This window comes from Macadamia integrifolia, chromosome 9 (assembly GCF_013358625.1).
Source record: "Macadamia integrifolia cultivar HAES 741 chromosome 9, SCU_Mint_v3, whole genome shotgun sequence".
Taxonomy (NCBI): Eukaryota; Viridiplantae; Streptophyta; class Magnoliopsida; order Proteales; family Proteaceae; genus Macadamia; species Macadamia integrifolia.
The window spans coordinates 14,530,974-14,636,573 of record NC_056565.1 but is presented as its reverse complement, the minus strand read 5'-3'; the positions used below and the strand labels follow the sequence as shown (position 1 = coordinate 14,636,573).

The window sequence follows — 105,600 nt, the reverse complement described above, 5'->3', positions numbered from 1 at the left end:
TTTTTTTTTTCTTTCTTTTATGAAATTAATTGTGCAGTATTTTTTTAAGAAGGGGTGGAAGGGCTTTGTAGTTGTTCTGTCCATAAATCGTATCAAGCACTTCAGACAACCTACACAATAAAACAGACAAGGAAGAGTGTCGGGCTATTCTGGTAGGGGACTCTTCGCTAATTTAATTAGATCTTTCTTGGCAACAGATACACCAGGAATAGGAATTCAAGTGTAAAGTTGTTCAACCATTTTTTCTTTTTTTACTCTTACCTTAGTATTTAAAGTTAATAGATGGAAGGAGGCAGTTGGTTAGGGAGAGTCCTGATTTGGTAGGTGTTTCAGTCATAATAGGAAATCTCTTAGAAGTCATATATCAAAAAAAATCTTAGAGATTTCTTTCGTGGCCTTCAAGCGATAAGATTTTGTAGCGAGGGTGTTGGGTAATTGTATTACAATTTCTTACAAACTACAAATTGCAAAACAAAGCTTTTGCAGTAGAAACTACGCTTTTGTAGTGTTGATCCTTAGCTGAAATGAGATGAGGAAAAAACTTGAAATTGATGTTGAATCACCACCATAGCAACTGAAGAAGCTTCGAACAGAATTGATGTTGAGTCACACTTATAATGCTGACTTTAAGGTAATTGATGGCCTCTACTGTCAAGAGTTGTTCTGTACTTTCTACCTCCAAGATAAAACAACCTTCTACTAGAAGATGAGGCAGTTCTTCTAGTCCCTTCTAGGAGCAAAAAGCTACAGCACAACAGCCCCCCTCTAACCTTACACAAGATTTAGAGAAAAATAGAAGGAAGAGAAAGACTTATATGATTACAACAAGTAAAAATGGATAGAATGTTAATGTGTGAATGTGTCTCTGCAAGGTATTTGGTTGGATTTATATAGACCCAAAATCAACCCTTGCACCCTCTTGGATTCATCTAGAGTAACCTCCAACTAATGGCAAGTTAATTGGAGAATAATGTTATATGGACATGAATTGGGAATTAATTCAATAAATTGAATTAATCTCAATCAATTCTCTTTGCCAACCTCTCCACTCTTGGTAATGGCTATGAATGGAATTTAGGGCTCCCATATGTGTTATTGACCATTTACCTCCATTTGGCAATAAGCTATGTCATGAATTAAGAATTAATTTCATTTATGAAAATAATTTCATTTATGAAATTAATCCCAATCAATTCTCTTTACCCGCCTCTCCACTCATGGTAATGTCCATGAATGGACTTTAGGGCTCCTATAAGGTGTTATTGATCATTTTTCACTATCTTGACCCCAATGGTCCCACACCATAACAAGACGATCAAAACATATAAAAGAAATATCTCATTTTGAAACTTAAATATAATAAAATAGATATAAAATCTAACAATCCTCCACAAGTTTCAAACGATACGAAGGACACGTGTTGTGATTGTATTAGACACTATAGGACGAATCATTGTAAGTGTCTTTTGGACTTGAACCTACAGTAGGTTTAATGAGGTGTGCTATAGAGTACGAGTAGAGTCAGACTCCTTGAATCTTTCCTTATTGGTGTAGCTGACCGACCCATCAACCACATCCTATAAGTCGACTTTTTGAGCTACCCATCATATAATCACTTTGAAATTTTGAACCGGCCATATCCCTTATCGTGGACTCATGAATGCTTAGAAAACTTGCCTATAAGTTATCATCGGTGCTGGCTACACCTCTTACATTCACTTAGGCTAGTCCCCGATATGCAACACAATTAATACACCCCCACATTTCTTGAAATTGGACTAATTAAGAGCTTTACCTCTCAACTTTTCTCCTTGTGATGGTACTACTATCACCATCTACATCTTGGAATGAATACTTATATAAGTAGTAGTATTAAACTGGTCATCCTATGACTTCGTTTATACCCCTTGAGTTTAATTCAGGCATTAAGCCTCTTCACATAGGTAGGGTGACCATCACATGACCTAAGGATTAGGCATCAATCCCATTCCTGTAGATGCACTACACATGTTCTTGACAGACATAGGCTTTGTGAACCTGTTAGCTTGGTCACTTTCTGACTTCACATAATCGATAGTTATCATTCATTCATCTATGTACTGTCTCACAAAATTATAACTTAGGCGTATATGCCTCATTTTACCATTTTATATCTTGTTCTTGACTAGATATATAGCCGCTTGAATATCACAATGTATTATATCGATGTTATTGATTTTTCCCACAATGGAATATCCGTAATTAAGTTTCTAAGCCATTCGGCTTCTGTTCCCGCCTTTTTTAAGGCTATGAACTCAGCTTCCATGGTAGGAACTGTCCCACAAGATTGTTTTGTGAAATTCCATGAGATGGCACCGCCTACTAGTATAAATACATACCCATTAGTAGCTAAGAACTCGTTTGTATCTGAGATCCAATTTGCATCACAATACCCTTCCAATATCGTTGGTTTACCATTATAGTGCAAACTATAGTTTATAGTACCTTTTAGGTATCTCAACAACCTATCAACCGTGCTCCAATACTCTTTACTTAGATTGTGAGTATGTTGATTCAGCTATCCTACAGCAAGGGTAATATCAAATCACGTACAATTCATTAAATATGTGACTAAACCAATAATTTGAGCATACTTTTTTTTATTCACTAGTTCACCCAACTTTCTTTTCAAATGACATCACTTATTAAAAGGTGTTTTAACCGCTGAAACTTCATGGTGCCCATACTTTTTAAGTATGATTTTTACATAATGGGCTTGGGATAATAAAATGTTATTCTCTTGCTTGATGATCTTGATCCCAAGAATCATATCAACCTCTCCTAAGTCCTTTGTGTCAAAACTATACATGAAAAGTTTCTTAGCTTGATTTATTATTTTCAAATTTGTTCCCATTATCAGCATATCATCTACATATAGCAGTATGAATACGCTCTTACTACCATAAAACCTGCTATATAAGCATCTTTCAGCGTCGTTCACAACAAAACCATTTAAAATTAGAATTTTATCTAATTTTTTATGCCATTGCTTTGGCGCCTGCTTCAATCCATGTAAAGATTTTCGAAGCTTACAAACTTTTTGTTCTTATCCATTTACAACACAACCTTTTGGTTGCAATTTTTTCCTCTAAGTCTCTATTTAGAAATGTTGTTTGCACATCCATTTGATGGATGATCAAATTATGTATTGACGTCATTGCTAACATAACCCTTACTGTGGTAATTCTACAGATTGGGGTAAATGTGTCAAAATAATCAATGTTAGGCTTTTGCCTAAACCCCCAGACTATAAGTCTGGCCTTGAAACAATCAAGTGACCCATCACCTTTAGTTTCTTTCGAAATATCTACTTGGTTTTCAAAGTTTTGGAACCAATTGGTAAATTTATCAATTCCCAAGTATTATTCTTCAAGATTGAATCTAATGCACTCTTGATTGCCTCCTTCTAAAAGATGGCATCCGATGATGTAATTGCCTCTTTGTATGTAACAGGATCCTTGTCTACTAAATAGATAAGTCACTCATGATTCGAATATTTGGGTCTTTTGAATCGCTTGCTCATCCTTGGTTGACTTCCATCACCATTACTCAATTCTTGATTGGTAACCCTTTCATTTGACTTCATTTTCTCATAAGTCAATTGACTATCCTTACTTGTAGGTAAGTTGGACTTAAAAGAAAATATGTTTTTAAAAAACTCAATATCCCTTGATTCTATGATACTATTTGTTTCAATAACATCATCCATGGCTTTAATCACCATGAACCGGTATGCTGTATTATTTGTAGCATACCCCAAAAATACACAATCACATGTTTTTTGTCTTAATTTTCTTTTCTTGGTATCTAATAATAATACCATAGCCAAATAGCCCGAAATCCGTAAGTGTTTTAGACTTGATTTCCTTCTAAACCATTTCTCAAATGGAATCATACCAGTCTTGTTATGTGGGATTCTATTTGATAGATAATATGCTGTTAGCATGGCTTCCACCCATATATCAAGTGGTGGTACATTTGAACTCAATAACATAGAGTTCATCATCTCCTTAAGAGATCTATTTTTCGTTTTGGCAATCCCATTAGATTCCTGTTGGTATGGAGCAGTTGTCTCATGGATAATTTTATTTTTCTTATAGAACTTTTTAAGGTTAAAAGATTCAGTCTCTCTATCAGTTCTAAGTCCATTAACTTTCTTTTCAAGTTAGTTTTCAACTTCTGTTTTGTAAAATATAAATGTTTTTCTGGCCTCATTCTTTGATTTGAGTAAATAAATCATGGTATACTTGGAGTGGTCATCTACGAAAGTTATGACATTGGTGTTTCCTCTCCTAGACCCATATGACTTATAGTCACTCAAGTCACTATAGATCATTTTCAAAAGATCACTCTTTCTATCCACAGTTTTATGAGGATTTTTTGTTAACTTTGCCTCTATACAAGTTGTAGACTTGTTCATAGGGAGTTCCACCTTATTGGTGATCATGTCTAGCTTGCATAGTTTGGTGATATACTTCACACTACTATGACCCAACTTACCATGCCACAAATCAAAAGAATCAGTAGGGACAACAATGTAAGCAGAAGAAGTACTAGCTTTCTCAATTACAACATTTTCAACGCTTAATACAAATAACCCCTTACTAAGGTATCTCTTCCCCATAAATACATTATTCCTAGTGACAACCGCCTTATCACTCTCAAAAGCTAGTTTATTTCCTACTTTTTTAAGCAAAGGAACTGAAATTAAATTGTGCCTAATGTCCGGCACATGGAGGACATTGGTGAGAACCATAGTCTTTCCTGAAGTGAGCTTCAATATTACTGTTCCTTTTCCCATAATAGGAGCACTTTGGAAATTTCTCATTAATACCTTTTTGTCTCCCATACTCATGGAATAAGAGGAAAATATTTTCAGATCACCACAAATGTGTCCAATCCTTTGATTTTTCAACCAAATTTGTTTCTGTGACCATAGCTACAAAGACATTGTCTTCAACTAGGTTTAACTTTTCAGATTTTTTTCTTCTTAAATCGGTAATCTTTCTTGAAGTGCCCTGGCTTATCGTACACATAATAAGTGAGTTTCTTCTTCTTAAAAGAAGTCTCATCAAAGTTTTAACGGTTCTTCTTCTTGTCCTATTTGTTGGTTTCTACCAAGTTTGCTTTTAAGCGTTTCTCCCCAAGGTATTTTTCTCCCTTGTCCTTGTTCTAGTTATTTTCCTCAATTTTGATCCTTACAAGCAACTGATCCAAGGTCAACTCCGCCTTCTTATGTTTCATTAACAACTTGAAAGCATCTCAAGAAGATGAAAACTTTTAAATCAAGGCACCGATCACAAATTCTTCTGGTAGAACCATTTTTTCCTTTGCTAGCTTTCCAACCAAAACTTGAAATTGATAAATTTGGCTCGAAATGGTATCACGATCTTTCATCGTAAAATTTAGAAAGTTAGCCACAAAGTACTTCTTTGAGCCAGCATCCTTAAGAGATTACTTATTTACTAAAGCATTCCAAATCGAAAACACATATTCCAATGAACTATATATATAGTATAAGTCATTGAATAATGCATTCAATATCCGATTTTTGTATTGGTAAATTGCTTGAATCCAAGCCACCCTTTTGCCCTCCTTTACAGGATCATTGCTTTTTTCGGGCATGGGTTCAGTTAAGGAAAATACCACCCTAATTTGGGCTAATGCAAACAACATCATTTGCTTTTACCGTTTAAAATTTTGACCTCCAAACTGCTTATTTTTATCAAATTCAGTGACAATCATCATTTTACCCAAATCTGGGATAAGATCAGTTACCGACGGGATAATACTGGTGGAAATTGAATCAATGGTGGGTAAATGAGGAATCCCCCTTACCATTGTGGCTAACATGAACCCCGCCTCCTTGGTTGTTGATTGTTCCTTCAACATTAATATTTAAAAGATCTCTTACGTTGATAGTTCCACCAATGACATTGTTGTTTGAAGCATCACCTATGATAGTGATTGATGAACCATCATTGTTGTTGGAGTCATCACCTCTGTTGAGGCTTGCATTTTCAAGATCAGCCATGGGATCTTACAATGATCAATTACCTTAAACTTGTTGGGTAATTGTATTATAATTTCTTACAAAATACAAATTACAATACAAAACTTTTATAATAGAAACTATGTTGTTGTAGTGTTAATCCTTAGCTAAAATGAGGTGAGAAAAAACTTGAAATAGATGTTGAATTACCACCACAGCAACTGAAAAAAATTGAGGTTGAGTCACACTTATAGTACTGCCTTTAAGGAAATTGATATCCTCTACTGCCAAGAGTTATTCTGTTCCTTCTATCTCCAAGATAGAATAACATTTCACTAAAAGATGAGGCAATTCTTCTAGTCCCTTCTAGGAGCAAAAAGCTACAGCATAGCAGGCCCCTCTAACCTTACACAAGACTTAGAGAAAAAATGGAAAGAAGAGAAAGATTTGTATGGTTACAACAAGTAAAAATGGATGGAATGTCAATGTGTGAATATGTGTCTCTGTAAGGTATTTGGTTAGGTTTATACAGACACAAAACCAACCCTTGCACCCTCTTGGATTCATCTAGAATAACCTCCAACTAATGGCAAGTTAATTGGAGAATAATGTCATATGGACATGAATTGGGAATTAATTCAATAAATTGAATTAATCCCAAACAATTCTCTTTGCCCACCTCTCCACTCTTGGTAATGATCATGAATGGAATTTAGGGTTTCCATAGAGTGTTATTGACCATTTTCAAGCTCACCTCACCATTCATGGTAGTGACCATGAATGGACTTAGGGCACCCATATAATAACATTGACCATTTACCTCCATTTGGTAATAACCTATGGCATGAATTAAGAATTAATTTCACTTATGAAATTAATCCCAATCGCCCACCTCTCCACTCTTGGTAATGGCCATGAATGGACTTTAGGACTCCCATAGGGTGTTATTGATCATTTTCCACTACCTTGACCCCAAAGGTCCCACACCATAACAAGATAATCAAAACACATAAAAAATAGACCCCATTTTGATACTTAAATATAATAAAATAGATATAAAATCTAACAGGGAGAATCTCGAAAAGGAGATCTAGAAGTAGCTTGATCGAGGTAATAACTGGTCGGGAGGATCCCGAGTGGCAATTTTTGTCCATTCCTGAGTGATGTGATGAGCCATATACCAAGCTTTGAGCTTGACCAGGTATTGAGTAGAGCCCCTAGTCGCGCCTCAAGTGAAGTGGCGAGTCCTTCCCACTGTTAGTTAAAACGCGTTTTAAAAGTGTTTAAAACGCATTCGCGTTTTAAACGTGTTTAAAACGCATTCGCGTTTTTTTGCCGTTTAAAACGCGTATTACCGTATGCTTCCCTACAATGCAGGAAAAAATGGGTACGGCTGTCTAAACCGTTTTAAACACGTTTTAAACGCACGTTTAAAATGCGTATACGTTTTATAAGGGCAAACCGGGAATTTTATCATACTATTAAAAAAAAAAAAAACCCAAAACCGAAGAAAACGTTTTAAGATTCATTTCTTCCCCAAATCCCTTCCCTTCGTTTTCTTCCCCAAATCCCTTCCCTTCGTTTTCTTCCTGTTAATTTCTTCCAAGTTCCATCTCTGCTTCTTTCTCACGGAGCTTTTGAAGGATCCTTTGATTCCTTTCTTCGGCAAATGAGAGAGTCTGGACTCTGGAGTTGATTGGCCTGAATCTTCTCTAGGATCGCTTCTTTCTGAGTTCTGAAATTGTGCTCCGGTGAATCCGTGAATCGTAGCCATAGTCCGGTGCTCCGGTGAGTCCGTGAATCCATCTCTCACGGTGAGTCCGTGACTCCATCTCTCCCTTCTTTCGTGAGTCGATTTTCCAATCTGGGGAAAACCGAGCTAACGGAGCCATTACCTGAAGGCGGCTCACGAATGTTGGCCACAGTGGATTGACGACGGTTCAGAGTTCAGACTTCAGAGTGGCATCAAAACGAGTGAGCAACAGCTGCTGAGATCGGCGTGAAGGTTTTGGCCGTCGTCAGAAGCGGCATCAAAACCAGTGAGCAACAGCTGCTGAGACGAGTTGCTGTCCTCAGGAGCCGTGGTTTGAGAGGGTTGCTGTTGAGGACCTGAGGTACGCTCTTCAAGCCCTTGTTGTGAGCCTTTCTCTCTGTCTCTACTCTTCTTCTTCCTCTTGTTCTGTAATATAGCATCGAAAGGGTCTGGGCGCAAGGGTCACTTTCGCCATGGCTTCTTTTTCCAAGTTACTTTCAGTCTGCAATTTCAATCAACCATGGAGTAACTCCCAACTCCGGGGGCCCCTAAGAATTTCAAATTTGGAAAATGTTGGCAATACCAGGCCAGATGCCATTGAAGCCAATTTAAAGAATAAGCCACACCTTCGTGAGTTACAGTTGTGCTAGAGTGATTACGAAAGCAAAGATAGATTTCCTAATTCACGAAATGAAAAAGTTGAGGAGAATGTACTTGACCAACTGCAACCCCACACCAATATTGAAATGCTAAGAATTGTCAGTTATGGTGGTACAAGATTTCCAAGTTGGGTAGGCCACCGTTCCTTCTCTAATTTAGAGGCTATTATACTCAGTCATTGTCATAATTGCATGGTCTTGCCTTATCTAGGGCAATTGTCCTCTCTCAAATACCTCATGATCGACTGTTGCAGTGAGTAAGATATAATTCTGTTTTCTGATTGATTGGGTATTATAATTCTGTTTTTCTGATTACTAATCCGATTTGGCATTTTACATCCCTTTTTTTTTTCATTTACTAATCTATGATTAAATTTTTTTGAAAGGAATTTACTCATCGTTCATTCGTTATACGTTAATTATTCTATTTGTTGAGATTGGAAAGGATGTTTTATTATATTATGTAGGTATTTCAAAGTTAAGCTACCTGAGCTTAAGCAAAATGGTGAGACCTAAGGATAAATTTTGGGAACATGTAGAGCAACGTGGTTTGGGCCGTTTCACATGTAACTATTGTGGACTTAATTATTTCGGGAGTGTTTCACGAGTGAAGGCTCATTTAGCTTGTCAACCTGGACATGATGTTCAAATTTGCACCCAAGTTCCTCAGCACATTCAAGCTGATGCCTTGGCAGAATTTAATTTGAGTAGATCTGCTAAGAAAAGAATGAGTGATTCTCTTGAAAGTGGAATGGATTCCACAAGTAGCACACCGTCTATGCCTCATGTTAGGGTTGCACATCAACCCACAATGCTAGAGATGGCTGCTAAGCAAGACAAGAAATCATTGGATATGTTGGTAACTGATTTTTTTGTCAATAATAACATTTTCTTCAATGTTATTCAGACAAATTCTTTTATTGACATGCTAAGGGGTGCATGTGCTTATGGTACAAGTTATGTTGTATCTAGTTATAGCAATCTTCGGACCAGTTTGATTCCTAGAAAAAAAGCAGAAATCATGCAATATGTTAGCAGTATAAAGGCAACATGGGATATCACATGTTGCACAATTATGTCTGATTCTTGGACTGACATAAAGAAGAGGTCATGGGTTAATGTGATTGCTTACTCTCCTGGGGGTGCTGTGTTTTTGAAATGTATTGAGTGCGGTATAAATAGATTAACTTCCACATTTCTTTTCAATGAAATTTCTGATGTCATTGAAAAAGTTGGACCAAAGAATGTTGTGCAATTTATTTCAGATAATGGTTCTAACTTTTGTTCTTGTGGTGATATGTTGTCTGGAAAATGGCGTCATATATATAGAACAAATTGTGCTGCTCATGGGATTAATCTGCTTTTGAAAGATATTCACAAAAAAGTTAAATGGGTGAGGGAAGTTATAGAAGATGGAAAACTTGTAGTGGATTATATTCACAGGCACACAGGTATTGTAGCATTGATGAGAAAATTCACCAACAATAGAGATATCAAGTAGCCTTGCAAGACAAGGTTTGATACTTATTTTTTTATGCTGCAGTCTCTTATTGTTGTTGAGAATGAGTTGAGGCTTTTTGTTGCATCATCTGAGTGGAGAGCCTTTCAATTCAATAGAGCTAAAATGGCAGTGAGAACTGTTGGAATAATTCAATCAGAGACATTTTGGGAGGGGGCAAAGGAAGTTGTTGCTTTCATGGAGCCACTTATTCGTATTCTTCACCTTGTTGATTCAGATGGTTCTACTGCAGGTTACTTATATGAAGCAACAGAAAGGGCAAAAGAAACATTGAGAAAATTTGTGGAGAAGGATGGAGGGAAGTATTTAGCCATAATGGATTTGTTTCAATTTAGGTTAGAGAAGAACATTATTCATTATGTTCATCTCTTTGGTGCACTTTTGAATCCTTCTATTATGTTTGGTGGTCGACTTGATATTGATGGAACTAAATTTATGAATGCACAAGATTTTATAATGGACATCATGGTTCCTTTAGAAGATCGTGAGCAATTCATGCAAGAAGTCATTGATTATCGCATGAAAAGTCCATTGTTGTTCAATATAACATGGCAGACAATGATGAAAACTAATCATCCAAGTAAGTGACTTAGTTAATTAGTTTATTATTGTATTTTTTTTAATTAAATATAGCATTCTTATATTTGTTTACTTATGTTGATTTGTAGGGATTGTTGGCAAATTTGTTAGTAGTTGATTTAGTGCTTCAAATATGCATTGAAACCTGAGATCAGCCTCGTAGTCCTCTCTTGTAGTGTAATGGAGTGCTTGGGATGCAGCCAAAACAAAGAAAAGCAAATAATAGCCCCAGAAGACTGCAAAGATTGTGTAACATCAGAGAAACTCTATGATGAGGAGAACTAATAAAGCAACTACATAAAATACCCCCACCCCCCCCCCCCCCGCCCCCCCCCCCCCCCCCCCCCCCCCCCCCCCCTCCCCCCAGCCCCCCTACAATGGCCTATTGATTTAGACAATCTTGGTGACTTACCTATAGTAGACTTTGAGCTTGAAATGGAGAGGCTTTAGCAAACGTACGAGGAACCTGAACCATCTGACACTGGAGCTGATGGAGGATCTACTTCATATAGTTTAATGTCTCCTCATTGATCTTTTTTTTTTTGTCATTGATCTTTGGACCTGTTATAATGATATTGAGTTCTTTAGACATCTTGGATGATATGGATGGATGGATTTTTTTTTTTTTATATATTTTGGACATGTCTTTTTTAATATGGTGTATTAAGTTTTAATTTGGAATTTACATTGGATGCTATATTTTGGATGATATATGCATGAATGTTTGATGTTGATGTAGTTTAGAACATTAGATGCAGATATACAGACAATAATCTCTCAAATTACATGATGATATATTGCCCTTTTTTTGGTTTCGTTTTTTTGAAAACTACACGTTTAATACTCGTACCGTTCGTTTCCGTCCGTTTGACGTTTCCTGTTTTTTTGACCTTTTTTTGACCGTACCGTTCATCGTTTTTATCTGTTTAAAACACGTACCGTACGTCTCTGCTTTTTTGCCGTTCCCGTTTTAACTAACAATGGGTATAACCTGAAATAAAGTCCAGCTAGGGGTCTTTATGTAATTTTAAGGACTTATCTTCTTCTTCTCCACGATAAACAGAAACCAGCGGTTAAAGAGAGAGCTGGCGGTGGTGAGATCTCATCCTAGGTGCATCGATTCAGCCCCCACTCTTGGGCAAGGTTTGAACACCTGCTAGCCTCGTGATTCGGACAGAAAAACCCATTAATCAGCAAGCAACGAAGATAAAAAAACACCTGCAACTCAGATCTGGCGCAAGAACAGAACCAGGTCTTGAAATTCTGGTTAGAAACTTCCAATGGAGATCAGATCTTGACTGAATCTGTGTAGGTGGAGTCAATTCTACCACATGATTGTCCTCTCACAACCTGCAACTGATCCAAAGAGTAACAGTATAGATCGATGACAAAACAAGAGCTGGAAATACCGCCCAGAACACAGTAGTAATATCGGTTAACGAAAACAGGAAAATAAAAGAGAAATAGCTATAGCAGATCGATGGGGAAGAGAGAAGAGGAATAGAAGGGATAAAGAGAGGAGAGAAATAGAGATCGCATGAGGGGTGGAGAAGAAAAAGGTCACACGACCATTGCAATAGTACCTACCTGGCACAATAACCATTCATTCAATTCATTCTTCAAAACGTCATTCTTCACAAGTTGGGTTACGTGCCTTTTTATACCAAACTGAAATTAAAACTTCCTAATTAAAAACTAAACTGAAATAGAAGTAAAATCTCCTAATCTCTCCTGAAAGTTAGACTAATAAAATTAGAAACTAGACAAAATTCGAATCGGTAATTCCCTACTTGTATAACAACTACCAAAATGAAAGATTGCAAAAATATCCTTCAAAATAAAATAATTAAATCTTTCCCAAATAAAATAAATCCTTAAAGATTCTGCTAAAATCAAAAATCCAACCGGACTCGGTTCATCTCGGTCAAGATTGCCGCAAGGGTCAACTCAGTTCAGCCTTGATTCTACATCACATCTCCCTCCATTGTTTTCCCAGCAGACCCACTGAATTTCTGACTTCCTCTCACCATTTTGGGAGAGTTGTAAATTCACATACCAACCTTCTCCTCCACCCCGGGCCCCCTTCCTTTTCCTTATCGCTCGTGCCGTCTTTCACCTATCTAACTCCTTATAGGAAGAATTAATTCATCTTCTCTGCCATCTTCAATGAAGAGGGAAAATGTGTTCCATAGAGGGGGGTGATGGGCTAATAAGCAAAGGGCTTCTCTGTGTACACTAGAAAAGGTTATTGGAATGGCATTTAATGAATGAGTTGATGTTGAAATTTGGATTTTAGCAGCACTTGTAGCAGAGTCTCAACCCTACAAGCCGAGATTTCATGCATTTGCAATCAACTTTAATCCTAGTAACGATTGCCATAACCATGATTTATTTCATCGAGAAGTCCTCACTGCGATCAATGATGGCCTGTGCACTGCAGCCACCGTTGGAAGGGGGGGTGGTGTGTACGGGCTTTCTGATCGAGAAATTGCCATTTGAGACTTGAACTAGATGAAGAAGATAGGGTTTCTGTGGTCGATGAGATTGAACTCACTGCTGATCATTATAGGAGCAGAGATTTGGGCTTGTTCTCTCTGCTAGACCATGCATGCCATGTGGCTTGCAGAATTGAAGATGAGGGTGATTGTAACTACCACATTCATAGGAAACGTTGCTGCCGAAAACCTATTCCCCATTTTATGAACAACCAGGGAAATTTCCTCAAAGAAAAAAATGGTTACAGGCTCAGTGTACCCAACCATGGTTACACCAAGCACGAGTCTATTTCGGTTATATAGACACTTTTCCGGTACGTCTTCTGAATTTTTTCCATAAACAACCGTCCTTGCATTCACTATCTATCTATTCTCTTTTACTGCCTTAGAAGTTGAAAATTAACCTTCTACTTTGCAATTGTTGCAGCTTGGATGTGGCTATGGGCTTCCAGGGATTTTTGCATGCTTAAAGGTGTGTCTGCTGGCTGTTTTGGCATATCATTTGGTTATCTCCTCTACTTTGATCTAATTTAGGTATTAAACAAAAAATATGAGTGCAACTGTGTGGTGCTTTGTAATGTAGAACTAGGTTGACAAAGCAAACAAGTCCCAATCTACAGGATACTTAATCAAAGAACAACCAAAACTCAGCAGCATAACAAATCAGATTAGAGAGAAAACTGATCTGTAGATCAGGATTTCAATTTCAGAAGTTGGAGTTTAAGCGGTTAGGTTACAAACAAGATGCGGAGACTAAATCAGATACTGAAACTTAGTCATAAGAGGTCATAACAACAAACTAAGCCTTACCAACTTAATGAGGTCGGCTAAGTCATAAGAGGTCATAGATCATCAATAAAATCCATAGAAACAAGAGAGAACAGAATTGCTCTATCGATTCTGGTTTCAGGTCTGTAAACTGGGTAAAAATCACTACATGACAGGAATAATAGGGTGATTTTTATTATCTCACAGACTACAGGTCAGAATGACCTGCGAATTGGGTCGAGTGGAGTACTAGATGGGAGGGAGGTTCGATCCAAATTCAGCCGAAAGTGATGGCTGGAAGTGTCTCAGGCAGCAAAGAACCAATAGGAACTAATGGGAAAACAGGGCAGAACAGAGGAAGAAGCTAGATTAAAATATCTGTAAAAATTTACAGCAGCAGTAAAACATTATGTAGTTGAGAGGAGGAGAAGATTAAGTAATGAAGAGGACCTCTCGGGCTTTTCACCGCAGAGAGTCAACTGGATCAAACACCAGTTCCATCAGCCTTGATCAGACACAAGTCAAATCTCCATGGGAATTACATCCTAACAGTAGGTTCCAAAAAAGGAAACCAAATATTCGCCTGATAAAATAGTTTCTAAAAATTAAAAAAATTAAACTTTCAGAAAAGAAATTAACAACTAATGACTTAACTCCTAAGAAAACAAATATAACTAAAATTGAAACCAACTAAAGCGGAAACTAATGTAAAAGGAAACAAATCAGTTAATCCCATATGCAACATTAATATTCCTAGTTTAGACCCATAAAAGTGATCCATTACACTCAAAACCACACGGACTGAACGCCCAACACATATACAACCCAACATATACAACCTAGCCCTAGACTTATTCCTAATAAAACAAACCCAGTTTGGTGAAGAATCTCCATCACCTTGTCATTACCATAGTTGTCACGGCGTCAAATCGATCCAAGGCGGTGGAGGGGTGGCTAATAGATTTGGCGATGAATCGCCCATTATGGCGTTGCCATGGCGGTCAAATCGCCCATGTGTCATTTTTTATTTTTCCTATTTTCTAAAGTTATTTAGTATATTACTTTTTTATTTCCCCAATTTTCTAAGAAAAAATAGTCACTAGAATGTAGACAATAGACAAGTATTTTAATCCATCCAAATCAAAAGATAAAAGACATTGCTGAGAAATAACAAAAAATGATTCCTTCCATCCTACATCAATAATTGCACAAGACCACATTGAATTGACAAGTGGGGGAAAAAAGATGCACACAGGCCAACAAGACATTATTATAAATTTGTAAAAACATTTATATGAACCAACATATATCATAGATTCACTGGAAACATTGTTAAAATATGTTGCAACAGAATAGAACTAGAAATTTATATGAACCAACATATATCATAGATTACAATGGCTTTTTCCCCTAGCACATAGACTTACCTTGCTTAATATTAATAAAATCCACAATACAGAACATGGTTCTTAATCATGGAAAATCTGGTAATTGAAGACCACAATCTGACAATCATGACTGCTAGAAAATTTGCATCAATGAAAAAGACAATACAAGTATACAACATTACCAAAAAAAAAAAAAAAAAAAACCAAGGAAATCAGAACAGAGAAAGATTTCTGTTCTGTGTGAGTGAACTAAGGAAGAGGAAGAAGAAGATTAGAAGAAGAGAAGAGACTGATTACTGATTAGTAGTAGAAAAAAGGGGGAAAAAAAAGAGGTGAAGACTCTGAAGAGTCGAACAAACCAGACTCTGTAGGGTCAAGGAAGAAGAAGGTTAGAAGAGGAGAAGAAGAGAAGAAGAGAAGAAGCCAGAGGCAAAGAAGAAGAAGGTTAGAAGAAGAGAAGAAGAGTTCATAGACTCAAAACCAGAGACAAGGAAGAAGAAGTTTAGAAGAAGAGAAGAAGAGTCGAACATACCTATCTTCGCTGGAGCACAGAAGCAGCAACGCCGGAGCAGGAACAGCTATCGCCGGAGCAAAATAAGATCAGAACAGAGAAAGATTTATGTTCTATGTGAGTGAACTAAGGAAGAGGAAGAAGATTAGAAGAAGAGAAGAGACTGATTACTGATTTAGTAGTAGAAAATGGGGAAGAAAAAATGAGAGGTGAAGACTCTGAAGAGTCAAACAAACCAGACTCTGTAGGGTCAAGGAAGAAGAAAGTTAGAAGAGGAGAAGAAGAGAAGAAGAGAAGAAGCCAGTGGCAAGGAAGAAGAAGGTTAGAAGAAGAGAAGAAGAGTCGATAGACTGAAAACCAAAGACAAGGAAGATGAAGGTTAGAAGAATAGAAGAATAGAAGAATAGAAGAAAAGAAGAGTTGAACATACCTATCTTCGCCGGAGCACGGGAACAGCAATGTCGGAGCAGGAACAGCTATCGCCGGAGCAAAATAAGGGTTGAAGGGTTGAAGGGTAAGTCTTCGGTCTTCACTTTGAGACTTAGGGTTGGAGGATTGAAGAGAGTCGGAGTCGCGACTTGTCTCTTTGGTCTTAATTTAGACTTTTTTTTTCTTTTTCTTTTTCATTGGTACAACTTATTAATTTACACTTTTATCCCATGTAGCATTAATTTGTACATTTCAATTACAACTGCCAATAACATTGTTAGAAAGAGGATCAATTTAGTAATTAACAATAATAACTTCAAAAAAAAAAAAAAATGGCGATCGATTTATGTGTACAACGTCATAAATCTTCGCCGGGGACGATTTGGCGACGCCATACGACCCTTGGCGGTCGATTAATGAAGGTGACACTAATCGGTCCACCGATTTGCCCTCTCCAAAACGCTGGGACGCCTTGGCGATGCCGTGACAACTATGGTCATTACCTTGGGCATGTGTTTTTAATACCTGTTCTCAGCTTAGCTAATGTAAAGGGGAGCGATCATTTTCACTTCTTTGAGAACAAGGGGAAGAAACCTACCTAATAAGAAGTAGATTTTGTTTCAAGGTTACATTCAATTATCGAATTACGTCTTAACATTTCTCTGTTTGAATTACAGGGTGCAGGTACTGTGCATTTTCAGGATCTCAGTGCGGAGACTATAAGGTGCACAACAATTCCAAATGTGGTTGCCAATCTGGAGCAGGCTCGGGACAGGCAGAGCCGACAACCTGAAAGCCCCCTGACACCATCAAGGCAAGCATTGGCTCCTGAGGTCCATTTTTATGCTGGGGATTGGAAAGAGCTGCACTCAGTCCTGTCAGTTGTGAGAAAGGAAGGGTCTGAATTGACAACTGGAATGAGTACGAGTTTCTCTGAGGAGGATTTCATGGATGGCTGTAGCAGTCAGGATGGTAGCATCATTGGTCATGAATCATCCTCTAGAAGATCAAGGAAGCTCTCAGGAAGCAGAGCTTGGGAGAGAGCAAGTGAGTCAGGCCAAGGAGATGGTGGGTATGATGTTATCTTGATGACTGAGATACCATACTCATTGACCTCCTTGAAGCAGTTGTACACGCTCATGAAAAAGGTTAGTATCCTGGTTTCTATTTTCCCTTTCATTTATGTTGTGTTGAATAATTGGGTCTGGATATATGAATATGTTACACAATGCTGCAGTAGCGGGAGCCTAGTGCACTGGGTTGCCCTTTTTACACAACACATTGTTCTTGATCATAAATCATTCTTTTTTTTTTCCTGGAATTTTAGTCCAATGCTTATGCTCATCTGATTGCTTTATTTTTTAGTGGCATCCATTGTTGGTTATAGGCCTTCCTCTCCCATTTTTCTCCAAAAATTGGGGAGGGAACAGGCTGGGGGGTTGAAAATTCTTTTCCTTTTATAATTTACTTATTGCTTCCCTTCTCTAATTGTGTTGCTTTTCTCCCTTTTCCTCTATTTGAACAACCAGTGCTTAAGACCTCCCTATGGAGTAGTTTACTTGGCCACGAAGAAGAATTATGTTCGTTTTCATGGTGGAGCACGCCACCTGAGAAGTCTAGTAGATGAGGAAGGAATCTTTGGGGCCCATGTAGTCGCAGAGCTAGCTGACAGAGAAATTTGGAAGTTCTTTCTCTAGTGTTTGACAACAAAACTGGGCAAATACTAGTAATTCTCCGAAAAATGCCCTTATTCAGAGCTATATAAAGCACACTTGTAAAAATGTCATAGCTTTATTTGTTTTCACAATTTAGTATAATAATAATATTGGGAATCAGAATAGTAGGCTGGTTGGTGAGCTTCTAAATTTGTTTGCCATGCAATCTGTAAATTTTCTCAATTTTTTCCATTATTTTTAGTCACAATAAAACTGTACACTGAAGGATTTTAGTAAATTTGAGTTTGATGTTACTCAAAAGTGTGCTCTCTTATATATTTGTTCAATTGTATCGTTGTTATGTTTTGAGCTGCATTTGAGCACATTAGATTGCAAGGGACCAAACAAATACCACTCAGAAAAGGACCTCCAAAATGTGAAAATTTGATGCAGGATATAATTCCCACCTATACATTAAATAATGGTTGATGTTGGTTAAAATTTAGAAGCAACAGAAACAGGTTTGGATGCTTTTTGAGATGTATTGATGGTGAACTAGTAGCAACAGGATTGGAGAAATTAAAATGCATGATTGGAGAAATTAACGTGCATGATTGTATCTAATTAGCAGATGAAAGAAAGAAAGTGTTTGCATAACAGAGTAAACCAACTATGCTTAGATTGCAGCAGCAGGATGAAGAAGGTGTAAAAAGACAGACAAGAACATTCCAATATCTTGTAAAACTGTAGCGGAAGAACAACAAACTACAAAAAGCAGGCAGAAAGAGCCAGCATCAACAGTAGGTAAAAATAGCTGGTAAGAATATAGAATTCCTGTTATAAACTAGTAAATCCAGAATCCTGAACAGGAATATGGTCTAGATTTTCTATTTAATTTCCGAAGCAGCTTCCAAATGGAAAAGTGAGGGGCATATTAGATTTCTGGACAGGAATATGCACTTGTTCAATGTTTGATAATGGAAGTGATGGGCATATTAGATTCCTGGACAGGAATATGCACTTGTTCAATGCTTGATAATAAAGATGGCCCAGGGTGCACCTGTTCAATAAAACTCTTTTCAGATAAATAAAAAAGTAATATTAACAGGAGAAATAACAAAAAAAAATAAAAAATAAAAGGGTGCTTTTTCCTTTTTTTTTTTTTTTTTTTTTTTTTTTTTGCTAAAGAACGTAGGAGAAAAGATGTATATAGGACCATCCTGTATTCACTTATTAAGCTTTTAAAACTTTTAAGACAGGAAATTGCAGGCACAATGTTGCTGGTTTGTCAAGTTTTTTGTCTATCTAAATCTTATGGACCATCCTATATGGACCGTCTTGTTTGTTTCTCAAATATGGTTCCGAACCATAGTGATTTGCTTCTTAAGCTTTTAAACCTTTTTCAAGTCCGCTTTAATTCTAAGTAATATCACAATTCCATGGCTATTACAACTATTCCTAGTAAATAAAATTCGTATAAAGTTAATATATTCAATCTGGGAAGTATCTCCATCAACGTGCATAGTGCAATCTCTTTACTAGCAAAGTTTCTTGATTCATTACATCTGGAGAATTGATAAATGGGATAAGCCTGGGAAAGCATAGTGAATGAAGGAAACTAAGCCATAGCGTATAGATGCAAACATATCATATATATATCTGAAAATAATATAAGTTATATCAAAACATGCCATGAGTTCAAATATCCATAGACTGAGTTCCAATCAAATAGTTCTAGTAAGTTCTATAGTGTGGCACTGTAAAAAATCATATCACATAGCAAATCATAACACATAACCATTGGGCTCGGACTCAGACTCTTGGCTCTCAGATCGAATAACGGGCTCCTATGGAGAGGAAACCATGTTCCTCAAACATTATGCCATTGCCTCACCCCTCAGTCCTCATACCCAACCATAGTGGAATTGCGAGCGTCAAGCTCTTGGTTCACAGAACTAAATCATGTCCTTAAACATCATGCTTTTGCTTCACTCTTGGGCTCAACAATTCACCCTAACACCTAACCCCCTGTTAGAAGTCTAATGGTTACATAGTCCATAACAAATCCATAACACATCAAAAGTCTCATCATGTTTTCAATAAATAACATCCATACACTCTTTCCGTAGTAAAAGTAATCATGCTTCAAAGCATGTATAGTACATAAAAAATATGCTATTTGATAAACGATAAATAAAAAATTCTAAACCATGGTATACCTCAAGTAACATATAAAAAAAATAAAAATAAATTATAGATTAGAAAATCTTACCTCGAAAACCTCCCAAAACCTTTCTAAGAATTAGGAATTCTTGATTTCTTTTCTTCTTCTTTTCTCTTTTGTTTTCTTCTTTTTTCCCTTTTTGTTTTCTTCTTCTTCTGTTCCTCCTCCCTCACTTTCACGGTTTTGGATAGGGACTCCAACCGTCCAACCCTCTTTCCCTATTTATTTCTCACTCTTTCCTTGTTCAACTTAACCTCTCTCTTCATCCATCTTTGTCATACCCCACTCCGCATACAATGTCGATGATGTGGCTAGGACGCTTAGCACTGCCCTACAAGACTGCCAAGATCTTTGAAGTAGTACCTTCCCCTCTTAATCCATAATCAATTTAAAATCAGGTGACAAGTAATGGGGAGGACTAAAAATGCTACCATAATAGTTAAACAAGCCTATCTCCAAAATCAATTACATGATGTAAATATTAGTGTACCAAAAGAATACATCATCCAAAAATACCCTAAATGGTAATGGGCAACACTACACTCAATCACGACGTACTATAGGCACAAACATCGCAAGCACAATCGACATATTGCTCCTCGACCTCTAGTGTCCACCAATCATCGCCATACTTAGTTATAGAGGAGGATGTGTCACCACTCATATGTACCTCTATACTTGCAACATCATCTAAAGAGGAACATGCACGTGGTGTGAGCTTCTCTAAGCCCAGTGAGGGATGGGGTTTATTCAAGCAAACACATATTCCATGATGTATATATGATGCAATTCATTTTATTATTATCTACCTAGCAAGCAACTAAGTCAGGTATAATGCTACTACAAAAAATTAGCCAATATCTCTGGTCTCAGAATCTCCACCGTTCACCCAACGGTACAAACTCTGGTTGCAGTTAGGAGCCTTTTGATCTCAGAATGTACCCTCGGTAACTTAGCAAACCTTGATAATCCCATCTTGATAACCATGATACTGAAATTAACATTGGCCACACCGGACTAGTTTCTGCGTCCGGCAATAATCACATCGTACCATGGAAGTGGCATCCCAAAAAGTCTTATCAAACTTACAACGGTGAGTTATCCTACACGTCACCCCCTATTTGGCAAGGGATCTTAGCATAAGGTAATTATTCCTAACCACAATAATATACATCTTTGTTGGTATGACAAATACGATACCAGAATCACCATCGGCCACACTGCATCCTATGTCCAAGCCTAACTCTAGCATATATGTAGTTAGTATGGCATATACAGTACCTGAATCATACATTGGCCACACCGCAAACTATGTCCAAGCCTAGCTCTAATACACACCCAATGTATGATGCTTACAACGATGTGACTATCATGGTACCGAAATTCCCCTCAGTCACACTGGATCCATCCATACACAATCACATTTCCATCAACAATTTATATACAAACAATTAATATAATTAAAAGTAAAGTACACATGGAATTATAATTTAAAGTGCATATATATATATGGAATTCATCATCCAAAAAGAAGTCAGACCATCACTCACCTCGTCTACTTACTTGGTGAAGAAATTCCTAAAGAAGAATGCCTAAAAATTTTCCCACTAAGACTCACCAGAAGGTGATTGTCTCTGTCTTAATTACGAGTGTAATTGGTGTCAAAAAGTGTCTGAGGATTTGGGAGATCGATGAGGGTGTGCAAACTTTAGTCCACATCACTTAGCGGGATTTTTCTGGGCTAGTTGATAACCTCTAGCCTCTTTAACATGGTGCAACACGTTTTAAATCCTTGAGGCCTAAGGGCAAAGAGGACAATATTGTGCCAAGGTTAATGGAGTCAGGGCATTACAGGTGGTATCAGAGCGGACCCCAACACTGTGTGGGGCCACAATGAGGACGTTGTACCCAAAGGGAGGAAGAATATAATACCCAAGAATACATATAGTGTACCAAAACTACCTGGGGGATCGATGAGGTGTTCCTATCAAGAATACGACAAGTAATAGGGGGTTTGGGAGATCGGTCCCACATCACTTAGGGGTTGCTAGGCTAATTGAACATGGTGCAACACGTTTTAAATCCTTGACGCCCATGGGCCAAAGAGAACAATATTGTGCCAAGGTTAATAGGGTCGGGGCATTACAGAAACAGAGGCTAAAATTTATTAGACCATCCAACGGTAGATGGGCACCAGTTGGTGGCTAATCTATCAGTGGATCTACTAGTGATAGCCCAGAAAGTGCTATTCAAGTCAGGGCTAAACAAACTCAGGTCTGCTGGCTGTGTTTGGCTCCATGGGGTTTGTGGTCTTCCCACCTTTCACTTAAGTCCTATTGATAATGTTTTCACTGGGCCAATCAAGAGTTATGTCAATTCTTCGATCGAAACCCTAAACCCACTTTGAGCGAAAAATGGTCCCGTAGCTTGGGGAACACTTTTGGAGCTTGGGAAGGGTATGGGGGAGTGCAATGCACACTACCCCATCTAGCCAAAGTCATTGGGGTCGAGGTGTACCCCTTTAACCTTGCAAAACCCTGAAATCTAACCTACCCAAACCCAAAATAGAGAGGAAAAAGGGGTAGGGAAGAGCTCCTTACCTCTGGAAGTACTAGCAACAACCAGGGGTCTCTGATCCTTTCTCATCCCTATCCCATGTTTTTAGGGCTTGTGAAATGAGCTCACAAGCCCATCTCTTTCTATTTATAGTCAAAGCTCACTAGGGCCTTTTTGCTTTCCAGTGAGTTTTTCCAAAATGAGTTAACCTGAAAGTTCGACCACGGGGATCCACCACCTTAAGCTCATAAGGTGTATGAATGAAGTAGTAGGTCCCATGTGGTGTGCAGACAAGGGTAGAGTAGTCACTCCTTGTCTAACGGGCCTCATGGGAAAATAATGTGATTTGGGATAATAAGACCCATCAGTTGATGTTCACCAGTAGATCACTGACCAACCGGTGGCCCGCTTCTGCTATTGTACTTAATAAATATCTATCCCCTTTTGCCTACACTTAGGTTGGTTCCCTAGGGGTTTGTGTAAGGTCATATGATAAGGTTCTACCATGCCAACAAGGTCAAGTGAAATGGCATTTAGTCACTTACCACCAAGGCTCAGGAGGTCTAAACCCTTCTAATTCGAGCAACATCTGCACCTGGCACAAGAGGTTATCCCATCCCTCTTTATAGTATATTTTTGCAGTTTAGTAGTCATCGGTGCTGACACTCTCTGGTGCATCACTTATTATAGAAAGTTCCAATTAGACAATATTGGGTACAGGTGTAACATTCCTCCCACCTTATAAGAAATTTCGCCATTGAAATTTTGCGTACCTAGAAAGGTAAAAAAACTGAGGGTATACTTCCACATCTCTTCTTCAAACTCTCAAGATTCCTCTTGCTCCGTATGAGTCCTCCACTGCACCTTAACAAAGGAGACAGTATAGTTGCGGAGACTGTGTTTCAGTCAAGGATCTCTTCAGGTTGCTCCACATAAGCAAAGTCATCATCAAGGTCATGTGGTTCGTGAGACAAGATATTTGTCTGGTTGGGGTGTATTTCCTCAACATAGACACGTGGAATACATCATGGACACCACAAAATTTTAGGGATAGTGCCAATCTATATGTCACCAATCCAATCCTTTCTAGGATTTACGGCCCAATGAATTAGGGACTTAACTTCCCCTTCTTGTCAAATCACATCACTCCCTTGGTTGGAAAAAGCTGAAGGAATATCTTCTCTCCAACATCAAACTCCAGGTGCTTTCAACTCACATCTACATAGCTCTTTTTCCTGGACTGAGCCATCTTGATTCATTCTCTAATCACAACCACTTTCACACTAGTGGCTTGCATCAATTCTAGGCCTAAGATGCGTCGCTCACCAACTTCATCCCAATAGAGAGGTGTCTGGCATGTTCTACGATATTGTTCCTCAAACGATGCTATGCCTATAGTAGCCTCATAGCTATTGTTGTAGATGAACACAATTAGTGAAATGTGCTAATCCCAACTATAACTTATGTCAAGGACACAAGCCTTGAGCATATTCTCTAGAGTCTGAATAGCCCTTTCTGATAGTCCATCAGTTTATGGATGGAATGCCGTGCTGAAGTTTAGTTGTGTACCCATAACCTTTTGCATGCTTTCCCATAATGTTAATGTAAATCTTGGATCTCAATTAGAGATGATGCTAATTGGTACACTATGGAGATGAACTACATTGTCAATGTATAAATTTCTAGCTTATCCATCAAAAATGTGATCTTTATAAGGATGAAGTGAGTTGCCTTGGTCAAGAGGTCTACATGAATTATCCAAACATGAGTGCTATATCATGCACATAGTTTTAGAATGTTAAAAACACTCCAAAAGAAAGTCAAACCACTAGTCACCTTGTTTGTCAATCGAGCGAGTGAAATTTCCCAAGTTAGATATTGGATTTAGACCTCGCCAGGCCTCACTGAATTGTGATCGTCTCTATCCTAGTTGCCAGGGTAAATGACCTTTAATAAGTGACAAAAGTATCCTTAGAGGTCCCACATGGTTTCCCCCCAAAAGTGTCAAAGCTGTCTAAATTGACAATTCAACAAGTCCACCTGTTGCAGGTCACCAGTTGGAGACTATCCAGCTAGTGGCCTAAATAGTGGCCAATCTTGAACTCAAAACATCACTGACTGTAGGTCACTAAATGGAGATTGTCCAACTGATGGGCTACTGCCATTGTGACCAGCCTAGAAGTTTAGCAACTTCAAGGGGCTTTGCTTTCTCGGGCCCGATTACCAGGGATTGTTCCATGGGGATTGTAGGGGTCTTTCCACCTTTCATTTATACCTAATTAATCACATTTCTACTAAGCCATCTAGGAGATACACCAAATTAACGGTCAAAACCTTAACTTCCTATTTGGGTTAAAATGACTTCGGAGCTTGGGTAGCTCACTTTGAGCTTAGGAAACATGTGGGGGAATGCAATGCACACCACCCCAACTACTGGAAGTCACTGGGCTCAAGTCGTACCCCTCCAAATTGGTGAATCCACCTTTCAAAAACTACCCAAAACCAAAATGGGAAGGCAATGGGGTTGGGGAAGGTATACGCTTACCTTCGGTGGCAACTGACAGCAACTGAAGTAGCTGGGAGCTCCTTCCCTTCTCCTTCCCATTCTCTCCCTCTCCCATGTTTTGTATAGGCAAAAAATGAGCTTATTATATAGTTAGTGGCCTTAAAGGCTGTTTGCCTACACCATTTCAGAACCAAACCGGTTTAAGCCGATGGCTGGGTCATGTGGACCCACCACCTTAGACTCACAAGATGTGCACGTCAAGAGGAAAGGTTCCATGTAGCGTGGGAGGATGGGTGGAGTTGTCCACGATGTGCGTAGAGGGTCACATGGGCATTTGAGGCATTTTAGCATAGTAGAAGCCACCAGAAGGAGGTCACCGATAGGAGACTGTCGAACTGGTGGTGTGCTGCTGGTGGCCTACCAAGTTGTTGTATATTTTAGCTTTCTGCCCTCTTTTACCAATCATCAGAGGGGTTTCCTAGCGATTTTTTGGTTTAAGCAGGGAGGTGTTAGGTTAATTACTGCTCAAGCCTGAAAGATTTGAATCCTTTTCAATGGTTCAGGAAAGAACTGCACTGATAGGTAGTGTCATCCTTTCCCTTCAAACAGTAGGTTGTCGTGATCCAAAAACCATTGGTACTTTCAACATCTGATGTGAGACCTATTACAAAAGTTTAAATTTTACCGAATTAGGGCATGAGTGTAGCATTTTCCCGACCTTATAAGAATTCTATCCTCGAAATTTTAGCATACCTGGAAAGTTGAACAATTTAGAATATTTCTTCTTCATCTCATCCTCTCTCTCCCAAGATGCTTTTTGCTCTGGGTGGTTCATCCATTGTACCTTGATGAAGGAAAAAAAATACAATTATGGAGGGTGTGGTCATTCTGATCGATAATCTTCTCTGGATGCTCCATGTAACCCCAATCACTATCTTGCTCATGTGGTATATAAGTCAGGACATGTGCTGGGTTGAGGATGTACTTCCTCAGCATCAATACGTGGATACACACCATCCAATTCTAGCGGTGTTGCTATCCTATATGCCACCAACCCTATCCATGCCAACACTTCATATGTAACTATAAACCTACGACTCAACCTTTCTTTTTTGCCAAAACACATCACCCCTTTGGTTGAGGAGATTTGCAGGAACACTTTATCTCCAACATCGAAGTCCAGATGCTTCTCCTAACATCAACATATCTTTTCTATCTGGACTGAGCTGCTTTGATTCCCTCTTTGATCTCACCCACCTTCTCACTACTGGCCTGTATCAAATCCGAACCTAAGATATGCCACTCACCAACCTCGTCCTAAGAGAGGGGAGTCCAGTGCTTCCTACCATATTGTGCCTCAAATAGAGACATACCGATTGGTAGCTTGATAGTTGTTGTCGTAGGTGAACTCAATAAGTGAGATGTGCTCATCCCAGTAGTATTTCATATAAAAAATGTAGGCCCAGAGCATATCCTCCAAGATCTGAATGGTCCTTTCTAATTGCCCATTGGCCTAGGGATGAAATGTTGTATTGAAGTTTAGTTGTGTACCCATAGCCTTTTGTACACGACCTCAGAATTTAGAAGTAAATCTGGGATCCCGATTAGAGTTAATGCTAATTAGTACACCATGAAGACGAACTGTGTTCTCAATATACAATTTGGTTAGCTTGTCCATGGAGAGTGAGTTTCATCAGAATAAAAAGAGCTACTTTGGTCAAGCAGTCAACAATCACCCAAATGGCATCCATACTCTTATTAGTTCAAGATAATCCAGTAACAAAGACCATGGTGATGACTTCACATTTCCAGTCCAAGATGGGTTGTGACTATAGTAACCCATGGGGTGTCTGCCTCTTAGCTTAACCTTCTGACAATGAGGCATCTAGATACATAAGTGGCTACTTCATTCTTCATTCCTTTCCACCAGTAGGAACCTTTGAGGTCCTTGAACATCTTGGTGTTGGGTGAATGGAGTGGAGAGTTGTGTGCTTCTCTCAAAATAATGTGTGATGCCCTACTTTCTAAACCCAGTCTAAGTTCCCCGTTTTTTTTGGTTTGGTCTTACAGGACCTGAACCCAAGCAAGCCGATTCGAGTACCTTATAAAACATGATGGCAAGAGTGACTTTGAACTCGGGTTAGCCAGATGAGTTGGAGTTAGTTCCTAGTGAAGTCTGCGTACCCAAGCCGTGCACTTGCACGTATCATGGGGCCATGTACGCACAATAAGGTACGTAGCCATATTTATGTTAAGTATGTGTGTTGATCGATTACCAAGAGTGAAAAACGTGTTGGGGCCGAGCCCCGTCAAAAATCCCACTGGTGGGTGGTCATAGGTGGATCGGACCCACCAGTGTGACCTACCACTCTGGTCATTAGATATTTTGACCCCACTATAAATAGCATTTATTACCTTCTTTCACCTCATTTATTGTTTTACACGGTGGGTGAGAAAAGTAAAGAAGAGAGAGAAAAAGAAGAAAGAAGAGAGAGGAAGGAGGAAAAAGATGGGGAAGAAGATGATCGATGTGCGTCGTCGGGGTTAGATCTCTTGAATCCGACATTGGATTAGTGACCCACATCTCGAGATCTACGATTTGAGGTGACTAAAGTCCATATTCCTTAAATGCTTATGAAACCCTAAGTGAAACCCTTCGATTTGGGTAGCAATCCTTTGGATCTTGTTATGATCTCTTGAGAATGTGAATCTAAGGTTTAATAAAGGTTCTACATGTTATTTATGAAGGATTTAGAGGAAGACTTACAAGATTTGGGTATAATGCCTTGCCCGTCGATTGACCCATCAATCCGACTTCTCAGGTCCCAATTGGGCCCAAATTTGTCGGTTAACCTTCTCTAGTGATTCTAAACACACTGGGATCATCATACCTCATTGGTTATGAGCCTAAAATGGAGCTATACTAAACTTGACTTCATTTATGATAGGTTGTACTCGAAACTTGCATCATCGTGCACTGGATCTTCCTTGTACCAAGGGTGATCTTTGCACACAACTAAGTAAGTGGGAAGAGAACATTGCATCATGTCATTCTGGTTGTAGACTAGCCATGGCATCATTTCATTATTGCTATAGACTAGTCATCCACGTGTCATTTGCATGCATTGATGTGTGCATTATGAAATTCACTTATGACTTGACATGCTGATATCTTTAATTGGTAAATGCCTATTCTTGCTTTGTGATATGAGATGGATGATTTTAAATTATTGAATATGATACTTTGATAGACTAGATGCCGTAGTCACCTTAGACAGGAATGCATTGGTGGCCCGTGGAATGAGATGCAGTGACACTATGCAATCTTACTATCTCACATAGGAGCATATGGTTGGGAATGACATATCATTGTGCTACGACCCTTCCCAGTAGGGGTTTAGGTGTTGGGTATATCACTGGGGAGAAGCTCGAGGTTGTGAACCAACGGTGGCGGCTAGAAGTATGCACGACTGATCATTAGGACTGTCGATAACTTCAATGATATATCAAGAGGGCCAATCGTACTGCTTTTAATTTAATGCAGGGCAATGCCCATTTTACTTTAATGTCATCGTGGGTCGACAATTATTTTAATGTCACTGTGGGTCGGAATTTTACTTTTTTGGTACCTACGGCTGGCCTTCTTCGGCAATCCTATGGGCATATCACGGGATGAGGTTCACGGCTCGTACCTGGAGTATACACGCACTGTGGTTGCAAGTAGTACATGACTTATGACTTAGAATTATTGCCTAGGTGGACTAAGATAATAAAATGAATTACACGCATATAGGTTCATTTGTATTGCACATATTTGTTTGGTCTTTCTTTTCACTTACTGGGCTAGTGAGCTCATCCCACGTGCACATCATTTTTAGATGATCTTGTAGGTTATCCGGCCGAAGAGCTAGAGCCGGCACCCACCGTGGAGTTTCCATTCGAGGACTAGTGGGTCCTTGAAGATCTTGGACATAGGGCCGAGTGCCCGTGCGAGATTTGTGTTGTGGGATAGTAACACTGATACCTAGACCAGATTCTTTTGATTATATTTTGAAATGTTACCCCTTTTGTGCTCTAGATGTGTAAATTGTATTTCTTGTATATCTATATCATGCCTACGGGCCCATATGTAAATATATTATGTAATACAATTTGAGTATCAAGAGTATTGGGGTATTTACAGGTATGCACATGTAAGACTTCCACTGAAATACATGATTTGCTTGACTTAGTGTGTGTGTGTGTGTATATTGTGCTGTGGTTATTGTATCAGATGATCCTGGCAGGTTTTGGGCTAACAGGTGTTAACTCGGTCACCGGTCCGGTTCTGTATGAAACGGGGTGTGACAATCAGTGGTATCAGAGCGCGATGCTCTACCCACACACAACATACAAGTTAGATCCCATAGAGTCTTATAATAGGACCCCAGGGTTGAGTAAACATAAAAGCTTTAAAGGAATAAATTCTATAATAAGATGAAAAAGTCTAAATACTTGCATTCCATAGCATGCATGAGAGTAGAACTTAGATAGATTAACAGAGGACCAATGGGGCTATTCCATAAACCATTAGGTTAAATTTAATGAAAATTTTGATAACATAACGGCGCCGTATTGAATTTTTAAAAATTTTTCACAAGTCACCTAATAATCACAGACTTAAACATAATTACAAAAGAGGGATGACACACACTGTCACTGCCAAACCACAACAGAATAAATTAAACAAGTAAAACAATCCAAATGTCATAACCACCACATAGATACTATCCAAGTTCTAAACCATAAATGTGTATCAAAATATACATAGCTACCAAGGTATCAAAATCACCATCATCAACTAGGAAGGAAGAAATGTAGAGGAGGATCTGCCACTTCATTGATCGTGTTTGGGAGCGATGGACGAACTTCCTCGCTTAGGCTGTGACTTGTAATGGAATTGGTAGTTAAAAATTCTAATCAATCGTTTATTAAGACCGCCTCCCTTTGCACACGATGGAACTCAGCGGTGATGCCCTTGAAAACTTTATCCAAGTCCTCTGTGAGGTTTTGGAAATCAGTCTCCATTCTCCCCAGTCTGTGCTGTATCGTCAGCTCCTGGGCGACACTTTCCTCTACCTTCTCAGAAATCCTATCTTGTTCTTCCTTCAGGGCACCAATACTATCCATCAACTTCTGAAAATCAAAAGCCCCACCTAAAGGTGGTGGAGATGTAAATTGTGGATTAGCAGCCCTAGACTCGAAGGGCTCCTTCTTGAGGATCTCATCCTCATCTATCTCCTCCTTGTCAGGATGAGGGAAATAATCCTCATCCTCTTCACTCACGTACCATTGGCACTGGCAACCCCATCCTCTTCAGATTCTCTCTAGTAAACTTATCCCCAGGATACTTCCCATCTTCTCCCACGAAATCCACTTGGAAGTACTCAAAGACCTTGGTGAGTGACCTCCCATAGGGAAAATTGGAGTCATTAGGATGAGCCGTATGGTACTCCATCATCTTCATCATGACACAGGGGAGGCAAAGGCGGGAAGCACCCTCTTCCAGGGCCACAGAGATGCAATATGCAAGGTAAGCTGTCATGAAGCTTACCTGGTTACTATGACCTACTTTGGGAAGTAGATTGAACTGGGCCAGGCGTGCAAAAACTTGGGCGATTGTATTATAGACAGTCTCAGACAATGGACGCTCCTTATGTTCACATATGGTCTCAAAGATGACCTCTTGCATCTTAACGCTCAAACCTAGACCCACAGCCTTGATCTTTGGACGATTATAAAAATGACACCTTCAGCTAATATACCCAAAATGGCTGCCAACAAATCCACCATCAGAACAATGTCTACTCCCTTCTCCAGACTGGTGAGAGAGTACTGTCCATCCCTAAAGGAAGCCTCCAGGTTATAATAGGAGTACCAAAAGAGGTTCTCGTGGCATGGGCTATCAGGGTAGAGCATGGGTTCCCGACCAGGGCTATAAACCTCTCCACCATCTGATAGGCACTGAAGTCGTCTTTCACTACGGTCTTTTCCATCATGACCGGCCTCTTGGAAAATTTAGACCGGGCAACAGCTACCTTAGTACTATAGAATAAGCTCTCGTCATAGTTCATAGGATCAAAAGAGGGGTTCCTTACAGGCTGGGCCTGTGATGAAGAGAAACCAGGGGTGGCATTCCTCCCCCAGGAGGTAGTGGTCTTCCTCCTTTTAGAGGAGGAGGCAGCCTCTTTGCTCTTCCTAGACGACATCCTGACAACACAAAGGAAGTGAGTAAGTACAAATGAATAAAGATATGAAAAGAATGTGATAATAGTATTTTAAAAAGGGGGGGTGAGATGAACCCTATGAGAAATGACATGGATAATAAAACCCCGAAGTGCAGGGATAAATACCAAAATGCAATGAAATTAACAGAATGAACTTGGAAGAAAATGAAAATTTTGTGAGAAAGAAATGGATGGGTGTGAGAACCTACTTAATGCCAAATGCAGTTGAATGTGAAATAGTAAACATGATGATGGAAATAATTACACAAAATGGAAGGAAAAGGGATGGGATCCCCAAACATTATAAATTGAAGAAAATGGAGTTTGTACATAAGAAAGTGAGACAATCATGAAGGAAAATTTACTATCCCTCAATGAAATTATTCAAACTATTTCACAAGCCATTGATAGAGGAGATCTAAGATTCTACCACGAAAGAACACTGAAAACATCATTCTCAAAGGGAAAAATGGAGAAAGAGAACTTACTTGTAGAATAAGGGGATGAAGCGGAGTTGAAACGGCGATTTGTTGAGTAGAATTGCGAGTTGAAGCATTGGATAGGACCCCCAAATCACCTTGCTCTGGGTTAGGGAGAAGAAAGAGAAAAGTGGGAAAAAAGGGTTTTAAAAAACCCATTTAAAAATGGTCTCGAACGAGACTGGAGGGTAGCAGACCGACGGGCCCCTACTAGCCTTGCTAGTCGATCTTACCCGTCGGTTTGAGTACCAAGGCCAAAATGGCCTGTGTTTAGAATCTTTTGTGTTCTACGCCTAGTGTGGCCCCAATTAAACACCAATAGGGGTGTTTTGCTGCATAGTCGAGCATCGTCGTGAGACCGAACTATGTGTAGATAATTAAATGTGGATGTGCTTGGTCATGTGATGTGGCGCATCAAATGTCGTGGCACTCAATCAATGCTTATATTTTGGAATAATCCAGGTACGGAACACCATGGTACACACCAGATCCGGTGGTCATGCCCGTGGTACCTCTTGCGGTCGACCACCTATTTCCCTTGGTCCTCGACCCGTGGGGCAATCCTCACATCCACCATCACAAGTGGAGCATGATCAGGAGCATGTTCATGGTAACCCACCCAAGAACGAAATTCCAGGTCCCCCATGACTCCCGGTGATGTGGCGACCTTTACACTACAGTCACAAGGGGCCTTTCAGCAGCAGTTGCTTCAACAACAATAAACCTTTATGGCTGCTATGTAGCAATACTTGAACCCTGCACCACAGGGCCAGCCTCCTAGAGGGGTTGCTCCACAGGACCCTCCAGTGGGGTCAGGAGGTGGAGTGCAACTTAGAGGAACACCGCCTGAAGTTACACCTTAGGATCAACTGAGAGGTACTCCTCCTATTCCGCCATATGGCACTTCACCGTTTATGATGCCTCCACCTTATCCGTACTATCAACCTTATCACCCACTAGGCACCACTATGGCAAAGGTGGTGGAATCTTTTGAGAAGTACATGCCACCCATCTTCACCAAGGTAGGTAATGACCCGTTGGAACTGGATCGGTGGATCCAAGAGTTAGAGAAAGTATTTGATATTATAGAGTGCACAAAGGCATAGAAGCTTATATATGCAGAGTTGCAACTTAGAAATTAGGTTGATTCTTGGTGGAAAGTTTCCAAGCCTATATGGATGGCAACTCACCTAGAGCCTACTTGGGAACAATTCAAATAATTGTTCTTATCAAATTACTATCCAAAGAGCTTCAGAGGCCGCAAGGAAGCGGAGTTTATGATACTAACTCAGGGTAGCAAGACTGTTCTGGAGTATCAGCAACAATTTAAAAGCTTATTTTATTTTTCTCCTCTTCATATGAGGACAGCTGAGGAAAAAGCCTACAAATTTTTGAAGGGACCGGGGACATCCATTGGTATAGTGCTAGAGGTATCGGACTTAATCGAATATGCACAGATTGTGCAAAAAGCCAAGATAATGGAAGACAAGCATAAGGGAGAGCCATCCCTTACACCGGGAGTGTGGAAGAGGGCAAACCCAAATCTTGATTTGGGTAGCCTGAGTAAGAGTTTTCGTGGATCATATTCCTATGGTCCTACCTATAGGCAGCCCTACAAGCCATCAGGTTATCCTTCCCGATCGACTAGTGGACTGGACATTACATTGTTTTGCCCTAACACTAGTGTGGTACCTACGGCTCTAAGACCCCCTTGTCCTTCAGCTGCACCGGGAACAGTACAGAGAGCTCTTGCTCCAGTTCAGACATTGCCAAGCTGATGTTTTAATTGTCATTTGTACGGGCACTTCGCCAAGGATTATTGGTACCCAACAACGGCCCCTTCTATTCGACCCCCTGTTCATAGACCTGCATTGACTCAGGGAAACCAGCCTCAGGGAAGGATGTATGCCCTAAGCATTGAAGAGGCTAAAGCTAGTACTGAAGTAGTATTAGGTACACTTAAATTAAAAGATTTTATGATTAAATTTTGAGTAACCTGTATACTTATATGCAATGCAATGCTAGGTGTCTTATCTGTATCAAGTATACTTGCATATGTCTTATTTGATTCTGGAGCTTCGCATTCATTTGTGTCTAAGAGATTTGCTAAGAAACTTGATGCGCCAACTAAGACCTTAGAATGCAAGTTAGTGGTTAGCACTCCTACGGGCATGGCAGCACAGTTGAAAGAAGTGTGTGGGTCGTGTTTAGTTGAAATTAATGGAAAGAAACTGGATGCCCAACTTATCAAGTTCAATATGCACAATTTTGACATCATTCTGCACATGGATTGGTTGTCGAATCATCGAGAAAATGTGATGTGTGCTGAGAAACAAGTCAAGGTGTTGGATGATAATGGAGAAGAACTTATGTATCAAGTTGAAAGATCAAAGCGACCTAGAAAGACTATTATCTCTGCCTTGCAGGCGGTGAAGTTATTAGAAGATGATGTCAGGGCTACCTTGCATCAGTACTAGATGTGGATGAGAAGGTTACTCTGTTGGATGAATTGGAGGTAGTCAAAGAATTTCCTGATGTCTTTTCAGATGATCTAACCCAACTACCACCTGACAGAGAGCTAAAGTTTGCCATTGATTTAATTTCTGGAGCTGCCGCAGTGTCTAAGGCTCTATATAGGATGGCACCAACCTAATTAAAAGAACTACAAATATAGTTGCAAGATTCATTGAAAAAGGGGTTTATATGCCCAAGTGTCTCACCTTGGGGTGCACTAGTCCTATTTGTTAAGAAAAATGATGGTAGTCTGCATATGTGCATCGATTATCGAGAACTGAACAAGTTAACTATTAAGAACCGGTATCTGTTGCCACACATCGAAGACCTATTTGATAAACTGCAAGGTGCTAGAGTGTTTTCAAAGATTGATCTTAGATCGGGTTATTACCAGCTCAAGATAAAGAGTAGTGATATACCAAAGGTAGCTTTTAGAACTCGATATGATCATTATGAATTCCTAGTGCTGTCTTTCGGGCTAACCAATGCACCGACTGCTTTTATGGATTTAATGAATCGGGTATTTCACAATGTCCTCGATAAGTGGGTCATCATTTTCATTGATGACATCTTGATTTACTCGAAGTTGGAAGAAGAACATGCAAAACACCTGAGAATTGTACTACAGAGACTAAGAGAGAAGCAGTTATATGCCAAATTCAGCAAATGCGAATTTTGGCTCAAGCAAGTTGGATTTCTAGGACACGTGGTGTTTGAGAATGCGATCGAAGTGGACCCAGACAAAGGAAAAGCAGTAGTAGAGTGGGAAGCAACCAAGAATGTAATAGATATCAGAAGCTTCTTGGGCTTGGAAGGCTATTACCGGTGCTTTATTGAAAACTTTTCTCGAATTTTGACACCGATGACGAAGTTGACTAGGAAAGGTGTAAAGATTGGGTGGTCAGAAGAATATGAAAAAAGCTTCCAACAGTTGAAGAAACGATTAGTGTCAGCTCCTGTATTAACCATTCCAAATGATACAGGTGGGATGGCAGTCTATACTGATGCATTCAAGATAGGGTTGGATTGTGTTCTTATGCAGCACGGCAAGGTGGTAGCATATGCATCCAGGCAACTCAAGGAGCATGAGAAGAAATACCCCACTCATAATTTAGAATTGGCAACAGTCATATTTGCTTTGAAGATCTGGTGTCATTACTTGTATGGGGAGAAGTGTGAAATATACAATGATCACAAAAGCCTTAAGTACTTCTTCATCCAATGAGATTTAAATATGAGGCAGAGAAGATGGCTAAAGCTTATAATGGATTATGATTGTGATATTCAGTATCACTCAGGTAAGGCTAATATGGTGGCTGACGCTTTAAGTTGGAAGGCTCAGACTGTATCACTTTCGTACTTAGCTGTCAGTCCACAATTGATACAGGAGGCGATATTGATCGATGAAATTCTTCTATATGAGAGAGAAACATTGGAGCTTGAACATTAGTTAGATGATGTTAAGCAGTTGACTATATCCTTGTCAGCCTTACAGGTACACACCATCCATCAGATAAGAGGTGATGGCAAAACAATCTTTGGATCCTGAGCTGTAAAGGATCATGCTGAAAATTCAAGAGCAGACAATGAATGACCCTGACTTCACAATAGCCAATGACGGGGCATTGCTATTTCGAGATAGATTATGCCTACCTTTGGTGGCAACCAACAACAAGCGAAGTAGCCGGGAGCTCCTTCCCTTCTTCCTTCTTCTTCTTCTTCCCTTTCTCTTCCTTTCTGTCCCTCTCACACATTTTTTCTAGGTGAGAAATAAGTTTATGAGCTTAAGAGCTCATTTCTCCCTTATATAGTTAGTGGCCTTAAGGTTTGTTTGCTTATACACCATTTTGGAACCAAACCAGTTTAAGCCGATCGTCGGGTCACATAAGCCCAATTTGGACTCACAAGATGTGCAAGTAAAGAGGAAAGGTGTCATATAGTGTGGGAGGATGGGTGGAGTTGGCCACAACACGGGCATTTGAGGCATTTTAGCACAGTAGAGGCTAGCGAAAGGAGGTCACAGTAGGAGATTGTCCAACCTGGCCTACCCAGTTTCTCTATTTTCCAGCCTTCTTCCCTGTTTTGCAAATCATTAGGGGATTCCATAGGGATTTTTGTAAGGTTTTCTTGGCCTACGTTAATATGTAAGATCAAGCAAGGAAGTGTTAGGTCACTTACTGCTCAGGCCTAGAAGGTTTGAATCCTCTATAGTGGTTCAGGAAAAAACTACACTTACAGGTAGGGTCATCCCTTCCCTTCAAACAGTACGTTGCTGCGATCTAAAAGCCACTGGTATTTTCGACATCCTACATGAGACCTATTACAAAAGTTTAAATTTTACCATATTAGGGAACACATGCAGCATCTGCACTAGCACACGGGGCCATCCCGTCCCACTATGCAGTAGACTGTTGGTATCCACAGCTCACCAATACTGACACTCTCTGGTGCATCACCTATTATTAGAATTTTAAATTAGACCAGACTTAAGTCTGGTTGTAGCACTATCTCTTTGCCTTAACTTGCTCAGAAGTGAGGCACCTGGAAACAGGAGTGGCTACATCACCTTTTATTCCCTTCCACCAATACGATCCCTTACTGTCCTTGTACATCTTGGTGTTGTCGGGATGTATCGAGTATGGAGAGTTGTGTGCCTCTCTTAAAATAATGTCTCTTAGATCATCATCCCTTGGTACACACAATCTACCTCTAAACTTTAGAATTTCCTCATCAATCAAGGTGAAGTCCATATCGTGCTGATTTCCTTCCTTGAGGTTATTTTTTGGCTTCTATAAATACACATTAGTGGCTTAGGCTTCTATGATCCTCTCCACAAGAGATGATTGTACTGCCAATGTTGCTAATTATAAGGTTACACCCTCTATCAATAGGTCTAGATTCAACTTCCTAGCCTCTTGAGCCGCTCATTAACTACCAGTTATGCAAGTGACAGGGTTTTTGATTTCCTTAGGTGCATCAGCTACCACATTAGCCTACCCTGGATGGTAGTGGATAGTGCAATCATAGTCCTTCAACATCTCTAACCATTGCTTCTATCTCATACTAAGCTCTTTCTAAGTGAAAAAGTAGTTCAGGCTCTTGTGGTCACTATATATCTCACTCTTTTCACCATATAGGTATTGCTGCCAGATCTTTATGGAAAAGATCACGGCTGCTAACTCCAAGTAATGTGTAGGGTAATTCTTCTTATAGTCCTTTAGTTGTCGAGAAGCATAAGCAACTACTTTACCATCCTACATAAGTACACATCCCAACTTGGATGTATCACTATATACAACCATACCACTTGTACCAGTTGGAATGGTCAACACTGGAGTTGTCACCAATCTCAGTCACAACTTCTAGAAACTCTTCTCACAATCATCTGACCACTAAATTTTTTTTGCCCATTTCATGTCAATCAAGTCATCTGGGCTAAAATATGTGAGAAGTTTTCAATAAACCTCCTATAGTTTTTGGCCAATCCCAAAAAACTATGGATGTATACAACACTCTTTGGTGTGTCCCATTCCTGGGTTAACCTCTATGCCCTTGTCTGAGACTATGTGTCCTAAGAATGCCACTTGAGGAAGCCAAAATTTACACTTGTAGAGCTTTGCATACAAATGCTTTTCTCTCAGATGTTGCAACATAAGCCTTAGGTGCACCGTATGCTTTTCTACACTCTTGGATTATACCTCTTGGAAAACTATGTTCATCAAATCTATAAATGCAGCTCATGCGTTGGTTAACTCAAAAGACATAACCAAGAACTTGTAGTGTCCATATCAAGATCTAAAGGCCTTATTGCTTACATCACTATCCTTGATTCTGAGCTAATGTTAGCCAGATTTAAGGTCAATCTTGGAGAAGACTTTTGTACCTTTCATCTTATAAATAGATCATCAATTCTTGGCAAAGGATACTGATTCTTGATGGTAAGCTTGTTGAGCTCCTAATAGTTAATACACAATATAATACTTCCATCCTTCTTTTTGATGAACAATATTGTGCTCCCTATAGAGACACACTAGGCATGATGAAACCCTTCTTCAAAAGGTCTTGAAGATGTACTTGTAGTTTTTTCAACTCTAAGGGGACCATACGGTATGAGGCATTTGACACTATTGCTGACCTTGGAAGTAAGTTTATTATAAACCGTCTCTTGGTCTAGTGGCAACTCTGTCAAGTCATCGAGAAATACATTGGAGCAAACATCCTGTCCATCATCAGAATCACATCGAAGTTAGTTATGTCTAGTTTAATTAGGTGTGCTATCATGTCTCGACCACTGACATGTACTAGACTCATACACTAAGTTTAATCCCACTACACTCCTTGTGGGGGTACTAACTATTAAGATGTGTGTCAAACTCTTCAGGGGAATCCCCATCTTTCTAGCAAATGCAGGAGATACAAATGAATGAGATGCTCCAGAGTCAAATAATACATAAGCAAGTAACAATGAAATTGACAGGGTACCTGCCACCACACCTCTGCCATCATGGCAGAAACATGTCCTTGGGATTGTTGCCTTGTTGTGACGACATAAGATAGCTGGCCGACTGAGACTGTTGTGACCTAGGGGGTAAGCATGTATGGTGCATCACAGGGCTTACTCTGAGGGCTAAACCTGGATATGTGCCCCGACTAGTTGGATGTGAAGCAATGAGTGTTGGACCCAATTGGCTGAGATGCAACTATAGGCCGGGAAGACTAGGAGGCTTGGTTCGCCTCTGGTCTCCTTAATTGTTCTATAGTGACTAAAGTAAGGCCCCCTAGTAGCCTTGTTGGGTCCTCTGTATTCCTATGGTACCATTAGTCTCTTTCCCATGCCCTGTTGTGTAGTGAAATTGTCACACTACTTATCCTCAATCAGCATGGCCACCTAAACGGTTGTAGCATTGGTCTGTAGCTTAATCCCACTATCACATAACTATTCCTAGGCCTGAGCCCCTTCTCAAACTTCCTTGCCTTCACCCTATCCACTTTCATATGCTTGGGCTTAAAGAAATAAAGATCTTCAAACTTTTATTGGTATTCCCAACACTGACCTTCGCCTCTGGAAAGTAATTCCCAAAGAATGCTGCTGTGAAGTCCTCCCAAGTACGATTGGATGTGTAGAAATCAGAATGGGCTAAGTAGCTCTCCACCATGCTTCCACTCCATTTTGAAGCTGGTAGCCAGCACATCAGCTTCTACTCGTTTGTGCAGCTCGAAACTGTAAAGGCTTTGTACATGCCTCGGATCCACTTTGCTGAATGTACAGATCTTGGCCTATGCCTGAGAAGTATGGGGGCCATGCTTATGGAACTTATGGAATTTCTCCATAAGCTTTGTCGGATCTCTCCACACTGGCACCATCCTTCGGTCCTCTGGTGTGTAGGTTGTTTAGGTTGTGTGGGTTGAACAAGAGTTGCCTAAGGTGGCATAGGAGGAGTGGGAGCTCCAGGGGGTGTGTTCCTCACCTATATTGCAACTTGGATCCGTACATCCACATTAGCCATAAAATGCTACTGCTACTGGATGTCCTATATCATGTTGCCCATTATGACGGCAACTTCCTATACTCTTAGGACAAGAGGGGCATCAGGAGTAGCATTAGGTGGCCTTCTACCTCGTGTCGACAAAGGAGGAGGAGGAGGAGGTGGATTCGAATTGGATCGGGTGCTCCAACATGACATAATTATTGTTAAAGGAACCAAACATTAGCCACCACCAACAATATGAGAACCCCATGTTATTCAATTGCAGCATTCATAGATAAGGGCCTACGCAAGTGTATTAGAGCATGGCAGCACAGTTCTAACAACAACAACAAAATTTCATCCATTGATAGATGCTCATCGATAGATGTCTAATCTACCAGTTGGTCCTACCGGTGATCAAACAGAGAGCTCCTCTATGAAAATTCTTCACCGGTAGATGTCCACAAGTCAATGGATTTTGTCATACCGATTAACTAGTGAGAACAAAATCCAACCATTGAGACAAAATCCACGATAAAGAGGCACCCGATGGTCATTTTCTTCATTCCAAAATTAGGTTTTTGTTTCTAAGAGAGGAAGAAAATGACTGAAGAAGCTTTTCCCAGCCATTTTTTCGTAACCCTACACCCCTGGGGTCGCGACTCACACCGTACATTTGTATAAGGTGAGTTCTTCTTTAATTTGACCTAGGTTTAGGGATTTTGACCAATTTTTCCAAACCCTAACTATCGTTTTCATTTTAAACCCTAGGTTTCGTGACTTTTGTGCCAATATCGTCTTCCTGCAATCATCTTTCATAAGGAAAGCAAGTGGCACATAACACCATAGGGATCCACATAAAGGAAGGTATGACCACGAGTGGTTTCACTCTTAGCAATAGGAAAAGAATTGGGAATTGTTTTCCAATAGGAAAGTGGACCTAGGAAATTATGTGACCGACCTCAAGGGATTTTTCCTGGTTTAAAATCCGATAGAGGTTTGAGGTAGTGAGTTGGTACCACATCTTGACACTGAGAACATGTGCTTCTCTAACCTTGTGAAGCACTTCTATTGTAATCTTTGGTTGGAGAACAAGAATTGGGACGACTATCGCATCACTTCTAGAGTAAAGTGGATGGATATCTCCTTTAACATGGATGAATTGGCCTCAATCCTGAGGTTGTCCAACGAGGGGGAGAGAGCTTAATGTGCTCCCAGGACAGAGTCAAAAAGCTTTCAAAAAAAAACTTGGAGGTCCAAAAAGAGATGAGCCTCACTCATTGTAAAAAGGGAACCGGATGGGCACATGAACATGAGGCCTAGGATCATCTGTAGGATTGTCCAACTGAACATCCTGCCAATCGGTGGGAACTATGATGAGGTTTCCATCTTGCAGATGTATGTGATATACACATCTATGTGAGGAATTAGCTCAACATGCCCTACATCCTAATGCAGAACATGGTCCAAAATGGTAGAGGACAGCCATCTGGGTAACCTATGCTACAGGAAACTCCTAACCAAGGTGTTTGATATTTTGAGGTGGACTTCAAGGGGGAGGAATTAGTAGGACTGAATTCGGCAAATTTTTACTCTGCCTCCCTCAAGAAGATGAAGGTGAATCCTGACGAGGCTATCACCAAGTAAGAGAATGAAGAAGGGCACTAGGAGCCTATGGATGTGGAGGTGAATGTCAGGAATGTGCCAAAGAAAGAGGGGATCCCTCAACTATTCGATAGGGATTCTACACAACCACCACCTCACATGGAGTTTCCACTGGTGCCTCCCATGTACTACCCACCGCCTCTGATGGGTGCACATGGAGCTTCCTCACCTCACGAGCCATAGGAGTATGGGTGGAATGATGTGGTTGGTCGCCTAGATACCCTGAAAACTCTACTCCAAAGGATGGATGGATGCTTAAAATATTGGATGGGTGGGTTGGGTTTATCAGGAAATAGATGGGGGAGTGGGCCCCATTCTTCAAGCCAGTTACAGTGCCACCAACACCACCTCTGGAGAAGTGATACCAGGATGCCCATAGTTCCTAGGATTACCCCACTTTTTTATTTATATTCTAGTCTTCTAGGTTTTATATTTACTTATTAGTTATGCAACTTTTCTTTCCAGTTATGCTTTCTCTTTTGTTAGATGTATATTCTTCCTATTAATTTCTTTTTGTGAATTGATGTAAAAGTTTATGTACTTCAATTGTTCATCAATGAAACTAGTTTTTACATCTATCTAAGGCAGTTTCCTACTTTTGGTACTATTAGACTCTTGTTGGTTACTTAAAGTTTTTAAGTTTAGTTTTAATTCCCCAATAAGCCTAAAATCTGGCTAATTGTGGGTTAAGGTAGATCATCATGCTCTGATACCAAGCTATCACACCCACCTCTCATATGATGCTGGTGATGTGACTAGGACACTTAGCCCTGTCCTACAAGACTACCTAGATCTTTGAAGTAGTACCTAATCCTCATAATCCATAATAAGAATCAATCTAAAATCAATTTCAACAGAATAAAAATATCTATAAGCATGTCTCAAATACTAGGGAGGACTAAAAGAGATACCTTAATAGTTAAATAAATTTATCTCCAAAATTAATTACATGACATAAATATTATTTTATCAAAAGAACACATCACCCAAAAAAACACTGACCTTGGGTTGAGGCCTAGGCCCAGATCGGCCCTACCCAACCCAATCCTGATTTTAACTATGATTTACATAATATAATATATGGCTATCATCTTATCCTTTTATTCTAAATAATGAAATTTTGATCATTAAGTCTTATGGTCAGGTGTCCTAAACATCTATTATTGTGTCACATTTTATAATTTTAATAGTGTTATTGATTATTTGATCTATTGGTGCTTCTTTTTATTTTTATATTTTAATGTATAGGACTCTAATTGAAAAAACAGGGTCAATCAAGGTTAGCCCGACCTTAGCAAAGCCAATTAGGGCCAATCCTACCTAACCTTGCCCAATTACGGTCATTTAGGGTTGGGTGGATTGGCACGAGCCTAGCAGGGTTGAGCCTAGGCATAAACCCGACAGAGTTAGGCTGGGCTTGGTTTGAATTTTAGGGACCAAGGGTTAGGCTAGGGTCTTAAGAAATTCGGCCCAACCTGGCCTTGTTTTACCCCTAATCAACATCATGCTCCTCAACCTCTGGTGTCCATCGGTCACCACCATACTCGGCCGTAGAGGAGAATATATCATTGCTCTTAAGTACCATCATACATGTATCATTATCTAAAAAGGAGCACGAACGTAGTGTGAGTTTCACTAAGCTCAGTAAGGGATGGGGTTTATGCAAGCAAACACATATTTTCAATGATGCATATACAGTTTATTTTTTATTATTATCTACCTAGCAAGCAACTAAGTCAGGTATAAGGCTACTACAACACATTAGGCAATATCCATGGTCCTAGAATTGCCGCCAGTCACCCAATGATACAAACCCTAACTGCAGCTATCAGTGTCGAAATGTACTTCGATCACCAATAAAACCTTTGATAACTCCATCATGGTAGCCACAGTACTGGAGTTACCATCAGCTACATCGGGCTAAGTTTCGTCTCTGACAATAATCAAATTGTCCCATAAAAGTGGCATATCAGAAAGTCTCATCGAACCTACCACAGAGGGTTACCCAACATCTTACCCCTAGTGGCAAGGGATCGTGGCATAGGGTAATTATTCCTAACCAAAATAATATGCATGCCTTAAATAATGATACAATTAGTATGGTAATTGTAATACTGAAATCTCCATCGGACACACCACATTCCATTTCTAGGCCTAGCTCTAGCATACATCCAGTTGGTATTGCGTGTACGGTACCAAAATCATACATCTATCACACTACAACCTATGTCCAAGCCTAGCTCTCATGTAAACCCAATGTGTGATTCTTGCAATAATATGCCGATCACAGTATCAGAATTCCCCTTGGCCACACCGGATCCCAACCATACACAATCATATTTGCATCAACAGTTTATATACAAGCAATTGATATGATTGAAAGTAAAGCATAATGGTATTATAATTTAAAAGTGTGTGTATGATATGACATTCATCAATCTATAATTTAAAATACTCCAAAAAGAAGTCAGACCACCACTCATCTCGTCTAATGACTTGGTGGAGAAATTCCCAAAGATGAATGCCCAAAAAACGTCACACTAGGACTCATTTGAAGGTGATTGTCTTTGTTCTAATTACAAGTGTAATTGGTTCGAAAAAGTGTCTTAGAGGTTCCCTTAGAAGCTCCCTTAAAAATCTCTAAAACTTCCATATGGACAGTTTAGTAAGGTCTACCAGTAGATTTCTGATCTATATGTGGGTCCTACCGGTAACGTAAACAGAGAACAACCAATTTTACATCTTAGAAATTCCACCAGTAGATGTCATCGATAGATGCCTAATCTACCTATGGGGATCTACAGGTGACATAAATAGAGGTTGAAACATATCAGACCATCCATTAATAGATGGGCACCAATTCATAGTTGATCTACTAGTGACAGCCTAGAAAGTGTTATTTACCTCAGAGCTGAACACCTCAAGTCCAATGGCCATGTTTGGTTCTGTGAGGTTTGTAGAGGGTCTTCCCACATATCATTTAAGTCCATTTAGTCATGTTTTCACTTGACAAATCTTGAGCTACATCGATTCTTCGATCGAAACCCTAAATCCACATTGAGCTAAAAATGTTCTCATAGCTTAGGAAACACTTTTGGAGCTTGGGAAGGGTATGGGGGAGTGCAATATACACTACCCCGTCTAGCCAAAGTCATCGGGGTCAAGGTGTACCCCTCTAACCCGGCAAAACCCTAAAATCTAACCTACCCAAACCCAAATTAGAGAGGATAGGGAAGAGCTCCTTACCTTTGGAGGTACTAGCAACAACCAGGGGTGTCTGATCCTCTGTCCTCCCTTCTTCTTCTTCTCCTCCCTATCCCATGTTTTTTAGGGCTTGTGAAATGAGCTCACAAGCTCATCTCTCTATTTACAGTTAAAGCTCACTAGGGCCTTTTTTGCTTTTACAATGAGTTTTGCCAAAATGAGTTTACCTGCGAGTTGGGTCATGGGGATCCACCACCTTAAGCTCTAAGGTGTATGAATGAAGTAGATAGGTCCCACATGGTGTGTGGACTAGGACAAAGTAGTCACTTCTCATACGAGGTTCTACCATGCCAACAAGGTTAAATGAATGGTGTTCAATCACTTATCACCTAGGCTTAATAGGTCTAAATCCCTTCCAATTCGAGAGGCAACATCTGCACTGGCACGAGGGGTCATCCCGTCCCTCTTTATAGTAGATTGTTGTAATCCAGTAGTCACCGATGCTAACACTCTCTGGTGCATCACCTATTGTAAACATTTTAAAGTAGAGCATATTTGCATACAACTGTAACACTACGACTGTAACACTCTTTCCTTTATTCTCTATACTTCCTTTCCTATTTATTTATTTATTTTTATGTACAAATATACCACCTCATCAAGGCTGGCCAAAAATCCTCCCCTAGGAGGCTCTAAAATAAAAAAAGAATTCACATTCTAGCACTACGTGGGATTTAAACCTTAAACCTCCCCAACTAACTAGCTTCTTAACTAGTAGGTTAGGTACTTAGAAGCTGAGAAATCCAAAAATGAAATATAAGAGTCACAACAGATACACAAGTTATACTTAGGAAAATATTATTATTGCAACCATGCACCAACATTCAAAATTAACTAATATAAACTAGTATACCACTTCAAATTAATGTGATTGTGCAAAAAAAATTCAACTCTTCAATTAGTTGGTAGTATCGAAACTTTGACAAGGCGTGAAAAGTAAAAATTACCCCAATCATTTGGGCACGAGTATTACACTTACAGGTGGTGCTTGTACCCAGAACTCGCTCACATTCATATAAAACTTGGATGGACTATAGTAAAATTTCAATGCAAATAATTGGATTTTAAATTGGCCTATTATTAAAGGACAATTATGACTTAAAGGTGTCAATTTAGAATCAAAACTAAAATTGGCCATTTAAGACTGAATTGAAAGAAACTATTTTAGGAAGCGTGTGGTTCTGAGTTCAACTCCTCTTACCTCCTTGGGGCCACTCACACGAGGTGTTTAGTGTTCTTCATTGCTTTCAATGAAAGTTGAATGGTTCTTATTCAACCTCGATATGACAGGTCCATGCAGTTGTAGGGTTAGTATGGGCCCACAGGACTAGTTAGGCCGAATGCCTGGATACCCGTTATTAGCAAAAAAAAAAAAAAAAAGAAACTGTTCTAAGATTCAGTTTTGACTTTTTCATCCTTGGCCATTTTTGATTATCGACTATCCTTACTTCTTTTCTACAATTCTGCATTTTTGCTTTTTTCCTCTTTTGTGTCTAACTTCTTCAAGGCCAGCTTGAAATATTCCAAATCTTATTCAAATCAAAGATGAACAGAACAAAACGAATAAGCAAAACCGAATTACCAAGACTTCATACAAGAGAATGAAACCAAATATAGAAAACTGATTAGGAACTAGATAAAACTGAACCGATTTGATTCGATCTCAATTTGAGGTTATCACATATTGTATCGTGAACTAAATCGAAACCAAATCAAAAAATCAAATCAAACCGATTGACACCCTTCTATGTTGCTCCCGTTAAAGAAGTCATCAAGAGAGAAAGTGATTCAAGGGAACATGAGAGCTTCACCTCTTTGGAGTGGTCTCACTATTGCTTCACTAGTAGGCATTCAACGTCAGTGGCTTGAGATGGGACCAGAGTAAATGCAATTGGAGTTGATGCCAATGGAATCAGACACCGAGTGGTGGATCAAGAATTGTTCTTGGGTTTCAAGTTCTCTTCCCATTGCTGAAAGTCCTCCATAGTTAGAAACATGGGAACAAAAAAAAAAAAAAAAAAAAACACAATATACTCATCATATAAATTGATGAATTATTGCCTTAATACAAGCATCTAATATTCAAAACAACATCCAACATTAATGCATATATATTCACACCCATTATAACTTCCAAGACATATAATCCAACATCAATTTCAAATTCATAATAATAAAATCATGTCCAAAGTCTTGTTGAATAATTGGATTCGGCTATGATGTTGTTCATTGTTGTCAACATAGTCAACACACTCCCAGAGTGATGCATGTTTACTTGGACTTGAGAGTCATCACTTTAGAAACATTTTTCAGTAGATGTATCAGTTTGTAACTCAATTTAGGGTACATGCATTGAACTTGAGTTTGAAGATGATATCATGAGAATGTAGTCCTCCGAGTAAGCTTCCCATTGACAAAAGAATCAAGTCGATCGGACTCGGGAAGAGAAAGATATGGTCAATTGAATAGCCATTGTGTTCAACAAGTCTAATATCTTAGAAAACACTAAAAAGGGTGGAAGGGGGGATGCTAAATGTGTTTAAAAAGGAAATGTTGATTGTTTATTTATTTTTCCTATATTGCTGAGAAATAAATGGAAAAACATATTTAAAACAGTAAAAAAAAAAAAAAAATAACGCCATTTTAAATGTGGTTTTGCTAACTATGAGTCCTCCATTACCTTCTAAGGGATGTCAAAAGGGAAAACTGGCAGGCTTGGTTCTGATCCTGTTGGAAGAGGGGTTCAAGGGTCTAGAGGGGCCGTAGTCCTTTATCGATCATTATAATTAAGGGCCCACTTTGTTTTTGCTGTTTCTGTGTCTAGAAATAGTAGAAACGGAAAAACCATGCTAAGAAACAATTTTTGGAATTGCAAAAAGGTGTTTGAATTTTCTGTTTCTAGAAACGTTTTCAACAGTGTGATAGGGGATGCTCTCGGGTTCGAGAAGGCACGCTGTTGCAAGTATGTAGCTCACGAGTGAAAGCACGATGTTGGAGTTGCAAGTATGCTTCATGGAAATGAGCTTTAGAATGATGAAGACAGTCTACAAATGTGAGCTTCGCAAAACCAGGTTGAAGTCGGCCCTTCTGGGTAGGGAGAAGTTTCAACAATGGATTGGAGTTGGGGTAGGTTGAGTGAAGTATTAGGTTTTTTACAATTTTTGTCCCTCCCACTTGTTTTTAGAAACAGAAAAATAAATTTTACTTGTTTCTCCATTCCTGTTTCTAGACACAAAAATAGGCATAAATTTCTATTTCTATGTCGAAAAACAAGTGAAATGAAATAGAAAAATGAAACGATTTTTGACTGTTTTTGTTTCTGAGCACAGAAAAATGGAAAACATGTTTCTAGAAACAAAATCAAAAGGCCCTTAAGTGAATTCATCCTTTCTAGTGTAGCTTTTGGCAACCCAATTGTGAGCATGTCTTCACATATAACGGGGGGAAGAGTTCTCGAATGCCTAGCCAAGGCTTGTTTAGCCCACCAAACCACTTCCCCTTAGCACTCCACCCTTGCTTCATAGCACAACTGTTTATTCTCTTCGAGGTGTTGGCCTAACTAGGGTTTAGATTTGCTAAATGATCGAGACAAGTAATTGTTTATATATTTGGTCATCCCTTGGGCAGTGCCCATTAAAGCATCTGAGAAGTCTGCTTTAGGGAGGTGTCAATGAGCCAATTTTTCAAAACTCCAACCCAACCTTATGGTCTCTTAACTCAAGCCCAAGTCCACAACACTGTCGGGTTCAATCCGACCCAACCCACCCTGATTCACCCTAATTAGGCCGGACTGGGCCAGGTTGGCCCTGATTGACCATGGCAAGATGTGATATATATATATATATATATAGAAAGAACATTGCCCGCTTACGTTCCCCACGCCCAGACACACAGGAAGTGGAAGCGTGGGGAACACAAGTGGCTAGTGTTCTTCTTCCCAATATTTTTACACACATAGAAAGAGATAGACATAGTGTATATAGGATTGGGTTGGGCTGGCCTTGGGTTTCAAAATCCCAACCCAAGCACGCCCTGTGGGTTGAATAGTTCAGCTTAGTCCTTGTCCAAGCTCAAGGTGGGCTCAAGCGGGTTCAAGCTGGTAGGGTTTTTTTTGACACCCCCAGTCTGATTGATCAGAAACATAAAAACATGACTGTCTAGGCGCTCGACTGATCAGCTTGGTCGGTGATCGAGTCACCAAATTGAGACGAGGAGCTGTCTCACTTCCGCCAGCAAGTGGATGTTGGATGGTGGCCTCCTATGAAGAAAGTAATCTTGGTATGCAATGGAAGCTTTACATCAAGGGCACTAAATAATCGGCACCTGCATGGATTTTACAAGAATAACAATGGCAGGTATATTGTTGAAGGAACGAAATTTCATGCATTAAATGGAAGTTTTAGCTGTCAGATATGGGATTGAGCAAGCAATGATAATAAGATTCCAAGATCCAGAGAGGTCAGGATAGACAGTAAAGTTGTTGACCTTCTACAACCCACCATTCAGGACTGGTCTTCGATGATCTTCGATATCCTCGTTGATATGATGTCTAACTGTAACTATTTATCTTACAAAAAAAATAATAATAATAATAATAACTGCAACTGTCACATAATTATGGCATTCTAATGAATCATGATAGAAGTTAAATTTTTTTGAGAATTATAAGAGAGCTCAACACTGACAGTTAACCCAATACCTATAAACGATATGCCTTAATATTAAGGAAGGCCACTAAATTTGACAGGTTGGCCTATCAGCCCACGTGGCTAAACGAGATGAACATGATGGAAAGTATTCCAAGTACAGGCACAACAGAAACCAAAGCAACTAAAGAGTCAACGCTTTCTTCTCTCTCATTGCTCCCACAGTCCCGGTCATTTTCCTACTTACGGACACTTCTCGACCACCCCTTGCAACTTGAGGGTAAATGATCTGCATATTGTAACCAAAGATTTTTGTTTTCTTCTATTCTATAAAGGAGGGCAAATGTTCTGCATATTGGATAAGAAACATGAAGGAAACCAAGATACAAGAAACCTCCAGCCACAGCCAAATCAGAAGAAGTCCATTCAGTTAACAACAAAACCCAGTCATATTGAACACATTGGGAAGCTCTAATTTAAACTCGTTCTTAATGGTCAATTGTACTTCACGAAATGAAAATGAACGGCAAATTACTACAGAGAACTTTTGATAAACTTTGACGATTAGATCAACAATGAACAGCAGAGGCATGATAGAAAAGGACTACATTAAATGGACAACTAAATATAGTCAACTGAGACTGTCTTTCCAAGGAAAGATAAAGAGAGAGAATCCCAAAACTAGATGTATGTTAGATACATGAAGTTCACAAGATATTTCTTATGCAAAACACAATTTTTACATAAGTCTCCAAAGGAACTCTCACTGATACAGGCCTAGATTAGCTGCACAACAAAGGTCAAATAAAAGAAGTAGGACTGTATAACAGGATTTCATGACCATGGCCCTCATGAACAGTCTTGTCTGCTTCGATTTTTTGTGATTCTTCTCCACACCATCTTACTACAATGCAATAGGGTCAAGGCTGCCACAAAATAGAGGATAGGAATTCCAACAACACAACCACTGGATGAAAGATTAATCAGTGTCTGCAATGGAAGAAGAGGAAGTCAATAACAGTAATTGTGGGCTCAGGCAAACTATTTTACATGGTTAAACAGACTGATAAATAGTGATATGGATTTGTCGCATATTATTGGGGATGGAATGTTGTGGGGATGTGAATCCAGTGCATAGCGCACTGGTTGCAGCTTCTGCTGGTAGAGCATTTGTGGTCTTAGGGATCAACTCCTGTCACATGCATTCCCCCCTCCCCTCGTGTGTGTGAGTAAAGTCCCCTTGGGCAGTTCTATAGGAAAAAGAATGTTGTGGCGTCGAACTCAGACCCTTCAAAATGGTCCGTATATGGTATCATCCCTCAATGACAAAGGTCAGGTCTGGAAACCATCATGCTGTAAATCGATGTCTGTAACTTACTTTACAGACTGGGGAAGGCCGGAGGGGTTGGCTTCACCAATAATAAGATCAGGTAATTGGATTTGCACGATATTGTCTGTAGTTGTATCAAAACACATGCTTATAGAACACTTTCTCTTTATATTTAGTAGAAAAGCTCAAGCAAAACCCCAATTAGCATGCCATAAAGGAACCCATAAAAGCAGACAATATATTAAAAATAAGAATTGGTAGAAGTTATAACACTCTAGAACCCCCTAGAGTGGATAAGAACTCCTTGAACACAACAACAACAACAACCTAAGCCTTATCCAAACTTAATGGGGTCGGCTACATGGATCCAAACAAAACAAACTATTGAAAACTGAGGTCTAAACAGAAAAGGGGGAATAGATGATAAAAGAGGGATAGGACATGAGATGAGAAATGAGAAATGAGAAATGAATAATGAACAAAGACAAATGAAAGATGACTACAGAAAAATGAAAAATGAAAACGAAAGATGAAAATGAAAGGTGAAAGTAAGAGGAAAGAGGCACAACCCAACAAGTCAGGACAATCAGCTAAATGGGATCGGCTAGATGGATCCTAGCTCTCCAATAGGCTCAATCCGAAGACATACTTGGTACAAGACCCAAACTATGCATGTCATTTCTCACATTTTCTCTTTTAGCTCCTTCAATCGGAACCATGTCACTCCTTGTTGGAGTGTTCCTAGGCCTTCGTTGAATATGACCATACCATCTCAAATGACTTTCTCGGAACTTGTCATTGATCGGGGCAACTCCTATATCAGATTTAATATGATCATTCCTAACTTTATCCTTTCTAGTTTTTTCCACACATCCATCTTAACATCCTCATCTCTGCTACACATAGATTCCCAATATGACACTTCTTAACTACCCAAAATTCTGCCTCATACATCATATCTGGTCGTACAACAGTCCTATAGAACTTTCTTTTGAGCTTTAACGGGATACGTTGGTCACATAGTATTCCGATTGTTGCACCTCTCCACTTCACCCATCCCACTTTAATTCTCTGTGAAACATCATCCACTGTGTCACTGTATTTATTTATAATCGTTCCCAAATATCTAAAAGAGTCACTTTGCAGTATCTCTCTTCCCACAATTTTCACCATGTCATTATTCATTATAGTGTGACTAAAATTAAAAATCATATACTCCGTCTTCATTTTACTAATCTTGAAGCCTCTTTCTTCCAAGGTTGATTTCCATAGTTCTAACTTAGCGTTAATCCATGTCTTTGTCTCATCCACCAAGAAGATATCATCAGCGAAGAGCATACACCACGGGACCTCATCTTAAATGTTCTTGGTTAGCTCATCCATAATGAGCACAAATAGAAGAAGGGTTTAAGGCTGATCCCTGATGTAACCCAATCGTAATTGGGAATTCCTTGCCCTAACCCTCCACAAATGTCACACTAGTCACAATGCCCCTTATACATATCTTTAATTATCTCCACATATTTACTTGACACCACATTCTTCACTAGAACATGCTAAATTAAGTCTCTAGGGACTCTGTCATAGGTTTTTTCCAGGTCAATAAAGACTCTGTCATAGGTTTTTTCCAGGTCAATAAAGACCATATGGAGATGCTTCTTGATATCTCTATACCTTTCTATAAGCCTCCTCAATAGGTAAATAGCTTATGTCGTGGATCCACCTAACATAAAGCCAAATTGGTTCACCGAAATACGAGTCTCTCTTCTTAGGCGGGCCACAATAACCTCCTCTCAAAGTTTTGTAGTATGGCTAATGCGGGGCCGGTGGGCCCCAAAAAGATCCAACAAGGATGATTGTGGGCCCACTTAAGTACTTAGGAGCTAAAGACTAGAAACAGTGGTAACTCAATGGCAGGTTGTAAAAAAAGAAGAAAGAGAGGGTCATTAATATGGGAGGCAAAACAAAAGAAAGACTTTAGAAAAGGAGTGTAACGTATGAAAGGTAATGGGGTAATCTTGGAATGCTAAATACTTAGTGGCAGTGTGTAAATATAAAGGTAAAGGAAGGGTATTAATATGGCATGAAATAAAGGACTGCCACAAAAGACAAAATACTAAAGAAGAAAAAGTGTTAGGCAACGTATAAGGTAGGAGGGGGGGTATTATGGGAATAGGAAGCTTAAAGGATTAAATAGAATTAGAATAAAGAGAGCGGTATCAACGAGATATTAAAATGAAGTTAAAACAAACCCCACTTTATAAGGTTGCCTTCAACCTCATGACAGACATGGAAGGTCACGTTTTGAACACCAAGAAGAACTTGAACAGCAGCCCTTGGAATCTGCCTCAAAGAGCCGTAAATCTCCAGATTTGTGGTAGCCTAGGCCACCTGGGTCGACCCTACTAGCATAGCTCAAAGGAATCAGGCAAGATTAGGATTACAAGCTTTTGGACTTTAGGAGCAGCGGTAGTTGCACGTTCAGTTCTGTTGCAGGTGTTATTCCACATCACAGGAAGGCTTTTGGACTGGGGTTAGAGAGTTTACCTTGCCACGTAGAAGTGTCCATAGCCCAAGGTCTTAGATAAAGAGGGTTGAGACTTGGGGAGATTGGACAAATCTCTCTCAGATCTGCTGGTTCGGCAGAAGTTAACACAAGGAGGAGAAGAAGAAATAAAGAGAAAGAAAGATAGAGAAAGAAAGACAGTCGCAGGGGATAATAAGAAAGGGGGATGGGGGTGTCACGCTGGACAAGAAGTAAGAGAGGGAAGGGGAAAAGAAAAGATCTCAAAGGAGGGGGGGAAGGAAGACAGCCTCGCAGGGGGTTCCCAAAATCAATTCATTCTTCATTATCTCTGACTTGGGTTACATGCTTAATCTATAATAACTAAAATTAAAAACTTCCTAATCAAAGTCAAAGAATAAAATAAAATTCAAATCTACTAAAATCTAGACTAACAGAATTAGAAGCAAATAAGGACTCAAATAGGAAACTACCTTCCTGGAAACTACCTAAAATAAAATATTACAAATAAAATAAAATAAAATACTAGAATATTCCAATATCTTTGAACTCAAATCAGTAACTTTGATCCCAAATTGAATTTGATTTTGGGTATGGGTTATGGACCGGGTTTGGGTTGATCCATCGTAGCGCTGCAACATCAGTGGCTCAGAAGCTTTATGCTTCTATAGTTATTGTAGCTTTGGATATCACCATATTTTTGTAGACCGGTACTACAATGCTTCTCCTCCATTCATCTGGCATCTTCCTTGTGTTCAAAATCCTATTAAACAAATTGGTTAACTAATAAACCCCACAAACCCCCAGGGTTTTCCACACTTCAATTGGAATCTCAACTGGACCTCGTATCTTTCCAGCTTTCATCTTTCTTAATGCTTCTTTAACTTCTACCACACTAACCTTTTGAATATATCTATGACGTGTGGTATCTTGTTGAATAGTGCAATTTTCTGGGTCATTTTTATTTGAAATATCTCCATAGGTCACAATATATATTCATCCCATCTCTTCACAATGTCCTCATCCTTACCAACACTCTACCATCCTCACCTTCGATATGCCTCACTTAGTCGAACTCCTTGAACACCTTGGCATAAAATCCATTTTGTATAGCTTAAAGGAAACAAAATGGAGATAAACTGACTTACAGTGGTTGGTCATGGAGAGAAAACATGCATGCACTACAAAATTGTCCAAAAAACTATCCTCCTCCATAGTACAATTAATACTCAATGGAATAAAAACTAGTAACATTCTTAATCTCTAGTTCATCACAAATAAATTCACTCCAGAAGTAGACCTTTTGAGCTTGATATAAAATAAATAAATAAAATATGAAATAATTGAATAATCACAATACCAATTAATGAATTTTTCCTGTAATTTCCAATCGAACAGTTCGGGTGAATGAACATTTATCAAATGTTTGCAATCATTTTGTCAAGCTTAATTAAGGATGAAATTTATCAAAATATATCTGGAACTAGACCAGCGTTCGTGTACACCGATGACAAACATGAGGACAAGAAGATTTCAAAGCGTCATAGACATAAGAATGGCCACTAAATATAATTAAGTTGCAGACATTTACCACAATTCCAGCAATTAGATGAATGACAGGAACAAATATTTGATCTGTTTTATTGCCTTCTGCATATCCATTGAATGCTATGACCATTGAGAAGGTATGGATGGTACCAAACCCAAGAGAAATAAGTGCTGCCATGGAGAAGATAGATCTGTCAAATACGAAATCCAAAATTCATAGGAATATAGGAAAGATACACAACAATTGTGATTCATAACTAAATATAGCCACTTCAACATCAAGATAGATTTATAAGGTCAAAAAATAAATATTCAGGATAAGCTGTTCAATTCCTCTACAAATATATAGCAGGAGATGAGTTATTTTTCTCTAATGAACTTGATTTTTTAAGCATTTCGAAGAGATTGTAATACATAGAATTTTTAATCCAATGGTATCAAAATGATATGTATTGAAATTTAAAATCTGAGGCATTAATTGTTATTTTTTTCCTATTTTCATTCACCCAAAAAAAAAAAAAAAAAATCCGAGGCATTATGAGAACTAAACCACCGTCAACCCACATACGCGGCTCCATCATTGAAGCCATGCCTTGACAGTCACTTTTTCCAGCCCCATAGAGGGCTACTCTGGTCAAAACAACCATTGGACGGAAAGCCCCCTCCCCCCTTCCCTTTGTTTAATCTCATGCGAAGTTGGGTCTTGCCTACATTGTAAGGTCCACCATGTTAGGACTATTATGCTTGTATTTTTAATGCTTTAAACTCAAGTTGCCTCAAAATTGCTGAAATTAAATTTCCAAAGTTTTGTACCTCCACGTGGGAAAATTGGATGTGCTAAATTTACCCAGAGTGAGAGTTATGACATGGACAAGTCCATAATATTTTTTTTTTCTTTTAAGGAGTAAGAAAACAATTATTGATATAGAAATTATACAGTAAATAAAGAGACAACAACAACTTCAGCACAAATGACCAAAAGCCAGAACACATGGAAAGCTCTAAGCCCTATAACTGAAAAGAATGCCAATTCAAAGAGGAAAATCATCCTCAAAACCACAATCCCTTGTTTTGTCAAATCATCAGCCACCTCATTAGCACTCCTTGTATTCCATTGAGAACAAACTTGCATTTGAGAGGCTAAGAACTGGAAAATTTAAGCATTAGGGGACCTGAGAATTCAGCAAGAAGAGAAGATGGGCCTATTGTTTTGGGCATAGCTGTCATGGCGTCGCTAAGGCGGAGATTTGGCGTCCTGGAGGAAAAAGAAGTTCATGGCAGTGCTACGATTTACATGACTCACAAATGGCGGTCGCCATTGGCTGATAGGTGTCGCTATGGCACCGCCATGGATGCCAGGTCAAGCCTGATTCACTAGGCGGTCGATTTTTTTATAAAATGCAGGGTGATTTTGATAGGGCTATGTTGATTTTTGATGATTTGATATTACCTAATATTGGTTTTATATGTTATAGGGTATATATTGTTGGCCTGTAACATGCTAAATAACTTTAAAAAATAGGAAAAATAAAAAATGGCACATGGGCGATTTGACCACCATGGCAACGCCATAACCGGCGATTCATCGCCAAATTGATTAGCCACCCCTCCACCGCCTTGGATCGATTTGACACCGTGACAACTATGGTTTTGGGTTTGGTTCAGTTTCTTGGGTCAAACTGAACCTATGCTTCAAGATTGGGTCAAGTTAGACTTAATTTCAAATCCCCAATGGGTTATATGGGTTATGCGCTGAATATTTTGGGGTTTTCTATTGTAATAGGCCACTTCTATAAAGCCCAAATACTAGGGATTTAAGGTGCATACAAGATTAAGTGGTTAGTTTCTATTTTGAAGAAAGACATAAGTTGTAAGGGATTCCTCCGAGCATACGTAGAGGTTTTCTATTTTATTGGTCATCACTCCCATTGGTTCTTTGAATACAGTTATCAGTTTGTTTTCAGAAATCCCTGTGCCTTAGACTGAACTGCTATTCTGACCTCCTAATTCTGTTGCAGTTTGGATCTCACCTATTAGATTGTTTCTGCACTGTCCTTCCTTAGTTTCTATTTCTAGATCGGGACTAGAAAGCCAAAGCGATTAATCGAGTTCAGTTCCCCTTATTTGGAGAAGAGATCGGAACTTTATGCTGCTAAGAGAATTCTCATTCTATGTTAAACAACAAGACATTCAGGCTCACATGGGTTTGCATTGACTCCTAGATTGGGAATTGTCTTCATAGAGATGTGAGATGGATGCTGCTAAAGGTGGAAGAAGAAATCATCCTGGTCCAAGATTGAAGTCAGATATCTTTAAGGGTATAAGTCATTCGGAGATATCTAAGCTGACCGATGAGTGTAATTGTAAGATCAAAAGAGACCAACTCTTGTTGCTATTTTCTGAATTTTCTTACTGTAAGGCCAAGTCAAAAGACCTAAACCCAGGCAGGATCATTATGCTAAACCCAGGCAGGATCATTATGTAACTCCAAAACAGTAGGTAAATAATCCCTCACAAAGGTACAGCAAATCAGAACAATATACCCTAGCCGCAGGCCACAATATAGGGTAAATCTGAGAAAATTATCTAACACCAGATCTCATGCCTCAAACAGAAATAAGGACAGAGATTACCAACGAATAATGAAGGCCATTATATGAGCTGAATCTCAGAAAATCAGACTGTTATGATGGCTGAAACAAAATCTGAGACAATTCTTGAATTAGAGCAGAATCTGAGACTTTTATGACTTGTGATGACTGATCCTCTTTTCTTCCATTACTGGCTGAACACATTAGACGACTACTTCAGATGGTTCCAAATGTCAGAGGAGAGGAAGATTCAACTTGCCAGCACCAAACTCACGGGAGCTGCTAAGGATTGGTGGAAGCTGAGGAGAATAAGCTTATCCAGAGACGAAGGGAGCCCTGTACTTGGGAGGAGTTTAAGGTGATACCTTCTAGCAACTTATCGACGTCTCTATGATTTCTAAACACTCTTCGACAAGGTAAAGACCGTGGAGGAATATATTGATAAGTTTAATGATTTGTTATCACGTACAAGTGCCTATAATGAGGATGAGGAGTTGATAATGTCTCGATTCAAATTAGGCCTAAGACATGACCTCTGAGACAAAATTGGTGTGGTTGAACTTACATCCTTCATTGCATGCATTGATAAAGCTTTGGAGGCGGAGGACTTGCTCAAGTCAGCCCCTCGATGTCCCTTCCCACCAGTTGTTGATTCTAGGGTCAATGTGGCTAACAACAGGACAACCAATGTTCCCAACAAAGTTCCACCAGCCACCATGGAAAAGGGTAAAGCACCTATGACTAATGAAGAAGGAGAAATCAAGTGCTTCCATTGTAGAGGCTATGGATACTTCTGACCCTATCGACAGAACACCAACTCCATCATTGCAGCACTTGAAGCCAATCCAAAGATGCAAGTATGTGAACCACAACCCCATGATGATTGAGATGCCCATACCACCACCGAAGGCAATGAGGATGGTGCTGGAAAAGAAGGTGAGACAAATGAGCGTGGTGTCTACACTTTAGACGCAATTGCCAACATTGATGACGATGCAAGTACTGAACAGGACCTTGAAGAGCCCAAGCTTGAAGAAGATAAAGTAGAAGACGACCCTATGGACACATCTTAAGACGGAAGTTGAACCCATGGAATTCGTCATCTCCTTAAAGTACCTTGAAGAACATCAACTGTGCCTTTACAACTACATCCATGTGCTCAAGGAGCTGCCTGAAGTTTTCTATGGGTTGATGATGGGAGTGCACCACGTGAGTATCTTCCTAATAATTTATAAAATTTGAGGGCAGATTTTTTGTAAGAGGGGGAGAGTTGACGTAGATGGACTCAGCCACTCAAAGAACCAGTCTAGATCTGGCCTATTCTGGGCTAGCTATTCAGCCAGGTTTCCAGCCCTCTTGGGGTCATTGAACCAGTTCCTATGCAGCCCCAATCAGCCCCCGATAGAGCTTCTAGAAGCTCCCCTATTTGGCACCATTGATCCAGCTGTCCAGCACTCCAAGTCCCAATATTTTGTTTCTATTCTTGGATCCCTCCACGGCAAGGTATTCTCCTCCATTGACAGTATCTTTTCTCAGCCAAGTTTTGTCCCATGAAGATCTTCTAGAAGCCCCATACAGCTGTCCGCAACTGTAGGGAGAAAGGAGCTCCAAGATTGGAACCCAAGCAACCATTGAATTATTTCGTTATCCTAGGATTTAGTTGCCATTTTTATAACTTAGGCTAGTTTACTTTTATGTTCACTTGTTATCTCCAACTTATTCTTTCTTAGTTTGCAAGTTAGAGTTCAGGTTAAAAAGTTTATTTCCAGCTTTAGTTTCCTAAGTTTCCTTTTTTGAATTCAGCAATGTAAGCCTATAAAGAGGCACTCATCAATTGTAATTGTTGGAATATATGAGATAAAATGTAGGGAATGTAAGAGAGCAAAAGAACAAGAGAAGGGAGAGGTGAGATGAGATGAGAGAAGGTTGAAGGAGAAGGGAGAACAAGAGAGATGGTAGAATGTTTTGTTTAGATAAAATATTCTCTACCACATTTATATTACTTCACTAACAATATAAGGAATTACATACACCTCCCCAGGGAGGTAAAAGAGAAAAACAGAAAATAAAATAACAGACAAGAATATAACAAACCTGTTTCTAAAGTAACCTTATTACATAAATTTTAACACTCCCCTTCAAGCTCGAGAATAAATATCATGCATTCCCAACTTGCATACAAGTGTACTAAACTGGTGACAGATGAGCCCTTCGGTGAAGATGTCTATTAATTGATCATTTGTCCTAACAAAAGGAGTGCAAATGTAACCTGAAAATCCATCTTCTTCTTGATGAAGTGTCAGTCCACTTCAATGTGCTTTGTCCTGTCATGTTGCACCGGATTATGAGCAATGCTTATAGCTGCCTTGTTATCACAGTAGAGTCTCATAGGCCCTTCAGTGTCAAAGCCCAGCTCTTGAACCAACTATCTCAACCATATAAGTTCACAAACTCCATGAGCCATTGCCCTAAATTCTGCCTCTGCACTTGACCTAGCCACAACAGGCTCTTTTTTGTTCCTCCATGTGACCAAATTGCTACCCACAAATGTGTAATAGCCTAATGGAGACCATCTGTTAGAGATGGATCTAGCCCAATCAGCATTTGTGTAGCTTTCTCTTCTCAAGTGGTTGCTCCTGGCGTACAATAGTCCTTTCCTTGGAGAGGACTTCAAATATCTGAGGATGCAATATACAGCATCCAAGTGCCCATTCTTGGGAGCATGCATAAACTAGCTCGCCACTCATACTGCATAAATAATGTCTAGGCAAGTCAAAGACCGATAGATCAGCTTCTCCAATAGCCTCTGGTATTTCCCTACAACAAGGGAAGGACCACAATCCTCTCCTAGCTTGTGATTCTGCCTAATAGGGGAACTTGCAGGTTTACAACTTAACATCCCTGTTTCTTAAGACTAGCGCAAGTCGTGAGACTCCTCCCATAGGGTATTCTAGTCCTTTAAGGAGTTAGCAGTTAGTTTAGTTTTCGATTTTTTCTCTCCTAATCCTGGTAGGACATATGTAATAGCTACTATATTTAATGAATGAAGGAGGGCAGTCCCAACCTCATTGATTGGGACTCCCTTTGCTCTCTCTCTCTCTACATGGTATCAAAGCCTTGATCTCTAAAGGAGAAATCGATCAAAGCTCATCTCTTCCTTATCAGTAACAACCTCTCTTCTCCAACTAGGGTTGTTACAGGTTCTTCTCAAAGGGTCCACGATTACTTAGAGGGGTGGTTTCATCCCCTAACTTGCTGAATTTTTAATGAAGGATTGATTGACTGTGATCAATCATATGTTATGTAAGTATTCACTCATAGTGATTGTTGGTTGGGTTTTTATGATTTGAAGATTGAAGCGTTCAAGGATTGGAAGAATCGACCAAAGCTGTCAAGGTTTTGACTATACATCAAATCAATCAACAAGTCATCGTAATCTTAACGAGTAGCTAAATTTTATTTTATTTTATTTTTTTATTTTGAGCAGATATCCTATTGATTATTGATGAAAGAGACAAGAATTTGATCATCATAAGAGAGAGAGAGAGAGAGAGAGAGAGAGAGAGAGAGAGAGAGACCATCTTTCTTTTTCAATTGAAATCATCAATGATTTTAAAGCAGATAGATAAAAAAAAAAACCCGTTGCCAATTTATTTTTTTGTTGGATAGAAAAGGCCGACGTAAGGTAAAAGTCAAGTTTAAGTTGTTATTCTTTCATTTTATTTTAGCAAATCAGAATCACCAAAATCGATTTTGGTCATATCTCTGTACTCTTGTCACAGTTTGGAAACCCTTTGGAGGCTTTCTTCAACAACTTATTAAGGACATATTGTCTAATTTGTAGCATCCAACCTAAACACAACCACCGGCGTAGTCGGTGCCAAGGAACTCACAATAGAAAGGACATGACGTCATTGCACCAGTTTTGGCATGGTTAGATCTATAATTTTACCACCCGCATAACTTAGGGTAGCATGGAAATAGAGATTTTATCATTTTTCCATCATATTATCAATATTATGCTGAATTACAGAAATAACTGCCTATGGAAGTATGGTCACCGAGATTGATTAAATCAGTATCCATCGCTTCTTGTATTGCAATTGTATGCTCAACCTCCTTAAGTAATTCCAGTGGTCCATCCAATGTTAATACTTGTTGTATATTGTCCAGAAATTGATTGGTTTCAACTTCTTTTTGAGGACTTAACATATATTCAGCATCAAAATTAGTACAGAATAATCCTCTCCCATCAGTTGCTTTGGTAGTATAATGAAAGAGAATTTATTGAGTTTTTCTTCGTAATTGTAATAAAGCAGCAGTCCAGACTTGTGTACCGTGACTGTCTTGGATTGTTTCTAAAGAAACATCTTCGTCAATATTGGGTGGTCCAATATATGAATCTTTCTCTTTCACACTAACCAAGGGAAGAATAGATTTCAAAAACCAAACCAAGGCAAAAACGCCAATTTTTTATTGTATGATAGATCATAGTTTTGATAATCATAGAGAGTTGATCAATTAATCCTGTGTCTTCTGTTTGAAACACAAGTCTTCCATACAAACCCCATTCAATGGTGTGCATATCCTAGGGTTCAGAGTTAGGATAAAAAAAAAGTTCTTCAGAGTTTAGATAATTATTTTGAAAAAAACAAGGCTTTCAGATACTTTTGTAGTATCTGTTTGAAATATAAATAATTACCCTCTTCACATATGTTCTTGATAATTTGAAAGCATTCCCTGGGTAGGAGATGTCTTGCTTTTTCATAAAGACAATTTTTTCTAATTTTATGAAAAATTAGTTTATCGTGAAAATTTATCAGATAATCGAAAAGCTTGAGAGCTTCAGTTACAGAGACTGCGGCTCCCTTTCGCTAAGCCTTCTGTAAGATAGCTAAAAAAAAAAAAACCTGATCTCAGTATCAAGGCTATGGATCAGTGCGGACTACCGCCGATCTATAGTAGATCATCTCACCTATCTACTAAGGTACAACATCCGTTGTTAGCCTCCGACTTGTGGACGGCAACAAGTATCTATGTATTAAGGATATTATCATGGGTTTTATTTCTATTCATTTATGTATTAAGTGTGTATGCTTATTTGTTCTGTGTAAGTTTAATTTTTTAAGTGTGTCTGTGTTTAATTACATGATTGTGTAAAAAAATAAATAAAAACAAAAAAAGAGTGTTTGTACAGGATTGATTTTCTGATTGTGGTCTTCTTTTCCATTTGTAAAACAAAGCCCACACATCTTTTGCATCTGCGTTTTTCTGTTCAGGCAGAGTGGCCATTAGTGAGCATTGTGCTGCAGATTTATAAGAAAGGGACGGTTTTAGGCACCAGTTTTATAGATAGTGAAGAAATCTACAATGAATCCAAATACCTTTCCTTGTGCATCACAACTTCAAGATAAATATGTTCATACATATCATGCAGAAGCTACCCTAAGTTCTATTAGTAGTACTTTAAATAGTTTAATGGATTTTTCTTTTTTCTCTTTAATCAACTAAATGAAAAAATAGAAAAAATGGAAATCCAATTGGATAAGGTACCACCTTATCCTTCTAGATCAAATTTCTTATGTATTTCTATGGTTTCTGACTCGACAAGACCCCTTCTTACGAATCTGATTGTCCTTACTATAAGGAAATATTAGATCATTGGAAAACTAGATATAAATATAAAAAATATTCTAATCCAATTGAACAATCTAAATTGTTAGAAATGATGCAAACCTTTTATACAGAACATTAATCTGTATTTCAAGGTCATCAATACATGTTGTTCAGTGATGACTCGAACAGCGACGAAGACAACATACATATGAATTCGGACCATACACATTCGGATCCGAAAACAGAGGGAACCTCATCTTCTGATGAAAAACGAGAACCAGACTCATCACAACTAGTGTCTAGTTCTGGGAGGAAGAGAAGAATCCCTTCTCATCAAGACCATCTAGAAAAAGGCCCAGATTTTGCTCCTCAACAACGTAGCAGAACAAATTTTGGTGAAGATCTCTTAACCTTTGAAACAAAAGAAGAAGAGCAAGCACCAACTCCTACCTAATACAGAATCGACGATCTTAACAAAAGAAATGTCGCTTCAGGAGGAACATATTTTGACCTCATACATGTTCTTTTTAAAGACTATGAAACTGCTATTGACGAATGGGCTCAAACATTCACAGTAGTGATTTCAAATCATAAAACTACTCGGTCTAAAGAAAGATTTCTAGATTATATTGCAGGAACCTTACAAGGAGACGTTCGGTAGTTTCTTAGAAAATACCAAGTAACAGAGGCAGGAAAAGCTAAAAGAGCTGAATTAACAGATAATTTTAAGTCGTTTGAACAAATTTTAACAGAATTTGTCAAATTACTTAAAATTGAATTCTGTGGTCTCCGAACAACGGATACATATATAGATGATGTAAATTTTAATTTAACAAAATTAAAATTACATGATATGAATTACTTTGAACCATTTGCTAAACAATTTAATCACTATTACCAGTTATTAAATGCAGATAAATCTCCTCAGTGGTTAGAGCAATTAACCCCCACCTAGTGACGAATTGTGTATTAAAACCTATCCAGAATTTCTCACCAACACAGGTGGTACAGATTCCCTAGGTAATTGAATTGCTTTTAGACAAATCTTAGATCATTGCTTAAAGGTTAAAGCAGCCAAAGCAATTAAACATAAGATAAGTCATTCCTTGTGTAACAAATAGTATGTTTCTGAATATGAGTTTGGGAAACCACAATCTCATATGAAACCAAGGAAGAAATATAAAAACACTAAACGATTTAAGTGGAAAAAATGGAACCCTTGGAAAAATAATAGAAAAATTATAAAACAAGACGTTTTGTCCGAAGAAAACCTTTGGTTTCCAAACCATCTCAACAACGAACTAAGAAAGATTGTAGATGTTTTATTTGTAATGATTTAGATCATTTTTCTAATGAATGTCCTAAGCAGAAATCTAATCATAAGAAGATGATAAGATTTATTGAACAAAAAAATTTTGAAAGTCTATGGTTATGAAATATTTGCCTCTAAAGAAATCCTGTATGAGTTAAATAGTACATCTGAATCCTCTTGTTCCAATTCAGATACTGAATATGTTTTTATGATGCATAACACTCCATCTACTTCTAATCCAAAAGAAGATGAAGTTGACCACATTCAGCAAGTTGCACACCGGGAACAAGCTACTGTATCACTTTCCGATTTCGGTCAAGAAGATATTTCTATTGATTTATCAAATGCTGTCTCTTTATGAAAAACATAAGAAGATTTCTTATGATGAAATATACAAAATATCTTCTAAATTAAATTTTTGGTCTACTCGTTCCTTTGATCAAGCTAGTGGAAACATCACTACTTAAGGAACTGATGAAAACACATTAGAATTTCCTATTTTTAATAAAGACCAAATTAAGTGGTCACAGAAAAAAACATTCTCAGCTAAGATATATTCATGTAGGTTTAATCCAAATTGAAATAACAGCTTTATTTCGGCAAGGATTGGTCCCAATTGTGGCTGCTGTTTTTGATAAACAATTCATTTCTAATCCTGTGAAAGCTCTCATAGGAGGAATGGAATCCAATATGGTGTTAGGCCATAAATGGTTTAAAATAAAGCCAAACTATTTTATCTCTATCACAAATCCAAATATTTGTGATTCAGTTGTCCTTAGATCAAAACCTAAAACATGGGCATGAGATCAGATAGCCATAATCTTGCTATTTCATGGCGCTGTCTCCATGAATTAACCAATTTAACTTATACTAAGTTAAATCCAACAGATAAACGATCTGTGGAAATTTTCGAACCAAAAAGCATTCGAAAATGAATTACAACCAAGATTGCTTAACTAGACTGACTTGAGACTCCCTCAAGATTGGCTCCTTTCAGACATCCTCCCACAGTCAAATCCTAAGCTTGAACCCCAGACTTTTGAATTTTTTAGCATCAGGAAATAATTTATAATTTAAAAGAAGACCATCTACTTCCCTTCATTCTGGTGAATCTTCTACTTCCTCTATACCTCAGAGAAGATCTGTATCAGATTTTCCTATGGCCTCCTTTTATAAAGGATATGATCACATGGCTTCAGATACACAGTCTGAAGAATAAAAAATGATTTCATATCAGAGATATTCAATAAATAATGAAGATATGACATTACCCTTAATCAAGGTAATAAATTTATTTATGTAAAAGGCGCCTTCAAATTCCCACAAATTGAAGAATATAGCTTAGATATTCTAATGGACATAGGCGCAACCAATGCTGTTTGTCAACGAAATGCAATTCCTGAATACTTTTGCACAAAAATGGAAAAGTCAGTTTATGTCCAAGGAGTTACTTCAAAGTATAAAGCTCTCAAAGTACCCATCTATTTAGGAAATATAGAATTTATTATTCAAAAAATCCTTTGTTTTCCATTTATGGACGGTGATTTTATCTTAGGAAACACCTTTTTACAAAATCATTTACCATTACAAGTACTACCACGATCAATTATTCTAAACTACCTACAGAAGGAGGTAGAATTACCTATTCTCCCTAATCATAGTTTTTGTTGTGAAAAGGGATTTAAACCAAAACCTTTACAGGTAATGACAATTGAACCTACACATTGGCTTTACAAGGAATTATCTGATAATTTCAGTGACAACCCTCTAAAATTATGGGATAGAAGTCCTCGACTCTGTCAAATTCACCTCGATGATCCTAATGAGATTATTCGAGTTAAGCCAATCCTATTATTTGATGAAGATATTAGAGAATTTTATGTACAATTAAAAGAACTATTAGATCTCAAATTTTAGGTCTTAAGATAAGTAGAACGAAGGCGGAATATATGAGATGTAACTTCAGTCAATCGAGGATTGATAGCGAAGAAGTGAAAATTGAGGGGAGAGGGATCCCGCAAAGTGACTGTTTCAGATATCTAGGCTCTATGTTAAACAAAGAAGGTAAGATTGATGATGTTTCCCACAGAATTAAAGTAGGATGGATGAAATGGAGAGGGGCTTCTGGAGTGTTATGCAATCGACATATTCCTCTAAAGCTCAAGGGAACATTCTACAGGACTGCCATAAGACCAGCTATGATGTATGGTACAAAATGTTGGGCAGTCAAGAAGCGTAACATAGATAAGTTGAGTGTGGCCGAGATGAGGATGTTGAGATAGATGTGCGGCAAAACCCTGAGAGATAGAATAAGAAATGACCGGGTTAGATCGGATTTAAGAGTTGCCCCAATTCAAGATAAGCTCAAAGAATGTCAATTGTGATGGTTTGGTCATGTCCAAAGGAGGCCCTTGGATGCCCCAATACGAAGGAGTGACCAGATGCAAATGTATGGAGCTAAAAGGGCTAGGGGCAGGTCAAAAATGACCATTAACAAGTTAATTAGAAGAGACATGCAAAACTTAAGTCTTCACTCAAGTATGGCATCTAATAGAGCTGTCTGGAGGGCTAGGATCCGAGTTTCCAATTGTTCATGAGTGGGATGCCCCAAAGTCTTTTTTTTTCAAATGCTTGCGGATCCATGTAGCCAACCCCATTTAGTTGGAATAAGGCTATATTTTGTTGTTGTTGTTGTTGTTAGATCTCAAATCAATAAAACCATCTACTCGACCTACTTCCATAGTGAGAAACCATACTAAGCAAAAGCGATGAAAAGACCGTATGGTAATCAACTATAAGAGGCTTAACCAGAATATCATATTTGATGGATACTTCATCCCTCGAAAGGATGTTCTGGATTGACTCTATATTTGGAGATTTGCCTTTTGTTGCTACCTATATTGATGATACACTTGTTTTTTCTCAAACAAAAGAAGAGCATCATCAACATTTAAAACCTGCTTCTTTCCTATTCAAAAAACATGGAATAATTCTGAATCCTAAGAAAATAGAATTAGAAAAAAATTCTATTAATTTTATTGGGCTTGTATTAACCCAAAATGGTTTACAATTGCAAGACCATATTTTGGTTAAAATTAAAGAATTTTCTGATGAACTTTATGAAGAAAAGACATTTACATCAATTTCTAGGAATTCTTAACTATGGTAATAGTTTATTAAAGACCTCTCTAAGAAGGAGAAGCCTTTATTGAAAAAATTTCATAAAAATGTTGAATCATGGACAACTTCTAACACTCAAGTAGTCCAACAAATTAAAGAGGAGATAACACGTCTTCCTCCCACTAATTTTCTAGCCCCTAGTGATTTTCTAATTTTAGAAATAGATGCTAGGACGGAACATTGAGGAGTAGTGTTAAAAGCTCAACCTTTGAAAAACCCAAAGGACAAGGAAGTTTGCGGATATAATTCTAGCAAATTTACACCCTCCTAAATATATTAAATTATATTTGAAAAAGAAATATTAGCTATTATTAATCGACTACAAAAGTTTAGAATTTATCTCATTCCATAATTTTTTTTAATAAAAACTGATAACCAAACAATTTACGACTTTTTGAAGTCTAAGAAGCGTTTAGAAAACGCTAGGTGTATCAATTGGTATAATAAAATTAGTCAATATAGATTTGATATTGAATATATTAATAGTGCAAAAAATTTTCTTGCAAGCCATGGACCAACCTCCTTACAACGGTTGGATAACAATCAATAAGGATAAAGGCAAAGGCAAAGGCAATGCCAAGGCTGAACCAAGCAGAATCCTACTTCAAAGCAATTTGGCCCTGCTCCACGATATGCAACTTCGTCCAGAACACCTGCAACGAAGATTGAATTACCAAAAGAATCCCTTAATCAAAGTAGATCTCTTCAATATACACAATTTTCTCCAAGGAATCCTACCCAGGGATTCTCTCCTTTTTCCCAACACCCCCCATCATATTCTCAGAATCCTACACAAGGAATTTCTGCAACATCTTGGACACCTATTTCAGAAATTCAATGAGCACAAAACCCATTAGAATCCTTCTCTTATCTTCAAATAAGTCAGCTGCAAAACAATCTCCCACTCCAAAACCTTATGTCACCTTCAAAGTCTACAAAATTCTTTGAATTTAGTCTTACAGAACTCCACCATCATCAAGGACACCTATAGAAGGTGTCCATGTCCATTGAATATCTTTATGTAATTTTACAATAAAGGCTTCTCCTTCTTAGAGAGGTCTTTAATAAAATTACGACTATAATTAAGAATTCCTAGAAATTGATGTAAATGTCTTTTGTTATAAAGTTTATCATAAAATTATTTAATTTTAACCAAAATATGGTCTTGTAATTGTAAACCATTTTGGTTAATATAAGCCCAATAAAATTAATAGAAGTTTTTACTAATTCTATTTTCATAGGATTCAGAATTATTCCATGTTTTTGGAATAGGAAAGAAACATGTTTTAAATGTTAATGATGTTCTTCTCTTATTTCAAAAAACATGTATATCATCAATATAGGCAGCAACAAAAGGCAAATCTCCAAATATAAAGTCAATCCATCTTTGGAAGATTTAAGGTGTCGTATTCAATCCAAAAGGCATTACCGTCCATCGGTGTGGTGTTCGTCATCCTAAATCCGAATCTTATTTTAACGACTCTCAGCAATGGATATCTCAGCTCTCACATCGATGAAGAACATAGCGAAATGCGGTACTTGGTGTGAATTGTAGAATCCCATAAACCATCGAGTCTTTGAACGCAAGTTGCGCCCTAGGCCATCAGGCTAAGGGCACGCAGAGCACTACAACCCCAACGGCAAGTAACCGTAATTTTTCCCTAGTTAGGGTTTTGCGATTTGATATTAATCCTTAATCTATTGGTGTTTTGGTGGAATTTTGTCCGAAGATTTCAGCTGTTCTCTTATTAGGATTAATCAGTTGCACAAGATCAATCAATTATATGATTTGTTCTTTGATTCTTTGTTCTCTGTGAGTCAATTTTTACTCTTTGGTATTTCTTCATTATATTTTTTACATCAATGGCTGACACTGAGGCAAAGAATGTCGTTATTGATATGATATCCTCATCATCTCATAGAATCACAAAGAAGAAGCTCGTAGGAGTTGACGATTTTCAGCAATGGAAGAAAATAATGTAGTTGGTTTTGATTGATTGTGACCAAAAGGGTCATCTTACAAAGGTGAAGGCTGCTACTGATATTACGTGGGATATCATTGATGCACATTTGGGACAGTTGTTGAACTCGATGGATAACTTTATCGTTGATATTGTTACTCACATTGATACTGTCAATGAGTTATAGGATTATCTAAATGTCCTGTATTTTGGACAGAATAACCTTTCTCGAATCTATGAAATATCTCAGGATTTTTATAGGGATGATCAAAAGCGTTGACCTTTGACTTAATACTTTGCTGAGTTCAAGAGGATGTACAAGGAGTTGAACACTCTACTTCCTATTAGTAGTGATGTCCAAAAGATGTAGAACCAGCGAGAGCAACTCGCAATTATGGGATTTTTGGGTGGTCTTGGACTGGGTATGATGCTGTCAGTCTCCTATTCTTCGAGGTAACAACGTGGCATCTCTTGCAAACACTTTTTCTCGAGTCATATAAATAACCCGACGGAATTCTCATGATCCTGCACCTACACCAACACCAACAGATAACTCTGCTATTGTGTCTTAAAATAATAATCGAGGTGGGGTTCGTAATATTGGTAGTGGAGGTGGTAAGGGGCAATCTTCTGGTACTTCCAATACTTCAAATGGTTCAGGGGCAACATGAACATGCTACCATTGTGGCAAACCAGGACATATCCAACGCTTTTGTTGGAAACTTCATGGAAAACCCCATCAGAAATAGTTCAATTCAGCAGCAGTTACTGAGTCTTCTCAGCCTGGACAATATAAAGGTAAAATTGTCAAGATGACGGATGAAGAATTTGCATGGTATGCTCAATTTCAAACTCCGTCTCCTTAGCCTTCCATTACTACTTTTGTCCAAACAGGTAATGCTACTGCATGTTTTTCTTCATCTTTTCAACCTTGAATAATTGATTCAAGCGCATCAAATCATATGCCTGGTATGTCTGGTATATTTTCCTCTTTTCAAAAGTCTTTTGCTACTGTAACGTTGGCTAATAGGTCTGTTGTTAAAGTTAAAGGCACTGAAAATATTCATCTTAACCTTCTTTGTCATTATCGTCTTCTCTTCCATTACCAAATTTTCCTATTAATCTTTTATTTGTAAGTTTACACAAGGAACAAGATGAATATAAAGGTTAAACGAGCATCCCACACCCGAAAGGTGCCCCATATAGGTCTTCCCCAAAACCCCCCAATCACTAAGGCAAACAATGTAGAAAAAGCACCCATTTTTGTACAGGTTCTAGAAGAGCAAAGAAAAAGGGAGCTTACAATTGTTCCGTAACTTTTTCTCCCGATTCATGTGTGTTTCATGATATTACAACGCTGAAGAAGACAATTGGTAGAGGTCGCAAAGTTAGGGGACTTAAATTTTTTTTTTTTTTTAGGACAATTCTTCTACTATTGCATATTCAAGTATTCTCAGCCCCCATCAGATCCATTGTCGACTAGGTCATCCATCTCTACATAGTTTACAGAAGCTTGATTCTCGTTTTCGATCTATTTCCAGTTTAGATTGTGAGTCATGTCAATTTGGGAAGAAGCTTCACCGTGTAAGCTATCCCCCCTAGAGTCAATAAACGGTTTGTACACCCTTTTTCTTTCGTTTATTCGGATGTCTGGAGTTTGTGTCCCATTACTTCCAAATTGGGTTTTCGATATTTTGTCACGTTTGTTGATGACTGTTCCAGAGTTACCGAGATTTATTTAATGAAGAATCGTTATAAGTTGTTCTGAAATTCAAAACCAATTTAATTTAAGTATCAAGGTTTTACGAAGTGAATGCCAAGGAATATTTTCCTGGCCTTTTCTCTCAGTTTATGGCTGGTTGTGGTATGCTTCATCAATCTTCCTGCTCAGACTCATCCCAACAAAATGGTGTTGCTGAGAGAAAAAATAAGCATCTGATGGAGGTTGCTATGTCTCTTTTGATTAAGATGAAGGTGTCCAAATAGTTTAGGTCAAATGTGGTTTTAACTGCTTGTTCGCTTATTAATCTAATGCCTTCCTCGTTGTTACAAGGTGTTATTCATTGTTCTCTGTTGTTTCCTTCTGATCCTTTGTTTATTCTTCCTCCTCTTGTTTTTTGTTGTGTTTGTTTCATTCGTGATCATTGTCTAGGTTTTGGAAGTTGAAAGAAATCTTTGTATCTGATGCAGATTAATCACCAAAAAATGCTTGTTTTATTAGGAATAAGCCTAGGGTTTGGGTTCCATACATGTTGAGCCTTTGATCCCATGTGTTTTAAGTGTAATAGACCACTTTTATGGGTCTAAAAAAGAGGATCTAAGGATGCATACGGGATTACTAGTTAGTTTCCATTTTCATTAGTTTCCTTTTTAGTTTGGGTTTGATTTGAGTTATATTTGTTTCCTTAGGAGTCTAAGTTATTAATTGAGTTGAGTCATTAGTAGTTAGTTTCCTTCTTCAACTATTTTCTAATTTCAGTTTTTAGTAACTATTGTATTAGGAGAATATTTAGTTTCCTTTTTGAGGAACCTTCTATTTTGTAATTCCCTCCCCCATCAACATTATAAATAAAGAAAAGGAGGCTCCTCAAGCTTAGATGATTTTAATAAAAAAAAAACAAAAAAAAAAAATTAATGGTTGTTACTATTGTCTTCTTCATGAAGAGTTGTCTTGTGTTTGATCAAGGCTGATGGAATTGGTGTTTGATCCAATTGACTCTTTGCGGTGTGAAGCCCAAGAGGTCCTCTTCCTTAGCTTATCTTCTTCTTCTCTCAACTACACAAAGTGTTACTGATCTGCTCAAGTTCTTACAGGTATTAAATTCAGTTTCCTTCTCAGTTCTGCTTAGAAAATTGCAGATTTTGTTACCTGCCCAGACCTAACCAGCCATCATTTTTTGCTGAATTTTGGATTGAAGTTAGGCCCTACCTAAGGGGGAACTCAACCCAAAGGGGAACCTTTTCTATCCAGGTGTTCAAGAGTTACTAGAAATCTCCCAAATTTTGTCTTCTAGTGACCTATTCTGCCTAGATTTGAAATCGATAGACTGTATCTGATTTCCTTGGTTTCCTATGGTGTTTATTTATGATTTATGACCTGTTCTTACTCCATATCAGTACCTGTTATGTTTCTTCATATCTGCTAATATTTTGACCACAGAAGCCTTCACTTCTGGATTCGACAGCCCTGATTTCCAGAACTGATTTCTTCATCATTTCTGATCAGTTTGTATTGTTGTTCTATATCGGTTATTGGTTGTTCTTTGATTAAAAGTTCCTGCAGTTTGAGACTTGGTTAGACCCCTATCCTAGTCGACATTAAATGGTATCAGAGCATGGTAGAGAATGACCCTAGTACTGAGTTGAAAACTCCCTAGCTTCCATAATAGAGATGGTGATACAACTACATCAAGAAATGGTGCAAACGAATCAAATATTCGCTAGAATGCAGCGACATATTGGTGTCCCAGAATCGTTAATAGCACCTGTAACATCTCTAGGTGAAGTGATGATACCTCTATTCAAACCAAAAGAACTTGAAGTCAAGGTTCACATTGAAGAGATAGTTTTTGAAACTTCAAAGACAGAAGAAGGTCAAGAGATAGAAGATTCCACTGAAGAATTCTACTTTGAAGAGAACATAGATCACCAAAATTGAGGCCGTGGAAGATGAGGTAGTGGGTAAAATTACTCCACAACAAGTCTTTGGGATTCATGATGAAAAGGAAGAGCTTGTTCCTCCAATCCCTAATGAGAATGTTACTAATGTAGACTAGGGTAGGGAGTCTAACCAAGTCTCAACTTCAGGATCTTTTAATCAGAAGAACAACCAAAACCATAGAATAACTCAACAGCAAAACAACAAGGTAGAATTAATCAAGCACAAATCAACCCTATCAATTTCAGTTATTTCAGTAGTTCAACAGCTGAATAGCAATCAGAAAATCAAAGGGTAAACACACCAGTAACAGGGACTGAATCAAAGGGAAACAGTGACCAAAACCACGCACAAACTCCAGGACAATCGATCCAAAATTTCTGGGCAGATCTGGGCAGAAATTCCAATTGGCCAGAATAGGAGAATTTCTATATCTAACAATCCCCACGTCTGATTACTCCTAGATTAAGATCGAGTCTCCCTCAAGGCAAGACCAACACTCGATCCAATTTACAAAGCCATCAGACGGTTGTAAATCTCAGAATAGAAAGGGGCGATAGGAGAGAATAAGAATTTCAGAGCCAGAATTGAACAATAGTTCAGATCTCTTACCGTGGTTGATGAGCCTTGTAGATAACCAAGAAAAAAAGAAAAAAAAAAAAAGCTTGAAGAAACCTCCTGGACTTCACGCCGCAAGGAGTCAATTGGATCAAACACCGATTCCGTCACTTTGATCAAACACAAAGCACACTCAAAGAGCAAAATGCAAAAGCATTGTTTAATTTCATAAATCGTTGGAGGCTTAATGGGAGCCCTCTCCTTTATTTATAATAATTATAGGGGGTTTACAAATAATAGAAACTCACTTTAGTTTCCAAAACTAAAATAGGAAACTTAATAAAAGCAAGTTCTCTAGTTACTAAAATTAAAAATAGAAACTAGAAAATAAGAAATACTGAAATTAGAAACTAAATAGGTACTGAAATTAGAAACTAACTCACCCCATCAAAGCCCAACTAAAAAGGAAACTAATGAAAAAAAGAAACTAACTAGTAATCTCGTACTCAATCTTAGAGCCCCTTTTTTTAGACCCATAAAAGTGGTCTATTACACTCTGGGATCAAAGGCCCAACATATATGGAACCCAACCCTCAACTTATTCCTAATAAAACAAACATATTTTAGTGATTAATCTGCATCAGTTACCATCATTGATGACTCTATGCATACGACATTCACAGTTGGTATCGATTCATAGGTTGAGCATATAGAGTTTCTTATGCCCTCATGGTTCTTTGAACAGAAAGCTCCACGCCTTAAAGACTACATTCTGAAAGTTTACAAGCAACCAAAATTTTGTTTGGGGATGGTCAAAGCTGCTACTCACATGTTGTTTCCCCCTCATCGCTGAAAAATTTGAGGACGAATTTTTTCAAGAAGGGGAGAGTTGATGTAGATTAATCACCAAAAAAATGCTTGTTTTATTAGGAATAAGCCTAAGGTTGGGTTCCATACATGTTAGGCCTTTGATCCCATGTGTTTCGAGTGTAATAGACCCATAGTTGTCATGGCGTCGCCAAGGCGGCGATTTGGCATCCTGGCGGAAAAAAAAGTTCATGGCAGTGCTACGATTTACGTGACTCACAAATGGCGGTCGCCATTAGCTGATAGGCGTTGCCATGGCACCACCATGGACGCCAAGTCACACCTGATTCACTAGGCGGTCGATTTTTTGTAAAATGCAGGGTGATTTTGATAGGGCTATGTTGATTTTTGATGATTTGATGTTGCTTAATGTTGGTTTTATATATTATAGGGTATATATTGTAGGCTTGTAGCATGCTAAATAACTTTAGAGAATAAGGGACATAAAAAAGTAGCATACTAAATAACTTAAGAAAATAGGAAAAATAAAAAATGGCACATGGGTAATTTGACCGCCATGGCAACGCCATAATGGGCGATTCATCGCCAAATGGATTAGCCACCCCTCCACCGCCTTGGATCGATTTGACGCCGCGACAACTATGAATAGACCACTTTTATGGGCCTAAAAGAGGGGCTCTAAGGTTGCATACGGGATTCACTGATTTGTTTCCTTTTCATTAGTTTCCTTTTTAGTTGGGGTTATTTAGTTTCTAATTTCAGTACCTAGTTAGTTTCTAATTTCTTATTTCCTAGTTTCTATTTTTATTTTAATAACTAGGGGTCTTGTGTTTATTTAGCTTCCTATTTCAGTTTTTGGAAACTAAAGGTACTTTCTATTTCTTGTAATCACCCCATCATTATTATAAATAAAGGAGGGCTCTCTCTATAGCCCACGATTTTATGAATGAAAAAAGCTATGTTGTTGTTTGCTCTTATGAGTGTGCTTTGTTTGTGATCAAAGTGATGGACTGGTGTTTGATCCCGTGACTCTTTGCGGCGTGAAGTCCAAGAGGTCTCTTCTATCTATTTCTCTCATCTTTTCTAAGGTATTCAAGGAGTTATATTGCTGATCTGCTGCTCCAGGTATTTAGATCTATTTTGCATCTATTTTGTCCAGCGATAGGGTCCTTGTGAAGGGATTTCTGAATTCTATCCAGGCCTATTTATTCATCAACTTTGGCTGATATTTTGACCTGAGATTCCTCACACCCAAGGAGGAACTCGATCATGGTCTGAGCCTTTTCTGACAACTGGTTGTTGAGATATTAAAAATCTCCCAGATTTTGTCTTTAGTGAAAGCTTCAGTTCACCTCTGTAACCGATGAGAGTTTTGTTCTATTTCTGATTCCAGCAGCTTTCCATGCTTTAATACATTGTTGGTTTATTTGAGACTTATCCCAGCCTTGGATAGCTTCTGTTGTGATCATCTATTAACTCTATTGGGAGTCCCCTTTGACTATTGAAATCAATGTGTTAATCTAGTGTGACCTGATGTCCATTATGATCTTATTTTTATATAGAAGTGTTGGGATTGGTTATGGTTGTTTGTTGATTAAAAGTTCCTGCAGTTGAGACTTGATTAGACCCCCTATCCTAGTCTACATTAGTATGGTTTGAAGCAGTCTCCTCAAGCATGGTTTGGCAGATTCACTAATGTGGTTCGTGAGGTTGGGTTGTCCAGGTGTGACAGTGATCATTCAATGTTCTATCGAAGTCTCACATAGGAAGGATATTTCTTGTTGTTTATGTATATCTCACCAGAGACAATATTGAAGGTATCCAAAGTCTGAAAACACATCTACAGCAGAAGTTTCAGACCAAGGATCTAGGACGGTTGAAGTATTTCTTGGGTATTGAGGTTGCTCAGTCAAGAAAAGGTATTTCCCACTCTCAAAGGAAATATGTTTTGGATTTCCTGACAGAGACTGGAATGCTAAGGTCCAAGCCTTTGGATACTCCTATGGATCTGAATGTGAAGCTCATTTGTTAGATAATCCTAACAAGTATCAAAGATTGGTGGCAAGGCTTAATTATTTGACAGTGACTAGGCCTAACATTGTCTTCCATGTCAGTGCCGTGAGTCAGTTTCTCTCGTCTCCATAGACGTCACACTGGGATGCCATTATTCGTATTCTGAGATATCTCAAGAAAGCTCCAGGTCGTGGTTTGCTGTACTTTGATCATGGACATGGCCGTATTGAGGGTTTTTGTGATGATAATTTGGTTGGATCTCCTGTTTATAGGCTATCAACTACTAGGTAATATACATTTGTTAGTAGTAATCTTGTGTCTTGGAAGAGCAAGAAGCAAGTTGTTGTGGCTAGGTTTAGCGCAGAGTCTGAGTATCGTGTCATGGCTCATGTCATTTGTGAGCTGATGTGGGTGAAGCAGCCGTTGACGAAACTTGGGTTTAAGTGCACTTCTTCTATGTAATTATGATGTGATAACCAAGTTGCGATCTATATTGCATCAAATTTAGTATTCCATGAAAGGACAAAACATATTGAGGTGGATTGTCACTTTGTTCAGAAAAGCTACAGCAAGGAGTTATTCCTACAAGTCATGTTCGCATAGGAGAACAACTTGCAGATGTTTTTACTAGGTCTTTGGGTAGTGGTAGAGTGGACTATATTTGTAATAAGCTGGGCATGATTAACATCTATACTCCAACTTGAGGGGGAGTGTTAAAAGTCTATCGCAAGGAGTCTACCGTAAGTCGCAAGATTTCCTATTTTGTTCTTTCTTATTCCCAGTAGGATGTGTATAATAGCTATTATATTTAATAAATGAACGAGGGGGCTCCAATCTCATTGATTAGGACTCCCTTTGCTCCACAATCACTCTCTCTCTCTCTCTCTCTCTCTCTCTCTCTCTCTCTCTTTTCTATTACAAGGTCTAACACAAATTTTCTTTGGCATATTATTGATTCCCTTCTTAGACCTTGACACTTCAATTCCCAAGAAATACTTCCAAGTGTCTAAGATCTTTAATCTCAAATTGTTTGGCCAGGTATGCTTTCAGCCTAGCAATTTCAACATTGTTATCTCCAGTCACCACAATATCATCATTATAAACAATCAATGTTGTGATGGTATCATTACCCCCACCGAATAAAGAATGTGTGTGATCAGCTCGACTCTGGGAATATCCATTCTTTAGAATGGCCTACCTGAACCTCTTAAACCAAGCCTTCGATGACTGCTTGAGACCATATAATGCCTTTTTGAGTAGACACACCTTGTCATTAGCTGTTGAAAACTTGAAGCCAGGCGGGGGCTACATATACACTTCCTCGTCTAAGTCACGATGAAGGAATGCATTCTTCACATCCGACTGATATAAGGGCCTTTGTTTTCTGCCACAAATAAAAGGATTCTTATTGAGTATGTTTAGCCACAGGAGCAAAGGTCTCCTAATAATCAATTTCATACACCTGATTGTACCCTTTAGCCACCAATCTTGCCTTGTACCTCTCAATAGCACCATCTGATTGGTACTTGATTGTTCAGACCCACCAACATCCAACTAGAATTCTCCCTTAGGAAGATCAATCAGTTTCAAAGTATAGTTCTTCTCAAGTGCCACCATTTCTTCAGACATGGCTTGCTTCCACTAAGGGTCCAGCATAGCCTCAAAAATGTTTTGGGGATGGAAGCAGAAGAAAGAGCAATTGTAAAAGCAAAACTTGTAGGAGAGAGAGTGAAATACTCGACCCAACCTATCCCCCTTCCCCTTCTCTATTTTTTCTATTTATTTTTCATCATTAATTTTTGTTACTAGTTTCCCGTGACAACATCAAATCTGGATTTCTGGACAATGAGTTTCTTGGAGATTCTATCAGCTATTGGATTATCAATTCTACTGTATGGTTGGTTCTTACCTGGAACTAGCTCCTACATTAATAAGATATCAGCCACAAGGGCATACTTGGACAAACCCAAGCCATAGATGTTTCTGGCACTTAATGGCATGATATAAAATTCTTTTGGGGTGCCAAGGGTCTAGCCAAAGATAAGTATTGGCCCCATCACCTATCTGAGAGGAAATGACTGCAAAGATGGAGGGGCGGGTAACAACAATCGTATGCCACACCCATGAGGCATCTGAGGGAGTTTTCACTGTCCAGAAAGTATCAAACGGAAGCAAGTTCAACTAGACCCATTCAACCCATATACTCTTCTTCTTTGAGACAATCGTCCAAACCAGCATAATGATACTAGCCAAATTAACATCCTTGATCCGTCTCAATCCTAAACCCCCTTCCTCTTTAAGAAAGAAAATAGAAGCCCAACTAATAGAGTGAAGAAAATTTGGAGCATTCACTTCCTTTTCAACGGAAAGAGGCAAAAATGGACTCAAGCTTGGATATGATGGGACTCCGGCAACCATAGATAGCCGACCAGTAAATGTAAGAAGCTTGAAGAACAAATCTAATGAACTCAAACCAACCAGCAAACGATAAGAGCTTTCCTTTCCAGAGTTGGAGGCACTTTCTGATGAGGTCAAGCATAGGAGTACAGTGATGAGCTGAAAGCCTAACAGCACTAAGAGGTAGCCCAAGATACTTCACCGGAGAAGCTTTGGAAGAGTCAGAGATCCCAGCCAAGAAGATGAGAGACTTCGTAGGATTGATACGGAGCCCAGACATTGTAGCAAATTGATTCAAACAAAGCATAATGGTTTCTAGTGAAGAAGAATTAGCTTTGAGAACATCAAGTCATCTGCAAAACCAAGGTAAGTAAGCTTGATATCCTTACACTTAGGGATGGCAGATTTAAGATGTTGATCAATGGCCACTTGCAAACTTATAGAGAGGACTTGCATGGCCAGGAAAAAGATGTAGGGAGATAGAGGGTATTCCTGCCTAATCACCACAGAAGATGAGAAATATCCAGCCCAGCTACCATTTACCAAGACAGAGAAGCAAGGAGAAGCAATGCAGTGATATATCCAATTAGACAATTGGAGAAAATCTCATGCTGTTAAGAACCGTGACAATGTAATCCCATCTCAGAGAATCAAATGCCTTGTGGATGTCAATCTTAATAAGAGTTGCAAGAGAATAGGATTTTCTATCAAAACCTCTAACAATCTCATGGCAAAGGAGAATGATATCACCTATACTTCTCCCTGATGAAGACCAATTGGTTGTTAATGACAAAAGAGTCAACCATGAGCTTGATTCTGTTGGCAAGGATCTTGGCTATGAACTTGTACAGAAGGTTGCATAAATAGATAGGGACTGAATTCATTCATAGCACCGGCTCCCTCTTCCTTAGGAATGAGGCAAAGGAAGGTGTGACTAATCCCTTTGATATGACTTGGGTTGAAGAGAAGCTCTTGACTACCCTGATCAGATCCTCTTTGATGATATCCCAAAAGGATGAAAAAATTCCCATACTGAACCCATCTAGACCGGGAGCTTTGCTTGCCTTGTGAGAGTGGATAGAAGTTGTAATTTCATCATTTGTGGGGATAGCCATAAGCAGATTGGCCAGCTTGACAAGGATGAATTTGTTAATAAGACCATCTCGGATGGTGGAAGTAGGAGAAGGGGCGAGCTTAAATAGGTTCTTGAAGTAGTCAACAGAAACACTATTTATTTTATCCCTTTTATAAACCTGATTCCATCTAGGGTAATCAACATTAGAATAAAGTTGAGGTTGCTTCTAGCCTTCACAAATCAGTGGAAATAGGCCATGTTTGAATCACCAAGTTCCAACCAATTTGATCCTAGCTTTCTGTCTCAAAAAACTCTCTTCTTGGGTAAGAAGAGTAGAGAGGTTAGCCGCCTTAACTTTCTCTTCTACAGCCAGAAAGAGATTAAGATGGTCAGACTACAGCAGAATCTAGATGGAGGTAAGCTTGTTCCTACAATCAATCACTAGAAAAGAGATATTCCCGAAGGAGTTAGTAATCCAGATTTTGGGGGCTTCTTTAACATTCCTGAGCTTTCTGGACAAAGCCATTGGGGGTGAAGAATGCTTGGATAGGCTTTAACCAAGCTTCCTTAATAATGGAGGGCTAATCAGGATGGGAGATCCACATGTCAAAAAAATTGAAGGGTTTAGGACCAAAAGAGGTGTAAGGTTGGACTAGGAGGGAAATGGGGCTAGGGTAAAAAATGTCAGGGGTTCAAAGGAGGCATGGGAAGAAGGTTGGACTAAGAGGGAAATGGGGCTAGGGTAAAAAATGTCAGGGGTTCAAAGGAGGCATGGGAAGAAGGGAAGGCTATGAGCCAAGCTTCATTCAATAAGACTCTATCTGACTTGCAAGCACTGCGAGCATCACCTGATCTTTTGTTATTCCAGGAGAATGACTCCTGACCATCTAAGGTCAACAACAATATAATCAATGTAGGAATTTAAAGCCTCGACATTTGCAATGTCTAGAGGACCCCCTCCCTATTTCTCATGATTGAACCTGACCACATTGAAGTCCACACAAATCCCCCAAGGGCGAGTACCAATCTGGCTTGCAATATGCCTAAAATCATTCCAAAGAACATCCTTGTCAGCCGTCTGGTGGAAGTGAGTAAAAAGATGGAGTTGCAAGCAATATCAGAAATGGAGAGAGAAGGAACTGGGTGGAGGAAGGCAAGAGGGAAACATTGAGTTAGATTTCTCCCGCAGAAAGCAAATACGACCATCTAGGTGAGAAGAATGATTGGACAAGAAGGACCAACTAGGAGCAATAATAAATGTAACCTGGGCAATGGAAAGACTCTTTGGCATGGGATTTAAGCCAACAACAAAAGGAGGATCGAAGCTCTTTCGATGCAAGTTAATTACCAAAATAGGCTTGTTTTATTAGGAATAAGCCCAAGGTTGGGTTCCATACAAGTTAGGCCTTTGATCCCATGTGTTTTGAGTGTAACAGACCACTTTTATGGGTCTAAAAGGGGGGCTCTAAGATTGAGTACGGGATTACTAGTTAGTTTCCATTTTCATTAGTTTCCTTTTCAGTTGGGCTTGATTTGAGTTATGTTTGTTTCCTTAGGAGTCAAGTTATTAATTGAATCAAGTCATTAGTAGTTAGTTTCCTTTTTCAACTAGTTTCTAATTTCAGTTAGTTTCTAATTTCAGTTTTTAGTAACTATTGTATTAGGAGAATATTTGGTTTCATTTTTTATGAACCTTCTATTTTGTAATTCCCTCCCCCCATTAACATTATAAATAAAGAAGAGGAGGCTCCTAAAAGCCTAGAATGATTTTGATAAAAAAATAATGGTTGTTGCTATTGTCTTCTTCATGAAGAGTTGTCTTGTGTTTGATCAAGGCTGAAGGAATTGGTGTTTGATCCAATTGACTCCTTACGGCGTGAAGTCCAGGAGGTCTACTTCAAGTATTATTCTCTTAAGTTTTTATATCTCTTTCAAGACTTATTAGGGCTGCAAAACCAGGTATGTAATCTATCACTCTGCTGCCCAGAAAATTCTGCAAAACAGATCATCCACCCCTGCTGGAATCACCAGATCTGAGTATCCGATTAGTCCAGTTTTTTGATCAAAGGTTCCTCCCCATACCAGTGAGGATCGACCCAAATATTGGCTGATTCTACTTGGCCATTGATGAGATATTAGAAATCTCCAGATTTTCGTCTTTTAGTGAACTGAAGTTTCCATTTTCTGGATTCTGGTTCTGCTGATCTGAATAGCATTTTCTGGACTGCTGAATTAAGTTTTTTGAATATTGAAGGTTGTTAGTGCTTCAACAGTTCCTGATTTAATTCTAAAACTGCTACTGGGTTGGTTTATTCACAGTGTTACTGTCCTGACAGATCGATACTCTTTCTGTGATCTGGTGTGAATGATTGTGACCTATTTTCTGTCTTAATTCTGTTGTTAATTGATTCTGCATACTGGTATAATTTCTGCTAGTCGATATTCCAAAATTCTGTGTTTGTTCTTTCTGGTTTCAAATTCTGTTTACTGGTTAAATTCTGGATTATTACTGCTGTCTCCTTTTGGGTGAATCTTGGTTGTTCTCTGGTTTATAAAATCCTGCAGTCTTGGGTCTGGTTTGGTTGTCAAATCCATTCCTACATTATCTTTTATGAGTAGATGCACTGTTGCATGCTTTTGAGGCAAGTTAAGACCTGGTCCAAATTCTTATGCCTTGAGACATTAGGCAAGATTTGAAGAGGGCAACAATTGCTCCATAGAGGACGAGCCGAGAATCGCAGAGGCAAGCCGAGACCTGCTTCTTCACTGGTAGGATCTCGAGGTGGGAGATAAGGATGTTTGCGAGTGCCATTGAGCAGGTTGCAGAGGTTTAGACTTAAGAGGCAAGGTGCCTTCTGGCTTTTGCAATGTTGCGATTTGCCACAACAGGCTTGGAGGCAATGTCGGGCAGGGAAGAAGAAGGGTCTTGGCAGGTCAAGATGGAACACATGCCCAGGTCCGACACAGATGGATCATGAGAAAAAGAAATAAAGGAGTTACGGACCTGGGATGGGCTGGAAGGCCTAGATGGATAAGTCGTGGGGGAGGGGGCCGAGAGGGTGGATGGAAAGATGGGTTTAGTTAGGCAGAAAGGCTCAAGTGTTGTGGCCCAAAAGTCAGGGGGGATGAGAGATGCTAACAGGGACATGTGCGCCCTCAAAAGTGATAAGAGGGTTTGCAACAATTTCAACCGACTTCTGCGGAGAAGGAGACAAGGAGGCTTGAGACCCAGGAAGAGACTAGTCATCATCAGAATCTGATGAGTCAACATTGGTTGTAGAGCTAGTGATTCAACGAGACTTCTTCAGATGTAGAAGAAGAATCAGAACAGTCTGCAACCCCTTCAGAAGCTAGGTCAGCAAAAGGAGAACCCAAAACACCCACATCGCCAAAGCGGGCAAGCAGAGGAGGTACCTTGATGCTATCAGCAGAGTCTTTTCAGGATGGAAAACCTGTTTTTCCCAGCAAGTAAAGGCTAGTCAAGTACAAAGAGATTTCCACCATCATTTGTAGCGTGAGGCCATGGATAATTTCTTCTTCGGACTCTCCCTCTGCCTCTCGCCGGAAGCCGGAAAGGGGGTCTGCATCCATTTTCAGTCATTAGGGATATGTCCCTTCGATAAATGGGTCCTATTGGTTCAACATGCAAATCACCCTGGGATTCAGAATGAGCAGGCTTCATAGAGCAGGAACTCAAGTCATGGCCAAAAACATTGCAAGATAGACACTGGGGAGGTCTCCAATTGTAATAAATAGGCAACCGGAAGGAGAAGCCATCAACGTCTTGAATGGAGATGGAGGAGGGAAGAGCATCAGAGGCAGCTACCTCAACACAAATCCTGGCAGAGATAAGGTGATCTTTCCGGTTGGTTCGAACGTCGGAGTAGAGAGGGGTGCCTAAGACCGAGCCAACAACACTTAATCCATCCGAGTACCAAAAGTCCAAAGGAAGCCCAGGAAGAGTGACCCAACTAGGAATGGTGGAGTAGTCAACTCGGCTGAGAAGCATATGGCGATGCCAAGGCCGAAGGAAGATTCGCAGGCGCCCCACTAGCCAGGGACCCCCTTCCAAGCATCTCAACCTGTCCTATTCCTCAGAGAACTTGAACATGAAGAAGACATGATCCAAGAGGTAAGTGTCTACAGTACCGACTGCTCTCCATTGTTGGAGGGAAAGCTTAACAAGATGGAAGGGTGGGAATTTTCCCAAGAAGTGGCCAATAAGAGAGTTGTTCCAGCGGGAAGCCTCTGAGTCTAACAAACCTTTTGAATAGATTGCGACAAGGGAACCCCCCCCCCCAGCATGAGGGGAAGACCTCTAGCAAGAGGGGAGATGAAATGTTTGAAGTGGGAACTCTAGGGAACAACCAAAGGGGGATTGCAGCAGTAGGAGGAGAAGAAGCAAGGGGGGGGGGGGAAGTGCTTGGGGTTTCTGGTAGGGGGAGGAGGCCCCCGGCCAGCCCACAGGGAGGACTTAGGAAGGGAGGGGTGATGAGACACCATGTAGCCTAGCCAAGTCCCTCCCCACTTCAAAAGGATTTGATTCTCTTTTGACAAGTTGTCTCAAATCGATTCCGGTTTTGGAACCCGGATCCACATCAGGAGTTTCAAAATTGGTTTCTATTTTTAGTAATTACATCTGTGTTACTATTTTTTGGGTAGTATCTATTTTGGTAATTGCCAATTAAGGAGAAAGCTTGCAGTGAAGGGACATGAAGGGAAAACCTTGCCTATACGACATATGGAACCAAATGCAACATAGGTCTTCATCTTTTATCATTGACAACATGAAAAATCTATTCCATTGATTTGAAAATTTTGAGGTGCCTCGTACAAAGTTACCAGCAGCTCACTTTTTGTATGAGCTTCGAACTCATTTCAAAATTTTTGTTTCACTAATATGTTTTTGAATTGTTTAATTATCATAAGAACTTAAGGACTCTAAGAATTCTTTTATTTCTAAACATTTAGATAAACCGAAAGGTATGGCCTTATGGAAAATACCAAACCAAGCCCAAATAGTTGAGGAACAATGATGATTCTGATGTTCTGGGCAAATAGCTATGTTTTTTTCTGGCTTCTTTTGTTATATATAAATCTATACATGCTTAATCCCCTATAGATAATGTTTAGCTAGGTACAAATTAAAAAATATGAATGTCACTCAGGGAAAAAATAAGAAATATATGACTCACCAGAAACAAGGAAGAAAGGTATTTTTGAGCACCGATCAGCATAAAAGGTTGCTGGACCAAAAGCAGGCGTTAAGAGGCTAAGACAGAAAAAGACAGCATGGGCCACACCATGACCCAGACCTCCAGCTGTGCATCATCAATTTGAAATGAAGCAAGTAGATCAAATCAGCAATGACATACAAAAACAAAATCAAAAAATTCAGGAACCCTTAAACATATATTAAAGAGGACATAAGATCAGGTGCCATTAGAGGAAATTTAAGGTCAGGAGACATCCCCATATCCAATCAGTCCAAATAAACCTGAATGGTTGAATCATCCAATGAGTTACATTATTTAGGAAATGATATTGAGACAAAAGATACACAAAAATTACTCAAAAACTGTTAAACATATGTTAAAGAGGAAATTTAGGTCAGGACACATCCCCCTTTCTAACTTCAAATAAACCTGAATTGTTGAATTATGAACTACAGTCTTTTGTATGTAGGATCATCCAAATGGTCATTTTTCTTACATAAAGGATCTCAAACATCAAAACATGATGGCTTCCAACTACACATGTTTCCTAAGTACGGTACAAGCTCAAGGGTTTGCAGTAAAAATATTTTGGTTAGACAGAGGAACCACAAATATCTTGTAAGCTTACCAAGGGCAATTTGCATCTTATCCATCAAATAAAGGCGAGGTTTTGAAATTCTATCAGCAAAAGCATCCAAGATATCTTCCAACCTCCTAAGGGAAAAAAAAAGTCCACCAGAAGATATGTCAAGAAGACCCAAAAAAAAATTTTATATCTAAAATACAAAGTTTTCATAAATATAAACAGAAAAGAGAAAGGTGATAGATAACTTTAGTGATAATAGTTGTAAGAGAACAACTCCAATAAAAACAGCTATCAGACACTGAAGTTTCATCTTTTAACTCTATGAAACATATCCTAGAAAACAAAAGCAGAAGTTCTAGAATTGGCTTTTTGTGCGATAAATCAGTGGCTCTTCATCATATGTTTTGAAAGTAACATTTTTTTTTCACTGAAAGAATGGAAGCTTTAGCTGCACAAAACAGAAGGGTGGAACCTGGATCCAAAAGTCTTCACAAGTTTCAGCAAAATCTAAAATGCTAAAGCATCTAAACGGAATTAATATTTTGTTAGATTGTGGGAAGGTGGAAAGACTAAAGAGGATATCCATGTACCAGACACATATTTATCTTAGTTGTCTAAGCTCTAATAAAAATGGAGAACTTAGGGCTTCGACAATATTTTTTTACTTTTTGACTCCTGTGGGGAAAAGGGTCAGTGGATTGTCCCCCATCATAAACAGCATTCCTCCTTACATTTGCATGATCTCCTGGAAAGATAGAATCTCTAAATCATCTCAATTCATTTGGAAATTAATTGGATGTTACCCTTTAATTTATTTAGTTCAGTTCCCTAACAGAGAAAGGGTTCTATTAAGGCAGCGTCAATTTCAAGAAATCAATGCTGTGTATTATTTTCCCAGGCACTAGCAGGAAAGGAAGTGGGGGAATTGTCATCTTGAAAAAATCAATGTGCCAATTTCATGAGGCTCTTACTTGCTACAGTTGTCACCCCTGAGATATCAAAGGGAAGTGGTATAGTGATGCAGTTGCTTTAGGCATTAATCTCGTTTATGTAATGAGGGTACCTTTGGGTACTGGGCTATTATCTTGTTCTTTTTTTTTTGGATGAATAAATAAATTCATTACCAAGAAAAGAAAGAATATACAAAGGGATGAAAATGATGGGGGGAGAACAAGCCTATAAGGAACAAGCCCGACAAACAGTGGGAGGGACGGGGATAGAACTAAGCACTAAGAAAACAAACCAAAAAGGCAAAGGGGAACTAAGGGGGGGGGCGAAGGGGAGAGAGTGGTAGAGGCGAGAGCCCAGGATAAAACAATGAGTCTATTCCTTGGGGTATTTCTATCAGGCCGGAAGCACAGAGATGCTATCTTGGAGTAGACATCAAAATAGATGGCATTCCAAATCTTATCAAACGAACAAGAGTTGGAAGTCAATCTACACAAATTCCTTTCCATCCAATCATGGTTGATGGTGGCGTAGAAGGCAACCTTTCCAATAGTGTCACAAATGGAAGAACCAACATAAGTTATGTCAACCTAGATCCATTCTCTATTAAGAGGGAGTACTCTTCTTCTTGATGGTCAACAACGACTATGAACCTTCTTCCAAACAATGGAGGAGAAAGGGCGGAAGAAAAAAAGATGCTCCACATCTTCAGTACCATTCCAGCAAAGACAACAGAAGAAGGGGACCTGAATGTGCCAGAAGATTAGGAAAGACTTAAGTAGGAAGGCAATTAGAGATTGTGCACCAAACAGTGAAGCCGTAGCAAGGAATGTGGCCTTTGAACCAAATGATGCTACATTAGGGGGCTAGAGGACACTTATAAAGCAAATAAAATCCCAAGTAGACGTTGAACTAAATAAGCCAGAGGAAGAATGCCTCCATGAAATACAATCATGTCTATCTCAGTGTCCTAGGCGAATGGGAGGAAGGGTTGAGAAAATGTCCGCGAGAGGGGGGAGACATAAGAGGGGACTAAATACCATCACGAAGGATGAAATTGACCGTGGCAGACTGGGTCAAGCCAGAGGAGTATATAGATCTAGGGTTGACAACAGAAAGGGGAACTCCATAAGGGTGCCCAGGGTCGACCCAGAGGGAGGTAGAGGAGTCGTTCCCAATACAGTAATGGAAGGCCTTGAGGGCTTTAGGTCTGGTGCTGAGAATATTGCACCAGATCCAAGAGGCAACAATGGATTGGGAAGCAGTCCAGAGAGAGTCAGACTTGAGGGTGGAGTAAACCCATGAGACACAAATGTTTTCCTGCTTGGAAGCAATCCTCCAGATGAGTTTGAGAATTCATGCAGTGTTAACTTCTTTGATTCTCCTAAGGCTGAGGCCACCTTCAGATTTAGGTAGGCACACTGATCCCCAACTGATAGGATGAAGGAATTTGGAGACCTCACCTCTGATCGGGTCATAATTATTAATGAAATTAATATTCAATTGTTAGTTTTAATTAGGTTTTCATGATTAATTTGACCACATATTTGGATGATCATTGATTGTATGGTTTTCAAGAGATGTGCACAGGTTTGATGCTAAATGGATGGAAATGGTTCAGTCTAGAAGCAAGGGCAAAGGATCAAGGGTAGAATTGGAATTTCTAAGAGAAACAGAGTATAAAAAATATATAAAAAAATAAAATTGAGGAGAGAGAAAACCCCACGGTTCTCCTTCTCTCCCTATTTCATATGCCTATCTCCTCTTTCCTCTCCTATTTTCTCTCTCCTTGTCCTAATTAGAATAGGATTCATTGTTGTCCTGAAAATCCCCTATCTTTTCTCCCTCTTTTACTCACTTCCCACGTTCTCTCTCTCTCTCTCTCTCTCTCTCTCTCCCCTAATTCCCCTATCTACCTACGGTTCTCACTTCCCACGTTTCTCTCTCTCCCCTTTGTCCTAAGCTAGCTCTCTCTCTCTCTCTCTCTCTCTCCCCCTAATTCCCCTATCTACCACGGTTCCCTCCATCATCCACGCACTTTCTCTCCCTCATTTTTCTTTCCTAATCCAATTCTAACTCCCATCACACATGCACCTCTCTCTCTCTCACCCATAAATACCTCTTGGTCCTTCTCTTTAGAAACACTCTACACACTCATTATTCTCTAGGAATTAGGGCTGCCCATATCAACCCTTCACACCCATCATCCCCGGCTGGTTTTCCTGGTTCTCATAATTCTCCTTTATTTTGGGATCACACCTTCTTTGGGACCGATTTTCAAAGACAGCATTGCACGGAGAGGATTGCTATTGCACCAAGGTTTCATCATCACCATCATCATTGTTGCCCTTCATTCATTAGTACCATGAGCGGATAAGTCTCCTTTCTATCTTTAGGTTTAGATGAAGTTTTGATTTATTGTTATTTAATTTCTGGTTGAAATTCATACTCGATTGTTTAATGTTAAAGACCCCTTCCCATTGTGGATATTTTTAATAGATAAATTAGTTCAGAATATTTGTCTTTCTGATTCAATTATTCTATTCAAGCAATGGTATTTTATTTTTGATTTTTGGCATACACTAATGATAGCCTTTAACTAATCAAATTAAGCATGCTAAGCGGAAGCGATAGACGATAGTGCTTGACAGGATAGGTTATGCTTCGAGTAGCCAGAGATTGTGTTTATGTGGTTGCATTGGAACTTGTAGTTTCAGCGAACCGAAGTATGAACCAAAAATTGATAATAATACCAAAACGGATTCAAGACCTAAGGATAGCTTTTTCTCTTTAATTCTTGTTCTTGTTAATTGTCTTACTTAGTTTAATTTGAATTCTGAATTTTATAAAATTGATTTTCAAAACAAAATTCACCTCAAATCTTAGTAGATTTAGCCTTCTAGTTCTCTGTGGGTTCGACCCCTTTCTTACCACTATCTCATAGTTTAGTTGGGGTTTCTTTTGATTCGTTCACGACAGCGATCAACCTCCTTTTCAGAGGAAGGAACATAGGAGGGACTCGATGGGCCTTGATGATGGTGCTAGGGAGGGCGAAAATGCCATACCAGTAAAGATATATATATTAAATCACCGATCTAGCAAGCTCAAGACGACCAGCATAGGAGAGGAGCTTCCCTTTCCAGAGCAGCAGCTTTTTTTCATGAGGTCGAGCATATGGGTGCAATAGTGAACAGTGAACCTAGCAGTGATGAGAGGCAACCCTAAATATTTGACAGGAAGGTGGCCAAGAGAGAAGCCAGTCAGCTGCAAGAGATTGGCTTTAAAAGAATCAGAGACGCCAAAGAGGAAGAGGTAAGATTTAAGCAGGTTTATGCGAAGACCACAGATTTTCAAAGAGGTGGAGAGAGGACATAACGGAAGAAACGGAGCCACGACCGGCTTTATAGAAGATCATGAGATCATTAGCAAAGGCAAGATGAGTGACCAAATGGGACTTGCATATAGGGATGGGAGAGATGAGATGTAGGTCAGTCGAAGATTGGATAGATTTGGAAAGAACCTCAAGTGAAAGGGAGAAGAGAAAAGGGGAGATGGGGCAGCCTTGACGGAAGCCCACAGAACACAAAAGACGAGGGGAAGGACATCTGAAGCAAGACTCTGGAGATGAAATCTCATTTGATGGAGTCGAAAACTTTGTAAGTGTCAATTTTAAGCAATGTAGCGGAGTGGGATTCTCTATCAAAACCCCTAACAATTTCATGACACAAGATGATGTTGTCTACGACATGGTTGTCAAGGCATCGCCGAAGCGTCGCCTAGGCGACGACTAGGCGTCCAGGCAGTTTGCCTGGGGCCTAGGCAATAGTCGCCTTATTGCATTGCATGCCGCCTTATGTCTTTACACTTATTTATGCCAAATATCATTTAAGTAAATGACATTTACTTAAGATATTATTCATAAATAAGCAAATACCCCCTATTTGAATCCAATAAAAATAGTTTAAAAATTAAATTCCAAAATGATAAAAAGTCAACCCCCAGTCCAAGAACAAAAACTGGATTTTGGTTATAGGGGCGATTTTCAACTTTTAAATGCTGGGGTTTTTCTCAATTATGAAAATTTTATAAATTCTATCATGCTAAAACATTATTAAAAACAAAAAGTCCGGTAAAATAATCTTTTGTTTTGATATCCATAAAATTATTTTCATTCAGCTGATTTTAACAGTATTCGCACACTTAAAAATAAGTTTGACCGGAGCATAACTTTGTCATTACAACTCAGATTTAAGTAATCTTATACTTGCTTAAAAGTTGGTTTTATATTATAACTAATACAAAAAATTCTCATGTAAAAATAAAATCATGACCAGTCAAACTTATTATAGAACAAGAGCATTTCTCTAAATTTTGATTTTTTTTAAACTTGATATGACTTAATGTTAATTTTTTATGATTTAATATGGCTAAATGTTGATTTTTAATGAGTTGATGTTGTTTAATCTTGATTTTTTATGATACAAGGTATATACAACTTACTAAATAATGATAGAAAATAGGAAAAATAAAAAAATAACACTTGGTCGCCTAGTTCGCCTTAAGGCGGGCGCCTTCTCACCTAAGCGCTTAGACAACCCTCCACCGCCTTGGTTCGCCTTGACGCCGTGACAACTATGGTCCACGATGTTCCTCCCAATGAAGGCAGATTGATTTGCACTAACCAGGGAGTCCACAACCGATTGGATTCAGTGGGCAAGAATTTTGACAATAAATTTGTAACGAAAGTTACAAAGGGAGATGGTCCTAAAGTCATACATGGAAGAGGCTCTATTAGATTTAGGAATGGGGCAAAGAAAAGTTTGGTTAATCCCTTCAATTTGGGAGGGGTTAATAAAGAAACTACAGATGGTATTGATGAGATCGGATCTAATGATGTCCGGTAAGAAGAGAAGAAATCATGCCAAAGCCATCAGGACCAGGGGCTTTATTGGCTTTGTGGAAAGGATGGAAGCTAGGATTTCATCGTCAGAGAGGATGAATTGGAGGTTAGATAAGAGACAGATCAGGATGATATTGAGGAGCTTAGGAGGAATAGAATCAAGAGGCAGGGAAGAAGAGGGATGGCATAGGTTAGAGAAGGACACAACTTCAGATTTGATTTCCTCGGGAGAGCTAAGAATAGAGCCATCACTAGAGGTGAGCAAAGGAATGCAATTGGCATTTGTTCAAGGTTTCATGGATCCATAGAAGAAAGCCAAATTGGATTCAACAAGCTTAAGCCATTTGATTCTAGAATTTTACAAAGAAAACATTATTTCTGGGCAAGGACGGAAAATAGCTCAGAGGATGCCAAGTTTTTTACCTTAGCGAGGGAAGAATTGTAGAGATCCAACTGGAGCCTAAATTGAATGGCCTCAAGCCTAGATTTGCAAGATGACACTATGGAGGAGATATTACCAAAGGTGGAGATGTTCCAAGATTTAAGAGTAGTTTTAACATTGAGGAGCTTCCTGGCAAAGGCAATGAGAGGGGAAGAGAAAGCGTGAACAAGGATGTCCTAAGCATCTTCAGAAATAGGAAGATAATCATGATGAAGAGTCCACATGTCAAATAATTTGAAAGTTGTGGGCCCGAAGGAGATGAAGGGGCTGACATAGAGCATAATTGGGTTGTGATCAGAAATGCCAGGGAGGTCAAAACTAGCATGGGAGGAAGGGAAAGAGGAGAGCCAGGATTCATTAACCAAAGCTTGGTCCAGTTTGCAAGCAACTCTACTTGGGGCTTGGCGGCGATTGTGCCAAGTAAGCTTGGCCCCCAACCATTTAAGATCATTCATGCTAAGGTCATCAATGCATTCATTGACGAGACCTACATAGGAAATGTCAATCGGATCACCTCCCTGTTTTGCATGACTGAATCTGACCTTACTGAAGTCTCTAGCATTTCCCCAGGGCTGGGTGCCTATGGAAGGGGAGGAGCGAAGGTCAATCCAAAGGGAGGATCTCTCTTGAGCACAATTCAAAGCATAGACAAAGGAGAAGAAGCATAAATTTGAACTAGAGGGATCAGAAATAGAGATATGAATGCACTGGGAAGAAGAAATGGAGGAGATTTGAGACTTAAGGGGATTCCAGAGGATCCAAATGCAACCATTAGGACAATGGGCATAATTGGAGAGGAAGGACCAAGAAGGGGCAATGGAAGCTGTAATACGGGAAGTGTTGGGCTCCAAAACATGAGTTTCCAGGAGGCAGCAAATGTCCGCATTAGAGGAACGAATACTTGAGCGCATTACAGCTTGTTTTCCAGGGAATTCAAGCCCTGGAAGTTCCAATTAATCCAAAGAGTCATAAGGAAGGAGGGGGTTGGGATCAAAGGCACTGGGGAGCAAGAAGAATGCTGAGGGTAGCAGCACCAGTCAAGTTCATATGTCGCCGTTGGTATTCCTTGAGAGGGGATTGCTGGATTGAACCTAGATCTTGTACTGGCTGGAAGGGATCTTGGAAGAATGGGCAGACGTGCTGGTCCTGACAGCCTTGGGTTTGGGAGGCAAAGACTTTATAGGGGCTTTATCTTTATCTCTGCAAGCAACTCTAAGGCCTACTGCTGGAAGAGCAGGAGGGGAGTGACGAGCTGTAGAGGCGGCATTGCTGTCCATGGCAGGGGGAGCAGGGGAGGCCTACACAACCATAAAATCATGCTGCAATATCGAATGGACCAGTGCAGACGAGGCAACGACAGGGGTAGCTGAGGATAAAGGAGAGGCTCCCCTTAGGGGAGAATCTACCAAGGGAGCCAGGTCGAGCAACATTGTCGCAGGAGCAGAAGAAGCGGGCAGGGTTATTATCTTGTTAGTTACCTTATATTGTGCTTTTATGATTTTACCTTTGACCTCCCTAGGGAGATGTATGTAATTTCTGATATGTTTTGTTAGTGAACGCCTTGCGCATTCTGAACGGTTGCCCTTCCTTTAGTCGAATCCCATTTAGATAGAATAGGAGCCCTAAAACTAGAACAAGTACATGGGCGCCAATTTTCTTGCTTGTATAGAGACCTTGACTGCCGCAAATCTACTCTTATAAGCCCTATAGATATAAATGAGTAAAAGGGAGCACCCTGCAATGTTTTGTCATCCATAGGAAGAGAGAGGTCAGCAAGCAGGTGTTCCCCATCTTTGCCAAAGGCAAACCCTCGCTATCAAAACGCCAGATGTTACCATAATAACTTCATGAATAGAAGTATGGGACCATCCATAGCATCAGGTGACCAAGTACGCGATCCTATCTGTGCAGATTTGCCAGCAGCACCAATAAAAAGTAAAATATAAATAAGAGTTATGGCATTCAATCTCATTTTGCAAGAAATAAAAGAATTTACGGGGGCACAAACACAAGCAAAAATGGTTGAAAAGTCTACTATTTGAAAGAGAGTAAACCAACCCAAAATCTCATGAGTTGAATCAATATAGGAGAGAGACATCACAACTCTCCCCATACAATTGCACCTCTCTCTCTTTCTCATCTTATTTTCTCTTCCTCTTACTTTTCTTCTCTTTAGTACTCTCTTACCTTGATCCTTGCTCGCTTTCAAGCAGCTCAATCTCATTCTTTATGCCTCTCTCCGAATCCCATAAGAGTAAAGGGGTCCAATAGAGGATGTACCATGTAAGAAGATGCAACTAGGAGACCTAGTGGAGTTCTCTCATCAACTAGAAGACTTATTGGAAACAAATTGGGGGCTGTGAAGATCAATTGAAGAAGAAAAGAAGGGGGAAAAAAAAAGATCAAGGTTACCTCCACAGCCCCTTGTCCATCTCTTTTCTCTCTCATCAGGCCTCGGTTACAAGCGAGGCTAGGCTTGCTGGAATCTCCCAGGAGGACCTATCCTTCTCCATGGCCTTGATTGCTAAAAGAATGAGTTGTTGGAGCACAACTAATCTGCCACAGGTTGACAGGTACCGCCAGTTTTTCCTCTTACCCCATTTTTTTCCTTATCTGAAGTGCTTGTGTGATGCTTTCGGTTGATGGATGTTGGTAAGTTACCTCATTTAGGCCAGTATGATTGGTAAAATTGGTCAGCACCAACCAATCACTACTACAGGTTGTCTCATCGTCTTTGTGTCAAGAAACGCAAATTGGATCAAGGGTTTGACTTTTTAGAAGACACTGATTCACCCCTCCCATCTCAGCGTCAACTTGGGACCATCATACTTCATTCCAGATAAAGACTTAATGAAGAAACTAATTATGACCTTCCAATATGAGTACTTTAAGCCATTGTAATTCTCACAAAGCTTAAGTCTTAGAACTCCCTCAAGGACCATGGACTACTAAGGCCTTCAAGGGAGACTATTGTAATGGCATTAGCAGGAATCCAGGAAAAGAAAGTAGCACGGAGATTCTATCTTATAAGAAAATAAATTAACAATGCGGCCTGCTTTGTGAACATGTTGTTTTGCACCAAGATCAGTTAATGACAGTGCAGATGGTATGGCTAAAGATGGCATTGATTTTACCGGGAAAAAAAAACAAAGATAGCATTGGTTGTTTGGACACAATCTTAAGAGAGACAAAATGTTCTCCAATGTTTCATCTGATTGCATGTAAAGGGAAATGAGGGGAAGTGAAAGTAATTTAAAAGAGAAAATGAAAACTTTCTATCATGATTGTGTAACTAAACATCCTAGCAAATATAGTAACTAAACTATTCACATGGAATATTTACTATCCTCATTCAAATACAAGGAATATGGTTGCAAAGTAAAATAAAATCTAATTACTAGATTGGAATGTTTTTGGGTTAGTTAAACAATCATCATTGGCAACGATTAGAAAAGTTTCAATTTTAGCTTTGTTTTCATTTCATTTCCCTTCCCAGAATATGGTTGCAAAGTAAAATAAAATCTAATTACTAGATTGGAATGTTTTTGGGTTAGTTAAACAATCATCATTGGCAATGATTAGAAAAGTTTCAATTTTAGCTTTGTTTTCATTTCATTTCCCTTCCTTCCCTTCCCTGAACTTCCAGCGATGGAGCATAAATGAAAGTTCAAGGGAGCTTGGGAATTCAAAATGAGATGAAAAGAGGTAAAAAAAACCATGCATTAATGGACAGATCGACTTCTCATTGTCCTTTTTCAGTTCAAAGTTCAAACAATTAGATATATTTAATGATAAAAACAGAAAACACAGGTCAAATATTACAAACAAGACCTAACTTGACCCAGGCGGACCCTCTTTTTTTTCAGTGGTCCCAAACATATCATTATGGATGAGAACAGAAGTCACTTAATGCACATATGACAACATAGCAACAGTAAATTTTCAGACTTCTATTGTATACCAACAAAAAATTAGAAAGATCAGCAATCAAATGAATCAAATTTCAAACAGATGTAGGCCAACTGTTTAAGGATAATTTATATAAGCATGCCACAAAATTAACACCATTTGTATTATCCAAGGGTTAGTCCACCCTTAAAATGATAAAATCTGAACGAGATCTTACGCATTTACTTAAGAACCTAGTGGATATTCATTAACAATGATGAAACTGGCAACAAGACTATAAAATCCAAAATCAAGACACTCTAGAGATCTTTCATTGCTAGCAAAATGTGGTATAGCAACCATCATGCAAAGGAATGTTTCAAGTTCAATATAATTTCAGTCAAAACAAATGGATCTAGAAAAATTTTATTTTAAATGTCTCGATGATTTGTGGATTGATTCGAGTTTTTACTATAGATAGATAGAACTGAATCACAGCAGAAGGGTACAGAACCTATCAAGGATTTGCATAATTCCATAAAAACTTCAACTCATGGTTCAAACTGGTATTAATATGCAAAGGTAAAACAAAAGAAAAAGATACCAAATTATGTTATAAGGACATCAACCTACTTGTAAACCTTCCAGAATAAAATCCTAAGACCTTCCTGAAAACCAACGGATGTGATGATAAGAATTCCATATGGCCACCAGGTTGTCGATTTCAGGGGAAGAAATGCCCTCCACACTCCCGAAAGAACAATCAAGCTCACTAACCATAACAATGTACTGCATCCAGTAATTAGGCCAAACTATTAGAGTTCAAGAACAAATTTATGAGTAAAAAACAGAGAAATCATTATAAAAAAATATCTTCCAGAGAGCAAAGGTCAGTGATATGATCATGTTCTGTATAGTATAAACATCAAGAAAATAAGAAACAACCCCCCTCCCATTGGAAAAGCTAGAAAATTACAATAGTGTAATGCCTAAATAAAGCCCATTTTCAATCATTTCTTCAAGGGTTAGCCATATTTCAGAGCCACAAGAAAGAACATAAGAAACCAAGAGAATTAAAAGACATTCACAACACATTGCATCCTTACCTGAGTAATTTTCTATGATTACTGAAACAGTGTCGTTGATATTATGAACAAAATTATTTTGCCATCAAATTCTTTGATTACTAAAACTGTGTCTGTGATATTATGAGCAAAATTACCAGAAGGATTAAATGAGATTCGAATCAAGGAAAGCAAGAATGTCTGAGTATACCTTGACAGGACAGTGAGAATCAAGAAAGGTTTCTTGGCGATTACAACGACGAACAGCGAGAGAGAAGGTCCAAGGGCTAGCAACGCATAACCTATGCCTGCTGCTACTGTCATGGTGCCCTTTGGGGGGGGGGGGGGGAGTTGATGTGGTTTCAACTCACTCGCGTATACAGAAGTCTGCAACGGCCAACAGGTTGAAACTCTCACCCTCTCTCTCTCTCTCTCTCTCTATCCCCCGGAATCCGGATCGGTTTGGCACTGAGTGAGGCTACTTGCCGCGAGTCAAAGATGACATTGGCAACTTCTCCAATTAGGGGTATCAAAAGCTGGTTTGCACCGGAACCAACCAATTTGTAAATGGTCTGCTGCCGGACCTGAACCGATTACTATCTGGGAGTTCACAATGCCTGGTTGTTACTTGATTGGAGCCCGACCAGGACCGACCGTTTTAGTTTTATAACTTGGTCGACTCTTTTATGGTCTGTTTTACAACCCATTTATAGCCGAGTAGTCTAAGGCCCTCTTTGGTATCATTTTTCTTTTTTATTTTTATTCACAAAAATGGTTTTGGCTACATTTGGCATCATTTATAGAGCTTGTTTCTATTTTAAAAAAATTGGTAAAACACAAAAACCAAAAAGAGATCAAGAATCATTTATGTGTTTTGGCAAAAAATGATTTTCAGTTATTTTTGCACTGGACTTTAATGAGCATGTGCTTAAAGGCTCAATATGGAAGGGTAAAATAGTCATTTGCTTTGTAATTAGAAATCCAAGCCCCTTGCCCCCTCTCCTCCAATCCAAAGTGGAGAAAGAGAGTTATAAGAAAGATGGATCAAGAGAATCTCTTCACCCATTTCTTTAAAAAACTATTTTGCACATAGGGATACCAAACATTTTCTCACAAAAAATTATTTTTGTCAAGTAGTTTCCAAAACATTTTTATGTTTTGATAAAAAAATAGTTTTCATTAATGATTTTTGGTAAATAGATAACAATAAAAAAGAAAAATGATACCAAAGAAGGCCAAGTAGTCTCTTTAAGACAAAGGGTCATTATATAACATGTGAAAAGGCAATCATGTTTTCACCAAAAAAAAAAAAAAAATGAAAAGGCAATCATGTAATTCGATGTTAAAACATTTTCACCCCTATATGTCGTGTATGTGAGAGGGTGGAGGGCAAATTAGGTATGATAAAAAGCCTCGGTTAGCAAAACCCTTTAAAAGATTAAAAAAAAAAATTAAAAAAAAAAAAAAAAGATTGATCGACAGCAATTCTAAACCAATAGGGGTCGAAGTTCTCATCTCTTGCCATATGAAGTTGAGATGAAGAGAGAGTGATTCTACTTCCAAATACGGTAGAGAAGCCACAAGAAGAAACCTAAAACATGAAAAATATATTTCAGGTAAGAAAAAGAAGGTAATGGGTACATGAAGCCCTAGGAAAAATAGAATACGTTTTAGCACAGCAAGAAAAAAAAATTACAAAGAACTATAACAGGTCAATAAAAGTTTTCTAAAGAAAAATGTCGGAGAAAGGAGGAGACCATTTGCCACACTTGAGAATAGGAAGCACATGCAACAAGTAAATATGTTTGGTGTAAAATAGAGAACTCATGGACAGCAAGAAATTTCACAGAGCAGTTCTAGTTTTATAAAATTTTCCCAAAAAGAGATCTAGAAAGGCAAAATCAATTGTCACATTGTCACATTAGAGAGTATCAAATGGTAAATGAACAATGGATGCCATATAAAGGAACATATAGACAAATAAAAAAAAAATATCAGAGAAGAAGAAAAGAAATATCAGTAGAGAAAATAAAAGAAATTGAGAACAAAAAATTATAGGTTAGAAATTCTTCTCTACAAATGAAATCAGTAGAGTAGAGGAGAAATCAACATACCTGAAGTGATTTAATGCAAAGAACTGGAAGGAATCGATGGGATGTAGCTTAGACTGAAGTTTAGAGGAAGACTAGTGAGTGTAGAAGGTGAAATGGGAGTTTTAAGAGTGTTTAAAATGCTCTCAGGTTCAGTAGAAATCTGTCGAACTGGCTGGCCGGTCAGGAAATTTCTCCCATCAGTTGTCTCCCGCCAATTTGACTAAAATGGTTTGATGAACTCCAATTTTTCAGGACTTGTTATATAAGGTTTAAAGGGGTGTCTAATGCTCAAAATAGGCTCTTACAAGTCAAGGTTTTGTGAATCAAGAAAGAGGATGTATGTGAGTATGATGAAGACCAGAGTACTGAGCATTATTAAGGAAAAAGTAAATTGACAGAACAAATTAAAGAATCTAATTAAAGGAATGTTCCAAGACTAAATGTGAAGACCCAGACTACTCAAATCAGATTCAATCGAATTTGATGCATTGAGGTTAGTTAAGAGAGGCATTTAAGATATATGAAAATTTTGAAAATTCGTAAAATGGACTGAAAAGAAGAGATATGACTGGGGTGATTATATAGATGAGTTGAGTTAGATTCATACAAGAATAGGTGGGTGAATATACAAGAGCTGACATAAGTATAGCATTCAAAGTAATTAATGCAATAAGCTGTATTGGAATATTAGAGTACTTTAGAGAGAAAAATCCTCGATTTCGAGAGGAAATTTCATTAGTTTGGAAGCATATCACCTAATGATGAAATTGGAGAACTGACTGGGAATAACATATAACATACTTCTTATGAAAGAATTGATAGATGATGATACAATAATGATGGTCAAATTATTAGAACAAGAACTTGAGTAGCAGATATTGATGGATAGGGGTTAATGGGTCAACTTATAAATATATACATATACAAAGATCAGAAATGATAGGAAAAAGTAAATCATCCATTCATTAAGGTCACATGGACTTGGAAACTGAGAAATTGTGAAAGATACAAGATTTATCATTCTGAGAAATGATCTAGAAAGAGAAGAAAAGTATAAGGATAACTACATAATTCAATCAAAAATATGAGATGGAAGATGACAAATCATAAAATTTAATAAAAGGTAATTTGATTTTGATATGGTTATACAGATATGAATGAATGATAAATGGAAGCAAGGTAAGAAAGATCAATTGTATTGGGAGACTAATCACCTCACAAATTTCAAGGACGAAATTTTTGTAAGGAGGGGGGAAACTTTAACACCCCATATCTCACCTATTTACATTGACTAGGAACAGGCAAGAGTAGCAGATTAGAGAAGCCAACACTAGCTTGGCTGCCGGTAGTGGAATGCCAGGATGAGAAGGATGACCCATCATATACCTATGCCTCCTGCCAACAGTGTTGGAAGAGTCAGCAAGCAAAGTGGGCCAACAGGTAATTACTAACCCTTAATATAGATTGGATAGGATATGGCATACAACAGGCTCGAAAGGGAGCAAGTCTAGCTAAACCGGCTAGAGAGCTCTGGACAGGTAGGCCTGCCTGTCATGTCAACAGAATGGCCAGAATTGGTTGAAATGGGTCCCATCCTTGGAAATTTGCAATGTGGACCTATTCCCATGAGTTTGACATGATTAAGTGAATTAATTAGTAAAATCATAAAATCAATTTAATTTCAAAACATAATTAGATTTAATTATGTAATTATGTATATATGAATATATACATGTGTGTGTATATATATATATATATATACATACATATGTAATATATATATATACATATGTAATATATATATATATACATATGTAATATATATTATGGGTTAGTGAGGCTATATGAGAGCCACCACCGACCACTATACCCATTTTATTCACACAAAACTTCTTGGACAGCAAGAGGAATAAAGAATAAAGAAGAATAAGAAGAAAAGAAGAGAAGAAGAGAAGAAGATTGGAGAAGAGATTGACTTATTTGGAAGGTTGCTGCATAATGCAGCAAAGAGGTAGGTACTTCTTCCTTATAGGAACTTGTAGTAAGAAAGAATTTGGAAATTGAGAGGGGTAGGACTAAATTCTGTTGTAAGGAAGGAATTCTGGAAAAAATTCAGCTGAATCCTCATTTTATGAAATTTGATTTCTTAATTTGAAGAACTGATTGGGAAGATGTGTAGGGATGCACACTTACCATGGCCGATTGGGACTTGAGAGTGAGAATTCTCACTTAGATTTTTAAAACATAACTAATGCATGTGGATTTAGAGGAATTTTACATTACATTCTGTTCTAAGGTTGTAAGAGTTCATGCATGATAATTTAGGTTCAATTTATTACATGTAAAGTGACATTAGGGAAGAGTTTCATGCATGCAACCTTAGATTAAGGTCTGATTATGAAGTTCTCAGTCAAATCCTTACTTGTGAATGAGATTATGGAAACGTGAGGAATGATTTTGGAGATTCTTGCTGAAATTGTATAATTAATCAAAATTAATTAATGGATTAGTGAATTAATAATTAAAGTGATGGAAATTGAGAAATGTATTACTGTTGTGAAAGTTCAGTACAAAAACAAGGCCACAATGACAGAATTGTTGAGAAATCTGTAGGGAAAGCAAGCAGAAAATGAAATTCTATAGAAAGGGCATGATCAGTGGGAGACATCCGGCCGGCCGATCGGGCCAGGTCTTTAGCCTGTTAGGCTTCGAGAGACCATTTTACACTCAGACTTTGACAACAAAGTGTGGGTCTGAGAGCGGATCTGTAGGGCTTATAGGGGAATATAAAGTGACTCAATTAGGATGTAAATTAACTCAAAGTTTATTTTAATAAATATATATAATTTTGATTGTAGGAGTTCCAATTAATTGTGAGGGATCAAGTTCAACATCTGGAACAGTGGAAACTGAATCGAATTGTCCATGTGAGGGATCTTCTGTGTTTTGCTGTATTTTGGGTGTTTTTTCTGTATTTTGTTGTGTATTATTGTATTCTATTATGCTTTAAAATACTTGCTTGCAATTTACTCTTCCTCTTGCTGAATTTACTATGGTAATGCATGTGCGTTGGATGGTGTGAGTGAAATCCGATTTTTGGAAACATGTGCTACCGAATAAGAGATATGATGAGTTGTGGATGTATACTGTGAATGTGGGTGTGATGTTGGGTGTAATATTGATGGTATGTGGCATGGTGTGGCCAAGCTTTTGTTCGGTATCGTGGGCTCAAAGGTCAGTCTTACATCTGGGATCACAGATGTGTGTTGTGCGTGATAATGGTTGTAATATTAACGGTCTGTGGCACAGTTTTGCCGAGGTGTGTTTCCAGTACCGTGGGCTCAGAGGTTAGTCTTACTACTAGAACCACATGTGTGTGTGTGTGTTTGTGGAAGTGGATGTAAAATTGACGCTTTATGGCACGGTATGGCCGAGGTGCGTTTCTGGTACCGTGGGCTCAGAGGTCAGTCTTACAGCTATAGTCACAAATACATATTGGATGAATTTTGCATATAGTTTGTATATGGTTAGGCACACAACCTCAGTGCTATAGCCCCTTGCCAATAGGGGGTCAGGTATTGGTTAATCCCACGCGGTGGTATGTCGTGTAGGACTACTACGCTCGGATACGACGTACTGTATCTTGAGAGGGCATAACATGGTATGGTGTAGCATATGCATGGCTGTCAGACACATGGGGGACCGAGGCTTTGACCGGGACCATGGTGTTGGGGTTACTATTTTAGGGGTTAGCCGGGGGACTGAGGCTCTGATCGGGACTGGCTGGCTATTGCCTACAACGAGCTTGTATTCCTGAGGGCCCAACGTATAGGGTAGGGAATGCCACCGACGTTGGTTATAGCACTTAACCCGTAGGTTGATACTTAGTAATTAGAATGGAATTAGATTAATAAATGAAACATGTGGATGCTGCATTATAAGTTGATTGTTATGAATTGGAAATGTGGTGTGATACATGAGTTGATGATATGAAATTTTAATTGTAGTATGTTGAGATTATTTATGATTATGATTCTTGTATGCTTATGTGATTGTAGACATGAAATGAGATGCTTGCATTATTTATTATTTATAATTACTACATTCTTGTGTGCTTGTATACCCCCACCCCTCCGGTTCGCAAGGGTCACTTAAATGCTCGTACCTACAGGAAGATCATGGGAGGTAGGGCCAAAGTCAAGAAGACCTTTAAGAAAGAAGAATCATCAAGAGAAGAGTTGGAAGATGAGCACAAAGTGCCTGCATTACCTCCTTCATCACCAACCCCAATAGAAGAGTCCACCGCCTTATACCATCCACCCTTGACATTGTCTTCCTTCTCACCATACCATCAGAGATCAGGAACTCCATCATCATCCTACCACCCTCTATCTTCATCGGAATATCCTACTTCTTACATCACATCCCCATCGTATCATCCCACCTCGTATCAATCGTCGCCTCCATATTATTCTCATTCCCTGGGGTTGGTGGATGACCCATTGAATCTAGAAGAAGGATGGATTGGCAGGTATAGCTGGAAAGATATGCTCACATTGCCAGATTCTATAGATGCAACTTAATTAACAGGTGTGAGGGTAGTGGCCGTCAGGTGATCTTCCTTCTTTTTTGGCCATCTCTCCTCTCTCTCTTCTTTGCTTTCTCTTCCACATGTGTGCACCTCCATGGGCCTTGCACCACCATATCATCGCTCGGAGATACGTAGGGGCATATTTTGTCGGGGCTCCACTCTCTCTCTCTCTTGAGGATGAGGAGTGTGGTTCGGAGTTACATCCTCCTTGGGTTGATGATGGTCCAATGGGGGATTGGGATCATGCAAAAAGGGTTTTGAGTCGCCACCTAGGGTTATGAGCCTAGGACCTGGAGGTGGACTCAGTTCATAAGAAAAGGGCCCCAGAAATTGGTCTGGTCAGGATGTGGAATTGGGAAGGTGTTAAGGCACCTAATCTACCATGTTCAACCGTTCATCCTACTAGATGCTTGAAGAACGAATATTTTCCACAATTATTCTATACCGCATGCATGGCTAATATACATTGATAAAAGAAATAATTACATATATACACTAAAATGAGGAAAATAAAGAGTCTACATTGTGCTAATTCGGGTGAGAGATTATACCTGAGCTTAACCATTGTTTCGGGTCAAGAGGGGTGGACCCCTGGTTGGTACGGATACGGACTTTCTTGTGTATTCTCCTGGCTCAGAGGAAAGTGGTCTTGACCTCCAATTTCCTTTCTTTAGATATGTTGACTATGATGGTACTCGGATATTTGGATAGAAGTTTGGCTAGGGAAAAGTGATTCCCGAGAGAACAGTTTGTTGGAACCTTGGCAGAGCTTTGGTTAGGGAAGGCTACTTGGGTGCTAAGGCTTCAGCAGCACTCTGGCAAAGCTTCAGCTAAGGAAAGGCTACTTGGATTCTAAGGCTTGGGACGTCCTTTGGCAGAGCTTCGGCTAGGGAAGGCTACTTAGAGGCTAAGGCTTGGGTGGCACTCCGATAGAGCTTCAGCTAGGGAAAGGCTACTTGGCGACTAAGGCTTGGGTGGCACTCTGGTAGAGCTTCAGCTAGGGAAAGGCTACTTAGAGGCTAAGTGTAATACCCCGCTTCTTAAACCCGATCTGATTTCGCGGTTGGACTGGTTTGACCATGCAGGAACCGAGCCAGAGGAAATTAGAGCGGGTTCCTTATGGGCTATGATGGCATGGGTGACCTTAAACACCGGCTGGCCTGACAAGTCCGAGCCAGTTCCAGAAGAGACGGGAGTGCCCAAGCCGTGTACATGCACCTACCATAAGGCCATGTACGGATAAAGCAGGTATTATATCCGTATTTTAAGGTATATACGTATGCTACATTGTATGCCGGGGGTGGGGTTCGGGCCTCGTACATTGTATGCCGGGGGTGGGGTTCGCGCTGAGGCCCGAACCCTGTCAAAATCCCAAGTCTTGGCCCTCAGGTGGGCGGACAGGTGGGTGCACCCACCCACCTGAGTGACCCATCCATGTGCACTATTCACTTATTTAGATATTATATATATAGCTTTATGACTTTATTTTCTTTCCATATATGACACCCGTACGTTGGAGGATAGTAAAGAGGAGAGAGAAAAGAAAGGGAAGAAGAAAGGAAGAGAAGGAAGAGGAAGAAAAGAGGGATTTCAGCGGTGCCGAAGCTTGATCTTCCCATTCCGGCGCCGGGAGAGTGATCTTCAACTCTAGATCTACAGTTAGAGGTAAGCAAAGTTGGGTTTTGTGAACATTCACCATACCCAAGCTTTAAACCCTTGATTCGAGTATGGTTTCTTGAGATCTTGTAAATCCCCTTTGAAATGATGAATCTAAGGTTTAATAGATGATTTATGTGTTGATCTTGAAGGATTTGAAGAGATATTGACAAGGTGGAAGAAGCATTGTGAGTTTGAAGTTATTTGGAGGGTTTGAAGTCGTTCTTGAGCAAAGAAGGTAAGATGGTTT

The 105,600-nt window shown here is 39.0% G+C and overlaps 1 protein-coding gene and 1 non-coding gene across 5 annotated transcripts; one reads left to right on the top strand and one right to left on the bottom strand.

Moving 5' to 3' along the window:
* Window positions 1-46,331: 46,331 nt before the first annotated feature.
* LOC122089469 (gamma-secretase subunit APH1-like) lies at window positions 46,332-97,529 on the bottom strand. 4 transcript variants are annotated; one of them, XM_042659225.1, is made up of 6 exons: window positions 97,222-97,527; window positions 96,580-96,735; window positions 85,811-85,896; window positions 85,162-85,287; window positions 54,821-54,948; window positions 46,332-46,708 (listed from the first exon to the last, which is right to left on the bottom strand). In XM_042659225.1, the coding sequence occupies exons 1-6, from the start codon at window positions 97,332-97,334 to the stop codon at window positions 46,661-46,663; spliced, it is 657 nt and encodes a 218-aa protein (XP_042515159.1). In that variant the 5' UTR covers window positions 97,335-97,527; the 3' UTR covers window positions 46,332-46,660. The 4 variants fall into 4 exon arrangements, with proteins under 4 accessions (XP_042515159.1, XP_042515160.1, XP_042515158.1 ...); XM_042659226.1 differs by having other exon boundaries at window positions 46,332-46,699; window positions 97,222-97,526; XM_042659224.1 differs by lacking the exon at window positions 46,332-46,708 and adding an exon at window positions 49,195-49,664 and having other exon boundaries at window positions 97,222-97,529.
* On the top strand, window positions 68,955-69,103 carry LOC122090191. The gene has a single exon (XR_006143434.1). It is a non-coding gene; the product is annotated as a 5.8S ribosomal RNA (ribosomal RNA).
* Window positions 97,530-105,600: the final 8,071 nt, after the last annotated feature.

Bases quoted from the DNA above. Each gene is read 5' to 3' on its own strand.
- LOC122089469 (XM_042659223.1), bottom strand. From the start codon at position 97,334: ATGACAGTAGCAGCAGGCATAGGTTATGCGTTGCTAGCCCTTGGACCT. The intron at 96,736-97,221 runs GTATACTCAGAC...TACTGGATGCAG, and splicing joins ATTCTCACTGTCCTGTCAAG to TACATTGTTATGGTTAGTGA. The intron at 50,366-54,820 runs GTAAATGTCTGC...CTTCCATTGCAG, and splicing joins ATCTAATTGCTGGAATTGTG to ACACTGATTAATCTTTCATC.